This window comes from Mobula birostris, chromosome 5 (genome assembly GCF_030028105.1).
Source record: "Mobula birostris isolate sMobBir1 chromosome 5, sMobBir1.hap1, whole genome shotgun sequence".
Taxonomy (NCBI): Eukaryota; Metazoa; Chordata; class Chondrichthyes; order Myliobatiformes; family Myliobatidae; genus Mobula; species Mobula birostris.
This window is the reverse complement of record NC_092374.1, coordinates 89,986,293-90,094,551: the sequence shown is the minus strand read 5'-3', so window position 1 is coordinate 90,094,551 and position 108,259 is coordinate 89,986,293. Positions and strand designations below refer to the sequence as shown.

The 108,259-nt window shown below is 46.2% G+C and overlaps 3 protein-coding genes across 3 annotated transcripts; 1 reads left to right on the top strand and 2 right to left on the bottom strand.

The window, feature by feature from the left end:
* Positions 1–28,697: 28,697 nt before the first annotated feature.
* LOC140197862 (diacylglycerol O-acyltransferase 2-like) lies at positions 28,698–56,401 on the top strand. The gene is made up of 9 exons (XM_072258385.1): positions 28,698–28,755; positions 28,922–29,187; positions 29,695–29,787; positions 30,154–30,261; positions 34,717–34,787; positions 36,702–36,906; positions 43,329–43,503; positions 48,095–48,297; positions 53,224–56,401. Exons 1-9 carry the CDS (start codon positions 28,721–28,723, stop codon positions 53,376–53,378), a joined length of 1,311 nt encoding a protein of 436 aa, XP_072114486.1. The 5' UTR covers positions 28,698–28,720; the 3' UTR covers positions 53,379–56,401.
* mogat3a (monoacylglycerol O-acyltransferase 3a) lies at positions 56,034–73,790 on the bottom strand. The gene is made up of 6 exons (XM_072258386.1): positions 73,432–73,790; positions 70,179–70,357; positions 68,596–68,800; positions 65,198–65,372; positions 63,500–63,699; positions 56,034–56,302 (listed from the first exon to the last, which is right to left on the bottom strand). The coding sequence occupies exons 1-6, from the start codon at positions 73,523–73,525 to the stop codon at positions 56,148–56,150; spliced, it is 1,008 nt and encodes a 335-aa protein (XP_072114487.1). The 5' UTR covers positions 73,526–73,790; the 3' UTR covers positions 56,034–56,147.
* Positions 73,791–80,290: 6,500 nt separating this feature from the next.
* Positions 80,291–105,851, bottom strand: tm4sf5 (transmembrane 4 L six family member 5). The gene is made up of 5 exons (XM_072258384.1): positions 105,609–105,851; positions 97,243–97,323; positions 91,701–91,846; positions 87,739–87,931; positions 80,291–80,778 (listed from the first exon to the last, which is right to left on the bottom strand). The coding sequence occupies exons 1-5, from the start codon at positions 105,777–105,779 to the stop codon at positions 80,764–80,766; spliced, it is 606 nt and encodes a 201-aa protein (XP_072114485.1). The 5' UTR covers positions 105,780–105,851; the 3' UTR covers positions 80,291–80,763.
* Between the last annotated feature and the right edge of the window lie 2,408 nt (positions 105,852–108,259).

Sequence of the window (108,259 nt, the reverse complement as noted above, 5' to 3'; positions counted from 1 at the left end):
ACCCATGTGAGTGCCCATGGCTACACCTTCTGATTGAAGGAAGTGGGAGGAGGCAAAGGAGAAATTATTAAGAGTGAGGACAAGTTCCGCCAGGTGGAAGAGTGTGGTAGTGGAGGGGAACTGGTTGGGACATCTACTGTTGCAATAAGGCCACACTCAAGTTGGAGAAACAACACCTTGTATTCTGTCTGGGTAGCTTCCAACCTGATAGTGTGAACATTGATTCCACGAACTTCCAGTAATGCGTCTACCCCCCACCTCTCCTTCACCATTCCCCATTTCTCCCTGTTTCCTTGCCTGACCATCACCTCCTTCTGGTAATCTTTTCCATGGATGCTGCCTGGCCTGCAGAGCTCCCCCCAGCATTTTGTGTGTGTTACTTGGACTTACAGCATCTGCAGATTTTCTCTGATTAATGCAACCAGTCAGAATTCTCTCTACCATACATCTGTAGAAGCATCTTTTAAATGTGGCAATTGCACCCACCTCTAAAACTTCATGGTCATTTACTGGAGGAGAACGTGCCCCTGTCTTTATCAGAGGTACTGAGGTCAAAATGATTGAGATCTTCAAGTTCCAAGATGTAAGTATTAGCAACAGATTGTGTTGATCCAGCCCCGTAGACTCAGTGGTCACGTTATTAGATACCTCCTGTATCTCCTGTTAAGTAACCATCAACTGTATGTTCATGGTTTTCTGCTGCTGAAGCCCATCCACTTCAAGGTTTGATGTGCTGTACATTCACAGCTGCTCTTGTGCACACCACTGTTGTAACTTTGTTATTTGAGTTACTGTCACCTTCCTGTCAGTTTAAACCACTCTAGCCATTACCTCTGACCTTTCTCAATAATAAGAGGTTTACGCCCACAGAACTGCTGCTCACTGGATATTTTTTTTCTCACACCATTCTCTGTAAACTCTAGAGACTTGTGTGCGTGAACGGTTTCTGAGATACTCAAACCACCCCGTTCCATGGTCAAAGTCTCTTAGGTCATATTTCTTCACCATTCTGACATTTGGTGTGGACCTCTTGACCATATCTGCATGCTTTTATGCATTCATTTGCTACCATATGATTAGATCTTTGCATTAACAAGCAGGTGTACCTAATAAAGTGGCCACCGAGTGTGGATGCTATGGCAGGAAATTCCACAAAATGCTGAAGAAATTCTGCATATCCCAATGACAATCATCCGATTTTACAGATACAGTATAGAGATGGATGCATTACAAATTGTCTATTTTGTCTGTATACCAAAGGAGGTTCACAAAAATGATTCTGGGAGTGAAAGGCTTATCATCCAAGGGCCAAATGGTAGTGACCTTTGATGGATGTTGCCTTCTTGAGGGAGTGCTTTTTCTAGATACTACCATCAGTGGGCAGGGACGTGCCTGTGATGTTTTGGGTATAGGATGATGTATCTCCATGTTTGGACCACCTCTCACTTTTCTTTCACTTTCTGGAATATTCCCAATCTACATTGGGTCTCACCGATATACAGGAGGTCACACTGGGAGCACCAGACACAGCAGATGACCCCAACCTTCTCACAGGTGAGTAAGGGCAGACATGCATGAAATGGAAGAGATACGGTTGAGGGCAGCTTTGATGGTCGAGGAAGGGAAGACCGTTTCTTTGAAAAAGGAGGACATCTCTTTCATTCTGGAATGTAAGACCTCTTCCTAAGAGCAGGTGTGGTGGAGACAGAAGAACTGAGAGATGGGGGTGGCATTTTTACAAGTAACAGGGTGGGAAGAGGTATAGTCCAGGTAGCTGTGAGAGTCTGTGGGTTTATAATAGACATCAGTAGATAAGCTGCCTCCAGAGATAGAGACAGAGGAGGGAAGTGCCAGAAATGGAGCAGGTAAATTTGAGGGCAGGGTGGAAGTTGGAGGCAAGGTTGATGAAGGGGAGGGTATCTGTAAGCAGTTCGTTCCTCGGCCTGGCTAAGATAGGCAGTCACAGCTCTCAGCAATGCCATGCCATGGAATTGGTCCGAGCAGGCTGCCTGCTCTTCTGCCAAAGTGGAGGCCCTTATGCAAGAAAGGATGGTCTCCTTATCTATGAAAGGATGTGCTGGCATTGGAGAGGGTCCAGAGGAGGTTCTTGAGAATAATCACAGAAATGAAAGGCTTAATGTATGAGGAGCATTTGATGGCTCAGGGTCTGTACTCACTGGAGTTCAGAAGAATGAGGGGGGAATCTCATTGAAAACAACGGAATATTGAAAAGCCTAGATAGAGTGGACATGGAGAGGATGTTTACAAACAAGAGAAAATCTGCAGGTGCTGGAAATCCAAAGCAACATACACAAAATGCCGGAGGAAGTCAGCAGGCCAGACCGCGCTTATGGTAAACAGCAAACGGTCGATGTTCTGGGCCAAGACCCTTTACCAGGATTGGAAAGAAAGAAAAGCCAGAAGGAGGAGGTGGGGGGGGGGGGGGGAAGGGGAGGATATTCCTCTTGGGTAGCTTCCAACCCGATGGCATGAACACTTTCTAAAACTTCTGGTAATTGCGCCCCCCCCCTTTCTCCTTCACCATTCACCATTCCTGTTTCCCTCTCTCATCTTATTTCCTTACCTGCCCATCACCTCCATCTGGTGCTCCTCCCCCTTCCATTTCTTCCATGGTCCTCTGTCCTCTCCTGTCAGACTCTTCCTTCTCCAGCCCATTATCTCTTTCACCCATCAACTTCCCTCTTTACTTCTGTCCCTCCTCCTCTCCCAGTTTCACCTATCCCCAACCACCTTGTACTTCTTCCTCCCCTCCTCCCACCTTCTTATTCTGACTTCTCCTCTTCCTTTCCAGCCCTGCTGAAGAGTCTCAGCCTGAAACATCAACTGTTTACTTTTTTCCATAGATGCTGCCTGGCCTGCTGAGTTCTTCCAACATGTGATTTGTGGAGAGGATGTTTCATATAGTGGGGGAATCTAGACTCACAGCCTCACAATACAAGGATGTCCCTTAGAACAGAGATAAGGAAGAATTTCTTCTGCCAGAAGGTGGCGAATCCCTGGAATTCATTGCCTCAGACAGCTGTGGTGGTGAAGTCATTGGTATATTTAAAGAGGAGGTTGACTGGCTCTTGATTATTCAGGCTGTCAAATGTTATGGGAAGAAGGCAGGAGAATGGGTTTGAGAGGGATAATAATAAATCAGCCATGATGGAATGGTGGAACAGACTCGATGGGACGAATAGCCCAATTCTGTTCCTATGTCTTATCATCTTGTGCCCGGGTGACTCCAGAGAAAAAGTACACTGTGACCCTCGGCTCTTTGTGGGCCTTCCGGGAACAACAGTTCAACCTAGAGGGCAAGGAAGTGCATCAGGACAAAGGAAAGCAAATTATGTAAAATATGATGAAGAAACGAGGCAGAAATGCAAATAAGCATCTTCAACAGGATTAGATCCAGAGTGAAACTTCCTCTAGCTGTCTGAATTTGGAATGTCAGGTTCTGCTGTACTTGCATTGGTGGAGGAAGTGGTTGAGGCAAAGTACAATACTGACATTTAATTTTAAATCTTTTTATTAATTATTGTTGAAAATCGACAACCAAAAAAATACATTAAAATAATCAAGTCAGTGTATCAATATGTGTAATAAGAGTCAAACTATTAACCAAGCTAATCAGTATATTATTAATAATAATAAAAAAACAAAATGTTAAAGCTATTTTTTTGGAAAATACTGACATTTAAAAGAGTTTTGGGTATGTACATGGACAGGAAAGATTTGGAGGTCACTGTGTTACATGTTGGCAAGTGAGACGGTTTCCCTGGTTGGCATGAACCAAATGGGCCGATGTTTCAGATTCAGATTCAGATCTATTTATCACATGCACATCAAAGCATACAGTGAAATTGGTCATTTGCATCAACAACCTACGAAACTAAGGAGATGCTGGGGGCCACACACACACACACACACACACACACACACACACACACACACACACACACACGCACACACACACACACACGCTTCTAACCACAGGACTGCGTGCTCTCGGCCTCCAGTGGACTTGTAGATTTACAGACTTTGGTGCTTTGATTTTCTCAGCAAATTTACAAAGACCATAAGACGCAGGAGCAGAATTAGGTTGTTCTGCACATCGAGTCTGATCTGCCATTCCATCATGGCCGACTTATTATCCCTCTCAATCCCATTCTCCTGTCTTCTCCCTGTAACCTTTGACATCTTACTAATCAAGAACCTATCAACTTTTGCTTTAAATATATCCAGTGACTAGGCCTGCACGGACTTGGGGCTCTGGCCACCAGGCCTCGACAGCTGGAATCCAAGCAACCTAACTTCTGATCAACGGTTGCGCTTCAATCTTCAGTATCAACCCAGGACTCACTGATGATGACGAAAGAGGTCCCTGGATGAGGTCCCAAATTCCAGGCCTTGAACTCCAGACTCTCTGATGACCCACCCAAACACCCTCGCTGGTCTGCAGGCCCCACACCCAGTCACGACCATGTTGCTGGCCTTCAAAGGTGGAGTGGAGGCTCAGGCTCCGGCCTATCCTCTAATTCCCCCATATCCCCATCCCTAAACCCTAATGGGACCCCTAACCAGCATGTAAGGGGGCGGCATGCTAGCGTACTGGTGAGCACAACGCTCTACAGTACCAGCAACCCTGGTTCAATTTCCGCCGCTGCCTGTGAGGAATTTATACGTTCTCCCCATGATTGTGTGGGTCCTCCAGGTGCTCTGGATCCACCTTACAGTCCAAAGACGTACCAGTTGGTAGGTTAATTGTCCTGTGATTAGGCTCGGGTTGAATCAGGGTGGGGGTGGGAATGAGGTTGCTAGGCGGCATGGCTTGAAGAGTTTATACCACACTGTATCTCAATATAAAAACAAATGAATAAACTCCTCTCTCCTATTTGCCATCCTTACAAACCTAAAAGTACCAAAAAAAAACAACTAAGCCAGGGTTTGTGACCTCAGCTATTCAGCAGTTTGGTTGTTAACACAAACAACATGCCGGGTGGTGGCGTAGCAGCATCAGCGCTGGACTTTGGGCTGAGAGGTCCTGAGTTCGAATCCAGCCAGCTACCTTGCACGCTCTCCATCTGTGCCTGGGTTAAAAAAAAACCTGGAGAGAGCTGGTCTCCGCCAGGTTTCAGATGCTGTATGATGAGCATACCCAAAAAAAAGCTTGTCATGACAGTGCCCTGACAACTGTTAAAGACACACACACACACAATCGCAATGTATTTTATTGTCCATTTCAAAGTATATTTTTCATTATCATCATTCTTTACATTTGTAATTAAAGTCTGTATACATTATACAACCTTGGGATTCATCTCCTTACAGACAGCCACGAAACTAAAAAACCCATTGAAACAAAAGACTATCAAACACCAAACATTCAGGAGAAAAGAAAACAAATCGTACAAACAATAAAACTAAGCAAATAGCATTCAGAACTGAAGCACACAGAAGAGAGTTCACAGTCACGAAACCAGGAACAGTAGATCCTGGAGCCCGTTAATTGCAGGCTACAGTTCAGTGCAGTGATGAGTAAACCTTGCAGAGCAGCAAGCTGAACTGACCCTTCCCTTGCCTCTGGCCCCAACACCCTGACCTTTTCAATGTGGCCCGGCGTTTAAATCAGTCAGACCGCAGGTTGTTCCTCATCTCAAGCCTGGGCCCAGGCACTGCTGCTTTGATACACTGTCAGGCCTGTGCCCAGGCTCCACCGCCTCAGTTCAGCCTGTACCCAACCTTTTCAGTCTAGCCCGGCCCTAAAATCGGTCAAAGCTCAGGTCATTCCTCGACGTACACGTAATAAACAAACTTGAATCTTGAATATTGATCCATTGTGACAGGTCTGAGTCAGGTCGCCCCTCGTACTGAGTCGTATTCCCCCCGGATCCAGGCAGTGAGGATGCATGCAGAATCTTGTGAGGAGACCAGCTGGAGGCCACCCCTGAGCCCTTCTTTAAGAGACAGAAGTGTACAGCACAGGGACAGGCCATTTGGCCCATCATGTCTATCCTAACCATGAGGGCAATTTATACTATCCATCGTACTGCACGGTCTGTATCCCTACAGCTTATGATCTAACATACAGGTTTTTCTGTACCTAGCGTCATTTAACATAAGTACATACAACTGTCTATGTATACAAGCTAATCGTATGTATTTATTGTGTCTTGTATGCCTCTTGTGTATTTTTAATACTACATCAGATCCAGAGTAGCCATCCATTGTAAGCAGAATTTTAATTCCAATTCTCATTCTCGTTCAGACATGTCAATCAATGACCTCCTCTTGTGCCAAGATGAGGCCACCCTCTGGGTGGAGGAGCAACACCTTATATTCCATCTGGGTAGCCTCCAACATGATGGCATGAACACTGACTTCTCCTTCTGCTGAATAAATTCCACCCCTCCCCAATTCCCAACTCTGTCCTATCACCTGCCTATCACTTCCCTCTGGGTCCCCTCCTCCTCTTTCCTTTTCTCCTATGGTCCACTCTCCTCTCCTCTCGATTCTTTCTTCTCAAGCCCTTTACCTTTCCCAATCACCTGACTTCACCTATCACCTTCCAGTTAGCCTCTTACTCCTCCGCCCACCTTTTTATTCCAGCATCTTCCCCCTTCCTTCTTAGTCCTGAAGAAGGGGTTACTCTTTTCCATCGATGGTGCCTGGCCTGCTGAGTTCCTCCAGCATTTTGTGTGTGTTCCCTTGGATTTCCAGCTTCTGCAGAGGCTCTTGTGTTTTAACAATCATTTTGGTCTTCTTTACGCTAGTATACTGTTGAGTGACAATAAACAATCATGAATCTTGAAAATTGAAATGCTGGAGGAACTCAGCGGGACAAGCAGCATCTGTGCAGGGAAATAGACAGCCGTTGTTTTGGGTCAGAAACATTCAGTCCATCCAGATGAAGGGTCTTGACCTGAAATGTTGACTGCCTATTCTCATCCACAAACGCTGCCTAACCCGCTGAGTTCCTCCAGCACTTATGGAAACACTAATGCCCTTGAATGGAAAATTCTACAAAAAGTAGTGGATACAGCCCAGACCATCTTGGGTAAAGCCCTCCCAGCCATTGAGCACATCTACATGAAACGTCGCAGGAAAGCAGCATTCATCATCAGGGTCCTCCACCAACCAGGCCATGCTTTCTTCTCACTGCTGCCAATGGGAAGAAGGTACAAGAGCTTCAGGATGTACACTATTACTTTCTGGAATGGTTACTGCCCCTCAACCATCAGGCACTTGAACCAAAGGGGATAACTTCACTCAACTTCACTTGCCCCATCATTGAAATGTTCTCACAATGAATGGACTCACTTTCAAGGACTCTGCACCTCAGGTTCTCAATATTTATTGCTTATTTATTATTATTATTTCTTTTTTTTGCATTTGCACAGTTTGTTGTCATCTGCACTCTGGTTGAACGCCCTAGTTGTGTGGTCTTTCATTGATTCTGTCATAGTTACTATATTATAGATTTATTGAGTATGCCCACATGAAAATTAATCTCAGGGTTGTATGTGGTGACATATATATACTTCGATAATAAAATTGACTTTGTACTTTGTGTGTTTCTCCAGGATTAGCTTCTGCAGTCCCTTTTGCCTCCTGTCCGCGTGCCCGACCAAATGTCTCTTAAACAGACTATTGTAAATGCATCCACCACCTTCCCTGGCAGCCTGTTCCACGTACTCACCAGTCTCTGTGTTAAAACTGTCCCCTCTCACTTTTCAAACTATATCCTTCATGGCCTCCTCTACTGCCGCAATGAGACCGCACTCAGGTTGGAGGAGCAACACATTATATTCTGAATGTGTGGCCTCCAACCTGCAGCCATGAACTCCATATCCCAAGCTTCCCCCGCATCTTTCCCCATTCCTGTTTCCCTCTCTCTTCTATCTCCTTATTTGCTCATCACCTCCCTCTGATGCTCCTTCTATCCTCTCCTTTCAGATTCCCCCTCCTCCAGCTCTTTATCTCTTTCACCAATCAACTTCCCAGCTCTTTACTTCACCTCTCCCCCTCTCTTGGTTTCGCCTATGTCCTATCACCTTATACTTCTTCCTCCTTTCCCCCGCAACTTCTTACTCTGACTTCTCAACTCTTTTTCCAGTCCTGATGAACGATCTCGGCCCAAATAGCGATTGTTTATTAATTTCCACAGATGCTGCCTGACCTGCTGAGTTCCTCCAGCATTTGGTATGTGTTGCCTACATCCTCAAGAATTTGACATATCTACCCTTGAAGGAAGACTCTGACTGTTCAACATTGAAAGTTCAATGTAAATTTATTATCAAAATACATATACATCACCATTTACAACCCTGAGATTCATTTTCTTGCAGGCATACTCAATAAATCCTAAATAGAATAATAACCATAATAGAATCAATGAAAGACCGCACCAACTTGGGCGTTCAACCACCGTGCAACAGACAACAAGCTGCACAAATACAAAAAGGAAGAAAAAATAATATCAAATAAATAAGCAATAAATATCAAGAACATGTAATGAAGAGTTCTTGAAGGTGAGTCCAAAGGTTGTGAGAACATTTTAAAGAAAGGGCAAGTGAAGTTGAGTGAAGTTAATCCTTTTGGTTCAAGAGTCTGATGGTTAAGGGTAATAACTGTTCCTGAACCTGGTGGTGCGAGTCCTGAGGCTTCTGTGCCTTCTTCCTGATGGCAGCAGCAAGAAGAGAGCAAAACCTGGATGGTGGAGGAAGTGTATGTGATGTCCACGTGCTCTTCCTAAGCCTTCTGGCACCCATGGGTGCCTCTAAGGTTGGAGTGCACCTTTGATAAGGAAGATAATGTCTTAATTTGGGAATTAAGTGTATATTCTGATAAAAGTCAGAAATAAATTATTTAAACAAAAATAGATTTGAGACAGAGTCTACACTGTTCCCTCTACACTGTCCCACCACACTTTCCCAGGGTCAGACACAGAGTGAAGCTCCCTCTACACCATCTCACCACACTCTCCCAGGGTCAGACACAGAGTGAAGCTCCCTCTACACTGTCCCATCACACATTCCCAGGGTCAGACACAGAGTGAAGCTCCCTCTACACTGTCCCATCACACATTCCCAGGGTCAGACACAGAGTGAAGCTCCCTCTACACTGTCACATCACACACTCCCAGGGTCAGACACAGAGTGAAGCTCCCTCTACACCGTCCAATCACACACTCCCAGGGTCAGACACAGAGTGAAGCTCCCTCTACACCATCTCACCACACTCTCCCAGGGTCAGACACAGAGTGAAGTTCCCTCTACACTGTCCCATCACACATTCCCATGGTCAGATAGAGAGTGAAGCTCCCTCTACACTGTCCCATCACACACTCCCAGGGTCAGACACAGAGTGAAGCTCCCTCTACACTGTCCCATCACACATTCCCAGGGTCAGACACAGAGTGAAGCTCCCTCTACACTGTCCCATCACACACTCCCAGGGTCAGACACAGAGTGAAGCTCCCTCTACACTGTCCCATCACACACTCCCAGGGTCAGACACAGAGTGAAGCTCCCTCTACACTGTCCCATCACACACTCCCAGGGTCAGATAGAGAGTGAAGCTCCCCCTACGTTCAACACAGCAGGCTCTGAACACAGAACAACGCAGAAGCTAAAGGAAGTCAGCGGGTCAGTCAGCGTCTATGGAAAGAAAGGAAGAGTCGATACTTTTGGGCAGACTCACTTCAATTGGACTGGGAGGAGAACAGGCAAGTGCCCAGTTTAAAAAGGTGGGGGGAATGGGTGGAGCAAGAGCTGATTGGGCCAGGTGAAGAGGGTTGGGTTTGATAGGAAGATGAGGGAAGGGGAGGGTGAGAAGAGTGTATGAACCTGGGTGTTAATAGGTGGAAGAGCCAGCCGGCATCTCCTTGTAGCCAGGTACTTTAATCTCCCTTCCCATTCCCACATTGACACACCTGTCCATGGTCTCCTTCATTACCAAGCTAGAAGAACACACCTCATGTTCCACCCGGGCCTTCCCCAACCTAACGGCATCAATATCAAAATCTCTAACTTCTGCTAACCACTCTTCCTTTTCCTCTTTTTTCCCTGGATCTCACTGGCCCCCATCACCACGAATTTACCACCTTCTCTCACCCTCCCCAGATGCACATAAACCACACATTCCGCATACTAGTTGCTCTCCACACTTCCTTCCCTTTACCTATGCTCTAACTTCCCATCCAGCCAGATTGCTTCTTCTTCAGCCAGTTATATTCTTTATTTAGCGACTCAGCATGGAACAGCCCTTTCTGGCCCAGTTATGGCTACGCAACCAATGGACCCACATGGGTCGCCTCGAAGCTCAGAGTAAGTTTATTATCAAAGTTCGGAGATGTTGCCATATACTAACTTGAGATGCATTTTCTTGCAGGCATTTACAGAGAAAAATGAAGCAGAATAACATTTTATGAAAACTGTACATAAACCAGGGGTTCCCAATCTATTTTATGCCTTGGAGCCTTACCATTAACTGAGGAGTCCGTGGACCCCAGGTTGGGAATCCCTAACACATACAAAGTGTGCAAAAGACGTCAGACTCTGCAAATAAAAAAAACATACCGAGAACACAACACCTCTGCACATCACCTCCCAGCTTCTGACATCTTACCCACCTCACTTACCTGCCTATTACCCCTCACACCTGGATCCACCACTCACCTGCTGCACCTTACTCCTCCTGTTCGCTGCAGCTCCTTACACAAGCCGTCTCGCCTCTTCCTTTCAGTCCTGATGAACCATCTCGACTCGAGACTGTTAGGAATCACTGTGTTTTTAAATAATACTTTTTATAAGATTCGCAGTTTTTGACAAACTCACGCATTTTTCACACTCACTGCCAGAAAGCGGTATAGCAGCTAACCTAATGGTCTATCATCTTCTTCTTCTATTTCTGGCAGTATAGCTGCATCTAGGCGTATTACAGCCCTGCACAGGATGTATAATTAATTAAAGAACTTAAAGGAACTCAAATTCTCGAATACAACCTAGTCTCACGTATAAACTGAATAATAAACTCTTCAATCAGATGTTGGTTCTCTTGATGGCCAAACAAAGATTTAATAGAAAACCAAAATACATTTAATCCAGATAGTCTCTTGAACAATATGCTTCTTTCAATTTTGTATCGATTACAGCTCAGCAAAACATGCTGGACTGTCTCTGGACTACCACAGTCACATAATCCAGTGGGATGTTTTCCTATTATCTTTAAATAATAGTTTAGCCCACAATGCCCCAACCTAAGTCTTGTAAATTTCACCATATCTCTACGACTTAAAAGGTAACAGTCTGAGACCTTTTTAACTAGTGGTTGACTAGAAAAATAATGCCTGCCCCTTAATTCACTTTTCCAATCCTCCTGCCACTTCTTCTCTATACCTTTTTTAATCCTACTTCTCAATTCTGCTCTGCCTGGGGGAACTCTAATTTCTACTTGCCTGCTCTGTAAGGAGGACTTTGCAATGCCATCCACAATTTCATTTCCCTCCACCCCAGCATGCCCAGGTATCCATGAAAATCTGACTGCACATCCCATCTTCCCTACTCTAAACAACACTAAGAGAATCTCAATAACTATGTCAGGACGAGCTTTTGATTTACTTCCTTTTATAGACTCTAAGGCAGCAGCAGAATCCAAACAGATGATAACCCTACGTGGTCGAGAGTCTTCTATCCACCTTAAGGCCCAGAGGATTGCTAATAATTCTGTTGCAAAGACAGAAACACCATCTGAAACCGGTGCCCAATCTTAACTCCAAATTGAGACACATACATCCCAAATCCTGCCCTACTGCTCTCTGAATCCACTGAGCCATCAGTAAAAATCTTCAGATAAGATCCCCATTTATTATTTAAATATTCATTTGTGATCAACGCTGATGAAATTGCACTGCTCCTTTAAGCTGAAAAAGGAGGAATAGGTCTACTTCTGGTTCTGGAAAGAGCCAAAAAGGGATGGGTGGCAAGCAAATTTGGTCAACTATGTCTTCCTCAGTCAGTTTCAATTTCACAGCCCAGTTATTAACCAAATCTAAAAATGGATATCTTTTAATTTCACTTTGGCGCTCCGACTTCCCCTGCAAAAGACACTTTAGCAGACAGCTGTGATTGAATCAGTTTAGTTTTACCCAATACTGCAGGCCCAACTGAATTTGTCTTAAATGTAGAGGCACTTCTCCCATCTCCACACGTAAAGCCAGGACTGATGTTGTTCTAAAAGCTCCACAACAGAGTCTAAGTGCTTTGGACTGCACAGTGTCTAGTTTTCCAAGCACTGCCGTAGCAGCAGAACCATAAGCCATACAACCATAATCAATAACTGATCTAATCATAGCTAGATATATTAAGTTCATAGTTTCCGGCTCTGCTCCCCAGTCACATCCAGCAATACTTCTCATAACATATAAAACTTTCTCACACTTTCCAATTGTTTTGTCTATATGAAACCTCCAAGTAAGTCTTTCATCAAACCAGACACCTAAAAACTTGAATACCTTGACTTTTTCTAGTGGAGAATCATATAGACACAATTCACAATCAGGAATTTTCCTTCTAAAGCCAAAGATCATATATTTGGACTTAGAAGCAGAAATCCTGAAACCCCACTTATTACCCCAGTTTTCAACTGATCTTAAAGCCTTTTGTACCTGCCTTAATATATACTTGACATTTCTTCCTCTTTTCCAGATTGCAACATCATCTGCAAACAATGATTTGCCAAATCCTGTCCATACCTGATCAAAGATATCATTGATCCTGACATTAAAAAGAACAGGACTAATGACACTTCCTTGAGGGGTACCATTACCTATTTTAACTGATTTGGAGCTTGTTCCGCCTATTTTCACTTGAATTGTCCTTTCCTTAAGGAAATCTTAGATCCAATTAAAAATTCTACCTCTAATTCCCACATCATAGAGTTTAATTAATAAGCCATCCTTCCATAGTGAGTCATATGCTCTTTCAATATCTCGAAATACACGTACCATTACTTCTTTATTTTGAAGCGCTTTCCATGATCTAAAAGGGCAACAGATTCCATTGTTGATCTTCCAGTTCTAAAACCATTTTGATAGGCAGCAAAATGTCCCTTATTTTCCAAAAAATAAACAAGTCTGTTGGTGACCATTCGTTCCATAGTTTTACAAAGCACTGACGTTAAAGCTATAGGCTGATACGAACTAGGACTAGACGCGTCCTTACCTGGCTTTAAAATAGGAACTACCACTGCATGTTCACTCCATTCTACTGGTAATTTTCCTTCTTTCCACACTGAATTAAACAATGCTAGATTTTCTATTAATACAGAGTCATCTAAATGGTTAAGCAATTCATAACACAGTCCATCCCTACCAGGAGAAGTGTTTGAACCTGATTGGACAGCTTCCTGCAATTCCTGAAGGGAGAAAAACGGATTTATGGAGCTATTATCATCCAAACTCCAGTCCAATTTCCAACTTTCCTTTAACATAATTTTCTTTCTCAAATCGCCTAACTCTCCAGAGCTGTGTAACGCTTGGAACACCTCTACAAACATATCAGCCTATTGGTTATAGCTTCAATGTCTCCTTCCAGCAAAGCTGGGATAGATGGTAACACTCACAACACGCTGGAGGAACTCAGCAGGTCGGGCAGCACCCGTGGAAGCGATGAGTTGACATTTCATGCCGGAACCCTTCGCCAGGACTGAAGAGGGAAGGGGCAGAGGCCCTATAAAGAAGGTGGGGGAGGGTTGGAAGGAGAAGGCTGGTAGGTTCAGTTGAAAAAACAGTAATTTTAAAGACAAAGGTGTGGGGGAGGGGAAGCAGGGAGGTGATAGGCAGGAAAACAATGGGTAGTAGAAGGAGGCGGAACCATGAGGGAGGTGATAGGCAGCTGGGGGAGGGGGCAGATTGAAATAGGGATAGAGGAAGGGAGGGGGAGGGATTTACCGGAAGTTGGAGAATTCTATGTTCATACCAAGGGGCTGGAGACTACCTAGACGGTATATGAGGTGTTGCTCCTCCAACCCGAGTTTAGCCTCATCATGGCAGTAGAGGAGGCCATGTATGGACATATCTGAATGGGAATGGGAAGCAGAGTTGAAGTGGGTGGCTATCGGGAGATCCTGTCTGTTGTGGCGGACGGAGCAGAGGTGCTCAATGAAGCGGTCCCCCAATCTGCGTCGGGTTTCCTATATATCCCTGACATTCTGTGAATGATCGTCCATAGCTGTTTTATAGGTGTCTCAGGGCTCAGGGTTCCACAAAATCTTCCCCAACTATCCCTCTTTGCATTTTTAATTACTCTCCTTGCTACTGCTCTTTGCTTTTTATAATCCATAACATTATCTAACACTGGGTACTTTCTTAATTTCCTGTAAACTCTATTTCTGTTTCTTACTGCTATATCACAATTTTATTCCACCACGGAACTAGTGCTCGAGCCTTAGGAACATTCTGTAGTGGAATAGTCAACTGAGCAACTTTATGAATTATAGAACAGAGGGATTCATTCCAATCATCTATGGGGAGCCCTCACTATTAATCTCTTCTATTATACCCACAGCTTTCTCCTGGTACTCATCCCAATGGGCCAAAGAAAAATTATATCTAAGCAGACCTCTCCTCAACTTCTACTATCAAATTTCTACCAAATCGACATAATATAGGATAGTGATCACTTCCTAGTGCATATCTGTCCATAACATCCCATTCCCCAACCCTAGCTAAGTTTGAGGAAGTGATAGATAAGTCTAAGTGACTACAAGTATTCTTTACAATATTAAATCTTGTAGGCCTTCCGTCATTTAGCAGTACCATGTTGTATTTATCTAGAAACTCCTCTATTACCGCTCCATTACTATCTTTACTTTCATTACCCCATATAGGATTATGGGCATTGAAATCTCCAACCCAGATTACTGGGGATCTTACCTTATTCATAATTTCATCCAAATCTGATAACATTATATTATCTGGATTATAAAAGTTAATCGAAGTTATTTGACCACGAGAGCTCCAAACCTCCACAGCCAGATTTTCAAGGTTAGATTTCAAATCAAGTCTTCTAAACTGGAGCCCTGTTCTTATGAAAATTGCACACTCTCCACCAGATTTACCCGTTCTGTCAGCTCTCAAACTATCATATCCAGGGATCACAAAATCTATATGAGGCTTTAACCATGTCTCCTGTACACAGATCAAATCAGGCTTGTCCTTAAAAGTTCCAACAAATCTTTTTAATTCTTGACCATTTGCAGGTAAACTTCTTGCATTCCATTGTAATATTAAAAACATCCAAATACTAATTATTGGCCTCTTCATCCACATAAAGCTCCTTCGTACTCTCTGATCCCGACAACTGGGAAGTATTCAGTGATTGTTTGTCTGTCATATACTCATGTAATTTTTCTGGCGAAATCTGTTTATTATCAAGGAATCTCTCTGCAGCTCCAACAACTACTTTTATCATATCCGACCTCTTGGCTGTAGTTTTAGCCTCGACCAGTACATCAACAACAAACGCCAAAAAGAGACTCTTTAGTCATCAACAACATGCCTGAAGGAACCATAGTTGGAGAACTCGGAATGAACTGACTCCCCATCGTTCCAATCTTTTCTTTACTTATCCTTTGCTCTCTATCAACTTTCTTTACTGCCTCAGCAGATGATATTTTTTGTTGGATACTAACATCCTGAATCTGCTTTGCCTTACTAAAATACTCACATCCTCTGAATGCCTCTATATGGTCCCCTCCACAGTTACTGCATTTAGGCACCGCTGCCTTACATGCTTTAATATTATGATCCTCTCCACATTTCATACATCTTCTTTTACCTCAACATGAACCAGCAACATGTCCAGATCTCTGGCAATTATAAAAGCACAAGGGAGGTCTAATGTATTCTCTAACTTGATATGACATGCACCCAAGATAGACTCTAGTTGGACAAACATCACCTGCAAAAACCAGAAGAAGAGGAGAATCCCAATCACCGCCTTCTCTCGAGTTTAATTGTTTGACTTCAATCACTCGACCACCTTTAATATTGTCCAAAATTTCCTTTTCAGTCATGCCAGACGGAATACCATACATTATCCCCCAACTCCCTTCCTTTCTTTCGGAGTAATACACTCCACTTTCACAACCAATTTTCCCACCAGTTTAGCACTGTTATATTGGTCAATATCTTTGCAACCAATTTTCAGCAATCCATTAGACAAAATCTTGGCCTGGAATCCTTTACCTATTTGGTTCTCTAATGCTGCTGCCACTTTCAAAGGATTAAGGGCTCTAAATCCTCCTTCCCCTCCCTTCTGACCTTTAATTTTATACAGAACTATAAATTCCTCCAATTCACCCATTTTCCTCAATTTGTTGTCCCCCATTACTTCAGGTCTTTCACTTGATGCACCCCTTTTTTTGCTACCCTTACTTCTGGAGTATTCCACAGTCTCCCGCCCTCCTCCTTCAATCTCAACCCCCCCTCTCCCTTTTGCAGCCATAGGCTTCAAACTAACTCTTTCCAAACTACTCGGCTGAATCTGAGTAAGATATTTCCAACTCCTTTGCAATCAGGGACCTCACTCCCATCCAACAGCTCTCAGCCAGCCAGCCCAGCTGATGTCCTTTTCACCACTCGTCTATCATCTTTGTCATTGTTCATTGGCTAAATATTAGCACATTACCCACGTGATGTAACTGGCTTAATTACATAGCCTATTAACTAATGTATCACTATCTAAGGAATTTCTTTATATTCAATGGTTCAATGGTTCAATTTAACATCAGACAATACTAAAGAAGGCAAATGCAATGTTGGCCTATAATATTGGAATATAAAAACAAGGAGATAATGCTGAGCCTTTATAAGACACTAGTCAGGCCGCACTTGGAGTATTGTCAACAGTTTTGGGCCCCTTATCTCAGAAAGGATGTATTATTATTCGAGAGAGTCCAGAGGAGGTTCACGAGGATGATTCCAAGAATGAAGGGGTTGACATATGTGGAGCATTTGGCAGCTTTTGGCCCGTACTGACTAGAATTTAGAAGAATGCGGAGAGATCTCATTGAAACCTACCGAATGTTGAAAGGACTAGATAGGGTGGATGTGGAGAGGCTGTTTCCTGTGGTGGAAGTATCCAGAACTAGAGAGCACAGCCTCAAAACTGAGGGGCCACCCTTCAGAACAGAGGTAAGGAGGAATTCCTTTTTAGCCAGAGAATGGTGAATCTGTGGAATGCTCTGCCACAGACTGTGGTGGAGGCCAAGTCCATGGGTGATATTTGAGGTGGAAATTGATAGTTTCCTGATCGGTGGGAGCATCAAATGATATGGTGAGAAGGCAGGTGTATGGAGTTCAGTGGGATTCAGGATCAGCCATGATAGAATGGTGGAGCAGACTCGATGGACTGAATGGCCTAATTCTGCTCCTGTGTCTTATGGTCTTATTATATACAACCTGAAATCCTTACTCTTTGCAGACATGCATGAAATAGAGGGGAAAAGAAACAAAAATTAATGACAGGAAAATGTTAGATCCCCAAAGTCCCCAGTCCCCCCCCATGCAAAAACAACAACAAAAGCATCAACCCTCACCTCCTCCTCCCCAACTTACTCCAGCAAAGAGCATCAAAACCCCCCACCACCACCGCCCACCACGCAAGCGATAGCAAGGGCCCTAGAGACCATGTTCCAGAGTCCATCAAAAACTACTGTCCATCCCTACACTTCGATACCTCGCACAAGCTCTTTCTCTCTCACTAGCGAGGGAGAGAGCGAGATCGCTCCTGCCGCAGCGGGAGGAGAGAGCGACAGCTCGCTGTTTCGATGTTACAATCTGTCACGTTTAAAAGGGTTAGATTTTGCAGAAGTGGCATCTTTATTCTTTCATTTCAGCATTAATTCCACCCTCAGCGTCCTTTCTCAGCTCCTTACTCAGTTTGCTTCGCATTTGTATGTTTGTCCGTATTCTAAAATAAACTGAAATCTTGGAATTAAGACTGCTTGTCATTTTTGACTCCAAGGAGAACCCTAACGATCAGAAATTAAACAGAGTTTCCTCTCCGCAGAAGCTGCTGCCTGATCCGTTCATTTCCTCCGGCTTTTCGTGTGCTGCTCCAGATTCCAGCATCTACGGTCCCTTGTCTCCTACCGAACACAGAGCCAATTGATATGGAGTCCTCTGCTGCCATCTCTTGGCAGAATCAGAAACAGGTAAATATTAGCTTTGTGGGTCGCACATACACACATCAAAACGCACAGTGAAATGTGTCATTTGCACCAATGACCAACACAGTCTGAGGATGTTCTGGGAGCAGCCCGCAAGTGTCGCCATGCCTCCAGCGGCAACATAGTTTGCCCATAACCCGTAAGTCGAAGAAACCACGGTGTCAAAGGAAACCGACGCTGTCACGGGGAGAACGTACGATCTCCTTACAGGCAGCAGCAGGAGTTGAACCTGGGTCACTGGCACTGTAAAGTTTTATGCTAACCGCAGGGCTGCTGTGCCGCGAGTTCTCACAGCAAGTGTCAGCTTATCATCACTGACACGGCAGGAGATTTCCGCAGGTCGGGCAGCATCTACGGAGGTATTTCGGGCTGAGGCCCTTCGTCGGGCACGTGGCCAAGTGGTTAAGGCGTTTGTCTAGTGATCTCAAAGTCGCTAGTTCGAGCCTCAGCTGTGGCAGCATGTTTGTGTCCTTGAGCAAGGCACTTAACCACACGTTGCTCTAGTGTCTGTGCGAGGAGTAGCACCCCACACAGACTTCCAATCTGCGCCTTGTAAGGCATGAAAATGCCCGACGCAGGCTTCTCATGGGCTGAGTCGATGTTCCCCTCCCTCCCCCACCTTGTCAGGACTGGAAAGGATCCTGGCCCGAAATGCCTGCTGTTTATTCCCCTCCAAAGGTGCTGCCTGACCTGCTGAGTTTGCCCAGCATTTTGTGAGGTTTCCAGCACCCACAGAATCTGAGCTCTTTATGTTGTGAGGTTTGTTGATTTGTGGCAAATAGATGGAAATGTAGATAGACAGACAGATAAAGCATGCAAATGAGGAATAGCAAGGTACTTTTCATCAGTCAGAGAGCATTCAGAAATCTGATGGTGGAGTTGAAGAAGGTATTTCTACTACTGAACCCCATCTCTGTCCTTTCACACTCTCCCTCCTTGTCCTCGTAAACTATTGCCAGTCCCTGCCTCAATGACAACCATCCAATGGCACTTACACCCATTGCGCTGAATTGCTTTGAGAGGCTGGTGATGAAACATATCAACTCCCCCCTGAGAAATGAATCGGATCCACTCCAATCTGCCCACCGGCACAACAGGTCTGCAAGACCATAAGACATAGGAGCAGAATTAGGCCATTCAGCCAATCGAGTCTGCTCTGCCATTCCATCATGGCTGATCCTGGATCTCAATGAACCCCATACACCTGCCTTAGCCTTTGATGCCCTGAAAGTTGAAACAATCAACTTCCGCCTTAAGTATACCCACAGACTTGGCCTCCACCGCAGTCTGCGGCAGAACATTCCACAGGTGTTCTTGAACATTCTCTGGCTGCAAAAATTTCTCCTTACTTCTGTTCTAAGAGGTCTCCCCTCAATGTTGAGGTAGTGTCCTCTAGTTCTGGATAACCCCACTATAGGAAACATCCTCTCCACATTCACCTTATCTAGTCTTTTCAACATTCGATAGGTTTCAATGAGATCCCCATGCATTAGGGTCTAAATTCCAGTGAGTATAGGCCCAGAGCTGCCAAATACTGCTCATATGTTAACCCTTTCATTCCCAGAATCTTCCTCGTGAACCTCCTCTGAACTCTCTCCAATGACAACACAACCTTTCTGAGATATGGGGCCCAAAACTGTTGACAATATTCCAAGTCTGGCCTGACTAGTGTCTTATAAGGGCTCAGCATTATCTCCTTGCTTTTATATTCTATTCACCTTGAAATAATTACCAACCTTGCATTGTCCTTCTTTACGACAAACTCACCTGTAAATTAAACCTCTGGGAGTCTTGCACGAGGACTCTCAAGTCCTTCTGCATCTCTGATGTTTGAACCTTCTCCCCATTTAGATAACAGGCTGCACTTTTGTTTCTTTTACCAAAACCCGTTATCATACATTTCCCAACACTGTATTCCATCTGCCATTTTTTTGCCCATTCTTCCAATTTGTCTAAATCCTGCTGCAATCACATTGCCTCCTCAGGACTATGTACCCCTCCATCTATCTTTGTATCATCTGCAATCTTTCCCACAAAGCCATCAATTCTATTATCCAAATCATCGACAAACAATGTGAAAAGTAGCTGTCCCAATACCGACCACTGAGGAACACCACTAGTCACTGGCAGCCAACCAGAAAAGGCCCCTTTATTCCCACTTGCTGCCTCCTGCCTGTCAGCCATTCTTCTATCCATGCCAGTATCTTTCCTGCAATGCCATAGGATTTTACCTTGTTAGGCAGCCTCATGTGTGGCACCTTATCAAATGCCTTCTGAAAATCCAAGTAAATGACATCCACTGCCTCTCCTTTGTCCACCCTGCTTGTTACTTCCTCAAAGAACTGTAACAGATTTGTCAGGCAAGAACTCCCTTTAAAAAACCATGCTGACTTTGACTTATTTTATCATTAGTCTCCAAGTACCCCAAAACCACATCCCATGGTGGGGGACAAGAGGGCACAGCCTCGTGACGGAGGGGCATCCATTTAAAACAGAGATGTGGAACAACTTCTTTAGTCAGAGTTCAGTGAGTTGTGGAATTCATTACCACAGGCAACTGCGGAGGCCAGGTCATTGGGTATATTTAAGGCAGAGCTCGATAGGTTCTTGATTAGACATAGGTTCTTGAAAGGATCAGCCATGATTGAATGGCAGAGCAGGCTCGATAGGCCAAATGGCCTAATTCTGTTCCTATGTCTTATGGCCTTAATACACTCCAACTTTCGAAAACACTGAGGTTAGGCTAATTGGCCTATAATTTCCTTTCTTTTGCCTTCCTCACTTCTTAGAGGGTGGAGTGACATTTGCAATCTTTCAGTCCTCCGTGAACATGCCAGAATTAAGTAATTCTTGAAAGATCATAACCAATGCATCTGTTATCTCTCCAGCAACCTCTCAATGTACTCTGGGATGTAGTCCATCTGGTCCAGATGACTTATCCACCTTAAGACCTTTAAGTTTGCCCAGCACTTTTTCCTTTGTATTAGCAATGGCACTCACTGCTGCTCCCTGACACTCGTGGACCTCTAGCACACTGATAGTGTCTTCCACAGTGAAAACTGATGCAGAGTACCCATTAAGTTCATCTGCCATTTCTTTGTCCCCCATTACTATCTCACCAGCATCATTTTCTGATGGTTCAATATCAACTCTCACCAACTTTTTACTTACGTAAATGAAAAAGCTTTTGGTATCCTGCTTTATATTATTGGCCAGTTTCCCTTCATATTTTACCTTTTTCCTTCCTTATAACTTTTAGTTGCCTTTTGTTGGGTTTTAAAAGCTTCCCAATCATCTAACTTCTCATTCACTTTTTCTACCTTATACGCCCTTTCCTTGGCTTTTATGCAGTCCCTACCTTCCCTTGTCAGCCATGGATACCTACCTCTGCCATTTGAGAACTTCTTCCTCTGAGGGACATATCTATCCTGCGCCTTATGAACTATTCCCAGAAACTTCAGCCATCTCTGCGCTGTGCCACCAATGTCCTCCTCCAATCCACCTGGGCAAGGTCCTCTCTCATGCCTCTCTAATTCCCTTTATTCCATTGTGACTTATGCTTCTCCCTCTCAAATAGCAGTATGAATTCAATGATATTATGATGACTGCTTCCTAAGGGTTCCTTCATATTAAGCTCCCTAATAACATCTGGGTTATTACACAACATCCAATCCTTTTCAAGTAGTTTCAAGCACTAGCTGCTCTAATAATCCATTTTGTGGGCATTCAACAAATTCCCTCTCTTGCAATCCAACACCATCCTGATTTTCCCAATCCCCTTTCATATTGACGTCTCCCATTACAATTGTGTCATTACCCTTTTCCAGTTCCCTTTGCAATCTCAACCCCACATCTTGTCTACTATTTAAAGGCCTATATATGATTCCTATAATGGTTTTTTCATCTTTGCTGTTTCTCAGCTGTACCCACAAAGATTCAACATTCTCTGACCCTATGTCACCTTTTTCTAAAGATGTAATCCCATCTCTTACCAACAGAGCCACACCATTGCCTCTGCCTTCCTGACTATCCTTTCACTATAACATATATACTTTGATGTTAAACTATGACCTTCTTTCAGCCACGGTTCAATGATGCCCATAACATCATACTGACCAATCTCTAATTGTGCCATGAGTTCGTCCACCTTTTTCTGAATGCTACGCACATTTGAATACAGCACCTTCCGTCCTGTATTCTTTGCTCTTTTGAATTTTGTTTGTGGTACAATTTAACTCTTTGCTCTGTCTGCAGCTGTACCCAATCACTGTCCTTCCTTACATTCATGTTACATATATCATCTAGCAGATGCCATCTGATTGGCTCTTCACTCAACCCTGGAACATCTGGTCAGCAAAGATGCATACATCAGAATGCTCTTTATCAACAACAGCTCTGCATTCACTACTATCATCCCCTCAAAATTAATCAATAAGCTCCAAGACCTTGGTCTCAATAACGCCTTATGCAACTGGATTCTCGATTTCTGCACTTGCAGACCCCAGTCAGTTCCATGGTCTCCATCACACAGGGGCACCACAAGGCTGTGTGCTTAGCCCCCTGCTCTACTTGCTTTACACTGATGACAGTGTGGCTAAGCACAGCGCCAATGCCGTATTTCAGTTGGCTGGTGACAACGCTGTTGGCCGAATCAAAGGTGGTGACAAATCAGCACACAGGAAGGAAATTGAAAATCTGTCTGAGTGGTGCTTCAGCAACCACATCTCATTCATACTCAGTGCCAGCAAAACCAAGGAGCTGATTATTTACTTCAGGAGGAGGAAACTGAACGTCCTTGAGCCAAACCCCATCAGGAAATCAAAGGTGTAGAGGGTGAACTTTAAATTCCTTGGTGTTCTCATTTCAGTGAACCTGTGCTGGCCTCGGGACATATGTGCAATTATGAAGAAAACATGGCAGTGTCTCTACTTCCTTAGAAGATAGTGAAGATTTGGCATGGCATCTAATATTCTGACAAACTTCTCAAGTGTGGTGGGGAGTATATTGACTGGTTGCATCACAGCCTGGTGTGGAAATATCAATGCCCTTGAATGGAAAATCCTACAAAAAGTAGTGGATATGGCTGGTCCATCCTGGTAATGCCCTCTCCTCCATTTAGAACATCTACACGGAGCACTGTTGCAGGAAAGCAGCATCTGTTACCATGGACCTCCTCCATCCAGGTTATGCTGTCTTCTCACTGTTGCCATCAGAAGGTACAGTGACCTCAGGACACACACCACCAGGTTCAGGAACAGTTATTACCCCTCAACTATCAGGCTCCCGACCAGAAGGGATAACTTCACTCAACTTCACTTGACCCATCACTGAACTGTTCCCACAACCTATAGACTCACTTTCAAGGACTCTTCGTCTAATGTTCTCAATAGTTATTGCTTATTTATTCATTATTATTCTTTCTCTTTTGTATGCACAGTTTTTTTGGCTTTTGCACATTAGTAGTTTGTCTGCCCTGTTGGGTGTGGTTTTTCATTGACTCTATTATGGTTCTTGGATTTACTGAGCATGCCCGCAAGAAAATGAACCGTAGGGTTGTATGTAGTTTCATATATGTACTTTGCTGTGGGCACAAGGCCAAGTGGTTAAGGCATTCGACTAGTGATCTGAAGGTCGTGAGTTCGAACCCCAGCAGCGTGTTGTGTCCTTGAGCAAGGCACTTAACCGCACAGTGCTCTGCGACGACACTGGTGCCAAGCAGTTTCGGCCCTTGCCCTTCCCTTAGACAACATCAGTGTCATGGAGGGGGGAGACTTGCAGCATGGGCAACTGCTGGTCGTCCATACAACCTTGCCCAGTGAAGACATTCCAGGCACAGATCCAAGGTCTCACAAAACTAATGGATACCTTTTTTTAATATGTACTTTGATAATCAATTTACTCAGAACTTTTGAATTTAGAAATTATGTGGATAATCCCCATCCCAAATAATCATCAAGCTCTGTCTAAGTAGTTGAGAAAGAGAGATTGAGATTAGCTTTGTTTGTCACATGCACATCAAAACTTCGGAACCTGCAGCGAATTGTGTCACCTTCTTTAAATCAGTGAGGATTGTGTTGGGGGAAACTTGCAAAAGTTGCCAGGCTTCCAGCACCAACAAAGCTTGCGCACAACTGACTAGCCCTAACCTGTATGGTGCTGGAATATGGGAGGACCACCCCAAGGAAGCCCACGCCATTACGAACGTACAAACTCCTTACAGACAGTGGCAGATCTGAACCCCAGTCAGAGATCACTGGCACTATAAAGCTTTTCACTAACCACTACACTACCGTGCTGCCCCGTGCTGTGTCAATTTGGGGGAAAATTACTCCAAATAGCCCATTGGTATTTAGCCATCCAGTAACAACTGAACCCACAGTGAGTGTGAGTGAGTGGAAAAGGGGGGGGGGGGGGAGTTCTGATTTTCAAACTTTCTCTTCCCCCCCCACCCCCATTGGGGTTCTGCCGAGTTGCATGCTCACTCAAAGGGCAGAAATTTCTCTTTTCACCCTCCTCCCTTGCCTCTTACCCCAATCTCTCATTTCAAATGATGCATGCATGTGACTTTCAGGCTCCCCCCACTGTGCATGCAACACTCGCAGACTATCTCAGGGGCCGGATTAAAGAAATACTGCAGACGCTGGAAATGCGAAATAAAAAGAGGCCATGCTGGGAAAACTCTGCAGGTCGGACAGCTTCTGTGGGGAGCGAATCGGGGCTGACATTTCACGTTGACAACTCCCAATTATAATCAGGAACTGAAGAAGAGAAGTTGCTTTAGGTTTGCAGAGCAGGTTAAATCATTGTGGTCACCAATAACAGAACAAAAAATTGTTTTGTCAATGTTAATAGAACTTCAATCAAAATTTTTAGATTCTAAACTATTCTTGAAACTTGAAGGTTTAGAGAGGGTGCGGAGGAGATTTCCCAGGATGTTGCCTGAATTATAGAGCATATCCTTTGAAGATAGGTTGAATGAATTCGGGGTTTTCCCTTTGAAGAGACTAAGGGTGAGAGGCAACTTCATCAAGGTGTACGAGATGATGAGTGGCATAGATCAAGCAGACAGCCAGAGACTTTTTCCCCCAGGAAGGTAATGGCTAATGCGAGGTGATTGGAGAAAAGTATAGAGGGGATGTCAGAGATATGCTTTTTCACACAGAGAGTCATGAGTGCATGGAATGCCCTGACAGAGGTTGTGGTAGATGCAGATAGATTCGGAACATTTAAGATAATCTTAGGTAGGCAGGTCTATGACAGAAAAAATGGACAGCCATGTGGGAGGGAGTGGTTGGATTGATCTTGGAGTTGGCACAACATTGTGGCCCAGCTGGCCTGTCGTCATCATTATCATCATTATTTACTACGTCATATGACATGGACAATCATGGTCTCATGACCATGGTTGATCTTGGCAATTTGTCTCTCCAGAATTGGTTTAAGACCACAAGATAGAGTAGATTTAGGCCATTTGGCCCATCGAATCTTCTCATGACTGATTCAATTTTCCTCTCCTGTCTTCCCCCCCACCCCCGTGTCCCTTAATGTCCTGACCAATCAAGAATCTATCAGCCTCTACCATAAATATACTACCGACTTGCCCTCGACAATTGCCTGCGGCAAAGAGTTCCACAGATTCACCACTCTCCACTCTAAAAGGACGTCCCTCTATTCTGAGGCTGTGACCCCTGGTCTTAGACTCTCTCATTGTGGGAAACATTCTCTCCACATCCACTTATCGAGGCCTTTTACCATTCGATAGGTTTCAATGAGGTCACCCCCTCATTCTTCTGAATTACAGTGGGTAGATGTCCAGAGCCATCAAACGCTCTTCATATGACAAGCCTTTGAATCTTGGAATCATTTTTGTGATCCTCCTTTAAACCTTTTCCAATGTCAGCACATCCTTTCTTTTTTCCTTTTCAAAACGTTTTATTATTATCCAAAATTAACATGAGTACATCGAAGTAAGCAACATTTACAATGTCTCAAGAAAAAGAACATTATTTTAAAGATTGAAAAAATTTTGGTGATTAAAAAACCCTACTAAGCTAGAAAAGTGGGGGAAAAAACCATTAGGTCTTCAACCCCAGAGTGATATGTCATACAAAAAGCTTCTAAAGATAAACATCAAACCACCAGCAAAAAAAAGTACCAAAAATTTACAATTAGATCATGGAGGAAATCTATCTATTAACTCAAATGATAATAATGAGCAAATGAACCCCATTTTTCTCAAAATCAAACATAAGTTCAAAGGTTCATTCCTTTCTTAGAAAAGGGGCCTAAAACTGCTCACAATCCTTCAAGTGAGGTCTCACCAGTGCCTTTTAAAACTTCAGCATTACATCCTTGCTTTTGTATTCAAGTCCTCTCAAAATGAATGCTAACACTGCATTTGCCTCCATCACAACTCAATCCACCTGCAACTTAACCTTTAGGGAATCCTTCACAAGGACTCCCAAGTACCATAGCACCTCAGATTTCTTAATTTTCCCTCCATTTAGATAACAGTCTACAGTTTTATTTCTTCTACCAAAGTGCATGATTGTACACTTTCTGACACTGTATTCCATCTGCACCCTCTTTCTAATCTGTTTAAGGCCTTCTATAGCCTCTCTACTTCCTCAAAACTATCTTCCCCTGCACCTACCGTCTACAAACTTGGCCACAAAGACATCAATTCTGTCAAATCATCAACGTATAACATAAAAAGTAGTGGTCCTAACACAGACTCCTGTGGAAAATCACCAGACTAGACACCAGCAGCCAACCATTGCCTACTTCAGGTCAGTGTTTTTACAAAGCCGGGTGACCCCAGCCATTATCAATACACTTCAGAGAGTGTCTGATGGCATCAGTGATCGCATAACCTGGACTTGTGATATGACCATCCACCACCTGTTCCCATGGCTTCACGTGATCCTGATTGGGGTGGAAGGACGGTGCCAAGAGGTTGCTACATCTTGCCCAAGGGTGACCTGCAGGCTAGCGGAGGGAAGGAATGCCTTACACCCCCTTTGGTAGAGACGTACCTCCACCCCGTCACCCGGAATGGCCTGTACTGTGCTGTGGCGTTCCATGGTCTATGTTTTATAAATCCAAGCCAGCAAGTGCTAAACATATTCAGTTGGTCAGGCAACTTCTGTGGAGAGAGATGAAGAATCTTTAACCAGAATTGTCAATTAACTACCTCAATAACTTATCCTCATAGCAGCCCTTTCCTCATGCTTTCACAGGTATGCATACAATGACAGAGGCATAGTTATACAGGACAAGCCCAGCTCATTGGTGTCAAACAAATGTCTCTCTAAACTACACACACAAAATACTGGAGGAACTCAGAAGGTCAGGCAGCATTTATGTAAATGAATAAACAGTCAGTGTTTTGGGCTGAGACCCTTCTTCAGGGCTGGAAAGGAAGGGGGAAGACAATTGCCAGAATAAAAAGGTTGGGGGGGAGGGGAAGGAGGATAGCTAGAAGGTGATAGGTGACAGGTGGCAAAGGTCAAGGGCTGGAGAGGAAGGAATCTGATAGGCAAGGGGAGTGGACCATAGGAGAAAGGAAAGGAGAAGGGGCGCCTGGGGGAGGTGATAGACAGCTGAGAGAGGTAAGAGGCTGGAATGGGGAACAGAAGAGGGGGAAGGGAGAGAATTTTTTTACTGGAAGGAGAAATCGATGTCCGTGCCATCGGGTTGGGAGGCTACTCAGACGGAATATAAGGTGTTGCTCCTCCACCCTGGCACAAGAGGAGACCATGGACTGACATATCGGGACAGGAATGGGAATTAAATTGTTTGGCCTTAGGGAAATTTCGCTGTTGGCGGATGGCGCGGAGGTGTTTGAAGCTAAGCTAACCTCCTCTCCCTGCATTGTCCCTGTGCACCCCGCCCCTTTCTAACACTAATTTCTTTTCCCTCTCTCAACAAGTGAGGTCAGCAGATGAAGAAAGGAAAGGTTGTAGCATAACTAGCTGATAAGAATCTTCTTTGATTTATCCTCGCGTCTCATTGACGCCTCGGGTCTCGGCCCGAAACGTCGACTGCACTCTTTGCCAAGCCTGCTGAATTCCTTCAGCATTTTGTGTGTTGTTGGGCGGCGACCTTGCCGTTACTTCAGCATTTACGAGGCCGAATTGCTAGCTCGACGCTCAACCCAGCACGGATAGAAAGCGTGCAAGTTGCCGGCCACATTCGGACCCGGGGCCGTTTGCATCGAATTTCGGCGCGGATGCCACTACACTACTGGCCGGCTTAGATGGCATTCGTGGTCAGCATTAACCAGGTGGGCCGAACAGCCTGTTTCCTTGCTGTGCGATTCAGTGACTATCAAACTACGCCGCCGACCCCAAACAACTTAACCCTTACAGCAAACCTTTCCTCGGCCTACCAGCGGAATTTATTGCTGTTTTTTTAAAAATCTTGACTGGGAACTTGTGAAAGAATTGAGCAGAAAGAGTTTCCTTCCTCCTTCTGCCCAGAGATGTTTGGGCGGTTCCGATCTGACCGAAGCCCGGGGTAAGTGCCGGACGATCCTGGGCCCAGCCCTCTCCTTGAGCAGGGAACGTCCGCGCACCCTGATCATGCTGAAGGTCTGGACTTTGAGATTGTGAAAGCACTGATTGCTTTAGTTTTGATTTGATTTGATGTGATTTATGGTTCTTATCTCTCCTGTCTGTCACAGAGGTGTCAAAGGGCGACGAGGCTCTTCAGCTGGGGTAACTCGCTTTGCACCTGGGCTGCTCCTTACACCGGCCGGGTTGAGGACGACAGGACGGGTGCTTCGTACCCTGGCTGGGAGTGCTGGGGACCGGGGCTCGGAGCAGAGGGAGACCGCGGGAGAGAGTCTTCACCCAGGTCACCCTGGTAACCCCGGGTCGGCGGAGGTGGGGTGGGGGCGGTGCGGCCGAAGAGGAGGAACCGGCCAGAGATTCGGAGCCAGGGGAGCAGGTGTGTCATCTACTTTACACACTCCTTCCTCACACCTGCTGCATGTTTACACACTGCTGTGTTTTTACACACACCTCCTCACACGGATCACGTCCTTACACACTTCTTCTCACACCTGCTCAGCATTTAGGCTGTCTCACACCTGCTGTGTGCTTTCATACTTATACCTGCTGTGTGCCTGCACACTACCTCACACTCACTGTGTGCTTACACACCCCTCCTCACGTACCACACGCTTCCATGCTCCCCCTGGTGCCTGTTCTGAATTTAGACACTGTCTCACACCTGTTGTGTGCGTACATTCTTCATGCTTGCAGCGTTTTTACACACTTCTCACCCCTGATGTGTGTAATTCCTCTCTCCTCCTTACACTTGTGTGCTTCACACTCCTCCTTTTATAAACCTACACATTTCACACACCTTCTCTGTGTTTACACACCGTCTCACATCTATTGTGCACGTGCACACCCCTCCTCCTCATACCTGTTGTGTTCTGCTTCTCCCCAGGACCCTGGCAGGGGGCGGTGACGAGGATGCGGACCCCCAGCCTGACCGAGACTCTCTGTGTGTTCCAGTGGGTCTTGACCTTCCTGGCGATGGGTGAGATGCTGCCGTTCTCCGAGGCTCGCCTCCTCATACTTGGTTACAAAGTTCTGCCCGATTGGTGCCCAGTAATTCTCCCAACAACCCCCATCCCCATCCTCGGGTATCGAACAATGTACCAGGGTGTGGTGGTGGGGGGGTGGGTGGGTTCACAGCCTGAAAGTTCCAGCGATAACCTCCTGCCTCATGGGAGCTGTGAGAAGATGGTGTGGTTCGGGTGGTGGGGATCTTCCTGAGGCAGTGCCTCCTGTAGATACGACCGATGGTGGGGAGGGGTGTGTCCGTGATCTGTTCGGCTGAGTTCAACACTCTGTTGGCTGGTTTCTCTCCGGGATGGTAACAGGATTTTCTGTCTGCCTCTAGGTGTCTTTTTCACCCTTCTGACTGTGTACTTGCTCTTCACACCTCTCTGGCCAGTGTCTGCCCTGTACCTTGCCTGGTTGGCCATGGATAGAAACACCCCCGAACGAGGTAAGAGTGAAGGTCCTCTGCCGATCCCATCCCGTGGGGGTGAGTTCTAGTGGGCTGCACAGCCAGCTTTAATGGCCACTCACACTCGAGAGTGGGGACACCAGAGCTGCCAAAAAGATGAGGCAAAGAGGCCCAGATCACTACAGTGCCAAAACAGGCCATTTGGCTGGCCCACCTAGCACTTTATTCTCTTATTGATATCTTTCCTGTCGGTAGTTGACCAGAACTGCACTCAATACTCCAAATCTGGCCTCAGCAACGTCTTATACAACTTCACTATCGCATTCCAACTCCTGTACTCAACACTCTATGAAGACCAATGTGCCTAAAGCTTTAGAGCACAGAACAGTACGGCACAGGACAGACCATTCAGCCCATAATATTGTACCAAACCAACTATAAAGCAAATCAAAAACAGCCAAACTGTAATCCCTCCTACTTACACAATGTCCATATCCCACCATCTTCCTCACATCCATGTGCCTATCCAAATGTCTCTTAAAAGCCTCTAATGTATTTGCCCCTACCACCATACTGGGCAGCACATTCCAGGCAAACACCACTCTCTGAGTAAAAAACTTACCCCTCACATCCCTTACAAACCTACCCCCTCTCACCTTTAATGCATGCCCTCTGGTATTAGACATTTCAACAATGGGAAACAGATTACTCTACTCTACTCTACTCTATCTACTCCTCTCATAATCTTATAAAGCTGTATCAGATCTCCACTCAGCCTTTCCAGAGGAAACCAACCAAGTTTATCCAGCCTCTCATGATAGCAACATGCCCTCTAAACCAGGCAGCTTCCTGGTAAACCTCTTCTGCACCCTCTCCAAAGCCTCAATATCCTTCCTATAGTGAGGCCACTAGAACTGTCTGCCATGTGGCCTAACCAGAGTTTTATAAAGTCGCAACATAAACCTTTATGACCCTATCTACTTGCCACACTACTTTCAAGGAATTATGGACATATTCTCAGATCTCTCTGTTCTACCACACTCTTCAGTGCCCTTGCCACCATGTAAGACCTACCCTGGCTGGTCCTCCCAAAGTGCAACACCTCACAATTGTCTGCATTAAATTCCATTTGCCAATTTTCAGCCCATTTTCTAGCTGGTCCAGATCCCACTACAAGCTTTGATTCCCTTCCTTGCTGTCCGCTACGTGCCCAATTTTGGTGTCAGATGCTGATTCAGTGAATCACATTATCATCCAGATCATTAATATACGAGATCAAAGTCAAGTGTATGATCTAATTTACAGATACTCATTTGCACAGCTGCAATGAAAAACTGACTCGTGGCAGCAACAAAGTTCAAAGGAAATTTCAAAATAAATTTAGTATCTAAGTATGTATACATTACCATATACAACCCTGAGATTTATCTTCTTGTGGGCATACTCAGTAAATCTATAGAATAATAACCACTGCAGAATCAATGAAAGACCGCCCAACTAGGATGTTTGACCAGAGTGCAGAAGACAACAAACTCACAGTATAAAAAGAAATAATTATAATAAATAAAAAGGCAATAAATTTCGAGAACATGAGATCAAGAGACCTTGAGAGTGAGTCCACAGGTTGTGGGAACAGTTTAATGATGGAGCAAGTGAAGTTGAGTGAAGTTATCCCCTTTGCTTCAAGAGCCTGATGTTTGAGGGGTAATAATTGTTCTTGAATGTGGTGGTGTGAGTCCTGAGGCTCCTGTACCTTCTTCCTGATGGCAGCAGCAAGAAGAGAGCATGCCTAGGGTAGGGGAGTCCCTGATGATGGTGCTACTTTCCTGCGACAGCATTTCATGTAGCTGTGCCCAATTTACCTGGGATGGACTGGACCATATCCACGACTTCTTGTAGAATTTTTCCATATCATATCCATATAACATCATATAAGCAGCATTCACAAGAACAATATAATTTGAACAGACAGTTTTTGCAGGAAAGAACGCAAATAGAACAAGCAAAAGCAGTGTGCTCTGCAGTGCAAAGTGATCAAGGTGGCCATAGTGTTGCTATACTGAGGTAGTGGTTAGGGTCAAGAACAGAATGGTCAACGGGAAGTAGCTGTGGTGTCGAACTTCAGGCTTCTGTACTTCCGGCCTGATGGTAGCTGCGAGGAACACGCAAAATGCTGGAGGAGCTCAGTGGGTCAGGTGGCGTCTCACTGGCTGCATCACCATTTGGTATGAGCGGGCAGGGGCACTGCACAGGATGGAAATGCAGAGAGTCGTGAGCTCAGTCATGGGCACTAGCCCCCCCAGCATCTTCAAGGAACGTTGCCTTAGAAAGGCGGCGTCCATCATTAACGAGCCCACTTCACCCACAAATCCTTGCAAGTCATCTCTGAACCATGTCTTCCTTGTAACAGGGGAAACTGTATACATTAGCCGAGTGCAACCCCACCAACAACTTACGCAACTGCATCATGATGTCACAACTCCTGTACTCTGAGCCCTGACTGCTTACCTGGTAAAGATTAGTTTGTTTGGATTATGATTAAGAAACCTAAAGAGAGATTACTGAAGATTTGGCTTATTGATTGGGATAATTAAAGCTAAACTTGGATCAAGTTTTTTCCCTTTTTACCACAGGGGTTTATTCTGTCATTATGTTATTATAAGATACTATGTTATTCCACAATTCACACTATTTAGAGTTTCAAATGATAATGCAGTTATCTCTATTGTGTGTTTAATATTTCAATATCATTTGAGTAATCTTTTCTATATGTATTGGTTGATTAAGCATTGTTTTTCATTTAAGTAATTCATATGTAAAACATACGAATTGAGTACGCCATCACGCTACTATGTGATACGTGCACGTCTTGCTTAAAGTAAACACAAAGTTAGACCCGGATTCCCGGACTCCTGTGTCTTCTTTCGAATGATGTTGATGTTTTGAAGTTACAGAACATAATAGTCTCCATCCAGAATGCACTCAGGCTACTGTGGAGATCTTGCAGATCCCACATTGCACCTGTGAATACTGTATGCTCCTTCCCCAGGGACACTCAGGAACGGAAGTAACCCCAGGAGAGGGGAGGCCAATTGGCTTGGACAGGTCCGTTCACCTGCACCTGTGAATGCCCACCTTGGCTGGGCAGATCAAGTCTACGCCTTCTGCATTGATATGACAGTTCCTATCAGAACTTGTTGTTTGTTATGTGCCTTGCCTTATGACGTAGGCAATCATGATGACCATTGTTATTCTTGGCAAATGTTTCTACAGAAGTGCTTTGCCATTTCCTTCTGGGCAGTGTCTTTACAAGATGGGTGACCCCGGACATTATCAATACTCCTCAGAGATTGTCTGCCTGGTCCCAGTAGTCACATAACCAGTGTGATATGCACTAGCTGCTCACACGACCATCCATCGCCTGCCCCCATAGGTTCATGTGACCTTGATTGGGACGCTAAGCAGGTGTACCTTGCCCAAGGGTGACCTGCAGGCTAACACAGATAAGGAGCACCTCACCCCTCCTTTGGTAGAGGTGTATCTCCGCCCTGTCATGCTAGGGTTAAATCGGGGTTTGCTAGGCGGCTTGAAGGGCCGTAAAGGCCTGTTCCGCATCGCATCTCTAAAAACAAATACATTCTATACACAGTACTCTATGTGCGGCCTCATCAGTAACTTCTACAACTGCAACATAATGTCCCAACTCCTGTACTCCTGTGTTGGGTGGCCAAGTGGTTAAGGCGTTCATCTAGTGATTTGAAGGTCGCTAGTTTGAGCCTCAGCTGTGGCAGCGTGTTTGTGTCCTTGAGAAAGGCAGTTAACCACACATTGCTCTAGTGTCTGTGCGAGGAGTGGCACCCCACACAGACTTCCAATCTGCGCTTTGTAAGGCATGAAAATGCCCGACGCAGGCCTCTCATGGTCTGAGTCGACGTTCTCTCCCTCCCCCTCCAGTACTCGGTACCCTGACTGATGGGACATTTATCAGGAGTGCTGCGTACACAGAGTCACTAGTGTTATTAAGGATCCCACCCATCCATTCATCATCCTCTTTGACTTTCTACCATCAGGCAGGAGACTCCGATGCATAAAAACAAGAACGGTCAGGATGGGAAACGGTTTCTTCCCTAGGCCATTAGGCTTCTAAACTCCCTGTTGCATTGTGTTCAAAGTTTCAGTGGTTAATCTGTTCTGTAGTTTACGATATTTAATTTATGCACTTTATTTTGTTTATCTATGTGTAATTCATTTGTAGATTTCATCCTTACTTTCATAAGTTATTGTGTGTTACATGTGTGTACTACAGTGCTTTACACCCTGGTTTGGAGAAACGTCTCGCTTGACGGTATATATGTATAGAATTAAATGACAGTAAACTTGACTTGGCTTGGAGGCCAGTGTGCTAATATAAGATGAATATCCCCACAGAGTGCAGCCTGGTGGTGATTTTCTTTGACAAAGGTTGTAATTCTGATCGGTTGGTTTCATTTCCAGGAGGTAGAAGATCAAGGTGGGTCAGAAGCTGGAGAGTATGGAAAGGAATGAGGGATTATTTTCCTGTGACGGTGAGATCCTTTCAGAATTCTCAAATTTACCTCAGGGAGTCAGACAGTAAGGAAGCGGGCCTTTTGGCCATCCGTCCACTGTCCGGTTACACTGATCCCAATTTATTCTCCCAATATTCCCATCAACTCCCACCACTTACCTGCACACCCGGGGTGGGGCTATTTAGAGGGGCTGATTAACTCACCAGCTCTGCATGTCATTGGGATGTGGGCAGGGAATTGGAGCACCTGGGGGGAAAGCCATGAGGTCAAAAGGAGAATGTGCTAACCCGCATGCGCACGTACACACACACACACACACACACACACAGTGGTTGAGATTGAAACCAGGTCTCTGTTGTCCCTCGCCAATTATTGGCAATGCACCAGCCAGGATCAAGCCAATTTCGCTCACTCTCCCACGATGTTCACTCCTCTCTCCGCGCTGCTGAAGCCATGAGACTGTTCCGGCTGCTACGCGCTTAGTGTCTGCGAGCTTTGCGCCGATTTGCCCCATTAATATGATGAACTGAGTCCAAGGTTTTGGGCCAAGTTGGTTGCTCAGGGGATTCAAATCTAAGGACTCAATTTGCCCGATCAGTGTTCCTTCTCTTCCTCTACACATTGGGTGTTGCTCTTTCTTTACTTAATTCGGTTCTTTAGGGTTTGTTGCTTTGGGGCTGCCTGTAAGTAGAAAAATCTTAAGGTTGTATAGTTTACACATACTTTGATAATAAATGTATTTTGAATCTTTGAGTCTTTGAAAATATCCTACTTGAATGCATAATGGCTTAGTACGATAACTGCTCTGCACAAGGTTGCAAGAAACTGCAGAGAGTTCTGGACTCGGCTCAGAACGTCACAGAAACCAGCTACAGACTCTGTCTGTATTTCTCATGTACAACTTCCTGTACTCAGTACTTTGACTCATGAAGGTCAATATGCCAAAAGCCCTCTTTATGGCCCTATAAACCTGAGACATCACTTTTATGGAATTATGGATCTGTAGTCCCAGATTGCTCATTCTGCTGTGCTCCTCAGTGCCCTGATGTTTACTGGGTACTGAGACTGTAGCATTGAATCTGCGAGCTGTTAGTCCCCCCCCCATCGCTGTCGCAGCAGTGATACCTCTCTCTTCCTCATTAGTGCGATAAAGAGCCTGTGGCATGTCGAAGTGCTGGGTTTTGGGCTGTAGTTTTTGATGGACTGTGGATCATGGGATCTTTGGGGGCTTTGCTGTTGCTTGCACGGTGGATGGTGGGGGTGGCTGATGCATCCTGCTGGAACAATTGGGGGGAGGGTTGATGCTTGTGCATGGGAGGGGGAGAGGGGGAAGGGGGAGCTTGGGGTTTAACATTTTTCTGGCATTCATTCTTTGGGGTTTTCTGTTTTGTGGATGTCTGCATAGAGTAAGAATTTCAGGTTGTATAGTGTATACATTCTCTGACAGTAAATGGAACCAGTAAACCATTGATAAGTCCTAACCTGGTTTGTTTTTCTGAAGTACAACACCTCACATCTCTCTGCATTAAACTCTACCTGCCATTTTTGCTCCATCCTTCCCCCTCCTGTCTTCTCCTATCATTTTGGATCTCCCCCTCCCTCTCCCACTTTCAAATCTCTTACTAACTCTTCCTTCAGTTAGTCCTGACGAAGGGTCTCAGCCTGAAACGTTGACTGTACCTCTTCCTAGAGATGCTGCCTGGCCTGCTGCGTTCACCAGCAACTTTGATGTGTGTTGCTTGAATTTCCAGCATCTGCAGAATTCCGGTTGTCTGCCATTTCTCAGCTCGTTTTTCCAGCTAGTTCAGATCGCAGTGCAAGCTCTGATAGCCTTCCTCACTGTCTACTATGTCCCAGTCTTAGTATCATCCGCAAATTTGCTGATCCAAGTTGTCTTCTCTTCCAACTACATCCCCACGCCCTTCCTACCAGCTTGTGAAGACATCCAAGCTCAGCCCCAAAAAGAACTACATCCTCGGCTACCACCCCCACGGGATAATGTGCTTCGGTGCCTTCTGCAACTTCGGCACGGAGGCCAACCAGTTCTCCAGGGTGTTCCCAGGCATCACCCCGCATCTGGCAACGCTCAACGGCCTCTTCCGTCTGCCCATCTTCAGAGATTACCTCATGAGTTCAGGTAGGGTCAATAGTGGCCAATAATTGGCATGGAGTAGGTTCCTTTGAAGTCAAAGTTAAGTTTATAGTGTTCTGCACAAGTACAATATATGTATGTGAATGTATGGGAAACTTTCTTGGAGCAGAATCACAAGCACATAGCACTCACAAGAAAAGAGCAAATTAAATGTAAACTGTTTAAGAAGGAACATAATTAGAAGTGGTTTGTCATTGCCTTCTTCTGGGTGGTGTCTTTACAAGAGGGGTGACCTCAGCCATTATCAATACTCTTCAGAGATTGTGTACCTAGCATCAGCGGTCACAGAACCAAAGCTCGTGATGTGCACCAGATGCACATACGACCATCCGCCACCTGCCCCCATGGCTTCACGTGACCCTGATTTGGGTGGGGGGGGGGGGAGGCTAAGCAGGTGCTACACCTTGACCAAGGGTGACCTGCTGGCTAGTGGAGGGAAGAAGTGCCCTACACCTCCTTTGGCAGAGACGTATCTCCACCCTACCACCCATGTAGTGTTTTGGGTTGTGCAAAGCACCCAAAATGGTGGAGGAACTCAGCAGGTCAGGCAGCATCTATGGAGGAAAATAAGCTGTCAATAACTTGGGCCAAGAACTTTGATCAGGACCGGAAGGGAAGGTCTCAGCCCAAAACATTAACTGTTTATTCTCCTCCATAGATGCTGCCTGCATTGCTGAGTGCCTCCAGCATGTTGTGTGTATTGCTCACCATTTACAGCATCTGCAGAAATTCTTGTGCCTGTGAATAGGGCCGTGCCAGCTGGTTTAGGAACCAAATGATCAAAGGGAAGTAATTACTCCTGAACCTGGTGGTGTGAGACTTCAGGCTTCTGTACCTCCTGCCTAATGGTAGTTGTGAGAAGATGGCATGGCCTGGATGTTGAGGACCTTTGACGATAGACTTTGCCTTCTTGAGAAGGTGCATCCTGTAGACACCATGGTGGGGCGGGATGTGCCCGTGATGTATTGGGCTGATTCCCCTGCTCTCTGCAGCTTCTTACATTCAGGATCTTTTCAACAGTTCACCCATTTGCTGAATGACCTCAACCTCCAAAGAAAGGAAAGATGCTGGTATGTGTTCATTATGATCACATCTGTGTGTTGGGCCCAGGACAAGTCATTCAACATGTTAACACCCAGGAATTCAAAGCTGCCGACTTTTCCCAAAATAATGTATATATTTCGGTACATATATAGAGCTAGGCTGCCTAGGACTTTTGCACGATATTGTTCACATTTTATGTATTGCGCTGTACAGCTTGCCACTATAGAAAAACACATTTCATGACACGTGAGTGATGATAAACCTGATTCTGATCTGGGTCTCTGTTGTGGACTGAGAGTGGGAAGGGGGCAGGGAGAGGGGAATCACGTTTGGGGAAAGGCGAAGGGAGTGGGGAGAGAGTGGGAAGCACCAGACAGAATCAGAATCAGAATTGGGTTTAGTATCTCTGGCATGTGCTGTGAACTTTGTTGATATTCAGCAGCAGTACAATGCAATATATGATAATAACAATCAGCTCTTCAGTTTTACTGATGTTGAGCGAGAGGTTGTTGTTGTGGCTCCACTAAACCAGGTGACCTATCTCGCCCTGGTAAGCCGACTTCAAACCTGTGATTCTTTCAAAGGCAGTCATTTAGATTAGTAAATTGGTTTATTATTGTCACCCGTACCAACGTGAAGTGAAAAATTTTGTCCATACAGATCATTTCATTGCAACAGTGCATTGAGATAGTACAAGGGAAATCCAGTAACAGAACGCAGAATAAAGTGTCCCAGTTACAGAGAACGTGCAAGGGCCAATAACCAGCTAGATTGTGAGGTCACGAGTGCATCTTATTGTACTAGGAGGTCATTCAGTAGTCTTGTATATATCCAGAGCATGTAACCTGTCCTAGAGCTTGGTTGTATGTGCTTTCAAGCCTTTCTACACTTTGTGGCCACCTTATTAGGTTAAACTATTCTGCTATTTTGGGTGATTTTGATCGGGGTGCTATGCAGATAATGAACGACACAGAGCTATATTGACCTGAATGGAGTTGACCAGAATATGCCTGGACTGACTTGATTTTTTAAAAATATTCTGTGTTTTTCACTCATTCTTTTTTCTTTTTTGCTGTTTGCGTGATTTTTTTTTTTGGTGTGTTGGGGGAGCAGTTGATATTTTTCTTTAAACAGGTTCCATGGTTTTCTTTGTTTCATATTTGTCTGTGGGATGACAAATCTCGGTGATAGACTGCATACATACTTGATAACAAATGCATTTTGAATTTTTGAACTGTACACCCATTCGTTAATGCAAATATCCAATGTGGCAGCAACTCAATGCATAAAAGCATGCAGAAGTGGTCAAGAGGTTCAGTTGTTGTTCAGAGCAAACATCTGAATGGGGAAGAAATATGATCTAAGTGATTTTGAGTGTGGAATGATTGTTGGTGCCGGACGGGGCAGTTTGAGTATCTCAGAAAACGCTGATCTCCTAGGACTTCCATGCACAAGAGTCTCTCGACTTTACAGAGAATGGTGTGAATAAAATCAACCAGTGAGAGATAGTTCCATGGGCAGAATTGCCTTGTTAACGACAGGAATCAGAGGTGAATGGTCAGACTGGTTCAAACTGACAAGAAGGCGACAGTAACTCAGATAACATGTGTTACAACAATGGTGTGCAGACGACCATCTCTGAATGCACAACACATTGAACGAAGTGGATGGGCTACGGTAGCAGAAGACCACAAATCTGCACTCAATCGAGCAGGTACCTAATAAAGTGGTCACTAATCGCATCTTTTGTCGATTTGGTACGGGGGAGAATAGAAAAAGACAGGGCTGGAAAGGGGCCTTGAAGATGTTGTCTAGTTTCCCAAGGAAGCAGGAAATGTAGACAGAAGCTATGGGTGATGTTTGTTTCTGTGATGTGCTGAGTTGTGTCCACATCTCTGCAGTTTTTGGTGATCAAGGGCAGAGCACTTGCGGTACCAACCCATGATGCATGCAGATAGGATGCTTTCTACAGCTGTGTCAATAAACGTTGAAGCATGCCAAATTTCCTTAACTTCCTGAGGACACAGAGACACTACTGAGTGTTTTGGCCATGGTGTCTATATGTTTGGACCAGGACAGGACATTCTCATCAGTGAATTTTTAAGTGCCCTTGGTTCTATGCTGAGTCACACACTCCATAGCTAGACCATAGTGTCCATTCCTGACGTAGTGATCAAGATTGTGAAGTCAGTTCAAAAGTCAGATGTGAGGACCGGTGGCGAACTCAAGTGCAGTAGTCACAGAGACTTCGGCAATTCAAACCAGACTAAAGATTCATCAGGATTCTGTATAGTTTGTCTGAGCTCCTGTTAGTTTTTCTAGTTAATAAATTAACTAGAAAAACTAACAGGAGCTCAGACAAACTATACAGAATCCTGATGAACAGAAATCACTGACGATACACAGAAGGACTAGTCTGAGATCCACATGACAAAGAATCACAATGAGTCGATAAGGAGGGGTGGCGTGCCCCCCCACCCCGAAATACACACGTAGGAGTTTCAGACACAGACAATATTTTGTTAATTAAATTATCTCAAATTGAATAAAAGTGATAAATACAAAGAGTTTAACAATCCCCATGATTACAAATGAGACACCTGCAACACAAAGTCCAAAGACATACAATTAAGACATAACAGGCAAACAATCCAAAGACAACACAGACCCACGAGGTGACATTGAGAAAATACAAACCACATACTAACTGAAAAAGAAATGTTTAAATGATCCCTGTTTGTGATGCCAGATGGTTGAAAGGGAGGTAGCTGTCTCTGAGCCTGGTGGTGTGGGACTTCAGGCTTCAGGACCTCTGGTGAGATGAGGCCATTGCCCAGATGGTGGGCACACAGTGTGGTGTTGGATTGTCTCTTCTTTCTTCCCTCAGAAGAATGAGAGGGGACCTTATGGAAACATATACAGTAAAACCGGGAAAGAGATAGATAAGATTGAGACAGGAGAGTGGTTTCCACTGGTAAATGAGGCTACAATTAGGGGATATAGCCTCAAGGTTTAGGGGAGTAGATTTAGGATGGAGATGAGGAGGAGCTGCTTTTCACAAATCTGTGGAATTCTCTGCCCAGGGAAATATATTTGTTGTAAGCAGTTCAATTAAACCTGGAACAATATGATAGAAACAGCACAGTATAGGCCCTATACTGGCGGGGTGGAGATACGTCTCTATGAAAGAAGGTGTAAGATGCTCCTTCCTTCCACTAGCCTGCAGATCACCCTCGAGCAAGGTGAAGCACCTGCTTAGCCCCCCTCTGCGATCAGGGTCACATGAAGACATGGGAGCAGGTGGTGGATGGTCATATGAGCAGCTGGTGCACATCACAAGTCCTGGTTATCCAGGCAGACAACCTCTGAAGAGTATTGATGATGGCTGGCGTCACCCATCTTGTAAAGACACTGCCCAGAAGAAGGCAATGGCAAACCACTTCTGTAGAAAAAATTTGCCTAGATCAGTCATGGTCAGGAGACGATGATCACCCATGTCATTATGATGATGATGATATGCCCTTCAGAGGGAGTTAGATATGGCCCTTGTGGCTAAAGGGATCAGGGGGTATTGAGAGAAGGCAGGTATAGGGTCCTGAGTTGGATGATCAGCCATGATCGTACTGAATGGTGGTGCAGGCTTGAAGGGCTGAATGGCCTACTCCTGCACCTATTTTCTATGTTTCAGCCCACAATGTTGTGCCAGCCTTTTAACCTTCTCTAAGAACAATCTGACCCTTTCCTCCTACATAGCCCTTCATTTATCTGTCATCCATGTGCCTATGTATCTATTGAACTACTGTATCTGCTAACCCATCAGGAGCTCTGACACTGCCAAGCACAGGTACATTGTGGGCTCTCCTCTAGTTGGCCAGTCTATATCCTTCCTGTACAAACCTAACTAATCCTGCCCCATCTAAGCCTTTGGAACTAAGGAAGCACCAATCAATATTAGAGAAGTTGAAGTCCACCATGACAACAACCCTGTTATTTTTGCCCCTTTGCAAACTCGGCCTCCTGATCTGTTTGTCAGTGTCTATATTGCTATTTTGGAGTCTATAGAGTCATAGAAAACTACAGCACAGAAACAGGCCTTCAGCCTGTCTGGTCTGCACCAAACCATTTAAACTGCCTAGTACATCAACCTGCACGTGGACCATAGCCCTCCATACCCCTATCCATGTACCTATCCGATAGTCTCTTAAATGTTGAAATAGAAATTTCATCCACCGTTTGTGTTGGCACCTTGTTACACCTTCTCACCACCCTCTCAGTGAGGAGGTGTCCCCTCATGTTTCCCTTAAATATTTCGCATGTCATCCTTAACCCATGACCTCTGGTTGTAGTCCCCCCCAACATCAGTGGAAAAAGCCTGCTTGCATTAACCTTGTCTGTACACCTCATAATTTTGTATAGAAGAAAGCCCTTAAGTCCGAGTGGAGTCATCGGGACGCCGTTTATTTAGCAGGCTTTCTTATTTTTACAAGGTCGAGTTGCTAGCTCGACGCTCAACCCAGCATGGATGGAAAACGTGCAAGGGAGCCGGCTGGATTCGAACTCGGGAGCCTTCGCTCCGAAGTCCAGCGCTGATGCCACTACACCACCAGCCGATGATAATTTTGTGTACCTCTATCAAATCTCCCCTCAATTTTCTACATTCTGGGGAATAAAGTTCTAACCCATTCAATCTTCCTTTATAACTCATGTCCTCCAGACCTGGCAACAGCCTTGTAAATTTTCTGTGTACTCTTTCAACCTTGTTTGCATCTTTCCTGTAGATCAGTAACTAAAACTGCAAATACTCCAAATTAGACCTCACTAATGTCATATACAACTTCAACATAATGTCTCAATGCTTATGCTCAGTACATTGATCTATTAGGGTCAGTATGCTTAAAGCTTCCTTTCTGAACCCATCTATCTGTGACGCCACTTTCAATGAATTATGGACCTGTATTTTCAAATCCCTTTGTTCTTTTACACACCTCAGTGCCCTACCATTCACCGAGTGATTACTCCCTTCCTGTTTCTGACTTCCACCCACACTGACGCAGGAAGCAATCCCTCCTTGATGCCCTCATTTTCTGCAACTGTGATGCTATCTCTGATTAACAATGCCACCCCCCCCCCCCACTTTTACTTCCTTCCCTGTCCCTTTTGAAACAACAAAGTATTTTAGGCAAAATTTGCTGAATATTTGCATAATAGGGCAATCAAGGGTTATGGGGGAAAAGGCAGGTTGGTAGTGGTCATCCATGATCTTATTAAGTACCAAAGCAGACTCAATGGACTGGGTGGCCTCATTCTGTTCCTAGTTCTTATGTTGTAACGTTCTCTCCCCTCCACCTCCCCCATTCCCCCAGGAGCATGCTCAGTGAGCAGGTCAAGCCTCAGACACCTCCTGGAAGAAAGGGGAGAGGGCCAAGCAGTGGTGATCGTGGTGGGAGGCGCAGCAGAGTCAATGACTGGCCGGCCGGGCGAGCATGGGGTCTTGCTGAAGAACAGGCAGGGCTTCGTCCGAATGGCTCTGGAGCACGGGTAGGTCGTGGAGTTTCCTGTCTGCGCGGATAACAACCACATTTGGTTGGGCAATGCACCGATCCACGGGCCAGTGGAAGGACCCGAACCTTCTCTTCAGCCTAGGCGTTGTGTTCACCCTCTCCCCTCCTCCACAAACATTGTATCCCCTTCCCAAAGAGAGATCTACGCTCCCTCTGCGTGACTCTCAGCATACTCCCTTCTCCAGCTCACACGATGTCCAGGGCATCTCCACCGCCACTCCTCTTGCTGGCTCATCCCCTCACATGATTGACATGGATTTCCCCAGTCAAACAGAGGCAACTGTCGAGTACACTGGGTACAGGGACAATTTCATTTATTTATTTATTGGGATACAGCGAGGAATAGACCCTTCCAGCATTTCAAGCCACGCTACCCAGCAATCCCCCGATTTGATCCTAGCCCAATTATGGGACAATTTATGATGACCAGTTAACCCACCAACCAGTGTAGTCACGGGGAGAATGTACAAACTCCTTACAGACAACAGCAGGGATCGAACCGTTGTCACTGGTACTGTAGAGCGTTGTGCTAACCACTACTGTGCAGTGTCGACCCCGAGAAACTAACTTGCAGCAGCATCATCGGCTAGTAGGTACATACAGACAAAACAAAGAACATGATTTAAAGGATGGTGAATCGGAGGAATTTGTTGCTCTCAGTTCCCTGCAGCCATCGGGAAGGAGGTTCAGGAGCCTTGTGTCCCACACCACCAGGTCAGGGACAGTTATTACCCTACGACCAGCTGGCTCCTGAACTATGTGGATAACTTCACTCACCTCAACACCAAAGTGATTCCACAACCTATAGACTCACTTTCAAGGACTCTGCATGTTCTCAATATTATTTATTATTATTGTATTTTTTTTTTCTCAGCACAAGTAGGTAAAACCTAAGGTACAGTCATAGCCAAGCACACTCATTCCTCAATCGCTAGGAACTTTCAAACTATTCTAGTGCTGTTTAGTATTGTGGCTTTCTGGAGATTTACATAAATATTGCTGTGTAGTCCTAATTGTTTAATGCTATTGCGTAGTGTCTTTGGGATGATAGCAGTTGTAGATAGTATTATTGGGACATGTATACACCGTTCATGTTCCATAGTCTTTCAATTTCCTCTTTTTTGTGTTTTCACTTGCTGAGTTCTGTAAGTTATGTGTGTTTGGAATGGCTATATCTATTAATTAAATTGTTCTTGCTTATTTATCCTGTATTATTATATCCGGACGATTATTATGGATTGCCCTATCTGTAATAACGTATTGATTGTAATATAATTTGTAGGACTCTGACACTAAAACTGGACCAGGCTTGAATTTACAACAAGATGTGATTTCTTTTATGAATTGTATTTTAAGGTATGATGTTGATGAATGGTGTTTGCCACCTGATTGTGCCTGTGTAAGTAATCAGATTGAGTGGGATCCTGTAATGTTTTGAATTGTTTCTGGTTTCTCTTGGCATTTTCTGCAATAATCATCTTGAATTTGTTGGTCTTTTATTATTATTTCTTTTCTCTCAGTTCAAGCTAGTAAAACCTGAAGTACAGGCATAGCCAAGCACACTCATTTCTCAAATGCTGGAAACTTTTGGACCATTTTAGTGGTGTTTAGTATTGTGGCGTTCTGAAGATTTACATAGATATTGCTGAGTAGTCCTAATTGTTGAATGCTATATTATTATTTTTTTTCTTTTTTGTATTTGCACATCTTGTCTTGTTTTGCATATGAGTTGTTTATTTGTCTCTGTGTGTAGCTTGTCATTGATTCCATTGTATTTCTTTGTATCTACAGTGAATGCCCAGAAGAAAATGAATCTCAGGGTAGTATATGGTGACATATACATACTTTGATAATGAACTTCAACTTTTAACATGGAGCTATGTAGGCCAAGTCTCTGGGTGTATTGATGTTGAAGATTGATAGGTTTTTGATTGGTAAAGCGGTTGAAGGTTAGCGAGAAGGCAGAAGAACGTTTTTTTTTCCAGCCATGATTGGATGGCAGAGCAGACTTGATGGGCCAAATAGTCCAATTCTGCTCCTATATCTTATGGTCTTATACAAAACACTGAAGGGAGAGAAAAGGACAAAAGAGAAAAAAAAGTATTCAAACACAAGACATAGTGTAAAAAAAGCCTCACAATCCATAGCCATGCAGGTTGGTGGTGTTACTTTGCTGAGATAGTGATCAGGGTTTTGTAGATCGTTTCAAGAACTTGATGGTTGTAGGAAAGTAACTGTTCCTGAACCTGCTGGTGTGAGACTTCAGCTTTCTTTACCTTCTGCCTAATGGTGGCAAGTGAGCACGGTGGGGATCTTTGATTACAGATACTGCCTTCTTGTAGATACTATCAATGGGTGGGGAGGGCTGTGCCCACTACCCTCCACAGCCTCTAGCCTTCTCTCTCCGCTCCCCAGGACCATGTATAAACCCATGAAGGGTGTAGATAGGGTAAATGCACACAGTCATTTTCTCAGGGTTGGGGAATCGAGAATTAGAAGGCATAGATTTAAGTGTAAAGATGTTGGAATATTGTATTCAGTTTTGATCATCATGCCATGATATGTCAAGCTGGAAGGGAGCAGAGGAGATTTATGAGAATGTTATTGGGTCTCAAGGGACTGAGTTATGGTGAGAAGTAGATTGGGACTTTTTCATTGGCGTACTGGCAAACGAGGGAGACCTTAAAAGGGGGTGTATAAAACTGCCAGGGGCTCAGAAAGAATGAGTGCGCACAGTCTTTTCCCCAGGGCAGGGAAATCGAGAACTAGAAGGAAAATGTTTTAAGATGTGAGTGAGGCCTCTGTTGGTCAGGGTCGACCATGGATGCTGCATCCTAACTGTCTAGGTACACAAACCAGGGCAGTACGATATGAAGAGTAAGCTGTTGCCCATTTAGCAAACTCCCCTCTCCAAGCATCTGACAAACCCAAAGGAATGGCAGGCACCAGCAGCCTCGCAGAATTTGCCATTCAGCCATTGAACTCAATATTAGATTGCCTTAGGGACTCCAGTTCCGGATTTTTCCCCTCGGAGTTCGCTCCTGAAACCTTCCCCATGAGCGGGTACAGCCGCAAGGCAGCAGGGTTTTGAGATCCGTTTCCCTTCTCCTAGATGAGCTGCCAGCCACGGCCAACAAGCCCCATCGGCCCAGAGTGACTGGTTTTGAGGTGGCAGTAACCCACCGTTGCCCCTTCTCCTGTCAGTAGAAACAGTTCTGTGAGGCTCAGTAGCTGAGCCACACATGAAGACCAGGAGCTGGACCTGGTTGTCAGAGGCCATTTGAGATGCGCGCCATTGGGAACGTTTAATAGGTTGTGAGAGCTTATATCCCCACTACAGTGAAATGTGCCATTTAAGAGCAAGTGGTCATGGTAGAATTGACAGAATTTGAGCATAAGAAAGCCAAATGCCAGGAGCTGGTAGCGCAGTGCCAGAGTCAGGGGTGGGGGGCACGATGGGAGTCTATAGAGGTGGGGTGTAGATGTTTTGCTGGCCAATCGCTCGGCAGAACCTACTCTCTCCTCAGCTTTACAGGAGGGAGCTACAAAGAAAAGAGCCATCAGGGCCGTCACAGAGGCTGCTGAGGGAGCCTCCAGATGGCTGTGGATTGAGAGGAGTCACTTGTGGACCAATGCTGCTGGGACACAAGCCGGGGCCTAATGACCCATGGCTGGGTTGCCTGGGCGAGAGTGTCTGATTTTGAAAGGCCCAAAACACCCGATGACCCCAGGTTACATCACTGAGGACGTGTCCCAGCGCGTCCTAGGATGTATCTCAGCAGCATTAACAACCAGTATGACTGAGGGATGTGCTGGGCACAATCTGCAAGTGTTGCCACAGATTCTGGCACCAATATAGCATGCCCACCATTGTTAGCATAACACAGAGCACAACAAAATTGAATATACCAAGTCAAAAGAAAATCAACAGGAAAACAAGCCCCTTTCCTCCCTCTCACCCACACACATGGAAGTCCTCTGGCACCAGGACAGGCCTTAAGTCTCCAGGCTTCAGCCTGAATCTTGGTCGGCCTGGACCAGCTGGGCCTCAGGGCCTGTTTTTATAAGGCCATATGGCATAGGAGCAGAATTAGGCCTTTTAGCACTCTGAGTCTGCTCCACCATTCCATCAAGGCTGATTTATTATCCATCTTAACCCTATTCTCCTGCCTTCTCCCTGTAACCTTTGACACTCTGACTAATCAAGAACTGATCGACCTCTGCTGTGCATACACCCAATGACTTGGCCTAGTTAATTCCAGATTCACCATCCTCTAGTTAAAGAACTTCCTCCTCATCTCTGTTCTGATGGGGCATCCTTGTATTTTGAGGTTGTGCTCTCCAGTACTAGACTCTCCCACTATCAGAAACATCCTCTCCACCTCCACTCTATTTAGGCCTTTCAATATTCAATAGGTTTAAGTGAGAACCCCATCATTGTCCTAAACTCTAGCAAGTACAGGCCCAGAGCCATCAAACACTCCTGTACTGTATGGCCCTATGACACAATCAGTTCTGGTGACAACAGCCCTCTCTTCATCCTCCTCTCCTCCCTCCCTTCCACTCAGGGCCGACCTAGTTCCTGTCTACTCTTTTGGAGAGAACGACGTCTACGACCAGGTAGTTCTAGAGCCAGACAGCTGGGGGAATCGACTGCAGCGGCAGTTCCGGAAGCTGGCGGGCTTCGCTCCCTGCCTGTTCAGAGGCCGTGGTCTCGTGTTCAGCCGCTCCTGGGGACTGCTGCCCTTCGCCAGGCCTGTCGCTACTGTAGGTGGGTATCACGGTGGCCATCCCTCGTGCACTCGCCGGCTGCAGCTTGCGTGAAAAGAGAGACTGCACAATGTTTCACCTTGCGGGAGAGAACAACCACAGGAAGCCAATATTCTGTTTAGTGACCTCGATACTGGGATTGGCTTATTAAAGTCACATATACTTAGATGAGTGAAACTTCATTAAACATCATATCACATCACACCACAGGCAAAGCCCTACCCACCACTGAGCACAGCTGCAAGGAGTGCTGGAACAAGAAAGCAGCATCCATCACCGTCCACACCATGCCCCTTTCTCACTACTACCATCAGGAAGGAGGTGCAGGAGCCTTGGGTCCCACACGACCAGGTTCAGAAACAGTTATTACTCTTCAGCCATCAGGCTCCTGAACCAGAGTGGACAATTCACACACCCCAACACTTAACTGATTCCACATCCTACGGACTCACTGTCAAAGTCTCTGCAGCTCATGTTCTCAATATTATTTATTTATTAATTATGATTTGCACTATTTGTCTTTTTTTGCACATTGGTTGTGTCTCAGTCTTTGTTTACATATAGTTTTTCATAAATTCTACTGTATTCATTTATTTTCCTGTAAATGTCTGCAAAAAAATGAATCTCAAGGTAGTAGGAGTAGGCAGCCGTCAATCCCAGGGGATCAAGGGTTTGCGCCTCTGATGGACTGTGTCCTCTCCAGGGCGAAGCCTGGGCGGGAAGATTTGAAGAGCCGGCTGTTGCCCATGCAGCGGGATCCCCCTCTCCTTGTCACTGATGTAGTCCAAGAGAAGGGCAAGCGCCGATACAGTTTGGCACCAGTGTCGTCGCAGAGGCTGCCAGAGTGAAGATGTAAACAACATCAAACTGCCTTAGGGATCCCGGCTCCTGATTTCTTCCTCAGGGTTTACTCCCGAAGCCTTTCCCATGGGTGAGTAAGGCCGCAAGGCAGCGGAGGTTTAAAATCAGAGCTTTCCTTCTCCTATGTGGGCTGCCATCCAAAGCTGACAAGCCCCACCTGCCCGAAGCAACTAGTTTTGAAGTGCCAGTGGTCCGCCTTTGCCCCTTCTCTTCTCAGTAGAAACAGGTCCGTCGGGCCTAGTAGCTAAGCCACGCGTGAAGGCCAGGAGTTGGACTTGGTTGTCGGAGGCTGTTAGAGATGCACACCATTGGGAGCACTTTATAGGTAGTGGGAGCTTATTCCCACTACCACCCCGGCTATGACAACCCTAGCAACCCTCAAGGTAGTATGCAGAGGTCTACTCTATATGTACTTTGATAAAGTTCAAAGTAAATTTTATTACCAAAATATATATATGTAACTGCGTACAACCGTAAGATTAATTTTCCTGCGGGCATACTCAGCAAATCTATAAAATAGTAACTATAAACAGAATCAATGAAAGATCAACCAGAGTGCAGAAGACAACAAACTGTGCAAATGTAAATATAAATAAATAGCAATAAATAACGAGAATATGAGATAAAGAGTCTTTAAAGTGAGATCGGGGAACATTTCAATGATGGGGCAAGTGAGTGTAGTTGACCCCTTTGGTTCTGATGGTTGATGGGGAGTAACTGTTCTTGAACCTGGTGGTGTGAGCCCTGAGGCTCCTGGTGGCAGCAGCATGAAAAGAGCATGGCTTGTGTGATGAGGATCTTTGATGATGGATGCTGCTTTCCTACGACAGCATTTCATGTAGATGTGCTCAATGGTTTACTTTGAAGATACAAAAAGTTAGCTTTTCATTGAAGATGCTCCAGCACCTCTACTTTCTCAGGAAGCTAAACAGATTCAGCACATTCCTGTTGACCCTTACCAACATTTTATTAAATTGCACCTTTGGAAGCATCCTATCTGGATGCATCACGGCTTGTTATGGAAACGGCTCTGCTCGAGACTGCAAGAAAATGCTGAGCATTGTATACACAGCTCAACACATCACAGAAACCAGTCTGCTCACCTCAGTCTCTGTCTAAACTTCTGCTGCCTTGTCCAGCAGTCAGCAAAATCCGAGAACTCACCCACCCAGACAGTCTCTCTTCTGTCTTCCATTGGGCAGAAAATAGTAAAGTCTGAAAGCACCTATCACCAGGTTCAAGAGTGCTTCTATCCCACTGTACTCACACTCCTCAATAGACCGTTTATATGAAAGGGTAGGTTCTTGACCTTTCAATTTACCTCATCATTGCCAGTCAGGTCAGGTTTCCCATTACACTACTGGCATTTAGGGCAGCAATGAAGCTCCTCCAACTCTGGTGGTGTTCAGGGCTTTCTTCATAGTGTCAGTAGCTTCCTCTCGGTTTTCACTACTGTCTGTCATCCTAGTCCCGGTTGGAAACTCTGGAAAACTTTGGTACTCAGAGCATTCAATTTTGCTTTACCAGTCTGGGTTGTTAGCCCTGAGTTGAAACCCTGAACCTGGAGGAACAGTGGACCACTCTTAGTCTGACCTCTACCCTTTGATCTGTTTGGCATGGGTGACCCTATCAAGAGCCAAAGCATAAAGCCCTGACTCCAGCCACATAGTTCTCTGGGTCATTGAGGCACATGAGCCTCTGACCCCAACATTAAGATTGTGGTCCTCTTGGAGGACTCCATCATAGTCTTGCACTTTATTGTCTGTCCACTACTTTCTCTGTAGCTGTAGCACTTTATTCTGCATTCTGTCATTAACTTTCCCCTGTACTAACTCAATGTAATGAAATTGTCTGAATGGAGGGCATGCAAATCAAAGATTCCCACTCCACCTCAGTATGTATGACAATAACAAAAACCAGTGTCCGATAGCGTAGACAGTGAGAATCTTTCTCCAAGGTCATCATCATATATGCCACGTCTTATGATGTAAGTGATCATGGTCTTCCCATGCTGCCTCTCAGACCGATCCCATTTTCCCCAGACCCCACCAATATTCTCCTCCTCATCATCAACATTATGTACCATGCCACATGACGTAGGCGACCAGGGTCTTTCCATGAGCATGACCGTTCTTGACAAATTTTTCTATACCGAAGTCATTTGCCATTCCCTTCTACTGAACAGTAACTTTATCAGATGGGTGACCCAGCCATTGTCAATATTCTTCAGAGATTGTCTGCCTGGTGTCGGTGGTCGCATAACCAGGACGTATGATATGCACCGGCTGACCATCCACCATGTGCCTACCTGATCCAATGGCATCCCATGACCCTGATCAGGAGGTGTTACACCTTGCTAGCAGAGGGAAGACCTTAAGACAAAAGAGCAGAATTAGGCCAATTAGCCTATTGGGTCTGCTCCACCATTCCATCATGACCGATCCCGGATCCCATCAACCCCATACACCTGCCTTCTGGACATAACCTTTGATGCCCTGACCGATCAGGAAACGATCAACTTCCACCTTAAATACACACACGGACCACAATCATTAGCAGAGCATTCCACAGACTCACTACTCTCTGGCTAAAAAAAAAAATTCCTCCTTACCTCTTTGCTAAAGGGTTGCCCCTCAGTTTTGAGGCTGTGCCCTCTAGTTTTGGATACCCCCACCATAGGAAACATTCTCTCCACATCCACCTTATAGAGTCCTTTCAACATTCGGTGGGTTTGAACGAGATCTCCCCCACATTCTTCTAAATTCCAGGTAACACAAGCCCGAAGCTGGCAAACACTCCTCAGATTTTTTGACCGCTTCATTCCCAGAATCTTCTTTGAGAATTTCCTCTGGGCTCTCTCCAATGACAATACATCCTTTCTGAGATATGGAGCCCAAAACTGTTACAACACTCCAAGTGTGGCCTGACTGGTATCTTATAAAGCTTCAACATTATCTCCTTGCTTTTATATTCTATTCCTCTTGGAATGAATGCCAACATCGCACTTGTCCTCTTTACCACAGACTCAACCTGTGAATTAACCTTCTGGGAGTCTTGCACGAGGACTCCTAAGTCTCTCTGCACCTCTGATGTTTGAGCCTTCTCCCCATTTAGATAATAGTCTGCACTATTGTTCCTTTTACCAAAATGCATTATCATACGTTTTCCAACACCATATTTGCTCTGCCACCTTTTTGCCCATTCTTCCAATTTGTCTAAGTCCTTCTGCAATCTACCTACTCCTCTACATATCTTCATATCATCTCCAAACTTTGCCACAAAGCCACCAATTCCATTATCTAAATCACTGACAAATAATGTGAAAAGTTGCAGTCCCAGTACTGACCCCTGAGGAACACAAATAGCTGGCAGCCAACCAGAAAAGCCCCCCTTTATTCCCACTCTCTGCCTCCTGCCTGTCAGCCATTCCTCTATCCATGCCAGTATCTTTCCTGTAATGCTATGGGATTTTTGTCTTGTTAAACACCCTCATGTGTGGCACCTTATCGAATGCCTTCTGAAAATCTAAGTAAATGACATCCACTGCCTGTCCTTTGTCCACTCTGCTTGTTACTTCCTCGGAGAACTCTAATAGATCTGTCATGCAAGATTTCCCTTGACGGAAACCATGCTGACTTTGACTTATTTTATTATTAGTCTCTAAGTACCCGAGACCTCATGCTTAATAATGAAAGAAAGGAGCACCTTACACCTCCTTTGGTAAAGAAGCACCTCCACCCTGCCTCTATCTCGGTACATGTGACAATAACAAAGACCAATTGCCAGTAGCTTAGGGGGAGGGTGGGAACAAAAAGGTGTGAGAGAGAGAGGGAAGGAAGGAATGTGGAGGAAAGAGACGGGGGATAGGGGGACAGGGAATGGATGGGTCATTGATTCCCCTCACCACTGGGCAGACCCTCCCGACTCTGACCACACAAGCCCAGGCAGTGGGCAGTGATGATGGAGTATCGGGGTGAGGGCCGAATGAGGGTAATGGGGGGGGTTAACATGGGAGGAGGGGATGAGCCACTCCTTAACTTCAGAGCTGTTCTCTTCTCTCTAACAGTGGGCAAGCCCATCGCTGTCAAGAGGATGCCCAACCCTCCTCAAGAAGAGGTGGATCGCTACCACACTCTGTACCAGGAAGCCCTTCTCAGGCTCTTCGATAAGCACAAGACGCGGTATGGACTGTCCAAGGATACCAGGCTGACCATACACTGAGGCCCATTACCCCTCTTCACCCTCTGCCCACATCCCTCCACGTGAAGCAAGAGTATCGAACCCCAGCCCTCAGCTTCTTCACTCCATATTCTCCCACAGGGACAGGGCAGGACAGTTATTCCCTGTAGGCCGTGAGGCCTAGGCCACTATCAATAAGCTCACTATCTCCCACAGGGACTGAGGCCTTGTTCATCCATACCCACAGGCTCTGAGGCCTAGCATGCACCATCAATGAAACCTGGGGCCTGGCTAACCATCTCCCACAGGTTCATCAACACCCACAGGCCCTGAGTTTTATGAGAATGTTGCGGAGACTCAAGTGACTGACTGAGAAAGGTTGAACAGGTTGAGAACTTACATATTGCGGTGTAGGAGATTAAGAGGCAACCTTTTAGGGATGTGTAAAATCAGGAGGGGCATAGTTAAAATGAACGCTTGCAATCTTATTTTGCAGGGTTGGGAAACCAAGAGGGCACACATTGAAGGTGAGAGTGGGAGAGATTCAATAGCAACCTAAGGGGCAAGATTTTCACCTAGTGGGTGGTGAGTATGTGGAATGAGCTGCCAGAGGTTGTGGTTGAGGCAGGTATGCTAACAACATTTAAAAGACATCTGGACAGGTACATGGGTGGGAAAGGCTCAGAGGGTAATGGGTCAAATGTGTCTAATGAGACTGGTTTAGATGGGAAATGTGGTCAGCATGGAGCAGATGGGCTGAAGGGCCTGTTTTCATGCTGCACATCACCATAACTATGATTATCACCCTCATAGCCCAAGGGCAGATACATTTGTTTAACTGCCCATGGGGCCTTCATTATCCGGCAGCTTAGGAGACCATCTCCAATAAGGCCTGGAGATGAAATCGCCAATCTCCATCTCCCACAGGGCCTAGGTCCTGATTCCTCACCCACAGGGACAGAAGGCAGGATAATTGAATCATTGCCCACAATCTGAGGGATCAGAAATCACCTCCAAAAAATACCTGAGGCAACTCACCATCTCCCAAAGGGCCTGGAGCCCAGCTCATCTTTACAATACAGAGCCTGAGGGTTAGATCACCATCACTCTCAGGGCCTGAGAGAAGACAAATGTTTCACTACCTCAGAAGCTCAGAAACCACTTGCAAATGTGACTGAGGGCAAGATCACCATGTTCCACAGGGTTTGAAGCTCATTTGAGACCCATAGGGCCTAAGGCCTTGTTCACTATCTTCCACAGGTCAGGTGAGAGTTTAGCTAGGCCTGAGGTTTAGATCACCATCACTCTTGGAGCCTGAGCTCTCTTCACTTCCCTCTGGGTCTGAGGCTAGGAAACCACCTCCAATTGGACCTTGAAGCTGATTTGCTGATTGCTATTTTCCACATGGCCTAGAGCCTGCTCTCTCACCCACAGGGACTGAGACCTTGTTCACCATCTCCCATAGTTGGGGGACTCCAGATCATCTTCTCAACTGGGCCTGAGGGCTGGATCACCATCACTTTCGGGGCCTGAGGGAAAGACATTCACTTCACTGCCTTCAGGGACCGAGAGCTAGAAATCCACCTTCAACTATGCAAGATCACCATATTCCTCAGGGCCTGAGGCCCAGTTGACACCCACAGGGCCTAAGATCTACATAATCACACCTAGGGTCAGAGGGCAGAACAATTGCTTAACTGCCAAGGGGCTGAGAACTAGTTCATTATTTCATAGGTCTCCAGGGCCACAGGCCTAGAAAGTCACCTCTGATAAGGCCTGGAGCTAGATTACTAATCGCCATCTCCTACAGGGCCAGGGATCCAGTTCATCACCCACAGAGAATGAAGACACTAATCACTTCACTGCCCATGGGGCCTGAGGCCTTGTTGACCATCTGCCGCTGGTCAGGGGTCCAGTTCATCTTCTCAATAGGGCCTAAGGAAAAGACGTTCATTTCACTGTCTTCAGAGCCAGAAGATGAGGAAACTACTTCCAACAAAACCTGAGGGCTATTTCACTGCTACCCACAGCATCTGTGTTTCAGTTCATCTCCCACAAGGCCTGATACTAACACACCCAGCACCCTGAGAGGCCAAGGCCTGTGTCAACTCCCACCAGTCCCCATCTACTGCAGCAAATCCCTCTGCCCCATTTACCAGTGTTTCACAGGGTACTTTAGTTCTGTTCTGTGCTTCTTTGGATCTAAATTAGAGGGGAATATTATTTTGTATTCTGAGCAACAGCATCGCATATTCCATAGCAGAGTCAACGTGAGTGAGTGAGAGTGAGATTATCCCATCACACACTCCCAGGGTCATACACAGAGTGAAACTCCGTCTACACTGTCCCATCACGCACTCCCAAGGTCAGACAGAGAGTGAAGCTCCCTCTACAATGTCCCACCACACTCTCCCAGGGACAGACACAGAGTGAAGCTCCCTCTACACTGTCCCATCACACACTCCCAGGCCAAGGACAACATAAGCTTGGCAGCAACATCTGGATATCACTGGCAGGAAATACAGGCAACATCTGTGGAGCGAGAAACAACAAACATTTCCATCGAAGACCCTTTGAGAGATGTGGATTATATTTCTGCTTTGCTCCCCTAGCAGGGATGGTCCTGACCGTCTGAGAGGGAGCTGAGCTCCATTATACAGACACAGACTCAACGTACACAGCAGGGAAAAGGCAGAGTTTGAGATAATGACAGTGGTCAGATTTATTACAATCAAAGTCAGGCAGGAGGGCTGAGGCTTGGTTCTGGGGTCTACTGGTTGGAGTTGACGTCCCGGAACGATGTAGCCTCCGCTATATCAACACCAAGTGGCTGTCCTCCGCAATGCCATACTGGGTCTTGTGTTCCTCGAACAGGCAGGTGAGGTGATCCAGGTACAGCTTGTGGAGTCTCTCGATGTCGCTGTGTGAGGGGCTGAGGTTCTGCTCCACCGGAATGGGTTTGCCGACTGGGAAAAGGAAAGGCACAGGAGGAAGGAGGTGGGAGTGTGGGACAGAGGGGGAGAAGAGGGAAGAAAGAAACAGACAGAGAATGGGAGTGAGAGAGAGGGAGGTTAGAAGGGGAGAGATGGGCAAAGAGGGGAGGGAGAGAGAAGGGGTAAAGGCGGAGGGAGAAGGGGAAAGTGGCAGATAAAAGAGGTGGGAAGAGGGAGATGGAGGGATATGGAGAAGGAGTGGATGAAAGGAGGATGGGAGTGGGATTGTGGAGAGTAGAAGAGAATAAAGGAGGAATGGAGAGAAAGAAGGGAGGAAGGGAATAATAGGAACATTGAAGGTGAGCAAGGATGAGAGAGGAGACAGACAAGAGCGGCAATGGAGTGTCATGGAGTGGGTGTTCAGAGAGAAGAGCATCAGGGGTTAGAGAGAGAGGCAGAAGGAGATTCAGGGATGGCATTCAGCGAGAAGGTCACAGAGTGAAGGACAGGGGTCAAAGAGTCAAGGTTAGAGGGGGTCAAGGGTCAGAGTGCAGGAGAGAAAGGTGTCAGAAGGCATCATATTGAAACATTTGCCCACTTCCTGATCTAACTTTCACCCAACAGCCCTCCCTGCCTGCACCCTGTGGCTGCCTACTGTTGGAGAGCGATCATGCCTGCCCCATGGTGGCCTCACCCTGTGCCGAGTGATGGTACCCCTATGTGGCGCAAATAGGAGCGGAGAGAGGAGCAGAGTCCTGGCCACAGACTTTGATGTGCAGGAGGATGTCGGATTTCTCCATGCCTGTTTTGGGGCCCACGGAGAAATATCCATCTGCGTCAAGGCACTGGGTCCACACCAGAGGGTCCAGATTGGGGATGGGAGATGCCAACAGTGATGATTAAGAGGTTCTGGACCATAACCTGCCTCCCAATCTCACCCTCCTCCCTCCTCCACCATTCCCCCTCCTCTTGTTCCTCCTCACCCAACCTGCCTCCCCTCCACCTCATCCCAGAGATTCTCCCAAATCACCGCAACTCTCCCTGCCTGCCTATCCTTGCCATCTTCCCTCCTCTTCAGCCCAACACCCCCTTCCCTCCCTCCACCTCCATTTGTGCTTGAAGGCCAGAGATGTGGACTGAGGAATGTCGGGTGGTCCCAGGTCAGTGCACGAGGGCTGGTCAAAGTTCGAGCCATGGTCCAGTCATCAGCTAGGCTAGATGTCAGTACCGAAGACTGAAGCCCAAAGGTCAATCGGAAGTCCAGAAGTTATTGACTGATGGCCAAAGCCTGGAGACCCAGAGGCCTATTCTGGAGTTGGAGGGCTGTCTGTGTGTGGGGGTAGGAGAGACAGAGGACTGGAACTTGTTTTGCTGTTGTTGTTTTGTTGTTTGTCGGACTCTGTTGTTTCGCTGAGCATTGTGGGCAGGCCATGTTGGTCCCAGAATATGCGTCGACACTTGCGGGTTGCCTAGAGAACAGCATCAGGTATGCTAGCTGTTAATGCAAATGACGCATTTCACTGTACAGTGTGTTTCAATGTACACCATTATGTGCCATGTTGTATGATGTAGGCAATCATGGTCTTTCCATGATCATGATTGTTACTGGCAATTTTTTCTATTAAAGTGGTTTGCCATTGCCTTCTTCTGGGCAGTGTCTTTACAAGACAGGTGACCCCAGCCATTATCAATACTCTTCAGAGATTGTCTGCCTGGTGTCATTGGTCGCATAACCAGGACTTGTGATTTGCACCGGCTGCTCGTACGACCATCCACCACCTGCTCCCATGGCTTCACGTGACCCTGATCGGTGGGGGTGAAGGGGGGGCACTAATCAGGTGCCACACCTTGTCCAAAGGTAACCGGCAGGCTAGCAGAGGGAGGGAGTGCCTTTGTATCTCCACCCGCCAAAAAAGTCGGATCTGCTTGATTCTTACGTCCTCCTCATCCATCCTCCCCCTCTCCCGAATCACCACAACTCTCTCTCCTTCCTCCCCATTCCTACCACTTCTTCCTACACCTCTTCCCCTTGCCTCCTCCCTCTAAAATCCCCCCCTCCCTCACTCTGCCATGGGAACTGGATGGGGCAGTGGGTATACAAGTCGATGCAGCGTGTGGTGAGACTGAGAGGAAAGACAGGCAGGTGATGGAGCAAAGTTGCACTCAGTGGGATGAGTAACATGGGGGCAAAATCAAAAAGGGTGATGAATTCAGGACTGAAGGTGTTATATTTGAATGCAAGCAGTACACGGACTAAGAGGGACGATCTTGTGGCGGAGTTAGAGATTTCCAGGTACAGTGTTATAGGCATTACTGAGTTGTGGCTGAAAGATTATAGTTGAGAGTGTTACATCCAAGGATACACTTGTAGCAAAAGGACAGGCATGTGAGCAAAGGGGGAGGCATGGCTGTGTTGGTAAGAGATAGTTTCATAGGATCAGGTGTACATTCTTGGGGGTAGAGCTAAAAAATTGCAAGAGTAACGGACCCTGATGGAACTTGTATGCAGGCCTACAAAGAGTAGCCAGGATGTAGGATACAAATTTCAACAGAAAAGACGAAAGGCATGTAATAAGGGCAATGTTACAACAGTCACGGGGGGGATTTCAATATGCAGGTAGTTTGGTTGGTGCTGGATCTCAAGAGAGGGAATTTGTAGAATGATTACGAGGTGGCTTTTTAGAGCAGCTTAAGATTGAGCCCACTGGAGCAATGGGAATTCTGGCTTGGGTGTTGTGTAATAAACCAGATTTGATTAGGGAGCTTAAGATATAGGAACACTTGGGAGACAGTGATCATAAAATGGATAGAATTCACACTGTAGTTTGAGCAGGGGAAGATAAAGTCAGATGCATCAGTATTACAGTGGAGTAAAGGGAATTAGAGGCATGAGAGAGGAGCTGGCCAAAATTTTTTGGAAGAGGATACTGGCAGAGATGACAGCAGTGCAGCAATGGCTAGAATTTCTGGGGATAACTCAGAAGGGGGAGGACAGATACATCCAAAAGATGAAGAAGTGTTCTGAAGGGAGGATGACAAGGGAAATCAAAACAGCATAAAAGCAAAGGAGAGGTCATAAAACATGGCAAAAATAGTGGGAAGTTAGAGATTTGGGAAGCTTTTAAAACCCACAGAAGGTAACTAAATAAGCTACAAGGAGGAAAAAGATTAAATATGAAGGTACGAGAGCCAATAATATAAGTAAGGATATCAAAAGTTGTTTTTCCCCTAAGTACATACAGAGTAAAAGAGGCAAGTGGAAATCAGACAGCCGGAAAATGATACTGGTGAGGTAGTAGTGGGGGACAAAAATGGCAGACTTATATTGAATAAGTATTTTACCTCACTCTCCACTGTGGAAGACACTAGCAGAATGCAAGAAATTTGAGAGTGTCAAGAGGCAGAAGTGATGCGGTTGCTCTCACTAAGGAGAAGGTGCTTGGGAAGCTGAAGGGTCTGAAGGTAGATAAGGAGGGACTTATTTAGCCAGAGGTCAGTGAATCTGTGGAATTCATTGCCACAGACAGCTATGGAGGCCGTGTCATTGAGTATATTTATAGCAGCGGTTGATAGGTTTTAATTAAACTCAACATCAAAGGTGATGGGGAGAAGGCAGAATGGGATTGAAAGCAATAACCATTCAGCCATGAGGGAATGACAGAGCAGACTTGAAGGGCTGAATGGCCTCATTCTGCTCCTATGTCTTATGATCTAAGATGCCATTTAATGCAAGATGTTTACCTCTGTGCCGATTCCTGCCTCAAACTGAAATTTCCATTTCCCTTAATATCCATTACACAAACCAGCCTCCTCTCCGTGGACTCCATCTACACTTCCCACTGCCAGGAAAAAGCAACCAACAAAATCATTGACTCCAAACTTTCTCTCTTCTCCCTATATCCTCCTCCTTAGACAGATGATACACAAACAATGAAAAAAAATGTACAAGAGGTTCAAGGAGAAACTTCTATCCTCTGCACCACACACAAAATGCTGGAGGAACTCAGCAGGCCAGGCAGCATCTGACATACAGTTGACGTTTCGGGCCTAAACCCTTCAGCAGGTCTTCTAGCCTCTGTTATCAAACTCTTGAATGGACCTTGTGTATGTCAGAGTTGAACTCAATCTCCCAGTTGACCTCACCATGGTCCTTTGCATTTATTTGACCTTGTGCATTGTAGTTCATCTGTGACCACAACACTATAGTCTGTGTTCTCGGTTACTTTTGCCTGTCTTGATGTACTAATATGTGGAATGATCTGTAAGGATGTCACGTAAACAAAAGCTTTTCACTGCATGTCAGTACATGTGATAATAAACCAATCTCAGTATCCAAACACTACCGGATGGATATTCTTGGTGACAGCCTCTTGGGGGAGAGGATTTCAAAGAGACACCATGCCTGTACGAAGTAATTTCTACCACCCACCCCTTACATTTAGAGTCACAGAAATGGGCCCTTTGGCTCATCTCGTCCATGCAAAACCACTTAAACTGCCTACTTCTATTGATCTGCACCAGGACCATAGCCCTCCATACCCCTACTATCCATGTACCTATCAAAACTTCTCTTAAATGTTGAAATTGAGCCTGCATGCACCACTTTCACTGGCAGCTCATTCCACACTCTCTTGTCCCTCTGAGTGGAGAGGTTTCCCCTCATGCTCACCTTAACCTATGACCTCTAGTTGTAGTCCCACAAAACCTGTGGGGAAAAAAAAGCCTCCTTGCATTTACTCTTTCTATACTCCTCATAATTTTATATACCTCTATCAAATCTCTCCTCAATCATCTACGTTCCAAGAAATGAAACCCTAACCTATTCAATCTTTCCTTTTCACTCAGATCCTCTAGTCCTGACAACATCTGTACTCTTTCAGTCTCATTTATATCTTTCCTGTAGGTAGCTGTGGTCATCAATTAGGCGTCAGTTAGGCGTCATCAATATCTTATACAGCCTCAACATAACATCCCATCTCCTGTACTCCATACTTTGATTTATGAAGTCCAATGTGACATATGACCCTATCAACCTGCGATGATGCCACTTTCAATGAATTATTCACCCGCATTCCCAGAGCCCTTTGTTCAACGGCACTCTTCAGTGCCCTACTGTTCACTGTGTAAGACCGACCCTGGTTGGTCCTACCAAAGTGCAACACCTCGCACTTGTCTGCATTAAATTCCACCTGCCATTTTTCAGCCCAATATTCCAGCTGGTCCTTCAGACACTGTTTCCCTAGTTTGAGACAGTCCAGTTCAGGGAAGTACCACTTCCACATCTACTGAGAGGGAGAGTGTTGTGGACACAGCTTAGCACATCAAAGATACCAGCCTCCTCCCCGTGGACTTGGTCTAGACTTCCCGCTGCCTCGGTAAAGCAGCCAACATAATCAAAGACCCTCGCCCACCCTGAATATTCATTCTTCTGCCCTCTCTCATTGGGCAGAAGGTACAAACTCCTAAAAGCATGTACCTCCAGGCTCCAAGGACAGCTTCTACTCTGCTGTTATAAGTCTATTGAATGGTTCCCTAGTACGATAAGATAGATTCTTGACCTCGCAATCTACCTCGGTACGACCCTTGCACCTTATGGTCCACCTGCACTGTAACCTAAGGGTGGCATGATAACATAGTGGTTAGCACAATGCTTTACAGTACAGACAACCAGAGTTCAATTCCCATTGCTCCCTGTAAGGAGTTTGTACGTTCTCCCCGTGACCGCGTGGGTTTCCTCCCACAGTCCAAAGACGTAACAGTTGGTAGGTTAATTGGTCATTGTAAATAGTCCGGTAATTAGGCCAGAGTTAAATCGAGGGATTGCCGAGTGACATGGTTTGAAGGGCTGGAAGAGCCTATTCTACGCTGTATCTCAATAAAATAAATAAACAACTTCTCCATAACTGTAACATTTTATTCTGCATCCCTTTATTACTTTACCTCGATGTACTGATGTGGTGAAGTATTCTATACAGATGCAAAGCAAAACAACGTTTTTCACTATCTCAGTTAATAAACCAATACCAATATTTGCTCTCTTTCAAGCCTTCAGCCACTAAGTCTCTTGGGGAGAGAATTCCAATGGGTGAACAAGAGCAGGATTAGTTTTACAAGTTATATGTACAGTACTGTGCAAAAGTCTTCGGCACATATGTAGCTAGGGTGCCTACGACTTTCGCGCAGTACTGTATTTGTCAACACGGAGAGAAGAGTAAGTTTGTAAATCTGGCAGGGGTGAAGGATGGTGAGGGTGGAGCACTGTGGGAGGGGTGTGGGACAGGTGGCAGAGGAATGCCAGGGGTGGGGGGGGGGGGTGGCTGCAGACACATCCAGCCCTGAGACACCAGGGAAGGTCATTTGATTCCAAACAATTAGTTTATTGATCATTACAGACTGTCTCTCTGGTGTTTCCCACTCCCTCCCCTCTCCCTTCCCCTTTTCCCAACTATGATTCCCCTCTCCCTGTCCCCTTCCCACTCTCAGTCCACAATAGAGACTCATATCGGAATCAGGTTTATCATCACTCACAAATGTCATGAAATTTGTGTTTTTTTTGTGGCAGCAGTAAAGCGCAATACATAAAATTACCCCAATAGTGTGCAAAAGTCTTAGGCATCCTTGCTATATATAGACTTTTGCACAGTACTGTATGTGTTATTATTTGTGCATAATAAAAAACTTCATTTCCCAGTGGGTAAATGCAGACGGTTCACCTGGAACCGGGGTTATGATAGTAAGCTGGTCGCAAGTGCTCAGAGTTGAACAGAATACAGTGCGTTAGCGTTTACTCGTGCTATGTTTGTCTTTATTGAGAACATAATGCTGTACGTCCAGACATCGAAACGTACTGTGAAATGCGTCGTTTGCGTCAGCCTGGGGATGCGTTGGGGCGCCCTAATGTAGTGTCGCCATGCTTCAGAAGCCAACATAGCATGCCCACAAATCACTAACTTAACCCGTATGTCTTTGGACTGTGGGAGGAAATTGGAGCACCCTGATAAAACCCACATGGTCATGGTGAGAACGAGCAAACTCCTTCCAGACGGCGGTGGGAATTGACCCCCGATCTTACAGCTGGCTCTAATGCATTTCACCACCTCTACACTGAATATCCGACCACTGACTGTGACCCCTGGTTCTGGACCCCCCAGCCCAGGCAAACAACACCCTCCTTAGGCCCGACCGAGCCCAGACTGAATGCTAGGTGTTACCGTGGTGCTGAGATCTTACCGACAGTGTAGATAGGTTTCCTGAAAGGAATCAGACCGAAACTGTACTGGAATATGCCGCGAGCATGGAACAGCGGCATTGCCAGCCCCATCAGCTTCTGTAGCCTGTCCTGGACTGCCCGCAGTGTGGATCCCGGGGGGTTCGCCACTTGGTCAAACAGCTCATTCTCGCCAAAGGAAAACACTGGCACCAGGTGAGCCCTGTGGAATGGAGAGGCGGGGAAGGGGTCACACGGAGGACCCAGCGGCTGTGAAACACATTGGTTCTGTCTACCACCACCCACCCCTCCCGCTTCAGAGTTCAGGCTGGGCTTGGCGACGGCACCAATGGCTAAATAGCCGATACCCGCACTGGTTCTTTCTACACAACACTGTTGCCAGGGCAGGAAAGCACCCAAGTGATCAGTGGCATAAGAGCCAATGTTATCCGGAGGGTATTGGAGGGTGTGTCCCCGAGGACACCCCCCCCCCCCCCCAGCTCATGGGCAGGTCTCAACTCAACCCCACCCTCTCCCTCCCTCCCTTGAGAGTTGGATGGACCACGGGTGGTCAGCACTTCAGGGAGGGGAGGCCACCCATTCAATCCTCCTACCTTCTCCCTCCGTTAGTCCTCCCCTCGTTCCACATCCCACCCGCATCCCTTCCTCCCTCCCCATTCTCCTCCCCTCCATACAGCAGAACTTTCCATACCATGTAGGGTAGGACCAGTCCTGGCCCCAGCCCCAACCCCAACCCCGTAGATAAGGCACTCCCCCAATGATCCCACACCCTCAACTTCAGTCCCAACCCTCTTACGCCATGACCCTTCCAATGCAAAGCCCAGCCCCTTCTTGTCCTTGTCCCAGTGACACAACAAACCGTGCCCCTCCTTACCTCAGCCCAGCCCCTTCTCGATAGCCCCACCCCTTGCCCCAAAACCACCCATTTACTCCTGCCCTGCTCCTTGAACAAGCTCTGCCCCCTCCTGAGTCCCACCAGTGTGCCCCCTCATTCCAAGCTTGCTGCTTTCCCGAGATACACCCCTCCTTGCACCAGACACGCCTCTTCTTCTCGTCCTGCCTCTTTGTCCTACCCATTGGGTCAGCCTCTCAGAACACCAGCCCAGCATCGTTCACTTTCCACCCTGCCTCCTCCTCAGACCCACTCCAGTCGCTCTCCTCTCCCCAGCTCTACCAACCTTCTCCAGTCGCTCCCCTCTCCCATTCTACCCACTTTCCCAGGTCCCACCCTTCCCTAATTCTACCCACCTTCTCCAGTCCTGCCCCTCTCCCCAGCCCCACCCACCTCCGGTTCCGCCCCTCTCCCCAGCCCCACCCACCTTCTCCAGTCCCGCCCCTCTCCCCAGCACCACCCACCTTCTCCAGTCCCGCCCCTCTCCCCAGCCCCACCCACCTTCTCCAGTCCCGCCCCCTCCCCAGCTCCACCCACCTTCTCCAGTCCCGCCCCTCTCCCCAGCCCCACCCACCTTCTCCATTCCCACCCCTCTCCCCAGCCCCACCCACCTTCTCCAGTCCCACCCCCTCCCCAGCTCCACCCACTTTCTCCAACATAAGCCCACCCCTCGACCCAGCACTACCCACTTCTGCTAGTCTTGCACTTTACCACAACCCTTCCCTGCCTTGCCTCAGCCACGCCCCCTTCCCAGCCACACCATCTTGAAGCCCTGCACCATCATCCAAGCCCTGCCCTCTGAACTTGCCCAGTCTTCAGTGCGATCTTGATGAAGCCCTTCCTGGCGAGGACTCTGAGGGTGAGTGCCCCTGGCCGTGCATCCAGTGTCTCTGGGGGGCCACCCACTGCCAACACCGCCACTTGACCCCCACCCGGCTGGCTCAGGATGTGACTGGCGCTCTGCTTGTCCGAGGAGACCAGACCTGTGGGTAAAGGAAGGAGCAACATTGTTGGATGCAACAGCTCTATCTGCCCCCACCCTCCCCAACCACGAACAAACCCCACCCCTCTTCACTCAGAAAAAACATCCTTTCCTCCCCACCAAGACAAGCCGGAGCATCAAACACTGAGTGCCAATCGGAATCAAGAAGCCAATTCAGGCACAGCAAGATCCCACGTGAAACCCCATACGGGTTTGTTAAGGCCCAAGATTGCCACCCATCTCAAACAACTCCCCCTCCACACACCCACTCTAATATTTACTACTTCATCCCAAATGCTGGCCCTCTCCTAACAAATGCCCTAAGGTTTCCCAACAGCGATCACCCCATCCCACCTAACCATTGGCCTGGTGGGAGGAGAGAGAATGCAGTGGTGAAGGCTTCTGGTTCAGACTGGAGGCCTGTGACTGGCGGTGTGCCCCAGGAAACATTGCAGAGTCCTCTCTTGTTTGTCATCTATAATAGCGATTTGGATGGTAATACTTGTAACATAGAGATTCAGAGTAAATTTATTATCAAAGGACATACATGTCACCATATATAACCCTGAGATTTATTTTCTTGCGGGCATTCACAGTAGATACAAAGAAACACAGCAGAATCAATGAAACCCACACACAACAGAGACAAACGACCAGTGTGCAAAAGACACCAAGCTCTGCAAATACAGAAAAAAAAACTAATAATAACGAATAACCAATAAATGTTGAGAATGCGAGTTGTAGAGTCCTTGAAAGTGAGTCCGTAGGTTGTGGAATCAGTTCAGTGTTGGGGTGGGTGAAATTATTTATGCTGGTTAAGGAACCTGATGGTCAGGGGGTGGGGGTGGAATAATTATTCCCGAACCTGGTGCCATCTCATGGTTAGGCTGGGAATGGTAAATGGTGCAGAATAGAAAAACCTGGGGTACAGATACAGCGTTCTCTGAAAGTGTAGACACAGGTAGGGTATTAAAGAAGGCATATGGTATTCTTGCATTCATCGGATGGGCACCAAGTACAAAATTTGGATGTCGTATTCCAGCAGGACAAGGTGGTGGTGCAACAGACGGAGGGGCAGCAGCGTGGCCTGTTACAGTGAGGACTAGGCCTCAAGCTATGGGCTTGTCTGCTGCCACAATCCAAGTGAGGAGACACTGGAGGCGGTGTCGTGTGGCATCTATGGTGGGTTGAGGCTGGCCTTTCCCATCGATGCTACCTTCCAAAGTCCCATTGGTGGAATGACAGCTTGGATTTCCAGGAACTGTACAATCTGTGGGTCATGTCGCTCAGAATCTTGGACTATTGATATGTTTTCTTGTATGACCGTTTTTATTTTTGCTCACTATTTTGAACGTGCTGTGTATGTTTTGCACCTTGGCCGCAGAGGAACACTGTTTCATTCTGCTGTATCCATGTATAGTTGAATGTTAATTAAATTTGACTTGATTTCATTTTTTTTTTGACTTGATCTACAAATGATCCAAAGTTACACACACAAAATGCTGCAGGAACTCAGCCGACTTGGGCAGCATCCATGGAAAATAGTAAATAGTGGGTGTTTCGGGCCGAGACTCTTTTTCAGGGCACAGGAAGATGTTGGTGAGATGGCACGTGGAGTATTATGTGCAGATATATTCACTCAGCTATAGGAAGTATACATTAAGCTAGAAAGAGTGCAGAGAAATTCCCTAGTCTGGGGGTGGTGAATCTTTTTGAGAGCATGCGGCCAAATTGGCAATAACCTTCCAAAAAGTATTATCTTGCACGCTATAATTTGATCAAAGCTTATCATAATTAATAAATTATTAACAATGATTATGAACATTTTTAAGGGAAAGGGATGAGTTCCATTGCTCATTTATGTGTACTCACTGTTTTATCATTAATAAAAGTATAACAGAGACAGATTGAAACAAATGGTTTGTCACAGACTAGATGGGCTGAAGGGCCTGTTTACCTGCTGTACTCTTTGACAGCTCTAATTAAAGCATTTTAGAACTGTTCAAAATTATTTAAATTACTAATTTTAAAAGAATTTTAAAAACATTTTTTCTGAAAAGTGTTACTATAACTATTTATTATATTTTTTTAAATGTCCTGAAATTGGAGAAGGGCCAGAAGTGGTTTACGAGGATGATCTCGGGAATGAAAGGCTTAACATATGAGGAGCATTTGATGGCTCTGGGACTTTCATTGAATCCTACAGGGTACTGAAAGGCCTAGATAGAGTGGATGTGGAGAGGATGTTTCCAATAGTGGGAAGTCTAGGACCAGAGACCTCAAAGTCAGAATAGAAGCATGTTCCTTTAGAACAGAGAAAAGGAGCAATTTCTTTAGCCAGAGGGTGGTGAATCTGTGGAATTCATTGCCACAGACGGTGTGGAGGCCAGGTCATTGGGTATATCTATTTAAAGCGAATGTTGATGGGTTCTTTATTAGTCAGGGCATAAAAGATTACAGGGAGAAGGCAAGAGACACAGGCACATACACACACAGGCAGATACAGACACACTTGGGCAGACTCAGACACTAGAGGTAGACAGATACCCACAGGCAAACACAGACAGATAGACACAACAGGCAATCATGCCCCATCAGGCACAGATGCCCACAGGCAAACACCTACAGACAGAGAGATGCAAAGTTATGGCAGGCAGACACAAACATACAGACACACACACACACAGGCGGACATAGAGGCAGATATCCGGACACACACAGGCAGACATCGAAGCAGATATCTGGACACACACAGGCAGACATCGAAGCAGATATCTGGACACACACAGGCAGACATCAAGGCAGATATCCAGTCACACACAGGCGGACACAGAGGCAGCTATCCAGACACACACAGAGGCATATCTCTGGACACACACAGGCAGATACAGAGGCAGATATCCGGACACAGAGGCAGATATCCAGAGACACACAGGCGGACACAGAGGCAGATATCTGGACACACACAGGTGGACACAGAAGCAGATATCTGGACACACAGAGGCAGATATCCAGACCCAGAGGCAGATATCCAGACACACACAGAGGCATATCTCTGGACACACACAGATGGACACAGAGTCAGATATCCGGACACACACAGGCAGACACAGAGGCAGATATCCAGACACACACAGAGGCATATCTCTGGACACACACAGATGGACACAGAGGCAGATATCCGGACACACACAGGCAGACATGGACATTGACAGGCTGCTCACCCCCACACATAATGTACTCCCTGTAGAAAGGCACCCTGAACCAGAAGGGCAGCATCAGCAGGTAGGAGGTGAGCCCCGGGAAAAGCCGGGAGAAGCCGGTCGCCTCAGTGCAGAAGTTCCCGAATGCTCCGGCCACCAGGACGCCGTGGGGGTGGAAGCCGAACAGGTAGTTGTATTTTGGGTCCAGTTCCGCCGTCTTCACCAGCTTCGTAGTGGTCGGTGGGGTGGGGGGCGGAAAGCAGAGGAAAAGTTGGATCGAATTATCTAAGGCAAGCATCATTACTTCCTTCTTCACCCTCCCACCCTCCCGACGTATCAGCTGCCAATCAGTGTTGAGGGTGGAGCTAATGCAGGCCCCGCCCACCACAGCGGCTGTCCCACAATCTGGCCTGGAGCCTCCAACACACAGCATCAAAAGGGGATGCAGAGGGTTGCAGACTTGGCCAATTCCATCACCCCCACCATCGAGGACAGCCTCAAAGTGCTGTTCCCCTGCGGTGTGCCCACGGCCGGTCTCAGACAGTCTGGATTTGGCTGGGATATCTCTGTGTGGAGAGCAGAGGACTTATGAACGTTGGGGGGGGGGGGAGGCAGTAAGAGGATGGGGAAGAATTCCAGGGAAGTAGAGAGAGACTGGAAGGGTAAGGCAAAGCTGTTAATTCCCACTGTCCACGGCCTTGTTCCGTCCCACACTGCAAGCCAGCTTCAGAGAGTAGGGGGGCAATCTCTCCGACCTCTCTCAGATTTTATTGCCAAATGAGTCCACCACCCAATTACACCCGCGTGATCAGCGGACCTACTAACCAGCTTGTCTTTGGACTGTGGGAGGAAACCGGAACACCCAGAGGAAAACCACGAAGTCACGGAGAGAACGTACAAACTCCTTACAGGCCAAACTTGTGTCACTGGTGCTGGAGAGCATTATGGTCACCGATACGCTAACATGCTGCCCCCCGCCCCCTTAACATGCCGTACCCTACTGATGATGAAGGAGGGGATTGATAGGATTTCCTGATGGGGAAAAGGGTCGATCTGTTTCAAGATTTACCAAGAAACTTCAGCGGTGGGAAGATGCGTTCCATAAGAGGATAGGAGCCAGATTAGATTAGGTCATTAGGTCCCTCAAGAATGCCCTGGTCTGCCCATAGCCCTCAGTTTCCCAATTCTTTAAACAATTATTTATCACCTGTTTAGATACCCCAGTGATCTAACTTGCGATGATATTGTGGTTAGCACAACATTTTGCAGCGCCATCCGCGACGTCAGGCTTCGATCCCCGCGGCTGTCTCCAAGGAGTTTGTACATTCTCTCTGTAATGGCGTAGGTTTCCTCCGGGTGCTCTGATTTCTGCCCATATTCCACAGATATACAGTGAGGGCTATGGAGTTGTGGGCATACTATCTTAGCGCCAGAAGCGTGGCAACACTTGCACCCCCTCCCAGCACAATGCTCGCTGATTTAATCTGACACAAAACGAGGCTTTTCACAGTCATTGCATGCATTTACCCTCTGAAATTAGGGAAAAGGAGAGGGGTGGAGGTGTCCGGGATTTCGATCGGTCACCTCCACTGCCGGTGACTCACCGTAATGGGGAAGTAATCGCTGAAGTATCTCCAGATGGACCAGCTGCGGACCCACGCCGACCGCCGCCCGCCGCTAGACGGCGTCTCTCGGTCCAGGTACAGCCAGCCAGCGTAGAGCGCGGTGACGAACCAGTAGTCGGTGAACAGGAGTAGTACAAAGGTGGCAAGGCAGCACTGGGCTAAAGGCAGAAGTTATAGCTAGTCTTCCACCTCCCTTTTGTGCCTCCCCCTGACTCTCCCATCTCTGATGAGAACAATCCCCAAATCCCCCGGCTAACCTCACCCCGAGCGAAGGGACAACATCGTGCATGTGGTCAGACAGCCTCGTCTACATCTGCTGTCTTGACCCTCCTGTACGGAGGAGACCTACCCTAAAGAATACCCACCAGCATACCCACTTTCTTAGAAGATTAGGGAAGAGTAGAAGAAATGTGGGTGGCCTGTCTTCGAAAACTGAACCACCATCCACAGATGGACAGTGAAAAACGTTCTGACTGGTTGCATCAAAGTTTGGCACAGAAGCTCCACTGTACAGGAACACAAGAGACTACAGAGAGTGGTGGGACCCCGACTGTTTCCAAGCTGGGTGCAGCTCTCCCCACCACTGAGGAGATCAGCAGGCGATGATGTCTCAGGAAGGTGACACCCAACATCGGGGAATCTCTCCATCCGGGCCATACTTTTACTCAATGCTGCCGCCAGGCAGGAGGTACAGGAGCCTGAAGGCCCACACCTCACGATTCAACAACAGCTTCTCCCCACCACCATCACGTTCCTGAGCCCAGCTAAAATCCCTATCATTACCTCCATCTACGTTTCTCTTTTTCTCCTAATCTTGCTCTAGTGGCATCACATTTGTTTTCATCGAGCACCTCCGCTCATCCTTCCCTTCCTCCCATGCTCCTCTCTCCCCTCCTATCAGATTCCTTCTTCTTCAGCCTTTACCTCTTCCACCTATCACCTCCCAGCTTCTTGCTTCATCCGCCACTTCCCCCACCCGCTGGCCTTTCCCTTCACCGGGCCTCACCTAACAGCCACCAGTCTGTGCTCCTGCTCCACCTCCACTTTCTTGTTCTTTCATGATGAAGGGTCTCGGCTATGCAGGTCATTCCCTTCCATAGATGCGGACTGACCAGCTGAGTTCCTTCAGCATTTTCTGTGTGTTGCTCTGGATTTCCAGTATCTGTGTTTATGTTTGGGTGCTGGAGTGGAGATATATCTCTACCAAAGGAGGTGTAAGGCTCTCCTTCCCTCCGTTCGCCTGCAGGTCACCCTTGGATAAGGTGTAGCACCTGCTTAGCCTCCCCCTCCCGGTCAGGGTCACGTGAAACCATGGGATCAGGTGGCGGATGGTCGTACGAGCAGCCGGTGCAGATCACAAGTCCTGGTTATGGGATCACTGACACCAGGCAGACAATCTCTGAAGAGTATTGATAATGGCTGGGGTCACCCGTCTTGTAAAGACACTGCCCAGTAGAAGGCAATGGTAAAGTATTTCTACAGAAAAATTTGCCAAGAACAATCATGGTCACGGAAAGGCCATGATCGCCCACGTCATACGACATGGCAGGTAATGATGATGATGTATTTGTGTTTATTTTGTCACTGACCTTTTATATATATGTATATATTATATACAGTATATTTTTTTACATCAGCTTATGTTTGTCTTGTAACGTACTGTGCAGCAAAAAGCTAATTTTCATGGCACTTATAAGACTGATAATACCATAAAGCCATTTGGCCCATCAAGTCTGTACTGCCATTCCATCATGGCTGAATTATCCCTCTCAACCCCATTCTTCTGCCTTCTCCCTGCAACTTTTGATGCCCTGAATAATCAAGAACCTATCAACTGTTGCTTTAAATATATCCAAAGACTTGCCCTCCACAGCCACCTGTGACAAAGAATTCCACATGTTCTCTAGCTAAAGAAATTCCTCCTCATCTCTGTTGTAAAGGGACGTACATATATCATGAGTGTATGTCCCCTGGTTCTAGACTTCCCCTACTATAGGAACCATTCTCCCCATGTCCACCCTTTCTTCGACCATAAGATATAGGAGCAGAAACAGGTCTGCTCCGCCATTTCATCATGGCTGATCCATTTCCCTCTGAACTCCAATCTCCTGCCTTCTTCTGGCTCAAGAAATTCCTCCTCATTTCAGTTCTGAAAGGACACCCCTCTATTCTGAGGCTGTGTCTGGTCTTGGACTCCCCCACCATAGGAAACATCCTCTCCACATCCACTCTATAGAGGCCTTTCAACATTCGATAGGCCACCCCTCATCCGAATTCCAGAGAGGACAGGCCCGGAGCCATCAAACCCTCCTCATATGACAAGCCCTTCAATCCCAGAATCAATTTCATGAACCCTCTCCAATGTCAGGGACCCAAAACTGCTCACAATACTCCGTGTGTCTTTCAGTATTCGATAGGTTTCGATGAGACATTCCTCGTCTTCTAAATTCTTGAGAGTGAAAAACAAATGGTATGTACGTATTCATGTCAGGGACCCAAAACTGCTCACAATACTCCGTGTGTCTTTCAGTATTCGATAGGTTTCGATGAGACATTCCTCGTCTTCTAAATTCTTGAGAGTGAAAAACAAATGGTATGTACGTATTCCTATGACAATAAACTTGAACTTTGACCCTGAATGTGAGCTGAGCAAGGTTCAGGGATACAGTCTTCATCTTTGAAACTGAGGTCCAGAAAGCTGTGGCGCTTAAGGCAAAGATTCAGAAATGGAGCACAATATACAATGGTGATCCCTCATACGGTTCTCTACAAATGTAGCTCCCGAGTCCTCCTTCGTCCACTGACAGGGCATGGGCACTGGCTGACGGCAGGATCTCCCTACCCCCTCCGGGAGGCAGGTCCAATGACCCCATCCATTGCGCAAATCATCGCTCTGAACTTTAGACACCGATGTCGACACGAGCATTGCCCAACCAAGAGCACTGTGGAGAGTTCCCTCACTAGGATCACCACGCCGAAAATAAGATTACTTTATGCCTGTCTCGCTGCATAAGGGACAGAGAGTGTGTGTGTGAGAGAGGCAGAGAGACACAGAGATGGTGAGATGGTGAGAGAGAGAGGCAGAGAGACACAGATGGTGAGAGAGAGAGAGAGAGAGAGAGAGAGAGACTCAGAGAGACACACACACATTGGAATATGGGGAGGGGGAAAAGAAAGACACTAGGGGCGGGCGCGGGGGTGGGATGGACTGACGAAACCCCAGAGGACTTACCCAGAGCCAGGAACGAGAATACCCATTGTAAAACCCCCAGAGTCTGCAGCCTGCGTTCCAGGGGGATACGGAGAGGAGCAAACTGGATCCTCATCACGGCTGGAGTGGAGGGGCCGGATCCCGGGTGGCGGGGGGTGCTTATGTAGCCTGAATCAAGGACGGAACCGCACCCTCTCCGTGTCCGAAGACAGAAGCACCTCCGATCAATCCCAGGCACTGTCCTGAAACTGGCTCGCCGCCAGTTTTGACCTCCGACACCTTTCCCTTCCAAGGTGAACTTCAGCCCTCACCGCTGGGACCAATCCCGAGCGCGGATTTAATCCCCGGCATTATCCTCTCCCAATTTCGATCCTGGATTTAATCCCGGTAACCCTCTATTTTCTCAGAAGTCTGCAAAGATTCGGCATGTCACCAAAAACTTTGTCAAACTTCCACAGAAGCACAGTGGGGCGGGGGGGGCGGGGCTTCCCAGCCATTTTTTAAACCCATGGACCAATACCATTAAGCAAGGGGCCCAACGGACCCCGGGCTGAAAACCCCTAAAGACAGAATCCTGACTAGTTCCATCACGGCCAGGAACGTAAATCTACGCAGAGTGGTAGATACAGCCCAGTCCCTCACAGGCAAATCCCTCCCCATCATTGAGCACATTTACAAGGTGCGCTTCCATTAAAAAAAAGCAGCTTCCAATATTCAAGGACCCCCAGCGTCCAGACCATGCTCTCTGGCCGCTGCCGCCATCGGGAAGAAGGTACAGAAGCCTACGCTAACAAGTTCAGGAACAGTTATTACCCCGAATCATCAGTTTATTGCCATGGGCATGCACACCCAGGGTATAAGTAACATGAAGATCAGTTCCTTTGAAACGGCTGCACATTGCATCACACGCGTAAATTGCATAATGAACATACATTGAAAACAAAGGAACGTCAATTTATAATTTCCTGTCAGAATCCCCTTATGTTTAGATATTCCCGTATACATACAATCAGACTATGGATATAAACTAATGTTATGTATAGACATACTGCGTGTAACGCCGCTGGCGTTTAAAACAGCAATGAGGGTCGTCAGAATCTGTCTGTCCTTGGCCGCACACAGATGTAGAAAGATAATTCATTGCCGTTGATGTAACGGTAGCCTCCAACCTCATGTCATGAATGTCGATTTCTGAAACTTCTGGTAATTGTCCCTTCCCCCCTCCTCTCCTTCACTATTCCCCATTCCTGTTCCCCTCTCTCACCTTATCTCTTTACCTGCCCATCGCCTCCCTCTGGTGTCCCATGGTCCTCTGTCCTCTCCTATCAAATTCCCCCTTCTCCAGACCTTTATCAATTCCTCCAATCAACTTCCCAGCTCTTTACTTCACCCCTCCCCCTCTCTCAGTTTCACCTATCACCTACCACCTAGTACTTCTTCCTCTCCTCCCTCCACCTTCTTACTTTGAATTCTCCTCTTTCTTTCCAGCCCTGATGAAGGGTCTCGGCCTGAAACGTCGACTGCTTATTCCTTTCCAAAGATGCTGCCTGCCCTGTTGAGTTCCTTCAGCATTTCGTGTGTGTTGCTCTGGATTTTCCTGTGTCTGTAACAGTTTTGTTCGACCAGTCGTGGTTGTTAGCCCTGAGCTGAACCTCCAAACCTGGAGGACCGGTAGACCACTCGTAGCCTGGCCTCTACCCTGTGACCTGTTTGGCACGGGTGACCTTTCCAAGAGCCAGAGCTCTGAGTCCAGCGAGCTTGGCTCCCTGGTTCATTCAGGCACACAAACCTCCAAACTCTACGGTAAGGCTGTGGTTCTCTTAGAGGATATGTACTGAACTCATTCAGTTACTTGTACACTGCATTTGATAGGATTGCTTTTACATTTATGTGTTTTATTGTATTCTTTATGCTGCATTGCTTCTGGAACAACAATCACTTCATAGAACAGAGAATAGGACAGCACAGGAATAGGCCATTTGTCCCAGAATGTTGTGCCAAACCAGCTAAAAAGTAAATCAAAAAACCTCCAAAACTAATTCCTCCTACTTACACAATGTCCAAATCCCTCCATCTTCCTCATATTCTTGTGCCTAAGTGCCTCATAAAAGCCTCTAATGTATTTGCCTCTACCACCATGCCAGGCAGCCCGTTCCGGACATCCACCAGTCTCTGAGTAAAAAACTCACCCCTTTGAACTTTCAGTGGATGTCCTCTGGTATTACGCACTTCTACCCTTGGAAAACATACTCCCTGTCTACTCTGTCTAAGCCTCTCATGATCTCGTAAGCCTCTGTCAGATCTCCCCTTCAGTCTCCGGTACTCCAGAGAAAACATCCCAAGTTTATCCAGCCTCTCATAATAGGACATGCCCTCTAAACCGGGCAGCATCCTGGTAAACCTCTTCAGCACCCTCTCTAAAAACCATATCCTTCCTATAGGAGGGCAATCAGAAATGTACACAATACTCCAGAGGTGGTCTAACCGGAGTTCTATAACGTTGCAACATAACCTCTTGACTTTTGAACTCAATGCCTTGACCAATAAAAGCAAGCATTCCATAAAGCTTCTTACCCACCCTATTGTGTCCTCATTTACACTTATGTACTGAAGAATGACAATAAGCAATCTTACATCTTGAATACTTTGTACATCATATGCCAAAATAGACAAAAATAAACTTAACAGCATTGGAGCAAGTTGACGGAAATATATTCCAAGATTGTGTTAGGGTTTTTCAGGTGAGTTCGGGGTGGGGGGGAGGAGCTGCTGTTGAACCATGAGGTGTGGGTCTTCAAGTTCCTGTATCTCCTACCTGATGGCAGCACTCACTAGATGGCATGGCCTGGATGATGAGGTTCCTGACGCTGGACGTCAGCTTCCTGAGATATCGCCTGTTGTAGGTGTCCTCGATATGTGGGGGAGGCTGTACTTGTGATGGATCAGGCCGAGTGCCACCACTCTCCATAGCCTCCTGTTTTCCTGCGCATTGGAGTTCCCCTACCAGGCTGCAATGTAACCAGTCAGAAAGCTTTCCACTGTACACCTGTAGACATTTGCCAGTCTTTGATGACATGCCCAACCTCCTTAAACTTCTAATAATGTAGAGACACTGGCACTCCTTCTTTGGGATAGGTGCCCTCTGGACAGGAGGGTCAAGAGAGCAGATGTTTGACCACGTGTGGTATCCCTCACTGTGTTGTCCCCTTGCTAGAGTCCCAGAAGGGAAGTTAGCCGGGAGAATTGTTTTTTTTTCCGGAGATAAGAGAACATGGAGAAAAATACAATGGCATTGGTTTAAGTGGGTAGTTCATCATAGACGGTGGTTAGTCGTCAAAAACTTTAACAAAACAGCTACTGTATAGATGCACAGCAGAGTATCCTGACCGGTTGCATCACGGTCTGGTATGGAAACATCAATGCCCAAGAATGGAAAAGTCTGCAAAAAGTGGTGGATACCGCCCAGTCCACCGCTGACATAATCCTCCCCACCACTGAGCACACTTGCTGCCACAAGAAAGCAGCATCCATCAGCAAGATCCCCCACCGTCCAGGCCATGCCTTATTCTTGTTGCTACCATCGGGAATATGGTGCAGGGGCCTTAGGTCCCACACCATCGGGTTCATGAACAGTTATTACCCTACAACCATCAAACACAAGGAAATCTGCAGATGCTGGAAATCCAAATGTCACACGCAAAATGCTGAAGGAACTCAGCAGGCCAGGCAGCATCTATGAAAATGAATACAATCGATGTTTCAGGCCCAAAACACTTCATCAGGACTGGAGAAAAGGTGAAAAGTCAGTCCTGATGAAAGGTCTTGCCCCAAAATATCAACTGTTTATTCTTTTCCATAGATGCTGCCCAGACTGCTGAGATCCACCAGCTTTTTACATGTACAGCATGGATAACTTCACTCACCTCAACTCTGAACTGATTCCTCAACGCATGGACTCACTTTTCAAGGACTCTACAACTCATGTTCTCAATATTATTTATTTATCTGTCGGTCTGTTTGTTCAGTTTGTCTTCTTTTGCACATTGTTTCCTTTGTCCAAGTATTTGTGTGAGCTTTCATTGATTCCATTGTATTGCTTATTGTCTACTGTGAATGCCCACAAGAAAATGAATCTCAGTATAGTATATGGTGACATATATGTACTTCGATAATAAATTTCAACTTTGAACTTCAAAGGTCCTGTTTCCATGCTGTATCTCTCCATGGCCCCCTCTAGTGGCAATTCACAGCAGGGGGCTCTGACCACCCATTAAAAACCAGGGAGATTTGGTCTTGCCAAAGGATTTCAGCCCGAAAAGCTGGCTCTACATTTTTCCATCAATGCTGCCTGGCCTGTTGAGTTCCTCCAGCCTTTTGTGTGTGTTGCTCAGATTTAAGATTATCTTTATTTGTCACATCTACCTCGAACATACGCCACTCCCTTGTCCATTTGTGTCCCCCCCCCCATCTCTCCCCACCGATCTCCCTCCTGGCACTTATCCTTGTAAGCGGAACAAGTGCTACACATGCCCTTACACTTCCTCCCTCACTACCATTCAGGGCCCCAGACAGTCCTTCCAAGTGAGGCGACACTTCACCTGTGAGTCAGCTGGGGTGATATACTGTGTCCGGTGCTCCCGATGTGGCCTTCTATATATTGGCGAGACCGGACGCAGACTGGGAGATCGTTTCACTGAATGCCTATGCTCTGTCCGCCAGAGAAAGCAGGATTTCCCAGTGGCCACACATTTTAATTCCCCATCCCATTCCCATTCTGATATGTCTATCCACGGCCTCCTCTACTGTAAAGATGAAGCCACACTCAGGTTGGATGAACAACACCTTATATTCCGTCTGGGTAGCCTCCAACCTGATGGCATGAACATTGACTTCTCAATCTTCCGCTAATGCCCCCACCTCCCCCTCATACCCCATCCGTTATTTATTTATATACACACATTCTTTCTCTCTCTCTCCTTTTTCTCCCTCTGTCCCTCTCACTATACCCCTTGACCATCCTCTGGGCTTCCCCCCTCCCCCTTTTCTTTTTCTTTTTCCCTAGGCCTCCTGTCCCATGATCCTCTCGTATTCCTTTTGCCAATCACCTGTCCAGCTCTTGGCTCCATCCCTCCCCCTCCTGTCTTCTCCTATCATTTTGGATCTCCCCCTCCCCCTCCCACTTTCAAATCTCTTACTAGCTCTTCCTTCAGTTAGTTCTGACGAAGGATCTCGGCCGAAACGTCGACTGTACCTCTTCCTAGAGATGCTGCCTGGCCTGCTGCGTTCACCAGCAACTTTTATGTGTGTTGCTTGAAATTCCAGCATCTGCAGAATTCCTCGTGTTTGCGAACTGAATCCATGCTGACCATCAACATTAGTTCCATTTACCAGAATTTGGTCTGAGTACTTCTCTGCCTTGTGACTTGTGTTTCTCCAGATACCTTGGGCCCCTTATCTAAGAAAGGATGTGCTGACATTGCAGAGGGTTCAAAGGAGTTTCATAAACATGACTTCAGGATTGAAAGGCTTGTCATATGCGGAGCATTTGATGGCTCTGGGCCTGTATTCACTAGGATTCAGAAGAATGAGAAGGGATCTCATTGAAACCTATCGAATGTTGAAACACTTCAATAAAGTGGATGTGGAGAGGATGTTTCCTACCGTAGGGCTGTCTAGGACCAGAGGACACAGCCTCAGATTAGAGGGATGTCCATTTAGAATGGAGATAGTCATAGTCATACTTTATTGATCCTGAGGGAAATTGGGTTTCGTTACAGTTGCACCAACCAAGAATAGAGTATAAATATAGCAATATAAAACCATAAATAATTAAATGTAAATTATGCCAGGAAATAAGTCCAGGACCAGCCTATTGGCTCAGGGTGGGAGGAGGAATTTTTTTAGCCAGAGAGTGGTGAATCTGTGTGGGTACAGGAAGCTGTGGAGGCCAAGTCATTGCTGGACTTCTTTACTCAGAGGGTGGTAGCTGTCTGGAACGAGCTTCCAGCAGAAGTAGTTGAGGCAGGTTCGATGTTGTCATTTAAAGTTAAATTGGATAGCTATATGGACAGGAAAGGAATGGAGGGTTATGGGCTGAGTGCAGGTCGGTGGGACTAGGTGAGAGTTCGGCATGGACTAGAAGGGCCGAGATGGCCTGCTTCCGTGCTGTAATTGTTCTATGGTTATATTTGTAAGGGAAGTGACTCAATTAGGAATTGAATTCAGGTCGTTGGATTGAAAATCCAGCACTCTGCTACTGAGGATTGTGAGTGAACACAATTGCAGGCAAGAGTTGATGTGCAGATTTTGTTATAGTTTTATGGTCTTAAGTGTTGGGAGATTCTATGCCTTCACAACCCTGTCAGGGATTGTGTTCCAGATCTGAACAAGTCCATGTGTGAGCAGCATACACAAAATGCTGGAGCGACCCGGCCCAGCACACACAAAATGCTGTAGGAACTCAGCAGGCCAGGCAGCAGCGATGGAAAAAAGTACAGTCGACGATTCAAGCCTTGTCATTTATTTTGCTTGTTTTTGTTACATAAGTTATGCGTAATTTACACCCATTTAAGTTTGTGTTAACTTATGTTTTAATGTACTGTTCTGTTGCTGCTGTTAGAAAGTAATCTTCATAACATTTGTACTCTGGACATGTATGGAGAGATGGAGAGAGGGAGAGATGTGTGTATTTGATGTATCAGTAGTATTTAAGTAACTATGTATGTATATTGTTTGTTTAAGCATTCTCGTGAATTTAAATAATTGATTACTGGTTATATGTACAGATACTTGAATTGCATACAATATCACTCTACCATCTGATACGTGCACGCCTCGCTTAAAGTAAACTCAAAGTTAGACTCACATTTTGGACTGTGTCTTCTTTTGAATTAATTTAATGTTTTGAAGTTACAAAACATAACAGGATAGAGGGAGAGGGAGAAAGAAAAAGACAGAGAGACAGAGGGAGAGAGGAAGAGAGAACAGGAGAAAGGAAGGAGAAACACTAGAGACACTGGAAAATAAAAGTAAATGGATGAGCAAGAAAAATAATGGAAATGAGGAGTGTGGAGAAGGCAGAGCAGTGGAGGGAACATCCACTCTAAGGTAGTGAGGAATAATGTTTGAGTGATTCAGCCTCTGGTTAGATGTGGTAAATTTGGAGATGGATCCTCGGTCAGAATTCTTGTTTCCATGGCTGTAGGGTATCATCTTCAAGAATCATCACAAACCAATACCGTTGAAACGTAGAAATAGGACAGTAGGGGGAGGAGTAAGCCTACTGCTGGGATCATGAAGACATGTCAGGTTGCTGGGCTAAATTCTACATGGTCACCTCTCTGGGTCTGAACATTACTGATCATCGTCCTGTAAAGAGAAAAAGCACACCATGAGATTCAAGTCAGCAGGTATAACCACAGCATAACTCCACTGGAATATAGAGGTAATCTGTTGCATTCTCCACTCTTCCCCCCTTTCATCGGCCAGAAGGTGCAAAAGCTCAAAAGCACGAACCACCAGGCTCGAGGACAGCCTTTTTCCCCACTGTCATGTCTCTTGGACAGACCTCTTGTATGATGGAGATAGATTCTTCATCTCACATCTACCTCATTACACCTTGCATCTTATTGTCTGCCTACACTGCACTTTCTCTGCAACTGTAACACTTTATTCTGAAATTTCTTATTTACTTTCCCTTGTACTACCCCAATGTACTGATATTTGGAATAATTTGTACAGACATGCTGTCTGTAAAACTATTTTTTTCACCGTACCTTGGTACAGGTGCCAATAACACTGGACAACAAATTTTTTCAAAAGTTTGGCTTCCTCAGAATTAGTTTTTGTTTATGATAAGCTGCTTTAACCTGAAATCAGATACTTGTTCAGTTCAGCTGACTTGTATCACATAGGAATTTGGAGAAACAAGCAATAGTTCAACTAATCTAAAAATGTTTTGTTGATGATTTTCATTTGTACTCTGTGTCTGAGGCTTCTGACTTAAGTGTCCAACAATAATCAGTCAGCGTTGATGGATACCATTTGCCCTGATACTGCTTCTCCATGACTGTAATGTCCAGGTGAAACCTTTCACCGTGCTCATCACAGACAGCACCAAGTTTGCAGGGAAGAAGTCTAAATGGGAATGCAGAAAATGAATCTTTAGTGACATGTTGCACTTCATGGTTTTGTATACTTGAAGCATGTTGTCAACCAACTGCACGTAGTTTGGTGCTCTGTAGTTGCCAAGAAAATTTTCAACAACATCCTTGAATATCTTCCATATGGTTTTCTCCAGTTCCACTGGAAGTCCTTTGAATTGCCTGTCATTGATTACCTGTTTGATCTATGGAGCAACAAAAATGCCTTCCTTAATCTTGGCATCAGTTATTTTGGGAAACCTCCGTCTCAAATATCAAACTCTTTCATGGAAATTTATAGCCTTTCTAGAATCTGTCCTGTCATGCAGCATCTCTCTGCCTAAGCATTCCCAGGCGTGTCTGGACAAGATAGAACACTTTTCAGCTCAAATTGTGGGCAACATTTTAATTAACTTGAATTATGAATTGAGATAACAAATATAGGCAAGTTCATAGAAAAGTTTTATGGTGATTTTCATGATCAACAGGCCAAAATCCACAAGAATGACCCCAAAGTATTCAGGAAGCAAAATCTTTGTGGTTCACTGTAAAAAAAAATTGAACTCTCTCAAGGTTCTACCCCTCACCCACCTCCGTGAAGTGATTTACAATAACCAATTAACCCAGTGGCCTCACAGGTCTTTGGAATGTGAGAGGGGGAAATGGAGCACCCAAGGAAAACCCACAGGATCACAGGGAGAACGTACAAACTCCACACGCACACACACACACACACACACACACACACACACACACAACGGCAGATGTAGGGATTGAACCCAGTGTCTGACACTGAGCTGCCCCAGAGAACAGCCTAGATTGGACTGTTTTCTGTAAAAAGCAATCCGTGACAGGAAGGTTCAGTCTTTCAAGTTAGATCTGGGGCTGACAGATTTTTATTGACTAGATCAATACATGAAGAGAAACAGGACCTTCGACTCACCATATTTGTGCTAACCCATCTATAGTCATCCCATATTCCATCACTTAGCCTTCTATGCCTTGTGTTTGTCTAGAAACTTTTAAATGTTGTGACAGTCTTGCCCTTGACCTCAAGAGGGGTTAGCAGTGGAAAAAGTGACGGGCTTCATGTTCATGAGTGTCAACACCTCAGACGGTCTATCCTGGGCTCAAGTCACAGATGCAACCACAAGGTGTGTCAGCATCTCTACTTTCTTTGAATTTTAAGATATTCATCACGTCACCAAAGACTCTGACAAAAGCCCGCCTCCCTTTCAAGCCTCTCCCTCCAATTCTCCTGGCTAACCTCATCTCTGGGACAGTAGCGAGGGGACAACACAGTGTGGGATGCCAAAAGTGGCCCTAGAGCCTTGTCTATACCTGCTGTCTTGACCCTCCTGTCCAGAGGACACCTATCCCAAAGAAGGCACGCCAGCATCTCTACTTTGATAAAATTTTAAAGAGGTTTTGAATTGAAGACTCGAACAAATGTTTATAGATGTACAGTGGAAAGCATTCCGATTGGTTCTATCACAGCCTGGTACAGGAACTCCAGTGCACAGGATCGCAAGGGGCTACAGAGAGCGGTGGGACTCAGACAGTTCCACCCTGAGTAAAGCTCTCGCCACCATCAAGGACCTCTCTAAGTGGTGATGTCTCAGTAAGGAGACGTCCCTCATCAGGGATCTCTCTATCCGGACCATACCCTCTTCCCAGTGCCACCATCAGGGAGGAGCAACAGGAGTCTAAAGACCCACACCTGAAGGTTCAAGAGCAGCATCTCCTCCACCACCATCAGATCCCTGAGTCCACCTGCAAAATCCTAATTCTACCCCAGACTAGATTTCCCTCAACTTGCACTGATGTCGTTAATCTTATTTTTTTTATTTTGTGATGTCAATTCATGTAAGTTATGACGGCCATGTCTATAACGTACTCTGCTGCTGTTGTGAAAAGCTGACTTTCATGGCATTTCTAGTGTGCCCGTGACAATAAACTCAAACTTGTTCTCAGTAGCTTGTGCTAGACCTGAACCTACACTCAGTGGCCACTTTCTTAGGTAAACCTATACTAATGCAAGTATCTGATCAGCCGATCATGTGGCAGCAACTCAGTGCATAAAAGCATGCAGTCATGGTCAAGAGGTTCGGTTACTGTTCAGACCAAACATCAGAATGGGGAAGAAACATGATCAAAGTGACTTTGACTGTGGAATGATTGTTGGTGCCAGACAGGGTGGTTTGAGTATCTCAAAAACTGCTGATTTCCTGGGATTTCCACACACAACAGTCCCTAGAGTCTACAGAGAGTGGTGCGAGATACAAAAAAAACCATCCAGTGAGTGACAGTTCTGTGGGTGAAAGCGCCTTGTAATGAGAGAGATCAGTAGAGAATGGCCTGACTGGTTCAAACTGACAGGAGGGTGTCCGTAGTTATTATTCTATCATGAAATTATCAAGTATGCCCACAAGAAAATGAATCTTAGGGTTGTATATGGTGGCATAATGTCCTTTGACAATAAATTTACTTTGAACTTTGAATAACCTTAACCCTACCTCAGAATGGAGCATTGCAGATCACCCTTTCCACCACCATGGACTTGTCTCCTATTGAGCCTTCCTTTTTCCAATAAGGTCTTGTTTTTGAACACTTTCTTTGTCTCTCGCTTTTCTATTCTGTAAGATTTATGCTCTGTGTGTCTCCTGTATTGGCATTCCGGTGATGCTGCTGCAAATAAGATTTCCACTGCATCTGCATTTTTGTGTACTTAGTGTTATAGAGCTCTACAGCACAAAAAACAGACTTCTCAGCCCGTTGAGTCTGTGTCAAACTATTAGCCCCATCAGTCTGTACCTGCACACACAAAATAATCTGCAGATGCTGTAAAAGATCAAAGCAACACTTTCAGTACGCTGGATGAACTCAGCAGGTCGGGCAGCATCAGTCAGAAATGATGAGTTGACGTTTCGGGCCGGAACCCTTCGCCAGGACTGAAGAATGAAAGATGGGGAAGGATTTGAAGAATGCTTGTAGCGTCAGTTGAAAGACCAGTAATTTGAAAGACAAAGGGGTGGGGGAGGGGAAGCATTGACGTCATAGCCCTGAAAACAATGGGTAGTAGAAGAAGGAGGCGGAACCATGAGGGAGCTGGGGGAGGGGGTAGAGTGAAATAGGGATAGGGGAAGGGAGGGGGAGGGAATTACCGGAAGTTGGAGAATTCTATGTTCATACCAAGGGGCTGGAGACTACCTAGACGGTATATGAGGTGTTGCTCCTCCAGCCTGAGTTTAGTCTCATCATGGCAGTAGAGGAGGCCATGTATGGACATATCTGAATGGGAATGGGAAGCAGAGTTGAAGTGGGTGGCTACCAGGAGATCCTGTCTGTTGTGGCGGACAGAATGGAGGTGCTTGACGAAGCGGTCCCCCAATCTGCGTCGAGTTTCACCGATGTAGAGGAGGCCGCACCGGGAGCACTGGATGCAATAGATGACCCCAACAGACTCACAAGTGAAGTGTTGTCTCACCTGGAAGGACTGTTTGGGGCCCTGAATGGTGGCAAGAGAGGAGGTGTAGGGACAGGTGTAGCACTTACGCTTGCAGGGATAAGTGCCAGGTGGGAGATCAGTGGGGATGGACGTGTGGATAAGGGAGTCACGGAGGGACCGATCCCTACGGAAAGTGGAGAGGGGTGGAGAGGGAAAGATGTGCTTAGTGGTGGGGTCCTGTTGAAGGTGGTGGAAGTTGCGGAGGATAATGTGCTGGATCCGGAGGCTGGTGGGGTGGTAGGTGAGGACAAGGGGAACTCTGTCCCTGTTGTGGTGGCGGGAGGATGGGGTGACGGCCAAACATTGATGATGGTAGAAGGGAAACCACGATCCTTAAAGAAAGACGACATTTGAGATGTCCTGGAACGGAAAGCCTCATCCTCGGAGAAGATGTGGCGGAGACGGAGGAACTGGGAATAGGGAATGGCATTTTTGCATGTGGCCGGGTGGGAAGAGGTATGGTAGAGGTAGTTATGAGAGTCAGTGGGCGTGTAGAAGATGTCAGTGGACAGTCTGTCTCCAGAGATGGAGACCGAGACATCGAGAAAGGGGAGAGAAGTGTCCGAGATAGAGTAAGTGAATTTGAGGGTTGGGTGGAAGTTTGAAGTAAAGTCGATGAAATTTATGAGCTCAGCATGGGTGCAGGAAGCAGCACCAATGTAGTCGTCAATGTACCAAAGGAAAAGTTGGGGAGCAGTACCAGAATAGGTTTGGAGCATAGACGGTTCCACATAACCAACAAAGAGGCAGGCGTAGCTGGGTCCCATGCGAGTTTCCATAGCTACACCTTTAGTCTGAAGAAAGTGGGAAGAGCCAAAAGAGAAGTTATTAAGTGTGAAAGATATCAATAAGATTGAAGGAGTACAGAGAAAATTTACCAAGGATGTTGCTGGGACTTGAGGACCTGATTTACAAGGAAAGGTTAAAAAGGTGAGGACTTTATTCCTTGGAGTGTAGGAGAAAGTGAAGAGTTTTGATAGAGATATACCAAAGTATGAAGGGTATAGATAGGGTAGGTGCAAATAGGCTTTTTCTACTGAGGCTGTTTGGGATTAGAACAAGAGGTCATAGGTTAAGGGTGAAAGGTGAAATTCTTAAGGTGAGGTAGTCCCATCCTCCCGCAACCACAACAGGGACAGTGTTCCCCTTGTCCTTACCTACCACCCCACCAGCCTCCGGATCCAGCACATTATCCTCCGCAACTTCCGCCACCTTCAACAGGACCCCACCACTAAGCACATCTTTCCCTCTCCACCCCTCTCCACTTTCCGTAGGGATCGGTCCCTCCGCGACTCTCTTATCCACACGTCCATCCCCACTGATCTCCCACCCGGCACTTATCCCTGTAAGCGTAACTGCTACACCTGTCCCTACATCTCATCACTTGCAACCATTCAGGGCCCCAAACAGTCCTTCCAGGTGAGACAACGCTTCACTTGTGAGTCTGTTGGGGTCATCTATTGCATCCGGTACTCCCGGTGCGGCCTCCTCTACATCGATGAAACCCAATGCAGATTGGGGGACCGCTTCGTCGAACACCTCCACTCTGTCTGCCACAACAGACAGGATCTCCCGGTAGCCACCCACTTCAACTCTGCTTCCCAGTCCCATTCAGATATGTCCATACATGGCCTCCTCTACTGCCATGATGAGGCTAAACTCAGGTTGGAGGAGCAACACCTCATATACCGTCTAGGTAGTCTCCAGCCCCTTGGTATGAACATAGAATTCTCCAACTTCTGGTAATTCTCTCCCCCTCCCCTCCTCTTTCCCTATTTCACTCTACCCCTTCCCCCAGCTCCCTCATGCTTCCGCCTCCTTCTTCTACCGCTCATTGTTTTCAGGGTTATGACGTCAATGCTTCCCCTCCCCCACCCCTTTGTCTTTCAAATTACTGGTCTATCAACTGACACTACAAGCATTCTTCAAATCCTTCCCCATCTTTCATTCTTCAGTCCTGTCTCATCATTTCTGACTGATGCTGCCCGACCTGCTGAGTTCATCCAGCGTACTGAAAGTCTGTACCTGCACATCCCCATACCCCTCCTATCCATGTACTTATCCAAACATTTCTTAAATGTTGAAATCAAACCCATATCCACCTTCCAAACTCACATTACCCCCTGAGTGGATGAGTTCCCCCTTAGGTTCACCTTAAGGATTCCACTTTTCACCCTTAACCTATGACCTCTTGTTCTAATCCCAAACAGCCTCGGTAGAAAAAGCCTATTTGCACCTACCTTATCTATACCCTTCATACTTTGGTATATCTCTATCAAAACTCCCCACTTTCTCCTACACTCCAAGGAATAAAGTCCCAACCTTTTTAACCTTTCCTTGTAAATCAGGTTCTCAAGTCCCAGCAACATCCTTGGTAAATTTTCTCTGTACTCCTTCAATCTTATTGATATCTTTCCTGTCGGTAGGTGACCAGAACTGCACACAATACTCCAAATTTGACCTCACCAATGTCTTATACAACTTCAGCATAACATCCCAACTCTTGTACTCAATAATTTGATTTATGAAGCCCAACTATCCTAGACCTCTCTTTATGAACCCACCTAACTGTGATGGAATTATGGATCTGTATTCTCAGATCCCTCTCCTCTGTTCTAACCCACTCAATGGCCTACCATTCACAGTGAAAGGGTGCGCGTGATGATAATTTCAACTTACGTATTTCCTCTTTTTCTTCCTGCAGTCTCCACAGAACACCCCAATGGCTGCGTTAATGATCTGAAAGCCGCATAACACCAGCTCGATCACACTGGCCGCAAGTAAAATGGAGAAGAGGACCACGTTCCACATCACAATGTTATCGGGCTTAGTACAGATTTTCCACAGAGTCTGGTTCATCAGGTAGTTAGTCCTGTCGGGAAAATAATTGCTTTTCACGTTAACACGCACAAGATGCTGGAGTAACTCAGTGGGTCAAGCGAGAGTTGACATTACGGGCTGAGACCCTTCATTGGGACTGGGAAGGAGGGGAGTAGAAGCCATAATAAGAAGGTGGGGAGGAGGTACAAGGTGAGGAGGGAAGGTGAGTGGGTAGGTGGGGGGCGGAGAGCAATGAAATGAGAAGCTGGGAGGTAAAAGGTGGAAGAGGAAGAAGGACTCTGATAGGAGGGAACAGTGGTGCATGGCAAAAAGGGAAGGAGGATGAGTACCGGGGGGAGGGGTGATAGACAGGTGAGGAGAAGAGGTAAGAGGGGAGCCAGAATGGGGAAAGGAAAAGGAGAGATGGTGGGGGTGAGGGAGAAGTAATTCCCAGAAGTTAGAGAAATTGATGTTCATCCCGTCAGGTTGGAGGCTACCCAAACAGAATATGAGGTGTTGCTTCTCCAGCCTGAGGGTGGCCTCATTGTGGCAATAGAGGAGGCCATGGACCGACGTTTCTGAATGGGAATGAGGAGCTGTCCACCGGGAAATCCTCCCTGTTGCTGACGGAGCAAGCGTGCTCGACAAAGTGGTCGCCCAGCCTATGTCTGGTCTCACTGACGTAGAGGAGGCCAAACGTGTGCGTCAGTCTGCATTTCCAGCATCTGCGGAATCTCTTTTCCCTATGCTTTTCACTTTTTTTTGCCACAGCATCGAGAGAAAACTGTACCCCTTATCCACCTTCCTTTTCTCACCCCCCCCCCCATCCCTGCAACACCAGTCCCAGGGTATAGACCACATTCCATGCTCGACCCACCAACTCTGTGTATGCTACCCCATCTGTGATGTACAGAAGTGGTAAATGGTGATTCAGAAACATAATCTTGTTAGAATGATGATGTTAGAAATCCAAAGCAACACACACAGACACACACACACACACACACACAAAAAACGCTGGAGGAACTCAGCAGGCCAGGCAGCATCCATGGTAAATGGTGATTCAGAAACATAATCTGTAGATGTTAGTGGTAAATGGTGATTCAGAAACATAATCTGTAGATGTTAGAAATCCAAAGCAACACACACACACACAAAAAACGCTGGAGGAACTCAGCAGGCCAGGCAGCATCCATGGAAAAGAGTTAACAGTCGGTGCTTCAAGCTGAGACCCTTCATCAGGACTGCAAAGAAAGAGTAGATCAGAGTAAGAAGATGGGGGGAGGAGAGTGAAACCCCCTTTTACCGGACATCTCTAAAGATGCGGTTCGTTAGCCCCTCACTAACAGCCACCAGACTCAGCGGTGAGAAACCCACCTTCCCCAGGCTCCATACGTCTAGGGTTGGTATGACTTGAGTCCCTCCAAACCCGAGACGTTGGGCTGTCTCTCCTACCTGAACCCCGATCTGTGTGAATTACTGTCCCCATGCAATCACCCCTCATCAAGAAAGAACACACTGTACACTGCATACAGTTATAAAGGAAGTATATTTACAAATTTCAACAGCTAGTAGGAAAAGAAAAGGAAAAAATAAAAAGGGCCCATTATAGTTAACCCCAGTCCAAATTTGCACACAAGGTGGAGCTCTTCTCAAGGTTGTCTTTAACTCGTGTGCTGCACCCATAATCTTCCTGAAAGTCCATACCACCTTCCGAATGTTGCTCGAAATCCATCTCGAACATATGGGCACCCCCATGGGAGTACTGGTTCTTCCTCCTTGAAGCTATTCACCTGCACAAAGCACCTTGTGCAACAAGGGATGACATTCTCAGCCACCTTTCCTCCTGTCTTCTCCCAGCTCCCACCAAAAAGACTTCAAACCACACCAGTGTCTGTCACAAAAACCTCTCCGTCCAGAATTCTCTAGCGTCGTCTCCCAATTCCACCATCCTGATTGGATGACACTACATTCCTAAGCATGAACATCACAACCCCTTATCTTTAGCTGAAACCCAAACATGAGGAAAGCAGAACAGATTGCTCTTAGGGAACTGCTGAAATGAAATACACACTGCATAGCGGTAAAAATCTTAGCCAGAGCATTGCAAGGGGAGGAAGTACAAGGTGGTAGGTGATAAGTGAAACCAGGAGAGGAGGAGGGGTGAAATCAAGAGCTGGGAAGTTGGTTGGTGAAAGGGATGAAGGGCTGAAGAAGGTAGAATCTGATAGGAGATGAGAGAAGACCATGGAAGGAAAGGGAAGGAGGAGGATCAACAGAGGGAGGCGATGGGCAGACAAGGAGATAAGATGAGAGACGGAGAAAGGAGTGGGGAATGGTGAAGTGGGGGGGGGGGGAATGACCGAAAGTTTGGGAAATCAATGTTCATGCCATCAGCTTGGAGGCTACCCGGACGGAATACAAGGTGTTGCTCCTCTAACCTGAGTGTGGCCTCTTTGCAGCAGTAGAGGCGGCCATGGACTGACATGCCGTGCTGCTTGGTACTGATCAGACATCAGCAGATGGTTCTGATTCCACCACTCCTTACAAATCACCTGGTTCTGACTCCTAAATGTCCTTAAAATTCACCAGCAAAACCAAAGAGTTGGTTTTTACTTCAGCAAAACCAAAGAGTTGATTAACTACTGGAGGACGTCGCCAAAGGTCCATGAACCGGTTCTCATTATGTGGATCAGAGGTGGAAAGGGTCATTAACTTTAAATTCCTTAGCATTTTCATATCAGAGGATCTGTCCTGAGACTAGATTTTCAGTACCATCGCGAAGAAGACACAACCGCGCCGCTACATTTTTTTAGAAGTTAGCACAGATTTGGCATGTTATCCAAAACGTTGACAAACCTCTAGATGTACAGCGGAGCGTATCCTGACTGGTTGCATCACAGCCTGCTGTGGAAACACCAACGCCCAGCAAGGGAAAAGTCTACAGAAGGTGGTGGATGCAGCCCGGCCCATCACAGACAAAGCCTTCCCAACTATTGAGCACGTTGCCAAGGAACACTGCTACAAGAAAGCAGCATCCATCATCAAGGACCCCTGCCAAACAGGCCATGATCTCTTCTCACTGAGCCTCCAAGGAGGTACTGGAGCCTTAGACTGAGGAACACTTACTCTCCTACAACCATCAGGCTCCTGAACCAGCGTGGATAACTTCACTCACCTCAACTTGGAGTTGATTCCACACTCACTTTCAAGGACCCAAAAATTCATATTCTCTGTATGATTTTTAAGATTGTTTTTGTGCACAGCTCGCCATATTTTGCACATTAGTCCCTGTATTATATTTCTTTATTTTCTTGCAAAGCGATCTCCCTCTCTTTTGTGTTGTAAATTTTTTGGCTTACTACTTGGTTGTCATTTGCACAATTTTTTTTGCGTGTTGAGGAAGGGGTGGGTTGATGATTGATGATTGACGGTTTGGCTCCATGGTTCTTCTTTGTTTCGTGACTGCCCGTAGGGAAGACGCATCTCGTACTTTGGTAATAAATGTACTTAGAAGCTGATCTGCTGGTCTGGAAGCAGGCATGACAAGTTATCAGAGTTTAACTACCTGGGTAGAGGGAACATGCTGGATCAGTGGATAGATGCCTTGGTCTGAGTTTTCGAGGACGAAGAGCAATAAATTTCCCCATTGGTATTGGAGATCAGGTCTGCCACGGCCCAATAGATGTTCGATTTTTGCTGGAGTGTTACAGAGGGAAATGGGAGGGATGGGATGGATGGGATAGGTCAGAGTACCAGCATAGAGGCTTTGTGCTCATCACCTCCTTTCTCGCCATCAAGGTAAATGGAGATGTACGTACCCATTCGGAAGGTTCTGGAAGGGGTAATCCCAACCTCCGGACTCGACAAGACACAGCGGGCCATTCCCCAGTGCTGTTGCAGACACAACCAGGCAGTAGAAGGAGCCCAGCACCCCAAAGGCGGAAGAGAACACAGATCGCAGCATCTGTAGGGAACAAGAGCAGTCTCAGTGCCACTGGCCCGGGGTCCCTGCACATACGTTGCTCTACAGTTCTCTGTTCCGTGTCCTAGTTCAGCAAGAAGGTACGAACAGTAGGATAACACAAAACACTGGAGCAACTCAGCAGGCCAGACAGCACCTATGGAGCAGAATAAACAGTCGACATTTCGGGTCAAGACCCTTCATCAGGATACCATTTTGGTCAAAGAACTTTTGGCCTGAAATATTGACTATTGAATTCCCTCCATAGATGCTGCCTGGCCCGCTGTGTTCCTCCAGAATCTTGTGTTTGCTGCTCAAACTTTCCAGCATCTGCAGAATCTCTTTAGACTCTGAAGAACAGCAGTGTTGGGGATCATTCTGGTGGTATCATATTGTGGATCGCTTAATCATGGATTAACTAAGTGGGAACCAGGATTCAGAAAATATGCACCTGTACAAAATTTGACCTGCGGTGTGGAGATATCAGTCTACCAAAGGAGGTGTAAGGTGTTCCTTCCCTCCGCTATCCTGCAGGTCACAGTTGAACAAGATGTAGCACCTGCTTAGCCCCCCCACCCGACCAATCAGGGTCACATGAAGCCGTGGGAGGAGGTGGTGGATGGTCGTATGAGCAGCCGGTGCAGATCACAAGTCCTGGTTATGTGACCACTGACGCCAGGCAGACAGTCTCTGAAGAGTATTGATAATGGCTGGGGTCACCCGTAAAGACACTGCCCAGAAGGAGACAATGGCAAACTACTTGTGTAGATCAATTTGCAGATAGTGGGGAGGAGGGTGGGGCAAAAGGTGAGCCAGTCAGGGTGGGGCCATGGGAAAGTGAGGGGGGTGGGGCCATGGGAGAGCACAGGGTGGGGCCATGGGAGAGCGCAGGGGGTGGGGCCGTGGGAGAAAGGGGGGAGGGAGAGCGAGGGGGGGAGGGAGGACGAGGGGGGAGGGAGAGCAGGTGGGCGAAGAAAGAGTGAGGGCTGCATCATAGGCTGGTATGGAAACACCAATGCTCTTGAACAGAAAAGCCTGGAAAAAGTTATGGATACGGCCCAGTAGATCACAGGCAAAGCCTCCCCACCATTGGCCATGAAACACAGTTGCAGGAGAGCAGCATCCATCATCAGGGACCCCCACCATCCAGGATATTCTCTCTTCTTGCTTCTCCACTCAGGATAAAGGTACAGGAGCATCAGGTCCCGCACCACCAGGTTTAGGAACAGTTACTACCTCGCAAACATGAGGTTCATGAACCAAAAGGGATAACTACATACAGCTTCATTCACTCCATGAATGAACTGTTCCCACAATCAAGGCACTCAGTTTCAAGGACTATCCATCTCATATTCTCAATATTTATTTATTATTATTATTTCTTTCTTTTTCTACTTTCATGGTTTGTTGTCTTCAGCATTCTGGTATAATGCCCTAGCTGAGCAGTCTTCATTGATTCTGTTAAGGTTATCATTTTATAGAGTTATTTAGTATGCCTACAAGAAAGTAAATCTCAGGGTTGTATATGGCGACATATGTACTTTGATGATAAATTTACTTAGAACTTTGAGACCCTTCATCAATTCTTCTGAAACATTGACTCTTTATTCCTTTCCACAGATGCTACCTGATCTGCTGAGTTTCTCCAACATTTTGTGTGTGTTACTCTGGGATTTCTAGCATCTGCGGAATCTCTTGTGTTTATGATTCTCTCTCTCCTGGAGGTTTGCTGAGCAAAACAACTTCTCTGTTTCCCAATGGCTCGGTTTGGCGAGTGACAACAGGCAGTGCTGCGGAATCTGACAGAGCAGAAGGGGAGGTACCAAGATCACTGCCAGATGTAAAGCAGCAAAGAAACGAGAGCAATATCATCGATGGGCTGGGAACAAGGAGCGATATCTCCGAATGGTGACTCAACAACAGTAAATGATTGTGCAAGTAAAGGTCAAACATTGGTAAACTATCCACAGCACGATCGATAACATTAATGTTGCCCAAAACAGGCAGCAGTGTGAGAAGGTGGAAGTCAGGCGAGGAAGGCTGGTCTACTCCTGGGTGTGTTGGGATGGCTGGCATTTAACTGTTCATGATCACTCCAGGCTCATTCCTTTGGCTAATATGAAGCCCAACATCTACAGGCTTGAGTCCAAGTCTGCTGAATGCCGGAGGCCTGTGCAGGGGTTAAAGGACCATGTAGGTGCATGGGTGGGAGGAAGGAACTCACTTACCGGCATCTAGAGCAGCAATGAAGGTCCTCCATCTTCGATGATGTTCAGGTCTTCCTTCGTCATGTCAGTAGTTTCCTCACAGTTTTCACTACTCCCGACAGAAGACTCAGGGAATACCGTCACACTCAGATGTAGAAGGATTCGTCATTGCTGCTCCCATAACAATTTTGTTTTACCAGTCAGAGTTGTTAGCCCTGAGCTGCACCCCTGAACCTGGAGGACTGGTGGACCCTTCTTGGTCTTGCCTCCACCCTTTGATCTGCTTGGCATGTGTGACGCTACACAGAGCCAAATCATAAAGCTCTGACTCCAGCCAACATAGCTCTGAGTTATTGAGGCACGCAAGCCTCCAAACCCGATAACAAGGTTTTGGAACTCTTGGAGGGCAAGGACAAATAGGGTCTGTTTTGTTGCTTGCTGTGCTCTGAGTTGTTCAGCTGAGCATTGTAGGCATGCTATTCTGGCACCAGAATATATGGTGACAATTATGGGGTGCACCAAGCACACGCTCAGGTATGCTGGTTGATGGGGCAAACAGTGCAGTTTACGGTACGTTTCTATGTACAGGTGATAAATAAAACTAGAATCTTGATAACACAAACAATATTGCTGGGTGAACTTATCTTAAGAGGAAGAAAGAACTGATGTTTTGGAATGGGTCTCAGCCCGAAATCTTGGCTCTTTATTCCTCTCCATAGAGGCTGCTTGACCTGCTGAATTCCTCCAGCTTTTTACGTATGTTGCTCCAGACAATCATCATCCTTTCCCTAATGAAACACCTCACCTTTTCACAGGTCCTTTTACCTATGACGTGCCTCCAAAAGGATCACAAACTTGTCCTTGTTTAGAGGATTGTCTGCCTCAATGACCCGGAGAGCTAGATTGGCTGGAGTCAGAACTTTATGCTTTGGCTCTTGGTGGGGTCACCCAAGCCAAACAGGTCAAAAGGGTAGAGGCCAAATGAAGAGTGGCCCACCAGTCCTCCAGGTTCGGGGGGTCATCTCAGGGCTAACATCCCTGACTGGTCAAAAAAATTGTTACAGAAACAACAATGAAGAATCCTTCTACATCTGAGTCTCCACCCGGGACCTGAATGACTGGCAGTAGTGAAAACCGTCTTGGCATGACGAAGGAAGCCTTGAACACAGCCAAGACCGGTGCCTTTTCAATATTGAATCTTGGTCTTTCTCACATGCCTGCTGCAGTTTCCCAGCATGCCACTCACCCATGCTGGGGCCTACACACTCAGGGTCGGGGGGATAGTTTGCTGCTGATTCTCGAGTCAGAGAAACTCAAAATAAAAATGTTGCTGTAGAAATGTTGCCTCTCGTCGTGGGATGTGGGGGGGGGGGTCACCTCTCTCTCTGCATTGTTAGAGAGAGAGCCTGTGGGATGTTGAAGTGCTGGGTTTGGACTGTAGGCTTTGATGGACTCCAGATCATGGTCTCTTTGGAGGCCTTGCTATTGCTTGTACAGTGAGTGGTGACGGGCTATGCTACCTGGGGAAGGGGAGAGGGGAGGGTTGATGCTTTGCTGTTGATTGTGCAAGGGAGGGGGAGGGGGTTTTGGGGTTCTAATTTTTTTTGTCATTCATTCTTTGCGGTTTTCTTCTGTTTCAAGGATGTCTGCAGAGAGTTAGAATTTCAGGTTGTCTATTGTATACATTCTCCAATATTAAATGGAACCATGGAACTAATTAAGCTAATCCATTCTGCTGCACATGGTCCACGTCCCTCCATTCTCCACACAGTCATGTTCCTGTCTAAAAGCCTCTCAGACATCTCTATCATACTTGCTACCACCACCCCTGGCAGTGCATTCCAGACACCCACCACTCTCTGCATATGTCCCATACGTTCCCCTTTGAAATCCCCACCACCACCATCACCTTAAATACGTGCCCTCTAGTATGATATTTTGACCCTAGGAAAAGATGATTTATTTATTTACTAATTCATTTATTGAGATTTATTTATTATGTGCTGTGTCATATGACATGGGTGATCATGGTCTTTCCATGACCTTGATTGTTCTTGCCAAATTTTTCTATCGAAGTGGTTTGTCATTGCCTTCTTCTGCGCAGTGTCTTTACAAGACAGGTGACCCCAGCCATTATCAATACTCTTCAGAGATTGTCTGCCTGGTATCAGTGGTCACATAACCAAGATTTGTGATATGGACCAGCTGCTCGTATGACCATCCACCACCTGCTCCCATGGCTTCACGTGACTCTGATTGGTTTGCGGGGGGTGGGGGGGGGGAAACAGCTAAGCAGGTGATACACTTTGCCCAAAGGTAACCTGCAGTCTAGCAGAGGGAAGGAGGTGTCCTACACCTCCTTTGGTAGAGACGTCTCTTCACCCCGCTATCCAATTTATTGAGATACAGAAATGAATAGTCCCTTCTGGCTGCTTGAGCCATGCCCACAGCAGTCCACCAATTTTACCCGCCTAATCATGGGACAGTTCACAATGATCAATTACCTTACCAACCAGTATGCCTTTGGACTATGGGAGGAAACCAGAGTACCTGAAGGAAACTCAAGCAGTTTACAGCAAGAACACAGAAACTCCTTAGAGGCAGTGGTGGGAATTGAACCCATATCACCTGTACGGTAAAGCATTGTGCTAACCACAATGCCACCATGCCACCCCTTGCTGTCTGCTCTATCTATGCAGCTCATAACTTCATAAACTTCTATCAGGTCTCCCCTCAGACTCTGACGCTCCAGAGTAAAATTACTCAAATTTTTCCAATCTCTCCTCATAACTCATCCCTTCTAATCCAGGCAGCATCCTGGTGAACCTCTTCAACGTTCTTCCCAAAGCCTCCATATCCTTCCTGTAATGGCGTGACCAGGACTAACATGCAATACTCCAGATGCAGCCTAACCTGAGTTTTATAAAGCTCCAACTTGACTTTCCAATTATTGAAATAGATGTCTCAACCCTTACCCCCACATCACCCACTGCCAATCCATCTCAACTTCCCACCTCCCACTCATCATCAGCCTCACTCTCCCCCCAACACTCACATCCCCAGCTGTCCCCCCCAGCAACTCAACCATCCCTCAACACTTTGAACTTCTTCAGATAAATATTATGTCCAAAACCATTGGCTGAGTAGACATCAGGATCCATGAGTCAATGTGCAACCCGTCAGGAATCTTACCCGACATCTGTTGCCACAGCAACCGGCTCCACAGCAACCTTTCCCTCCAGCACGAATGGCAGCACAGCCAGGGCACAGGATCTGTGGACAGAAACATCACCAATGATGAACCAAGAAGAACATAGAACATTACAGCCTACAACGTTGCGCCAAACATTTAACCTACTTTAAGATCAATCTAATCCTTCCCTCCTACATCAACCTCCATTTCCCCATCTTAAAAAAAATTTAATTCCCCTAGTGCAGAGGTTCCCAACCTTTTTTATGCCATGAACCAATACCATTGAGTAAGTGGTCCGTAGACCCCAGGTTGGGAACACCTGCCTCTACCATCACCCTGGCGTGGCATTCCACACACTCACTACTCTTTGTGTAAAGAACTTACCTCTGGCCTTCCCCCTATACTTTCTTCCAATCACTTTAAAATAATGCCCGCTGTTATTAGCTATTTCCACCCTGAGAAAAAGTCTCTGCCTGTCCATTCAGTTTAAGCCTCTTCATTTCATTGCCTCTTTGGACCCAAGATCAGGATCACACAGAGACTCAGAAGGTAACAAAATAAAATAAAACAAAATAAAACAACAAAAAAACAACAAAAATTTGAACTTGCAAGGCCTCATATAACTGGGCCAGAACTTCACTAGGCAAAGATCAGGATGACCAAGACAACAAGGGGTTAATACAGTCCCTTTAAATACACCCCAGCTGATAAAACCTTAGAATAATTACAAACTAACAAGTAACTATTCCAATAAGAGACAAAAGTCCAAGGGTAATTAATTAGACACCCGCAAAGTCCCAAAGAGAATTAACTGGAAACATCCAAGGACATTTGCAACTTAATGTAAGCTAGAGAAGACTAGAGCTCAGTTTCAATGTTTAAGAGAAGTTTGGATAGGTACATGGATGATAGGGGTATGGATGGTGATGGTTTCGGTGCAGGTTGATGGAAGTAGGCAATTTAAATGGTTTTGCATGGACCAGATGGGCTGAAGGGCCCGTTTCTGTGCTGTACTTTTGTAAGCCTCTATAAGACCTAACAATAACACTTAAAAACCCAAAGCACAACGATACAGATAATTGTGAGTAATAGTATGCAGAGAATACAAATATAACCCAACAGCAAAAAACTCAGCACTCAGAATATTCCACCGACAACCTGAGGTTGTGACTCCTCTTATCATCTTCAACATATTGTTCTATGCTACTTTCTTTTAACAATACAGCATGGGTTCAACCGGCCCAATTACACCCACAATATCAGTTGACCCACTACCTGTATGTCATCGGACTGCAGGAAGAAGCCCGAGCACCCGGAGGAATCCTGTGCGGCCACACGGAGAAACTCCTTACAGACAACGGTGGGAATTGACCCCAGGTTGCTGTAACTGTAACAGCATCACGCTAACCGCCACACTACCATGCCGCTCCAACTTGTACAGGGCTTTGAAGGCACCTCTCATCCTCCTTCACTGCAAAGAGAAAAACACTAACTCACTCAACCTTTCCTCATAAGGCATGTTCTCTAATCCAAGCAGCATGCTGGTAAATCTCCTCTGCACCTTCTCTAAAGCTTCCACATCCTTCCTATAATGAGGTGACCAGAACTGAACATAATATTCCAAATGTGGACTAACCAGAGTTTTATAGAACTCTAACATTACCTCACGGCCCTTGAACTCAATCCGCTGACTAAAGAAGGCCAGCACATCATACTTACTTACTGCCCGTTTTGCCATTGGTGTGTAGGGTAGCAATGAAGGTCCTCCATCTGTGGCAGTGTTCAATGTTTCTTTCATCGTGTCAGTAGCTTCCTCTCAGTTTTCACTATTGTCTGTCACACAAGTCCCAGCTGGAGACTCAGGAATACTGTCGCACTCAGATGTAGAAGGATTCTTCATTGCTGTTTCTGTAACAATTTTGTTTCATCAGTCATGGTTGTTGGCCATGAGCTGAACCTCTGAGACCTGGAGCACCAGTGGATCACTCTTGGTCTAGCCTCTACCAAAGCGTAAAGCCCCAAGTCCAGCTAACATTGCTCTCTGGGTCACTGAGGCAGCCAAGGCTCCAAACCCAATGACAAGGTTGTGGTCCTCTTGGAGAAAATATAGCATACACCTTCTTAACCACCCTAACAACTTCCGCGGCAATTTTGAGGGATCTATGGATATGGACTCCAAGATGCCCATGTTCCTCCACACAGCCAAGAATCATGTACTTAACTATGTATTTTGCCTTCAAATTCAACCTTCCCAAGCTTACTAAACACAGCAGATTGGCCTGAGAGATATGTTAGACAGCCCAACTTGGCCATCCTGATCAAGGTGTCCATCCTTGCTCATCTCACATGTCTGCATTGTCCTATATCCCTCTAAGCCAAGGATTCCCAATCTCTTTTATGCCATGGACCCTTACCATTAACTGAGGGGTTCGTGGACCCCAGGTTGGGAACTCCTGCTCTCGGCCATTTCTATGAATACACCAATCCAAATGTCATTTATATATCTTCAATGTACTTACCTCCTACCACTTCCTCCAGCAGCTCATCCAAATACCACCACTCTCAAAGTGAAAATATCCCCTTTAAATCCTTCCCCTCTCATATTCAACCTATCTTCCACCTATCTCCTCACAACTTCAAACTTTATCCCGCCTTCACTTGATTTCACTTTTCAATTGTCATCTCCTTCCCCTCCCCTTGTTCTGGCTTCTTCCACCTTCCCTTTCCAGTCCTGATGAAGGGTCTCGGCCCGAAACTTTGACTGTTTATTCCCTGTATAGATGCTGATTAAATAGCCACCGACAACCAAGTACATCTCCTGGCCTACGTGTGTGTCTTAGCTGCCAGGCCCAGCAGAACCTTTTCTTCTGACAGGAGAAGTGGCAAAGACGGGTTACTGCTGCCTTAAAACCAGTCAGTTTGGGCAGATGGAGCTCATCAGCAACTCATCAAGGAGAAGAAGAACTCTGATCTGAAACCTCCACTACTTTGCAGCTATATCCACTCATGGGGAAGGCTTTGGGAGTAAACCCCGAGGGGAAAAATCCAGAGCTGGGGTTCCTAAGGCAGTCCTACGTTGAGTTAATACTGACTGGCAACTCCTGTGATGCTGCTGATACCAAACTGTATCAGTATCTGCCGTTCCTCTGGGTTCACCAGATGCGTGGAGAGGGGGGCGCTTGGTACATGGGCAACAGCTTTCTCTCCATATCATTATGCTCTAGCTTACATATCTAGACAGCTAGGACACAACATCCATGGTCGATCCTGACCGATGGAGGCATTCAGTAGATGCTGCCTGACCTGTTGAGTTCCTCTGGAAGCTGTTATATGTTGTCCAAGAATTACAGACTGATTTCCTGGGATTAAAGAGACAGAACGGTCCAAAGAAGTGGGAATCTGGAGAAACTCCAGATGAAGGATCTCAATCCCAAAATGTCAACTCTCTACAGATGCTACAAAATCTTACAAAAAGTAGTGGATACAGCCCACTCCATCACAGATAGCAGCCTCCCCACTATTGAGCACATCTATATGGAGCATTGTTGCAGGAAAGCAGCATCCATCATCAGGGACCCCCTCCACCCAGGACGTGCTCTCCTCTCACTGCTTCTATGAGGATGAAGGTACAGGATCCTCAGGACTCACACCACCAGGATCAGCAACATCCCTCAACCATCAGGCTCCTGAACCAAAGAGAATAACTGCACTCAACTTCACTTGCCCCAAAATTGAAATGTTCCCACAATCTAAGGATTCTTCATCTGATGATCTCCATATTTATTGCTTATTTATTATTATTATTTCTTTCTTTTAGTATTTGCACAGTTTCTAATCTTTTTCGCACTAGGTTGAATGCCCAAGTTAGTGTGGTTATTCATTGGTTCTATTATGGTTATTATTCGATTATGGATTTATTGAGTATGTCCACAAGACAATGAATCTCAGGGTTGTGTATGGAGACAGATATGTAATTTGTTAATAAATTTACTTTGAACTTTGACCTGCGTAATCTGTTTGATCCATGGGAAGGCAGGCTGTCTCGTGAGGAAATGTTAAGAAGATTGTGTCTACACCCATTTGAGGGGAAAGGTGAACTCACTGAAATACTGAACGGTCAGCAGTGAAGATTCAATTTTATTACTCATTCTATTTTATTTTATTTAGGGATACAGTGCAGTACAGGCCTTTCCAGCCCAGCGACCCTCTTGTTTGTTTGTTATGTGCCATGTCGTATGACATAGGTGATCATGGTCTTTGACCATGATTGTTCTTGGCAAATTTTTCTACAGAAGTGGTTTTCCATTGCCTTCTTCTGGGCAGTGTCTTTACAAGACAGGTGACCCCAACCATTATCAATACTCTTCGGAGATTGTCTGCCTGGCGTCAGTGGTCGCCTAGTACTTGTGACATGCACTAACTGCTCATACGACCACCCACACCTGCTATCATGGCTTCACGTGACCCTGATCGGGGGGCTAAGTATGTGCTACACCTTGCCCAAGGGTGACCTGGAGGCTAGCGGAGGGAAGGAGCGCCTTTACACCTCCTTTGGTGGAGACACATCTCCACCCTGCCTCCCAATAGCAATGGACTTAACCCTATCCTAATCACAGAACAATTTAACACGGAAACATAGAAACCTACAGCACAATACAGGCCCTTCGGCCCACAAAGTTGTGCCGATCATGTCCCTACCTTAGAGCTACCTAAGCCTTACCTATAGCCCTCTATTCTTCTAATCTCCATGTGGCCATCCAGGAGTCTCTTAAAAGACCCTATCGTTTCCGCCTCCACCACCGCTGCCAGCAGCCCACTCCACGCACTCACCACTCCCTGCGTAAAAAACGTACCCCTGACATCTCTGTAACTACTTCCAAGCACCTTAAAACTATGCCCTTTCTTGCTAGCCAATTCAGCCCTGGGGAAAACTGCTGACTATTGAAAATAGTCAGATAGCCTCTGACTATCCACAAGATCAATGCATCTCATTATCTTGTACACCTCTATCAAGTTACCTCTCATCCTCCATCGCTCCAAGGAGAAAAGGCCGAGTTCACTCAACCTATTCTCATAAGGCATGCTCCCCAATCCAGGCAACATCCTTGTAAGTCTCCTCTGCACCCTTTCTATAGTTTCCACGTCCTTCCTATAGTGAGGCAACCAGAATTGAGCACAGTACTCCAAGTGGGGTCTGACCAGGGTCCTATATAGCTGCAACATTACCTCTTGGCTCTTAAACTCAATCCCATGATTTATGAAGGCCAATGGACTGTATGCCTTCTTAACCACAGAGTGAACCTGCACAGCAGCTTTGAGTGTCCTATGGACTCGGACCTCGAGATCCCTCTGATCCTCCACACTGCCAAGAGTCTTACCATTAATGATATATTCTGCCATCATATTTTACCTACCAAAGTGAACCACCTCACACTTATCTGGGTTGAACTCCATCTGCCACTTCTCAGCCCAGTTTTGCATCCTATCAATGTCCCGCTGTAACCTCTGACAGCCCTCCACACTATCCACAACACACCCAACCTTTGCGTCATGAGCAATTTTACTAACCCATCCCTCCACTTCCTCATCCAGGTCATTTATAAAAATCACGAAGAGTAGGGGTCCCAGAACAGATCCCTGAGGCACACCACTGGTCACCGGCCTCCACACAGAATGTGACCTGTCTACAACCACTCTTTGCCTTCTGTGGGCAAGCCAGTTCTGGATCCACAAAGCAATTTCCCCTTGGATCCCATGCCTCCTTACTTTTTCAATAAGCCTTGCATGGGGTACCTTATCAAGTACCTTACCAAATTTACAATGATCAATTTATATACACACAGGTACACCTTTGGAATATGGGAAGAAACTGGAGCAGCTGGAGGAAACCCACGCACTCATGGGAAGGGTCGTACAAACTCCATGCAAGCAATGTCAGAATTCAACTCCGAACTTGGATACCCTGAGCTGTAATTCTTATTTACTTCCTGCCCGTTATGCCGCTGGCATTTAGGGCAGCAATGAAGGTTCTCCATCTCTGTCTGTTCATACAGACACACACTGATATAGAAAGGTTCTTCATTGCTGTTTCTGTAACAATTTTTTTCATCAGTCAGGGTTGCTAACCCTGACCTGAAACCCTGAACCTGGAGGATCGGTGGACCACTCTTAGTCTGGCCTCTATCCTTTGACCTGTTTGGCATGGGTGACCCTACCAAGAGCCAAAGCACAAGGCCCTGATGCCAGTCAACATAGCTCGCTGGGTCATTGAGGCACGCAAGCCTCCAAACCCTACGACAAGTTCGTGGTCCTCTCGGAGATAAACTGTAATAGTGTCACGCTAACCACTGCACTACCATTGCACCATGGTAATTGTCATTAGCTAAACACAGGTCAGAGATAGGACATGGTGTCACTGTTGATAAGAAACAAGAAATTCCTGCTTCTATATTTCATGTTCTTATTTTTTAAATCGTAGATCAGTAGATGTAGGGGACACACATGACGCTGCTGCCCTTGGTCACTGTGCAGTTTGTTTTCCAGATATGGGCGTCTCCACATTTATTGTCCATCCGTGGTTGCTGTCGGTGACGGGCGAAGTGCAAAGCATCAGAAGGCAGTTCAGATCAATAATATTGCAGGAAGTGGGGGCGGCAGAGTCACATATGGCCCAAAGAGGACAAATTCCTTTCCGTATATGATAATCCAATGACGTTACTAATACCAGTTTTATGTTCTGGCCCATTAGTGATAAGGTGGTTTAATGAAGGATTAAACAATCTGGGCTAATACTCTCCCTAAGCAACACGCACTAAATTCCGGAGGAACTCAGCAGGTCAGGCAGCATCTATGCAAGTGAATAAACATCGACGTTTTGGGCTGAGAAAGAAAGGGAGAAGTCGCCGGAATAAAAGGGTGGGGGGAGGGGAAGGAGGCCAGCTGGGAGATGATCGTCAAAGCCAGGCAGGAGGGGAACGTAAAGGGCTGAAGAGGAGAGTGGAGAAAGGGAAGGAGGAGGGGTTGGGGGGAGTTGAAAGGCAGGTGAGAAGAGGTAAAAGGTCAGAGTGGGGAATACAGGAAGGGGGGAGGAGCGGGGTGAATTATTTTTGCTGCAAGGAGAATTCGCTATGCATGCTATCAGGTTGGAGGCCACCCAGATGGAATAATCTTCCTGTATCTGTGTGAGATTTGAACTCACACTGTCACAGGTTACTATTCAAGGTCTCTGCCTTACCACCCATTGGAGATGAGGGTGGGGATCAGGCCAGTCTTGTTACTGATGTCCCACCACTTACATACACTCAGAGACAGCAGCAGATGACCAGAAAGATACAGTCAGTGCCCGCTTTAATAAGCGCCTCCCGTATCTAATAAAGTGGCCACTGAGTGTATGTTCACGGTCTTCTGCTGCTGTAGCCCATCCACTTCAAGGTTCGATGTGTTACGGATTCAGAGATCATCTTCTGCACTCCACTGTTGTAACGCGAGTTTACTTGAGTTACTGTCCCCTTCCTGTCAGCTTGAACCAGTCTGGCCATTCTCCTCTGACCTCTCTCATTAACAAGGCATTTTCATCTACACCTCTCCCAATAACAATGCGTTTCCACAGAAATGCCACTCACTGGAATACTTTCTTTAATTTTTCACACCATTCCCTGTAAACTTTGGAGTCAGTTGTACGTGAAGATCCCAGATTGGCAGTTTCTGAGATACTCAAACCACCCCAACTGGCACCAACAAACATTCTACGGTCAAAGTCGCTTAGATCACATTTCTTCCCCATTCTGATGTTTGGTCTGAACAACAACTGAACCTCTTGACCATGCTTACATGCATTTATACATTGAGTTGCTGCCACATGATTGTCTGATCAGGTACTATATTTTCATTAGTGAGCAGGTACGTAGGTGTACCTAATAAAGTGGCTACTGAGTGCAGAGTGGTAGACTCCCACCTCCAGAGACCCAGGTTCGATTCTGGCCTCCACCGCTCTGTGTGTGTGTGTGTGTGTGTGTGTGTGTGTGTGTGTGTGTGTGTGTGTGTGTGTGTGTGTGTGTGTGTGTGTGTGTGTAGATTGCACTCTTTCCCTGTGACCATGTGTGGATTTCCCCTGGGTATTCAGCTTTCTTCTCACATCTCCACCAGGGGTCAGTGGGTTGTTTCGCCCTAGCGTGCGGGTGAGGGGTAGAATGGGTTCAGGCGGGAGTGAGTGAAAATGGGTGGATGTTGGTCAGTGCAGACTCAGTGGGCTGAAGGGCCTATTTCTGTACCTTTTCTCTCTCTATGACTCTGCAGCAAACAGGAGCGGAGTGGGAGGGAAGGGGACGACCGGGGATTTGAAAAGAACCAAAGCAAAAGCACTTACAAAAAGTCCACCTCCGACAATTCCTCCCATCAGCCAGACCTGCAAGGTGATATGATCGACCCATTCTCTCTCACCGTTGGGGAATATGAGCAGTATATTTGCTACAATGCAGCTAAAAGCCAGCGGAAGCAGCATCAGGCCGATGCATCGTGAGCACTGCCCCGTGCACATTGTGCAGGTCAATCCACCGAATGTCCAACGTTGGCGCCTGAGAAAGTCTCCAGCAGCCTTTCACGACTGCTATGTCTCTTTGTTCTGCACTGCGGTCACCGTTTACTCTCTGATAAGGAAGTGAAATTACCTCATTGTGCAAACAAGATACCAAACGACGAGATAACTACTGAGCAGAGACCACACAGCAGAAGGGCAGCACAAAGCACTTCAGACCTTCATCCCTCTTCCACCATCCAATATTCTGATTCTGACCAGAATCCGAATCGGAATTAGGAATCAAAATCAGATTTAATATGTCGTGAAATTTGTTGTTTTGTGACAGCTGTACAATGCAATGCATTAGAAAACTATAAATTACAAAATCCATCAGTGGCTACTTCATTGGGTATCTCTTGTACCTAGTGAAATGGCCGCTGAGTGTGTGTTCATGGGCTTCTGCTGCTGTAGTCCATCCACTTCAACCTCCACCATGTCCGCACTGACCCCCTGGATGGAAATGGTGACCCCTATTTCCATCCAGAGGTCAGTGTGGACATGGTGGAGGATTATAAATACCTGGGGATACGAATTGACAATAAACTGGACTGGTCAAAGAACACTGAGGCTGTCTACAAGAAGGGTCACAGCCATCTCTATTTCCTGAGGAGATTGAGGCCCTTTAACATCTGCCGGATGATGCTGAGGATGTTCTATGAGTTTGTGGTGGCCAGTGCGATCATGTTTGCTGTTGTGTGCTGGGGCAGCAGTCTGAGGGTAGCAGACACCAACAGAATCAACAAACTCATTCGTAAGGCCAGTGATGTTGTGGGGATGGAACTGGACTCTCTGACTGTGGTGTCTGAAAAGAGGATGCTATCCAAGTTGCATGCCATCTTGGACAATGTCTCCCATCCACTACATAATGTACTGGCTGGGCACAGGAGTACATTCAACCAGAGACTCATTCCACCGAGATGCAACACAGAGCGTCATAGGAAGTCATTCCTGCCTGTGGCCATCAAACTTTACTACTCCTCCCTTGGAGGGTCAGACACCCTGAGCCAATAGGCTGGTCCTGGACTTATTTCCTGGCATAATTTACATATTACTATTTAATTATTTATGGTTTTGTTACTATTTATTATTTATGGTGCAACTGTAATGAAAACCAATTTCCCCCGGGATCAATAAAGTATGACTATGACTATGACTATGACTATGACTATAACGTGTTGTACTGTTAGAGATGCTTTTCCACACACCACTTGTAACATGTGGTTATTTGAGTTACTGTTGCCTTCCTGACAGCTTGAACTAGTCTGGTCATTCTCCTCTGACCTCTCCCATTAACAAGATATTTTTGCCCACAGAATCGCCACTCACTGGGTATTTTTTGTTTCTTGCATCACTTTCTGTAAACTCTGCAGACTGTTGTGTGTGAAAATCCCAGGGGATCAGCAGTTTCTGAGATACTCAAATCACCCCATCTGGCACCAACAATCATTCACACAGTCTAAGTCACTGAGATCACATTTCTTCGCCATTGTAATGTTTGGTCTGAACAACAACTGATGCTCTTGACCATGTCTGCATGCATTTATGCACTGAGTTGCTGCCACATGATTGGCTGATTAGATACTTGCATTAGTGAGCAGGTGTACAGGTGTCTGTAATGAAGTGGCCACTGTGTGTGTAGAAAAAATTAAATAAGTAATAAAAAAAAGAGAGCAAAAATAGTGAGGTAGTGTTCCTGGGTTAATGGTCTATTTATAAATCACTCAGTTTCAGATGGTGGTAAGCGGGTGTACGGGGGTGAGTGAGATCAGCTGGTTGGGTGGTGCCGCAACAACAACATTCCACTCAGTATCAGTAAGACCAAGGAATTCTTTGTAGACTTCAGGAGTTGAAGTCAGGGGAACTCATTGAGGGATCAGCAGTGGAAATGGTGAGCAGTTTCAAATTCCTGGGTGTCACCATCTCTGAAGATCTATCCTGGGCCCAACATTTTGAAGCAAAAAGAAAGGAGGCACGACAATAGTTTTGCTTCATTGGAAGTTTGAGGAGACTTGACATTCGCAAATTTCTACAGAAGACCATTCTAACTTTTTGCATCACCGTCTGGCATGGGGGGGGGGTAGTGGTTGGTAGCACAGGATCAGAAAAAAACTGCAGCTTGTTGCAAATTCAGCCAGCCCCATCATGGGCACTAGACTCCCCAGCATCGAGGACATCTACAAAATGCGATGCCTCAAAAAGGCGGCACCTATTATTAAGGATCCCGATCATCCAGGAGATGCCTTCTTCTCATTGAAGGTACACACACTCAATGTTTTAGGAACAACTTCTTCTCACCACTATCAGATGTCTGAGTGGGCAATGAACCCATGAACACTATCTCCGTATTATTCTTTTGATCTCTTTTTACACTCTTTATTTAATTTTATGTGTTTCTTATTGTAATTTATAGTTCTTTTTATATACTGCAATATACTGCTGCC

Excerpts from the sequence above, each read along its gene's own strand:
- LOC140197862 (XM_072258385.1), top strand. The coding sequence starts at position 28,721 with ATGTTTGGGCGGTTCCGATCTGACCGAAGCCCGGG. Across the intron at positions 28,756-28,921 it reads CGATCTGACCGAAGCCCGGG|AGGTGTCAAAGGGCGACGAG; the intron begins GTAAGTGCCGGA and ends TGTCTGTCACAG. Across the intron at positions 34,788-36,701 it reads GGGATTATTTTCCTGTGACG|CTTGTGAAGACATCCAAGCT; the intron begins GTGAGATCCTTT and ends CCTTCCTACCAG.
- mogat3a (XM_072258386.1), bottom strand. The coding sequence starts at position 73,525 with ATGAGGATCCAGTTTGCTCCTCTCCGTATCCCCCTGGAACGCAGGCTG. Across the intron at positions 68,801-70,178 it reads GCGATTACTTCCCCATTACG|CTGGTGAAGACGGCGGAACT; the intron begins GTGAGTCACCGG and ends ACCACTACGAAG. Across the intron at positions 65,373-68,595 it reads GGAGTACATTATGTGTGGGG|GTCTGGTCTCCTCGGACAAG; the intron begins GTGAGCAGCCTG and ends CTTTACCCACAG.
- tm4sf5 (XM_072258384.1), bottom strand. The coding sequence starts at position 105,779 with ATGTGCACGGGGCAGTGCTCACGATGCATCGGCCTGATGCTGCTTCCG. Across the intron at positions 97,324-105,608 it reads TTGTCGGAGGTGGACTTTTT|ATCCTGTGCCCTGGCTGTGC; the intron begins GTAAGTGCTTTT and ends TTCTGTCCACAG. Across the intron at positions 91,847-97,242 it reads GCTGTGGCAACAGATGTCGG|ATGCTGCGATCTGTGTTCTC; the intron begins GTAAGATTCCTG and ends TGTTCCCTACAG.